General features: G+C 35.8%; 1 protein-coding gene, 1 long non-coding RNA gene and 1 pseudogene across 3 annotated transcripts; 2 read left to right on the forward strand and 1 right to left on the reverse strand.

The window, feature by feature from the left end:
- Positions 1-27,577: 27,577 nt before the first annotated feature.
- LOC141517221 (stAR-related lipid transfer protein 7, mitochondrial-like) lies at positions 27,578-28,261 on the forward strand (annotated as a pseudogene).
- Positions 28,262-50,162: 21,901 nt separating this feature from the next.
- LOC141517298 (uncharacterized) lies at positions 50,163-111,228 on the forward strand. Of its 2 annotated transcripts, XR_012476821.1 has the most exons (5): positions 50,163-50,296; positions 101,564-101,700; positions 102,080-102,237; positions 105,786-105,882; positions 108,320-111,228. It is a non-coding gene; the product is annotated as an uncharacterized LOC141517298 (long non-coding RNA). The 2 variants fall into 2 exon arrangements; XR_012476822.1 differs by lacking the exon at positions 102,080-102,237.
- Positions 111,229-132,652: 21,424 nt separating this feature from the next.
- On the reverse strand, positions 132,653-140,476 carry LOC141517300 (G protein-regulated inducer of neurite outgrowth 3-like). The gene has a single exon (XM_074228154.1). The coding sequence runs from the start codon at positions 140,357-140,359 to the stop codon at positions 138,311-138,313; it is 2,049 nt and encodes a 682-aa protein (XP_074084255.1). The 5' UTR covers positions 140,360-140,476; the 3' UTR covers positions 132,653-138,310.
- Positions 140,477-144,179: the final 3,703 nt, after the last annotated feature.

Below are 144,179 nucleotides of genomic sequence, written 5' to 3' on the forward strand. Positions count from 1 at the left end.
TGGGGCAATTAAAGGAACTATGAATGAGTTACAAAGACAGTTTAGGCCTAGTCAGTTAAGATAATTGACTTCACTAAATAAAACCATTTCCCCCCAATGTTAAAAATAAAATTTGAAACTTTTACTGGAAAAGTTCTATAGTATTTTTTATATCAAAAACTGTAAAAAAAAGTTAAAAACTTATGCAAAGGAGGGAAAGGGCAGCTTAATGACTCTATTTAATAGAGTGTTTGTCTGGAATAAGGAAAACCTGAGTTCAAATCTAGCCTCAAACACTAGCTGCATGATTCTGGGCAAGTTACTTAACCCTTTTTGTCCCAGTTTCCCATTTGTAAAATGAGCTGGAGAGAGAAATGGCAAGTCACTCTAGTTTCTTTGCCAAGAAAAACCCAAATAGGAACACAGAGTGTTGAACATGACTAATTGACTAAACAACAAAAAAGGAAGGCATATCTTTATTCTTTTCTCCAGCAATCTTTTATTTTTTTTTAAACTAAAGGCAGACATCTCTATAAAGAGTAGTTAAGAATAGTTTTTTTTTTTTTCCAAGACAGCTTACATAATTGTTCCCTAACTTTCTGAGACATGGAAAAAGCTCACATTTTAGCCAGATGGAATGTCAAAATTTGTGATTCCTGCCAATAAACAAAGCCTAAGCACTTTTTCTGCATCAGAATTCTCAGGATAGGCACTGATTTCTCCAGTTCTTTTCTAGAGAGTCTGACTGAACAGAATTTCTCTTCTCATAAAAGAATTCATATCCCTTACAACTGCTGCTGTAGCACCCGACTTTAACTGCTTATTGTACCAGTGACCTATCACTTGGCAGAAGAGAAAATGGATATCAGAAAGACTTTCTCAGACAGTTGCAAAATAACCTCCTATATCCCTAGACATCAGTTATTTAACACAGACACAAAATTTATCCTTGTTCAAAACAGTTCCTTTGAAGTGGTGTTCATCACTAAATAGCTGCATAAATCCCATGCAATTTTATAGAGTGTGCATGATTTTCTTTAAGTAAACAATAAGAAATTGTAATTTATGAAAAAGATGAGTCAATAGGGAGACAAGAAATTAACACTCATTGGACTTAAGAGTTCAGCCCTTCATTTTAGTCTTAGGGTTATTTAATTTTTTGTGTTTGATCCTGAGAATGTCACTTAATTTTATACACACACATGTATATATATATATATATATATATGCATATATATGTATATATAAATATATTTTATGCACATTTTCACAACAAATATTAGAAATAAAAGGGAACAAAGAGAAGCAATACTTTCACATTATAAAGGCAAAATTTTTCTCTAATTCATAATGATGGAGAAAAAAAATCTCTCTTTTCCCATTGTATATTCTGACCATTTTCCAATATATATTAATAAGAAAAAAAGAACAAATATTGAGAACAAACATATATAAATTAGGGGATAATGACAAGTTAAAATAGGTACTATAAATAATTTTTAACTTGTCAGTTTACAAATAAATATGAATTTTAATTTCAATTTGCCATATATATGATGTACTAATATGAAGTACTAAGAACTACAATGCCAATAATTACTATATTCATAAATATTTCATTTTGAGCTTTCCAAAAAAGTTACCACATAAGTTAGGAAATATTTATAAAATATCAGGGCAAGCCAGCCAAAATAGACTATGGAAAATTATAAGCATATACAGTGAGTGGTTTTTTTTAACAAACATGAAGAGTGGTAATATGAAAGTACCATATAATCAAAATATTAAACTATATTAGAAAGCAGTAATTATCAAAAAAAAGTCTGGTATTAGTTAAGAAACAGAGGGGTAGGGGGCAGCTAGGTGGCACAGTGTATAGATGGAGCACCAGCCCTGGAGTCAGGAGGACCTGAGTTCAAATCTGACCTCAGACATTTAATAATAATTACCTAGTTAAGTGACCTTGAGCAAGTCACTTAACCTCATTTCCTTGCAACCCCCCCCAGGGGGTAGATCAGTGGAATAGATTAGGTACACAATACATAGTAATAAATCAGCATAGTAATCTAGTGTTTGATGAACTCAAAGATTCATGCTTTTGGAGCAAGAACTCACCATTTGACAAAAATTGCTGGGAATATATATATATATGCACATATATGTACACATATATGAATGATATGGAATATATATATATATATATATATATACATATAAATTATGTAGAGGTGAGGTACTGCCTTATAGAAAACATAGAGGGGAGTAAGTTGTGAGAAAGTTATAGGCAGGTTATAAAGTGCTTTGAAAGTTCATGGGTATTTTATATTTTATCCCAGAGGCAATAGGGAACCACTTAGGTTTATTGAAAAGGAGAACAACCTTGCACTTTCAGAAGATCTCTTTGCTAGCTGAGTGGAGGATGGACTGAAGAGGAGAGAAATTTGAGGCAGAAAGGTCAACCAGGAAGAATGTAAGGCTTAAAGTGATAAGGACCCTGTAATAGGATGGAGGCAGTGACAGAGGAGAGGATACATGTGACACAATATCTTATTTATTCTGAATGCATCAGAAGATTATAAAATAGTGAAAGAGGAGCATAAGCTACATATCAATTACACTTTTATATGAATCAAAGGAAGATTGAATACACACACATACACATACAAACATACTCTCACAAAAGTTCTGGTTTAAAAATACATTAACCTTAATAGTGAATTAAAACTAGAGAAAGGGGTGTTAAAGAATGAAAGTAAATCGGGGGGGCGATTAGTCATAAACAAAGTAAATTGCATTTTTTGAGGAGAGGGCTGTGAAGAGAAAAATAAAAGGAAAGGACAAGAGATCAGGGACTAATAAGTATAAGGCAAAAGTAATAGTGGAACAGAAGTAATGTATCCAACATTATTCCATGGTGTTGAGAACACTCCTATGCCAATATGCTTTTCTTTTTATAGAGGGAATTGGGGGAAGGTTGCAAAGAAAGGAAAAAGTATAAAAATACAAAATATAGGGAAATGCATTAAATCAACGAATAGATAATAGAATTTATTAAGTATTTATCATATGTCAGGTGCTTTACTAATCGTTAGGGTTATAAAAAAAAATAAAAGCAAGAGAACTCCTATCCCCAGGTTGCTGAGGACAATACACAAAGACAAACTGGAAAGTGGGAGAGAAAAATCAGGAAAGGACATTGTAAAGAGAAAATAAGTAAGTTGAATTAAAGGTTGAGGCCCTGGCAAGATATGATAAAACTAACATATTCAACACTGGGAGTACAGGGGTAGAATCCATGGTTCTAACATGGAAGAAGTATGGTGAGAAGATGGCTGGGAAGTATTATGGTGACCCATGTTTCTGTAAGATAAAGCAAAAACTGACCTATCAGAGGTAGGGAACTCAGTGAAAGAATTCATGTTTTAGTGGAAAAGAGGTGGATATGATAGACCAAATGGAGTGAATTAGGAAAATGAATTAGGATGAACGTATCCTATGCTTTCATAGAAGTCATTAGCAAAATGCATAGAAAGTAGAATTCTACACTGTGTTGTTTACAAAAAAAAACCCACACTGGAAACCCCCAAATCCATAAAGAATTAAAATAAGGGACTTCAATAAAATCTATTAAGCCAAAGGGGAACTCAAAAAATAGGAATGGCAATTGTGATCTTGTAAGACAATAGCAAAAACATATCTGATAAAAAAGGGAAACTATTATGTTTAAACATACCTTATTAATTAATATTGATAATATATATATATGCACAAATAGTGTAGCATCTAAATACTTTTTTTTTAGGATTTTGGCTTGCCAAAGGTCACACAGCTAGGTAATTATAAAGTGTCTGAGCCTGGTTTTGAACCCAGGTACTCCTGACTCCAGGGCCGGTGCTTTATCCACTGTACCACCTAGCCGCCCCCATCATCTAAATACTTAAAGGAAGACAAATAAATTATAGGAAGAAACTATAGTGGTTGGATGACCTCAGCATACCATGCTTAGACATAGAAATTATAGAAGAGGGGGCAGCTAGGTGGTGCAGTGGATAAAGCACCAGCCCTGGAGTCATGAGTACCTGAGTTCAAATGCAGCCTTAGACACGTAATAATAACTTAGCTGTGTGACCTTCGGCAAGTCACTTAACCCCATTGCATTGCAAAAAGAAAAAAGAAAAGAAATTACAGAAGAAAGAAGTTAAAAACCTGAATAAAATTTTTAAAAAGCCAGATATGATGATTTATGGTGACTGCAAAAGGGAAACAGAAAGGAATATATTTATTTCTGAGTAATGTATGGCACAATTAAAAATGACCATTTATAAGATAAAGAGGGGGCAGAGCCAAGAAGGTGATGTGAAGGCAGTATTTCCCAGGAGCTCCTACCTCCCCAAACCCACAAAAAACAAACAAATGAGGGTTCTAGCCAAAATTTGGAGGGGCAGAACCCACAGAAAGACTGAGTGAAACATTTTCCCAGTCCAAGATAACTTAGAAGTTCTGTAGGAAAGGTGTGTTTCACCAGCACCGGGGATTGGGAAAAAAGCTGTGGTGGCAGCACAACCCAACCCAGCACAGCCCAGCCCAGCACAGCCCAGAGATCACTGGCAACTGCTTGAAGGGGCAGTGTGGAGTAAGGAGCACAAGCTGCAGAATCTGCAGCAAGAATCTGGAGAAAGCAGGCTGCACCCCAAGAGACGGTAAGGGAAGTCTGCAGAGATTTCTCTGCTGTTTGCCTACACTCAGATATTGCAGTTTGGGCTCCCATGCTAAATAACCAAGCTGAATCCCTCCTTATAGTCCCAGGGCAGAGGGAAGTACTGGTCCATCTACATATCAAAGCACAGGCTAGAGAACATAAGAACTTGGAGGAATAAAGGTCCCAGTGGAGTGTCCTCCCCCCAAAAAAACAACCTCAAAGCCTTGAAAGTACTGTAAATTAGTCTTGGGCTGAGAAGAAAAAGAAGAATCTGACCATAGAGAATTACTTTAGTCTCATGGAAGATCAAAACACATACTCAGATGATGACAAAATCGAAGCTTCTGTATCCAAAACCTCCAAGAGAAATAGAAAATGTGCTCAGACTATGGATGAGCTCAAAAAAAAGACTTTGAAAAGCAATTAAGGCAGGTGGAGGAAAAATTGGGAGTAGAAATGAGAATGATGCAGAAAAATCATGAAAACCAAATCAAAAGTTTGGTGAAAGAAATACAAAACATACTGAAGAAAATACTATATTAAAAACCAGTTTAGGCCTAATGGAAAAAGCAAAACAAAAGGCAAATGAGGAGAAAAATACCTTAAAAAGAAGAATTGGCCAGCTGGAAAAGGAGATAAAAAAAGCTCTCTGAAGAAAATAACTCCTTCAAATGCAGAATGGAACTAAAAGAAGCTGATGATTTTGCAAGAAATCAGGAAGAAATAAAACTCTTCCAAAAAAGCCAAAAATTAGAAGAAAATGTAAAATATCTCATTGGAAAAACAACCAACCTTGAAAACAGATCCAAAAGAAATAATTTAAATATTATTGGGCTATCTGAAAGCCACGATCAGGAGAAGAGCCTAGACTTCATTTTTCAAGAAATAATACAGCATAATTGCCCTGAGATCCTAGAAGCTGAGGATAAAATAGAAACTGAGAGAAATCACCAGTCACCCCCTGAAAGGGATCCCAAAGGAAAAACTTCCAGGAATATTATAGCCAAATTCCCAAACTCTCAAATCAAAGGGAAAATTCTAAAAGCTGCCAGAAACAAACAATTCAACCACTGAGGCTCCATAGTCAGGATCACATAGGATTTGACAGCATCTACATTAAGGGCTCGTGAGGATTGGAATATGATATTCCGGAAGGCAAAAGATCTTGTTTTACAACCAAGAATCAACTATCCAGCAAAACTGAACATCATCTTTTAGGGGAAAAGTTGGACTTTCAATGAAACAGTGGACTTCCAAACTTTCCTATTGAGATGACCAGAGCTGCACAGAAAGTTTGATCTCCAAGTACAGGACTCTGGTGAACCATAGAGGGAGTGGAAGAGAGAGACTAATTATGAGGAACTTCATGATGTTGAACTGTTTGTATTACTACACGGGAAGAAGATATTGATAACTCATATGAACGTTCTCATTTATAAGAGCTGTTAGAAGGAGCATATATAGACAGGACATAGGAAGGAGCAGAATATGTGGTATGTATATGATGTGGTAAAGGGATGGAGTCAATGGGTGATGGGGAGAAAGTACTGGGAGGAAGTCAAAGAAGATGAAGAAGAAGCTGAGAGATTTCACACAAGAGTCAAGAAAAACTTTTTCAATGGAGTGGGGGGGAAGGCAAGGGGGAAAAAGTGAGCCTTCATTCTCATCAGAAATGGCTCAGGGAGGAAATGACATACACACTTAATAGGGTGAGAAAATTTATCCTACCCTAGAGAAAAATAAGTAGAAAGGGATGGGATAAGGGGGAATGGGGGGAGGGAAGTGGCGAATAGGTGATAGAAGAGAGGGAAGATCGAGGGAGAGGGTACTCAGATGCAACACACTTTTGGACAGGACCAGGACGAAAGGAGAGAGAGAGAGAGAATGGAATAAATGAGAGTGGGGAGAAATAGAGTGGAGGTACAGTTAGTTAGTAATAGCAACTCTGGGAAAAATAGTGAAACAACTTCTCTGGTGGACTTATGATAAAGAAAGCAACTCACCCCAGAGACAGAGCCATTGAAATCTGAACAAATTGAAGTACAATTTTTTTTCTTTCTCTCTCTATTCTTGAGGTTTCTCATCTTCTTGGGGGGGGGTTTAATGTTAATTCTTTTGTTTACTTTTATAACATTCAATTTACATCAATGTATGACATGGAAACAATGTAGAGACTGTCAGACAGCCTTCTGTTGTGGGGAGGGAAGGGGGGGGATTGTAGAATTCAGAGCCTTGCAAAAAATTATGGGAACATATTATTATTGTATATAATTGAAAACAAATGAAATGTTAAAATGTCAAAAAATGACCATTTATTAGGGCATAAAACACAAACAAATACAGAAAATCAGAAATATTAAGGATATCTTTTTATTGACCATAATACAATAAAAGTATATTCAACAATTATATTCAACAAATTGTCTTAGAAGAAAAGTTTAAAAATAAATATATATCAGAAATTAACTAAATCCTAGAATATTCATAGATAAAAAAAATAAAGAGAATATAGGAAGCAAAACGTTTCATGGAAACACCACAAATGACAAAAAAGAGAAAGCACCAGTGAAACAGATATGCAACTAAAATACTAGAAAACCAGCAAATTAAAACCCAATTAAATAATAAAGTATAAAATCTGAAATCTTTTGTGTTATAATCAATACAAGACTTCAAAAATGAACTGTTCTGTTTTTTTCTTTTCATTTTCTTTGCCTTTTTTTTTTTGCTATGCATGATATCCAGTGTAATAACAGTATAGTTAAGGCTTAAATTACTAGATTGGGAGACTCAGGTACAACACAGCTGGTGGTCCCCCAAAATACTGCATTTCTCTTCAGGGAAGAAAGAAACAGAGTACATTCACATAGTTCTCTCCTTGATGAATGATTCCAGACAGTCTACTCTCTCATTTACTTTGTGTTACTGTGATTCTGTTTTGCTCATAGAGTGCAGTGCATTCTTTGATGTGGGTTCACCATGCTGGGTGGTCCTATGCCAGCATCTCTTACGTCTCACCATTGATGGTTCTTCAGGGAAACTTTGAATATCCTTGTCCTGCTTCTTTTGACCACCAGGTGAGTGCTTACCTTGTGCAAGTTCTCTGTAAAATAATCTTTTTTGATAAGTATGCGATTGGCATTCTGGCTGTGCAGTCAGCCCATTAGAGCTGCAGTCTCTGCAGGAGAGTTTGAATACTTGGCAGTTCAGCTCCAGAGAAGACCTTGGTTTCCAGGACTTAACTTACCAGGTAATTGTCAGAATCTTCCTAAGAAAATTCAAGTGGAAATGGTTCAGTTTCTTGGCATGATTCTGATAGATTGTCCAGGTTTCCCAGGCAAGCAACAATGAAGTCATTACAATAGATCTGTAGACCATCAGTTTGGTATGCAGCTTAATATGTTTTTTCTCCCACACTTCCTTTTGGGTCCTCCCAAATACTGAACTAGCTCTGGCAATATAACATATCAACTTCATCATGTATATATACATTCCTGGAAAGTATATTGCTAAGGTAAGTGAAGTGAACTAATGCACAGCATTCAAAAATTTTCCATTTATTGTTACCAATGGTTCTATGTGTGGAATAGTGTGTTTTGACTGAATGGAGAACTTCTGTCTTCTTGGTTTTTATTATCAGGACAAAATTAGCACAAGCAGCAGAGAACTGATCCATAACTGTTTCACCTCAGCTTCAGAAGCTACACAAAATTTATTCAACAACTTTCTCTAGTTTAGTCATTTATAGCCTTTTCAAGTTAAATAGTTTGTTATCAGTGTGATAACTGATCTTGATGATATTTTTGTCCTCATTAAAGATGTCTGATCCTTTTGAATCTTCAGCACCTGACCCAAAGCTATGCATAGAATTAGCTCTTAATGTTCATGAAACTGAGTCAGTTTTTCTGTCTTTCATATTCCCTTCTTCACACTGCTGCTGACTGTATAATGTACCAACAAAAACATTATATGAGCACACAGTCCTGCCTTGCTTCATTGGTGACTGGGAAAGCACGAGAGCATCAGTTTTCATTCAGAACCTGTGTGATATGCTATAATGAAACTGGTGTACAATAATGATTAACTTTTATAGGCAACCAAATTTCAACATGATCATCCACATGCTTTCATGATTGAAAGTATCTAAGGTCTTGGTCAAGTTGATGAACTCTGTATGTAGACCTCTGATACATTCCATGCTCCTAGCATTTCTCCTGGAATTGATGGACAGCAAACATCATGTTAACCATTGCATGGTGCTTTCTGAAGCCACACCAGCTCTTGGTCAGATAACCATCTTCCAGGTAAAAAAGTTAAGTAGTGGAAGATTGGCGTCTTGACTTGAACATGAATTGGATTTAAGTGAGGCAGAGTTGTGCAAAGCTGTTGACCTCACTTTCTCTTCCAAAGTCATCAAAGTCTAGAGGCAAGACAAAAGCATGACATAGCAATGTTCATTCAGACTTAATTTTGAAACATTCGTTTTCTTTTTGTAAATTTTTAAGTTTATTTTAAACTTAGATAAAAAATAAGAAAAGGAAAAAATTACTATGTATACAACAGAATATATAAGAGGATTCAATATAAAATAATAAATTTTCATTTTCAAAAACTATGGTTGGTTTGTTTGTTCTTGTCCTTTGTTATTGAAGAAGACCAAAATGACATCACTATGTTTAAGACAAATTACAGTGTGTCTGACTGTGGCTGATCAGACCAATATGAGCTCAGAATGCTCTACCAAAGGTCAGGCACAAATAGTCCATGTGAGCACCTGGTATGTTTACTCTAAACTTACATATGTCACATTTCCTTGGAACTGCTTCAATTCTGCCCTTCTCATAGAGCAAAGCACCCTAACTGATAAGGGCATGCCATTTTGGATGGTCCTTGCCAGTGTCTCCCATGCTGAACAATCAGTTCTAATCTTCTTAAGAGTTCTTAACTTCTTAAGGATGTCCTGGTATCATTTCTTCTGACCCCCTTGTGAGTTCTCCATAAAATAGTCTTTTTGACAAATATACTTCTGGCATTCTAACAATATGTCCAGCCCATCATAGTTGCCCTCTCTGTAGTAATGTTGGAATGCTAGGCAGTTTAACTCAAAAACAAACCTCAGTGTCTGGTATCTTCTCCTGCCAGGTGATCTTCAGAATGTTTCTATGACAATATAAATAGAAGCTATTCAGTTTCTTGACATGGTGCTGGTCAAGGTTTCACAGGCAAATAGCAATGACGTTGGCCCACCAGCTCTAGAGACCTTCAGTTTGGTAGTCAGTCTAATAACACTTCTCTCCTACACTTTCTTTCAGAGCCTCCCAAATTCTGAGCTAGCTCTGGCAATGTGAGTGTCAATCTCATTGTCAATGTGTACCTCTCTGGAAAGAACACTGCCAAGGTAACTGAGCTTGTGCACAGCACTCAAAACTTCTCTATTTGTTATAATTGATGGTTCCACATATGGATAGTGTGGTGCTGGCTGAAGGAGCATCTATATTTTCTTGATGTTAATTGTTAAGCCAAAGTTAGCACAAACAGCAAAAAAATCCATCCATACCTTGTTGCATCTCAGTTTCAGAGGCTGCTTTGAGGGCACAATTATCTTCAAACAGAAGATCATGCAACAACACTCCCCTCACTTTAGTCTTGGCTTGTAGCCTTTTCAAGTTGAAGAATTTTCCATTAGCGCAGTAGTTGATCTTGATGCCATGTTCATCCTCAGTGAAGGTGATTGATAACATTGAAAACATCATGCTAAAAAGCATGGGAGCAAGGACTCATCCTTGTTTTATTCCATCAATGACCAGGAAATCTTGAGAGCATCATTCATTATCCAGGACAAATTATAAAGACAAGTAGACTTTGGGTGGATGGCAATGGTGGGGTAGATGGCATTTCATCAAGAGATGGTTGGAGAAAAGAATAATGAATGGTTCAGAGGATTAGAGTAGAGCTCTGGGTTGACTCAAGTAAGATTGGGGTTGGGGGATCAGAATCTAACCTGAGAACTGAGCAATGAACAATGGGAGAGGAGAAGATAGTGAAAAAGTGTTAGTTGAATTGAATGATTTTGGGGAACATGTGCTATGTAAAGAAAAGTAATATGAAAAAAGGTCTGGAAGGATTATTTGGAGCAGAATGTAGAAGGACAGGACTTCAATGCCAGGACAAAGAGTTTATGTTTTATTTGAGAGACTACAAGGAATGACTAAAGTTTTCAGAGTAAAGACATGATCAACCTAGAGTTGTTTGGTTGGTATATTATACTGACAGCAGCAGTTTGAAGAAGGGAGAATGGAGGACTGGAGATTAAAAAAAGACTGGCCCAATTCCATGAATATTAATTAAGTGCTAATTCTTGCAAAGCTTTGGGTCTAGTCCTTAAGATGCAAAAATAATGCTGAATAAAAATTGTCCAGGCTAGAGGAGATGAGGGTCTAAGCTAGGAGTCTGTTAGTAGGAGTAAAAAGAAGAAAATAGATACAGGAGATATTTCAGAGTTAGAATTATAAGACTTGGTAAATGTGTGTAGAAGATGAAGACTGAAGAGTCAAAAGGGTTTTGCACTGAAAGCTTGGGATAATGGTGATGCATTCAACAAAAATAAAGAGAGGCAGGAAGGCTCTGTAGGAAAAGTGAGGTCAGTTTTGGAAGTCTTATAACCAAATAGAAATATCCATCAGACAGATTAAATATAGGTCAAAGATTTGGGTATAAGCCACATAAGGGTAATATACAGTGGTGGGATTCAACTGATTCTCAGTGGTTTGGCAGAACTGATACCTAATTTTACACTGAGTTCTGTGACTCAATTGTTAAAATGGCACTTGTAATTAGAATTCTCTCTAAGGTGGGTCCTTGGGCAGCTGCCCAATGTGGAAATCACAAATTTACTTTCCTTACTCTTTTTAACATTCATGTGACCAACAATTTTTTTAGCACCTGATACAATATTCATACTGTCAATAGATGAAAAAAAACCTGGTGGAACTATGCTTGTAATATTTATTTATTCATTTCTTAAAACTCATTATACCTTTGATGAAATACATTTTAATTCCTTAGGAAAAATGAGCAAACAGCCAAAAAAGAACTTGTTACTAAGGTGATGGCAGCTCAAAGCACATACTCAGAAGAAGACAATAAAGTCAAAACTTTTGTAATTTTCAAAGAAAAGTATTCATTGATCTCTGGCCCAAAGAGAATTCCTGGAAGAACTCAAAAAGGAACTTAAAAATTAAATGAGAGAAGCAGAGGAAAAACTGGGGAGAAAAATGAGAGTGATTGAAGAAAATCATCAAAAAAGAATTAACAGTTTGGTATAGGAGGTAAAAAAATACTGAAGAAAATAACATCTTAAAAAATAGACCAAATGACAAAAGAGTACAATAAAATACCATGAAGAAAAGAGCTCCTTGGCCAGAAGAACTGGCCAAGTGGAAATGAGGTACCAAAAACTCACTAAATAAAATGATTCCTTAAAAATTAGACCTGGGTAAGTGGAAGCTAATGGCTCCATGAGACTTCAAGAAAGAATAAAACAAAACCAAAGGAATGAAAAATGAACAACTGACATGGAACATAGATTGAGGAGAGACAATTTAGTAATTATTGAAATACCTGAATACTTTGATTAAAATAAAAAGAACCTAGTCATTATATATCAAGACATTCTCAAGGAAAATAGCCCTGATGTCCTAGAATCAGAAGGTAAAATAATAATTGAAAAAAATCCACCAGTAAGCTCATGAAAGAGATCTGCAAATGAAAACTCCCAGAAATATTATAGTCAAATTCTAAAGTTTCCAGGTCAAGGAGAAAATATTGCAAGCAGCCAGAAAGAAACAATTCAAGTATCATAAAGCCACAGTCAAGGTAACACAAGTTTTAGAAGCTTCTGCAGTAAAGGATTGGAGCCCTTGAAATATGATGTTATGGAGGGCAAAGAAGCTAGGGTTACAACCAAGAATCACTGAGTAATCAAAATTAAGCATAAGCCTTCAGGGGAAATAATAGATATTTAATGAAATAGAGGACTTTTAAGCATTCCTGATAAAAATACCAGAGCTAAATAGAAAAACCTGACTTACAAATATAAACCTCAGGAGAAGCATAAATAAGTAAACATGAACAAGAAATCCTAAGGGATTCAATAAAGTTAAACTGTTGATCTTATGTTAGAAAATGGTACTTGGAATTACTAAGAACTTAATCATTATTAGGGCTATTAGAAGCAGTTTATATAGTCAGAAGCCATAAGTATGAGTTTATTTTGGTGGGATGATATTTTTTTAAGAAAATTAAGGAATGAGAAAGACATATGATGGGATGATATAACCAAAAATCACAAAATTAAGGGATGAGAAACAGGGATCTACTAAGAGTAGAGGAAAGGAAGAGGTAGAATGGGGCTTGCTATCTCCTAAAAGGCATGAAAGCACTTTACTGGGGGTGTGGGGTATAGGGCAGGGGGATGCTGAATCTTACTCTCAAAGAATTAGTTCAAAGAGGGAAAACCATAAAAAACTAGATTGGATATATAAATTTATTTTAGAACTTATAGAAACTCTACAGGGAATTATGAATGGTAGGGGATAAAAGGAGGTATCAATAGAATGGAAGGCAGGTTGGGTAGGTAGTGGTCAGAAGTAAAAGACTTCTGAGAAGAGACAAGATAAAGAAGAGAGAGTGAAACATAAACAGGGGTGTATTGTGATTTTAAATGAGGTTCAGATTCGTTCCTGCAAATGACACTCTCGCTGACACTCCTGAGAATGAAAGTATTTTAATTACACAACACAAGGAAAAGATTGATTACAATAACATCCAATGCAGCAACTAATACATTAAAGACAATGGGTTAGTAATACTATAATCAAAGTAGAAGAAAAAGATAAAGATAACATCACCAATTCAGGGGAGCACCAACTCTGAACAGTCTGTGGCTGGGGGAATCCCGTGTTCTTTTCATCCTTTCTGTTAAGTCCCAATTGGGAAAGAGAGGAAGAAAGAAAGAATGATAGAAAGAGAGAGAGAGAGAGAGAGAGAGAGAGAGAGAGAGAGAGAGAGAGAGAGAGAGAAAGAAAGAAAGAAAGAAAGAAAGAAAGAAAGAAAGAAAGACAAACCCCAGGCAGAATCAATTCTCCATGGGTGAGATTCCCGCCAATGCTTGGAGCCTCAGAGTATTTATCAGTGGAGAACAAAGAAGGCTAGATGCTAATTTAGTTAGGAGGGATTCCTGAGTTCCTTTGACAGAAATATGGGAAAAGCCTACAAGTCTACCAGTTTATCAATGGAGAACAAAGAAGGGTATTTGCTAATCTAGTTGGAAGGGATTCCCTTAGTTCCTTTAACAGAACTATGGGAAAAGTCTACAAGTTTACCAGTTTGAAGACTTCAAGGAAATTCCGTAGGGGGCCAGAAGATTTTACTTTGAATAAGGTCAATACTGTGAGAATAGCCAGTTCTCCCCAGTACTACCTGTGTATTCCAAGGAGTGGCTGACTCCTAGAATCTTTGGAATGCCGCCAAATCACCTATGGAGTGTCTGGAGGGGGGTGGGGGCAAGGTGAATTCGTGAGGAAGGCACATCCTCATACAGGCTCCAGAGAACTTACTTATAAGAAAACTTCATTTTCTTATTCAAGGGGGAAAATAGGGTGTAAGGAAATACACGATAATTCTAACTTTGAAAACATTTAAAGGAATTATTTTCTAATAAAGATCTCATTTCTCAAGTATATAGAGAACTGAGACAAATTTATAAGAATACAAGTCACGGGGTGGCTAGGTGGCGCAGTGGATAAAGCACTGGCCCTGGAGTTAGGAGTACCTGGGTTCAAATCCGGTCTCAGACACTTAATAATTAACTAGCTGTGTGGCCTTGGGCAAGTCACTTAACCCCATTTTCCTTGCCAAAAAAAGACAAGTCATTCCCCAATGGATAAATGGTCAGAGGACATGAACAGATAGTTTTCAGATAAAGAAATCAAAGCTTTCTATAGTCAAATGAAAAAAAAAAGCTCTAAGTCACTGTTTTTTAAAAATTTATTTATTTTGAATTTTACAATTTTCCCCTAATCTCGCTTCCCTCCCCCCACCCCCACAGAAGGCAGTCTGTTAATATTTACATTGTTTCCATGGTACACATTGATCTAAGTTGAATGTGATGAGAGACAAATTATATCCTTAAGGAAGAAAAATAAAGTAGGAGAGATAGCAAAATTACATACTAAGACAACTTTTTAAAAAATAATTAAAGGTAATAGTCATTGGTCTTTGTTCAAACTCCACAATTCTTTCTCTGGATACAGATGGAATTCTCCATCACAGATATCCCAAAATTGTCCCTGATTGTTGCACTGATGGGATGAGCAAGTACATTAAGGTTGATCATCACCCCATGTTGCTGCTAGGGTGTACAATGTTCTTCTAGTTCTGCTCATCTTGCTCAGCATCAGTTCATACAAATCCTTCCAGGCTTCCCTGAATTTCCATCCCTTCTGTTTTCTAATACAACAATAGTTTTCCATCACATTTCTGTACCACAGTTTATTAAGCTATTCCCTAATTGATGGACATTCATTCAATTTCCAATTCTTTGCCACTACAAACAGGGCAGCTATGAATATTTTGGTACAAGTGATGTTTTTACCCTTTTTCATAATCTCTTCAGGTTATAGACCCAGTAGTCGTATTGCTGATCAAAAGGTGTGCACATTTTTATTCCCCTTTGGGCATCATTCCAAATTGCTCTCCAGAAAAGGTTGGATGAGTTCACAACAATATATTAGTGTCCCAGATTTCCCACATCCCTTCCAACATTGATCATTGTCCTTTCTGGTCATATTGGCTAGTCTGAGAGGTGTGAGGTGATACTTCAGGGATCCTTGAATTTGCATTTCTCTAATAAGTAGTGATTTAGAGCAATTTTTCATATGACTATAGCTTGCTTTGATTTCTTCATATGTAAATTGCCTTTGCATATTCTTTGACTATTTGTCAATTGGGGAATGGCTTGGTTTTTTTTTAAATTTGGCTCAGTTCTCTGTATATTTTAGAAATGAGTCCTTTGTCAGAAATACTAGTTGTAAAAATTGTTTCCCGATTTACTACATTTCTTTTGATCTTGATTACAGTGGTTTTGTCTGTGCAAAAGTTTTTTAATTTAATGTAATGAAAACTATCTAGTTTGTTTTTAATGATGTTCTCCATCTCTTCCTTGGTCATAAACTGCTTCCCTTTCCATAGATCTGAGAGGTAAACTATTCCTTGATCTCCTAGTTTGCTCATAATATTTTTTATGTCTAAATCCTATATCCATTTTGATCTTATCTTGGTATAGGGTGTGAGGTATTGGTCTAATCCAAGTTTCTTCCATACTAACTTCCAATTTTCCCAACAATTTTTATTGAAGGGAGAGTTTTTATCCCAGAGAGAGTTTTTTTTTATTCAAATAGCTAGACTCCCTGGTTTATCAAACAGCAGATTACTATCATCATTTCCTGCTATTGCACCTAGTCTATTCCACTGATTCACCACTCTATTTCTTAGCTAATACCAGACAGTTTTGATGACTGATGATTTATAATTTTAGATCTGGTAGTGCTAAGCCATCTTCTTTTGTACTTTTTTCATTAAATCCATGGAAATTCTCAACTTTTTATTTCTCCATATGAATTTACTTACAATTATTTTCTAAATCATTAATTTTTTGGAATTTTGATTAGTAGGGCACTAAATAGTTTAATTTTGGTAGAATTGTCATTTTCATTATATTTGCTTGGCCTATCCATGAGCAGTTGATGTTTGCCCAGTTATTTAAATCTGGTTTTATTTGTGTGAAAAGTGTTTTGTAATTGTTTTCAAAAAAGTTTCTGAGTCTGCCTTGGCAGGTAGACTTCCAGGTATTTTATTGTCTGAGGTTACTTTGAATGGGATTTCTCTTTCTGGCTCTTTCTGCTGCATCTTGATAGTCATATATAGAAATGTCGAGGATTTATGAGGGTTTATTTTATATCCTGTGACTCTGCTAAAGTTGTTAATTATTTCTAGTAGTTTTTTAAATGATTTTTTGGGATTCTCTAGGTGTACCATCATGTCATCTGCAAAGAGTGAGAATTTTGTCTCTTCCTTCCCAATTCTAATTCCTTCAATTTCTTTTTCTTCTCTTACTGCTGAAGCTAACATTTCTAATACAATATTGAATAGTAGTGGTGATAATGGGCATCCTTGTTTCACCTCTGATCTTACTGGGAATGCCTCTAGCCTATCTCCATTGCACATATCCCCATTGCTTGCTGATGGTTTCAGATAGATACTGCTTATTGTTCTAAGGGACAATCCATTTATCCCTATGCTTTCTAGTGTTTTTAGTAGGAATGGGTGCTGCATTTTGTCAAAAGTTTTTTTGGCATCTATTGACATAATCCTATGATTTCTGATAGGTTTCTTATTGATATAATTAATTATGCTTACAGTTTTCCTAATATTGAACCAACCCTACATTCCTGAGATTAATCCTACTTGTAATATAATGTAATATCCTAGTGATAACTTGCTATAATCATTTTGCTAAGATTTTATTTAAGATTTTTGCACCTATAGTCATCAGGGAGATAGGGCTATAATTTTCTTTCTCTGTTTTAACTCTTCTGGTTTAGGTATCAGCACTGTATTGGTCTCATAGAAAGAGTTAGGTACAGTTCCATCTTCACCCATTTTTCCAAAGAGTTTATATAGAATTGGAACCAATTGTTCCTTATATGTTTAATAGAATTCATTTGTGAATCCATCTAGCCCTAAAGATTTTTTCTTAGTGAGTTCAATAATAGCTTGTTGAATTTCTTTTTCTGAGATGGTTATTTAGGTATTTAATTTCCTCTTCATTTCACCTCGGTAACTTATATTTTTGTAAATATTTGTCCATTTCACTTAGATGATCAATTTATTGGTATGGAGCTGGGCAAAATAATTCTGAATTATTACTTAATTTCCTCCTCATGGTGGTGAGTTCACCTTTTTCATTTATCTAAGTCACTATTAGCTAGAGAAATACATAATAAAACAACTCTGAGCTACCACCTCACACCTAATTGACTAATATGACAGAGGAAAAATGATAAATGTTGGAGGGATATGGGAAAAATTTAAGACTAGAGCATTGTTTGTGGGTTTGTAAACTGATTCAACCCTTCTGGAGAGTAATTTGAAACTATATCCGAAGGTCTATAAAATCAGGCATACCATTTGACCCAGCAATACTAGTAATTAGCTCTGTATCACAAAGATATAAGGAAAAGGACCTATATGTACAAAAATATTTATAGCAGCTCTTTTAGTGATGGCAAAGAATTGGATATTGAGAGCATGCCCACAAATTGGAGTATGATTGAACAAATTGTGATATATAATTGTGATGGAATGCTATTGTGGTTTAAGAAATGATGCTTTCAGAAAAACCTGGAAAGATTTTCATGAATTAATGTTAAATGAGTAGAATCAGGAAAACATCGTATGCAATATTTGCAGTATTGTATAATGCTCCGATGTGAATGACAACTGTTCTAAGCAATACAATGTTGCAAGAAATTTCTGAAGGACTTGTAATGAAAAAATATCATTCATCAGAAAGCTGGGAAAAACATTTTATAGCAAGTATCACTGATAAAAGTTTAATTTCTCAAATACATAGAGAAGTGAGTCAAATATATAAGAATATATCATTTCCCAACGGATAAATGATCAAGACAAAGAAATCAATATGACTATAATCATATGAAAAAATGCTCTAAATTACTATTGATTAGAGAAATGTAAATTAAAACAATTAAGAAACCACTTCACACCTATCAGATTGGTTATAATGATATATATAATGAGAAATAATGGAGGGAATGCAGCAAAAATAAGATTTTGATGCATTGTTGATGGAGTGGTAAACTGATACAACCATTTTGAAGAATAATTTGGAACTATGCTCAAAGAGCTATAAAACTGTTCTTACCCTTTGAGCCAACAATACCATTACTGGGTCTGAATCCCAAAGATGTCAAAAAAAGAGAAAAGAGTTTATTTGGACAAAATATTTATAGCAGTTCTCTTTTTTTGTGATGGCAAAGAAATGGAAATTGAAGGAATGGCAATTCAGGAATGGCTGAACAAGTTGTGATGGATTGTGACAGAATACTATTTATTGTACTAAAAGAAAAAATATGCAAGATGACTTCAGGAAAAATCTGGAAAGATCCAAAGTAAAATGAAGAGAACTAGAATATTATACACAGTAATAGCAATACTGAATGATATCAGCTGTGAATGACTCAAGTATTCACAGCAATACAATGATCCAATACAATTCTAAAGGACTCATGATGAAAAATTCTATCTGCCTCCAGAAAAAGAACTCTGGAGATTGTGAATGAAGATCAAAGCATACTATTTTTTTACTTTCTCTATTTTTTAAGTATTCTTGTTTATGTTTTCTTTTACATCATGACAATTATGGAAATATGCTTTGCATCACTACACAAATTGCTTACAAGGGATTTGGGAAGAAAGGGAGAGAATTTGAAACGCAAAACATTTGTTTTGTTTTTGTTTTTAAGGTTTTTGCAAGGCAATGGGGTTAAAGTGGCTTGCCCAAGGCCACAGGGCTAGGTAATTATTAACTGTCTGAGACCGGATTTGAACCCAGGTACTCCTGACTCCAAGGCCGGTGCCGGTGCTTTATCCACTACTCCACCTAGCCGCCCCTGAAACACAAAAATTTAAAAAATGTTAAAAAATTGTTTTTTACATGTAATTGGGAAAAAATAAAATATTATTTAAAAATAAAATAAAAAAAACTACTCTCCATCTCCAGAAAAGAGCCTGAATGCAAATCAAAGCAAGTTTTTTCTTTTTTTTATCTGTGATTTCTTTCACAACACGAATATAGTTTTGCATGACTGCACACGTATAACCCACATCAAATAGCCTACCTTCTCTATGGGGGGAGGAGATGGAGGGAGTGAGGGAGAGAATTTGGAACTCAACATTTAAAATTTGAGCTTTAAAAATGGTTTTTATATGTAGTTAGAAAAATAAAATATTATTAAAAAGAAGAAACTCCAATAGAGCTTAAGCTGAGAAGTCCTCATCCATAATAATAAAAAACCAAAATGATTATTTATCTTTATGTCCCCTCTATACTTAAATCCATGTCTGAGTTCCTAGTAGTAGTTTGTAAATGTTGAAATGAATACAATTTCAATACAAATCAAAATATTTTTAAACATTCTCAACTACCATAAAATACTAAATCATTGGCTATTTTTCCATTTTGAGAAATTGTAGAAATTTTCTGTAATTATTCAGAAGTTTTAAAATATCCATATATTTGAAGGTTTTTATATAAAATACTTAGGGGAGGGGACCGATCATTCTAGAGAAAAGCAAGTTAATATCATTTATGAAATTATAATAGAGATGCTAGTATAGGTTATCAGTCATTAAAAATACAGATATGCAAGGAAAGAAGGCCTACTGCATCTGGAAAGAATGTAGGTTCTTATAATGCAGCTATTTTTTCCTGTTTTGCATATGCAATGTGACATATTTCTATTGTCCCTGATATATACAGCTGTATTATTTTATTATTATTATTATTAGCAAGACACTTCACCTCTTAATGCTTCTAGTGTTGTTTAAAGAATATATAATCATAGATGAATTTCTTAATGCAGTGGTGGAAGGAGATGCCATACTTGGAGTTGTTCTACACAAAATGAAATTACAAGTCTTTTTCTTTCTGCAAATAAAATACCCCATCCCCAATCTTTTAAGAAAACAACCAACTTAACTGTACTACACATGAAATTTAATTCTACATTTCTTAAGGTAGCACTATTTTAAAAAGCACCCACCCAATTTGATAAAATTGGCTAAATTAGCTCCAAACAGCTCAGGTTAAAATATTCAGCTGTGATAAATAAATACTGGGAGGTTGTGTAGAAAAAAAACTCCAAAACACCAATTTAACTTTTACAGAGTTCATAAGATTTGGGAAACTAAGTCTAAAACAAGAAAAATATATGCTACTTTCAACTTTAAAAAATAATGTATTTGTGAGTTTTATAGTTGGAAGTGAAACACATTTTCTCAAAGAAGCCTTTTTTTAAATGATGAAACCCATGTATAATGTGGATAACCTTGCTCACAGTGACCATTTTTGGAACATGTATGGATAGTTACAATCTGGTTCCTGGCTACCATGTGGAAATTTGTGGTGAGCCTATTTCTGGCTACATGTAAGTAGGTGAATGCCTATGAGCTGGAATAATTAATATACAAAAGGAAAGACTATTGAAGTTTTCTTTCTTTCCTTCCAGATGTGAAGCTTTTGAACCATTTTGAGTTTGTCCCAAAAGTTGTGGACATTGTGATTGCCTGGTCTTCTGTCCAATTTCCTTTTGTGATCATATGACTGTCTTTCCCTCTTTTATATTATTTCCCCCTATCTCTTCCCTCCTGTCCTAATTTTATGAGAATAAGTATTCCATGGTAGATACATCCTGTATTAATAATGATCTTCTGAATTCTGAAAGTTTTATTTCCAAAAAAGAGTAAGAAGAGAAAAGATAAAATCATAGATTTGAACCCTATCCCTATGAAATATTTACTGTGCTTTGTTTTCAATACAGAGGTAGTGACAGAAAAATGTGAGAGGCTTCAAGTGGCTTTTGGAAAAAGAGGCAGTGTGAAGAAAATTTGTAATCAAATTTTTTTTTTAATGCAACAACTGAGGGTGAGATTTATATACTGTTTGAGTTTATGAGTTTGAACTGTAGTAAAATCAAGAATGGGGTAGCTGCAGTAAATTCATCATCAATATGGTAAATTCACAAGGACAAGGGAGGTGCTTCAAGACTTCCTAAGGAGGGATGAACTGGCCACAGGAAGAAAATACAACAGGTCATAATTTCTGTGCCCATCAGCTGTTGGAATTGGCTCCTGACTGGCCACTGTATTTCTATTCTAAGTGAGAAAGGGAGACTCAATCTCAAAAAACAAACTAAAAAAAACACTCTATATTTAAATCTTAGAACTGGGGTGTGCTATTTAAACGCATTTGCCTTGAAGCCATTCATGTTTAGTTATGAAACTTCTTTAGTATATAGGTTTTTTGATGGAAATGATACTGAACAGTTCTTTTTAGTTTAGAGTATATTCCTTGGATAGATTCCAGTAACAATAAATCAAATGAAAAAGAAAAACTAGGGGCAGCTAGGTGGCGCGGTGGATAAAGCACCGGCCTTGGAGTGAGGAGTACCTGGGTTCGAATCCGAGCTCAGACACTTAATAATTACCTAGTTGTGTGGCCTTGGGCAAAAAAAAAACTAAAAAAAAAAAAAAGAAAAAAGAAAAACTATAAATGCCAAATGCAAATAAAACAAAACAAAAAACAACTCTTAAATCAAATGACTTCAGTTCAATAAAAATGACACTTCCAGGACAAGCATCAAGAAATTAACAGTTGTCATTACCTGTGTGGCTGAATTGGCATCAAATTAGTGTGCATTTTTGAAGTTATTGATAAGTATAGCCATTTTGATCTCACAATTTAGATCCTTATCCACTATGCAAATACAACGCATGGGATTAAGCTTATGAGTTTGATGAGGTATCTAGAGGTTACAGTGGATATAAAATGCTAATCCTGAAGTTAGGGTGAAAACCCAAGTCTGAAACCCATCTTAGATACCTATCAGATATGCAACCCTGGGCAAGTCACTAAACCTCTTTAGGTCTCAGTTTTTCTATCTCCATAATAGGACTACTTTGCAAATCTTTTGTGAGGAACAGCACTATATCAAAGCTACATATTTTAGGCTGGCATTCAGCACTTTCAATATTTAATGACTTTTATTCATTATTGCTTTTTAAAAAATTCTGCAATCATAATTTGGGATCAGAATTCTTAAAACAACCGAGAATTTTATGTGTGATGTTAGACAGCATGATCCAGTAGAAAGACATAGTATTTGGGCTCAGAAGGCCTGGGTTCAAATTTTTCCTTTGTTATTTATTACCTGTGGGGTATATGGAGGACTAATACCTCTGGGTTGAGGGTTACTGAGGGTTACTGAACCCTTTTCAGGGTTGCTCACTCACCTTTGGTATCCACCCAATTCTCACCTGTGGCTCCAATAAACTATAGCATATGCAGAGGCTACCTCCTGATAAACCATCTTGGCAGAGGGTTAAAGCAGGTTGAGGGTAAATTACAGGCATCAAACCCATTGGTGAGTTTGCATGAAGGAGTGAGTCTACCCACACACTTGAAGACTTCTCTGCTGGAATTAGGTGGATGTGAACATTTTCTTTAAATGGGTAATCAACATGACAGAAGCAGGCACTGTGGAAAGCTTAGACCTTGGTCAGACACAGAAGATACCAAGGTTATCCTCTACATCCTGAGCCATCACCCAGTGGTCTTGAATTTTGTTTGCCATTGAACTCTGATGATCATGGCATAATTCACCTCACTTAAATCCAATGTATGTGTAACTCAAAAGGCAGTCATATCATTTTACTATTCCATTATTTTATGATTTTATGATTTGATAATTTTACAATTTTATCATATTATAATTTACTATTCAAATATTTCTCTATTGTTACTGTTATTATTTTATTTATATTAACATTTATATATTACTATTTTACCTACCTTGAAGTCCTGTGGTAATAAGCAAACGACAAAGCAGCATACCCTGTAGCCACAATCTTATACACAGGGAGCTCAGTACATAGGATCATCTCACTGGACTGAAGCGGCAGTGGGATTTGGAAGCCCCTTCGGTGTCTGAGCAACCTCCTTAAGGGCCACACTACTTACGTTCTGGTCTGAGGAAAGATATCCTAAAAATTGCTTCATCTGACTCTGATCTGCCTTTTTATTTTTAGGTTTTTGCAAGGCGGTGTCTGAGCAACCTCCTTAAGGGCCACACTACTTACGTTCTGGTCTGAGGAAAGATATCCTAAAAATTGCTTCATCTGACTCTGATCTGCCTTTTTATTTTTAGGTTTTTGCAAGGCAATAGGGTTAAGTGGCTTGCCCAAGGCCACACAGCTAGGTAATTATTAAGTGCTCTATCCACTGCACCACCTAGCCGCCCCTCTGATCTGCTTCTTGCAGAAGTTGGAGATATCACACTGTGGTCCTAACACAAAAATATGCACAAAACTTTTGCAAAGATGATTCTATTCATCATTGGTGTATGGAATGTGAGCATGTTTATGAACAACAAGAAATCCACTAGTCCTAAAACATGAATAGCTCTTGTTGCAACAGAACTCGGGAGGTATCACATCCAAAAAGCAGCTCTGAGTGAAATAAGGTTGGCAAATGAAGGCTAACATTGAAGTCAGAGCTGGATACATTTTTTTAGGCTTTTGCAAGGCAATGGGGTTAAGTGGCTTGCCCAAGGCCACACAGGTAGGTCATTATTAAATGTCTGAGGCCGGACTTGAACTCAGGTACTCCTGATTCCAGGGCCGGTGCTCTATCCACTGTGCCACCTAGCTGCCCCTGGATACATGTTTTTCTGAAGTGGCTGCAGTGATGGGGAGCAATGTCAAGCTGGTAAAGTTTTCAAAATTACATAGAATTTAGTCAAAAAGCTTGTGACCTTTGCAACACTACCTGCAAATTGTCACACTCTTGCTACCTGCAGGAGGAACTGAGACACAAAGGCCCAGACTCTTTTGTTGAGATGGACTCATCTGAATTGTATTAAGTTATTTTAAAAGCTGGCCCCACCTTGAAGCCATCCTTATTCTTCAATGATCAGTCCATCAATAAATTGCTACCTTGATGTTCTTATAATAAATTCCTTTAAATTTTCTTTTTTTCTGAGTTTTGCCTCATTAATCAGGGTGGTGCTCCTTGCAAAGAATATGATATTTTCTATTTTCATATCTTTGCACTGGCTATCCTCTGTGACTCAAATAGACTCTACTTCCACTTGCCTTTTAACCTGTACCTCAGATATCATTTTTTACCTGTAGTCTTTCTTGATCCCATCAATTGGTAGTGCCCTTCCTTCCAAATTAGTTTATATTAACTACTATACATATATATATACACATATATACATATATATATATATATATATATATATATATATATATATATTAGGGTTTTTCATTTTATATTTTTGTTATATATGCTTCCATATGTGTTTGTTGTCTCTTCCATGTGAAGGTAAACTTCTTATGAGTATACAATATTTCATTCATTTTACTTGTATCTCAACTATCTAGCCCAATGCCTGAAATGAAAGTTAGTGCTTTATATATAACTGATGATTAGTTGATTAATTGAGAAGTACCGCAACACAAAATTATAAACAATGAAGGAAATTTGAAGAAATGAGTTAGATCTAAAACGGAGACTAAATAATAAAGACCTAAAGTATGAGCAAGTAGAAGACCAAATCATAGAAACAATAGCCATTGCAGCAAATACATTATTTTTACAAAGAAAATGGGTAAATAAATAAAAGAACATGAATAGTATGAGGTATAGTCAAAACAGTCAAAATTTGTGTCTCTCTAAGCACTTAAATCAAAAAAGAAAAAAGCAAATATGAGTGATTTGAACATTCAACAGCAAAAAAATCTATAAAATCTACAAATTTAAAACAAAAAAGACATTCTAAAATTCAGAGATTGAAAAGAAAAAATACTGGTGGGATAAATAAAATGAAAATTATGTAAATGCAAAAGGAACTTTTTATTAAGCCTTTTCAGGAGCAAATGCATTATTTGACTTTTGTGATTAGTCTTCATGGTTTGAGATGCTACTGATATTTATGCCTAAGGAAATGAAAAATGGAGCAAGACCCTCATCATTTATTGTAGAGTAAAACTGTATGTGCAACTCCAATTTGGGGGAGTTCCTTTCATAAGCATTAAAATTATAATTTCTCATAATTTTTTAAAAATGATCTTTTTTAAAAATTCATTTTTCTTTAAACTATAGGCTCCAACAGCTAATAGTCTTAGAATTTCAATGTCTAATTATGGCTCAGCTCAAATGCCATCTACTACATGAGATTTTTTCTTATTTTTTTCAGATGTTAGTGATTCTTCCCGTCAATCCATCTATCCCAAATTTGCTTTGAATATGTCTTTATATTTATTAGTCTGGGTACTAGTATTGGGCACATTTTTTCCTTCCATTATAATATATGTTTATTGAGGGAAGGAATTATTTTTATTTTGTCTTTGTATCTTCAATATATTATAGTGTCTGGACCACAATAAGTATTTAAGAAATGCTTTTTCAAATGCTTATTAAATAAGACTTGGAACTGATTGAATAAAGGGTAGTAGGAAGAAGGAATTGCTGAGAATATTTCCAAGATGGTGAATCAGGGTAAACAGAAGGAGGATCGAGCCTTCCAGAAAAATGACAAAGAGGGGTATACATGGGCTAATATAAAATGAGTTCCATTGCAGACATGTTGAGTTTGAGATTATTGAGATGTCCAGGTGGAGATATACAGCTGGAAGTTGATGTTACAGGACTAGAATTCAGAAAAGGATGATGTTGATAATGATGATGCTGATGCTGATGCTGATGCTGATGCTGATGCTGATGATAATAATGATAGAAACAGCAACATTCTCCTTTATAATCCTCTATCCCTGTAAGAAAGGTAACAAAGGGCAGCGAGGTGGTGAAGTGAAGAGAGTCTGGGTCCTGGAGTCAGGAGGATCTGAGTTCAAATTTAGCACAGACACTTGAACTTCTCCAGTCATTCTGATTCATGTCTGGCCACTGGAGTCAGATGGTTTTGGAGGAGAAAGTGAGGCTGGTGACTTAGCACAGGAGTGTCTTACTCAAATTCAATTTACTTGCTTGTCCTGGTATCATCTTCCTGGTGTCATGGTCTTTGAGAATGAAGGACAAATATCATCAAAGGTAAAAATAGAGCAATAGTACAATGTTCAGTCAGGAAAGTCAGTGAAGGTAATGTATAATAATTATTATAATTATATTTATAATTATATATATGTAATAATATAAATATATAATATATAATTATAATAATTATTCTGAGTCCATTAAGGTAGCTAAGAAGGCTGGACAAGAGCTTAAAACATGAGCCAGTTAGAATCTGATGATGCCACTGGTTGGGTTAGTACCCTGATCTGTGTGCTTTAACTTTTTCTAGGAATCTAGGAAATAGAAAAGGCTATTGTAGGCTGTCACTGTTTAGAACCATTCGGATGATCTTCATATGGAGGATAGTGAAGTAGACAGCTCAGTATGAATTTGAAGCATCTGAACCCCTAGACTAGAATAGCCTCTGGGAGATGGGATTGTCTTTCAGGCCTCTGCTTCATGGAGTACCTCTGCCACCCACAGTGAGGGTCCTCACCCTCTCTTCTTTCAGTTATGTTTTCCTTCTTTCTTTCCTCTCTTCCTCCTTACCCCATTTTCTGAAAGAACCTTTGCCCAGGAGATAATTATATGTTCTGCTGAGAAGGTCAAATGACAGTTCCTCTGTAAGACAGAACTGGACAAATATTTAGATACCCTTAACCAATGAAATCATCCGGAAGGGTTACATGTTTGCTTCTGGGACTTTCACCCTTTATTCGTATTATCTTTTTGGTTCAATTTTATAGAAAAGGAATATGATTGTTCCACTAGAAGCTAGAATTCAATTCAATATCTTTGTATGTAAAATGCTAAAACTGAGGAGGACCCTGGGAACTTTTCTGGAGAGCTTAATTGTTTAAGAGGCTCCTGATGATCTTTGTTTTTTAAGTGACTTGTTTTCTCTAATTATTTCTGTGGGAGGCCGTTGAGGGGGACAGATAGGTTAGATCTATTTAGCAGGAATGTTTTATTCACTGCAGAGGAGGTCTTCATTCCATATTTATTACTATATGAGCTCTACACAGTTTGCCAACTTTGCAGATGAGAGTCTGGGTTTGGGGAATTAGGTGAGCCCCCTGAAGGACAGGTACAGCAATTTCTGAGTTGGTTCCAGAAGGAGAGTGAATGAGGTTGTAGGCAGAAAAATAGTCTACTATTCCTTTTAGCCTACCAATAGATATATTACCAAGTTGAGGGTTTGCCAAACTCAGGTGATCATCCATCTTGACAGCAATATTTAATGGAACTTTTTCAGTAGACTTTAGTACAAGTTTCATAGCCACCATGAGGATACCTGCAAACTGATGGCCATTCTCATTGGAATCTTTGAGGGAAGAGTAGAGCATTACAGAATAGGAGTTAAGGAGATCTATTGATAAGATGGAAAAGATGGAGGAAATGTCTTATATGTTTCAAAGCAAAGTGCCACGAAAGAGTAATCAATGAAAATAGTGATCGATAAGAAAAACTTCAAACTTTGGAGGCATCTGATCAGTGGTATTCACCTATAACAGAATGCATACTTTTTATACTGCATACCATTGTGATAAATAACAGACAATTCTCCAATGTTCAGCTGGATTCAGAATTTAGAAAGAAGTGTAGTAATCAAAAAAGAAGTGAACAATGGGGATGCAAGTATCTGAGGTTCTTCACTTCCTTTTCTACATCCAAAGGACTAAGGGTATTATATGCTCTTCTGGTGGTATAGTGTAGATCATAAAAGAAAATCAATGTGATTAAATTGCTGTGCTATGAAGTGAAATATCTCAGTATATTAGAAAGCACCTGAATTGTCATCTGAATCCCAGATATATATTAGTTCCCACAAATTATTTGATGAGAAGGACTTCATCTATTCACTGATATATTGATAATCCTCCAATTGTTTCCTTATAACTTTGTCAGTTGGATGGTCTCAAGTGGTATGTCAAGTTTCTTAGAGAAGCTGCATATGGCCATCCAGAAAGTCAGGAAAAGGAGACTAAAGTAAAGGGCTATAACTCATCCAAAACTTTTGATATTAGCAACAAGGAAAGACTCAGATCCCAGCTTAAATGAATGAGGGCAGGTGTGGTCCTTCTCACATTGAGTATACTTAAAGGAAATTATATTGGGAGCAGGAGCTGTTTCATACCTACTTCAAACTTTAAATTCCGACTACAGAACAAGGTAAAGCCAAATATATTAAAATAGGTTTAATTTACTCACAAAGGAAGGTTAAACGTGATAACTAGAGTCTAATTCACCTGGTTTTGATTTTATTTCAGTGCTTTTGCTGTCTTTATCGGAGCATTTGAGAAGAATACATTTCACCTGGGAAGGTTTTGTTTTTAAAAAACTTTTTCTGAGATACTCTGAAAATATTGCCTCATTTAGCATTTTCCTCAAACCCGGATTTTACTTTGTGTAATTAATTATGCAATGCCTAAGATGTCACTAATTTCCTGAATTATTCATAATAAGACTGTTTGGGTATTTCATGATTTTGGGGGAAAAGTGTATTTTGAAATTGCTTGGCAGCAGGGTCTTTATATGTGTGGACTCTAAATGAAACAATCCTGTATGGCCAAAGTGCCTTTTCTATTTAGGAGCAATTTGAAATCTGTTAAAAAAAATTCCCATTCCAGAACCAGAAAGTATCAAACTTTTCTTTGAGATTACATTTTAAATTCACTCTAAACCTTTCTATACCCTTTTAGTTTGAATTGTATTCTTTAAACTTCATCATTTCTTTCCTGTTCTCACCTCCAGAAAGGTCACAAGTAAAGGAAGCTATTTTAAGCAATAGTTTATTAACAGTATTCAGGAAGAGTAGGGTAAGATGATGGCAAGCCAACTTGATATATTAAATTTATTGAATTCTTGAATTTTGTTAATTCTTGATCAGTCAAGTGGTAAGGGAATTAATTATATAAGCTTCTGTAAGCTTTAAGGATTCCTCCTTAACTTTATCAGAACTCTATAGTGTGACTTAAATCAGTTTAAAATTTCTAGAGAGTAATAAGGTTTGTATAGACCCTAGTTGTGTAATTGGGTATCACATGGGTATCACACAAATTGAGTACATGATTTAGATATAAAAGGTGATATCATAAGCAAATTACAGGAGAACAGAAGAAATTAATTTTCAAATTTATGAATAGAGTAAGCTTTGAACTGATCGAATCATTCGGAAACACAATTTGGAATAAAAATCTATTAAACTGGGGCGGCTAGGTGGCATAGTGGATAAAGCACCAGCCTTGGAGTCAGAAGTACCTGGGTTCAAATTTGGTCTCAGACACTTAATGATTACCTAGCTGTGTGGCCTTGGGCAAGCCACTTAACCCTGTTTGCCTTGCAAAAGCCTAAAAAAAATCTATTAAACTGTACACACTCTTGAATAGACAGACCTAGTAGTATTTAGCCTCCAAAAGAGGAAAAGGACTCATATGTACAAAATATTATAGTAACTCTTTTAGAAGTAGCAAAAATTGAATTAAAAATAAGAATTTAGATACTATACCATTTGATGATTTATGATTAGAGCTGCCATTAATTCTTTGTCAGAATCATTAGTTGTAAAGATTGTTTCCCAATTTACTACATTTCTTTTGATCTTGGTTACAGTGGTTTTATCTGTGCAAAAGCTTTTTAATTTAATGTAATCAAAATCATCTAATTGGTTTTTGGTGATGTTCTCCAACTCTTCCTTGGTCATAAACTGCTCCCCTTTCCATAGATCTGACAGGTAGACTAGTCCTTGATTGACAGGTAAACTAGTCCTTGATCCATTAATTCTTTATAGCATATATTTTAGTAAAACATAGTCTCCCTGTTTAATCTCTTTTAATCAGATCTATTTGGATATTTTTCTTTCTGTCAGATCCTGATTTCTAACCTGCCTTTTTTCTACTTCTGCTCTATCTCTTAGTTTTAACTCTTTAACTACTTCAAGTATACTTCTTATAAATAACACATTGTTCTATTCTGTTCTTTTGATTTGTGAGTTCATCCCATTCACAACCATTTACGATTGCTCCATCCTATTCTCTTACATTTTTTCTCTTTTTAAAACTTGTTCTTTAAAAATAGCCTTTTGTATCTGACGACCACCTCCCCCTTTTACTCTTCCCATATTTCCAGTTTTCCCTCTTTTTTCTTCTGTTGAGTATGAGGTATTTCTGACCCTGTTTGTGTATTCTGCCCTCCTTTAAATAGTGCAGAGAGTGAGCTTTAAGTGCTAGCTACTCTCTCCTCTCCAGTGGTTCCTTCATTGTATAAATTCCTTTTTGCACACTACAATTCCATGAGATAATTTCCCCCCATTTTCCCTGTGCCTGTCTCATTACATTTCTCTTTTTTACCCTTCCACTTTTCTTTTGTGATCATTCAAGCATAATAGAATCATAACTAGGTCCTCAAAGTTGGATTTGGATTGAGGAATATAAAATCCTATGAAGAGTTCAGAAGATTTAAGATTTGAAAATTTAAAGAGTCTAGAATCTAATTGGGAAAAGTGAATAAACAATTAGTTTAGGTTTACAGCATTTAGAATTGAAAGGGATATTGATGATTGAACCTCTTTAATTCTTCAGATTAGGAAGTGAATACCCACAAAATGAAGCAAACTGGCTATGTTTATATAGACAATTACTGGCAGACCCAGCAGTTAATTCTAGTGCTTCTGATTCTAAAACAAATTTTCTTTTTATCATATAATGCTGTCCCACAAAAAAAGCAGCACATGAATGAACAGAAATGAAATGAGTATAAATATAGAAGAAATATCCTGCAATAGTCAATTCTAAAATATTAATGGATAAAAATTTGAGAAGTCCTTTTCCCATAAACATTAAACTAAATGTTATTAAATTTTTTAAAATGAGAATGCATTTCCTTGGGTAATAATCAATATTCTTATACTCCTGTTTTTCTCTAAGAACGTTAAAAGTATTTATTAACCTTCCATAAATGGTTTGGGGTAGTTGTAGATGTAGCTGAAAAGGAAATCACAATTCAACACTGGTTTAATTTTTTAACTTTTCTTTTTTCTTATGGTTCCTATACTAATAGCAAAACTATTTAACTCCCCCCAAATCCTCTAATTGTGAATTATGTACATTACAAATAATCAATTAATCTTTAAATCAGCTCTCAGAAGTAATCAAATCAGCGATCCAGTAGAAAGATAGTGACTTGTGTATCATCAGAGTACCTGAATTCAAAATCTATTTCTCTCCCTAGTTGTGTAATTGGATGTGCAACTGTAAAATCAAGGGTTCAACTAGATAACTTTTCAGGTAACTTCCTTCTAGAGTTCAATCTATGAGCTCATGTTTGAATAAAACTTTATTTTACAGATAAAAGAAAGTACAGTGAAATTAAATGAACTAAGATAATTTGATAGTTTGTTATGTAGTTGGAACTTACACACACATGATGTAATAAATTAGGTACTGTCAACATTCTTTACAATTGCAATATATTATCACCCTCTTACTACCCAATCAACTTCACATCTCTTTTGGGTTTATCAAATAAAATGGCATGTTAAGGATGAAACTACACCTTCGGCCAACAGATTACAATGTGCCTCAGGACCACACCTTAGAACAAATATCATAATTGCCATTATTTTTAAAAAACAAATACTATAAACAGAAATACACTTACAAAGGTGGTTTTATTTTCAATTGGGAATGATGGAAAGATGATGTCATTTTGGTGGAAGAAAATGATTGTTTTTATTTTTCCAATTACCTTAAAAATAGTTTTCAACATTTGTCTTTTTGCAAGCTTTTGAGTTCCATTTTTCTGCCACTCTCTCTTTTCTCTGCCTCCCCCCTGCCCCCCACTATGGCAACAAGCAATCTGATATAGGTTGTACATGTACAATCATGTAAATCTATTATTTGAAGTGTGGAGTTCTACACAAGGGCAGCCTGGTGTAGTGGATGGTGCTAGTTTGAAATCAGGATGTTCAAGTCTCAACTTTAACACATACCAGATGTGCTATATTTGAGTGAGTCATTTAACCTTTCAGTGTCCCCAGACAAATTTCTAACACTATGTTGTAGAACAATTGGTAATCTAAATTGGTAAAGGAAGTTTCCTCCCTGGAGATTTTCTCCTATCAGTTAAATCATCTTGAAATTTTTCATCCAACAAGACTACTTCCAAAGATATTCCACTACTGACATTTTCAGGATAGAAGTAAAGAAATAGTGATAAAATGTGTAAAAAGTCATAGGGAAGATGTGTATAGGATGAGCATAAGGTTGTAAGACGTCCTGTCATTCATTGGGATAGGATTTATATACAGCCAGCACCACACCATCCATATGTGGAATCACTGGTTACAACAAATGGTGAAGTATAAGTGTGGTGGATATTACTTTGGCAATATACTTTCCAGAGAATGACACATTGATAATGAGGTTCCAGGGGGGGCAGTGGATAAAGCACTGGTCCTGGAGTCAGGAGTACCTGGGTTCAAATTTGGTCTCAGACACTTAATAATTACCTAGCTGTGTGGCCTTGGGCAAGCCACTTAACCCCATTTTCCTTTCAAAAAGCTAAAAAAATAAATAAATTGATTTATTGGGAGGCTAGATGGTGCAGTGGATAGAGTACCGGCCCTGGAGTAAGGAGGATCTGAGTTCAAATCTAACCTCAGACACTTAATAATTACCTAGCTGCATGGCCCTGGGCCAGCCACTTAACCCCATTGCCTTGCAAAAAACATATCTAAATAAATAGATATCTAGATAGATAGATAGATAGATAGATTTAGGAAGATTCTGAAGATCATCTGACAGGAGAAGATACCAGACACTGAGGTTCTTTCTCAAGTCAAACTGCCTAGCATTCAAATATTACTACAGAGAGAGCAACTAAGATGGGCTGGGCACATTGTTAGAATATCAAATATATGCTTGCCTAAAAGACTATTTTATGGAGAACTGACACAGGGCAAGCAATCACAAGGGATCAAAAGAAGTGATACAAGGACTCTAAAAATCTTTCTTAAGAACTTTGGAACCGATTGTGCAGTATGGGAGACATTGGCGCAGGACTACCCAGCATGGTGTGCCCTCATCAGAAAGGGTATTGTGCTCTATGAGCAAAGAAGGATTGAAATAGCTCATAGGAAACATTAGATGCAAATGTTTAGAGAATTACTTGTGTCTGTCCTGTGATAGAACATTCTGAACTCATATTGGTCTAATTAGACACAATTGGACATACTGCAGTTTGTCTTTAACATAGTGATGTTAAATTGGTCTTCTTCAATTCTTCAAGAATGAAGAAGATCCAACCAAGCAATGCATGCATCTCATCTCTCTCTCTCTCTCTCTCTCTCTCTCTCTCTCTCTCTCTCTCTCTCTCACACACACACACACACACACACACACACACACCACCACCACCACCACCACCACACTCTGTCTCTCTCTCTACCCCCTTTTATATAGCCACCATCCATCCATCCATCCATCCATCCATCCATCCATTCATCCATTTTTGTCTGTCTGTCTGTCTGAGTGTACAAAAAATCTTGGAGCTACAAAAGTTTAAAACTGCACTAAGGGAGAATAAGGAATAGTCTGTAGCTAGAAAAAACAAAATAATCCTAAATTGAGCCTTGGGGGACACTGCCCTGGTGATTAAGGAAAGGTTAATGTTCTAAGAAAAGAAACCAAGGTCAGATAGAAAAAGAAGCAGGAGGGAAGTGTGTTACAGAAGCCAAGGAGGAAAGAGTATCCTAGTTGGAGGTATGATCAACAGTATCAAAGCCTGAAGCCAAAAACAGAAAGGATAAGGTCTGAGAAAAGGCTTTTGAAGGATTTAGAAGTTAAAAAAATCATTTTTCCAGTCTTACCATCCAGCCCAGAAGAGAGCAGTTTTGGTTGGATAATAAGACTGGAAAATAGATTGCCAAAAGTTAAAAAAAAATATGGAGGCAGGTTTTCTATAGATTGTACTCAACAAATTCTATGATTTTGGTAGATGCAATAACAGAGACTTTTAGTTAATCTGCAAAGAGGAGCAGCTCAATATTGGTTTTGGAATAAAATTAATTCCTTAGTTATGCAACACCTGAACATTGACAGTTTTTTTCTATTAGTGCTGAAATTATATTTACAAAAGGAAACGAAAACATTTTATAGAATAATAGAAGTTCAGAACTTGAGTCAAACTTAGAGTGTGCCAAGTAAAGTTAAAGGAAATTAGTCCGAAGATATTGTCTAAAACACCAGCAGAAAGGGTGGATTTCACTACTTCATATATCTACACTGACATCTCCTGGAGAATGCAGAGCTCTACATTGTTAAAAACTGATTTCGTTTGAGCCTCATAACCACCCTCTTAGAGATGTACTATAGGTAGTACCATCTCTGTTTTATAAATGAGAAAACTTAGGCAATGATATCTCCATGATTAAAGAGTTAATAATTACTAGAGGACAGATTTCAATCTGTCTTCACTACAAGTTAAATACTAAATCCTGTGCAATGGACTACTACAAAGAGAAAAGTCAGTACTTTAGGATGAAACTACTGTGTCACATTTAATAATACAAATACAACAAATACTAATTAAGCTTTTACTATATGAAAAGTTGGGCCCTGAGGGAAAATATGATGCTTGGATCAAGCTTGCTTTTACCCCTTGAAGGAAAGGTAACTTATATCTTTTACCTTAATAACAGCAGCAGCAGCAGCAGCAACAAACCATTTGTATGCAGTGCTTCATGCCCATAGATTATTTATTTCTAAGGTTTTTTTTTTGAGGGAAGGGTAGTATATTTTTTGATGTTTATTATGAATAAAATTATTGGAATTCGGTTACTAGAGTCAGACTCATTGAAGTAGCAAAGCATTCCAAGAGAAAAACAAGAGAAAGCAGATGCCACACAAGGCAACCCATCTCCTATGCTCACATCCTGATAGAAACAAGAGACTGGGGAATAGTAGTGTCCATCAAACCAACTGCTCTACTGGATCTTCCCTTGAAGTTATATGCAGGAGAATCTGAGGAAGGGTCTGCCATCCCTGTTATTTCAACTAGCAACCTATTGCCACAGATGGGCAGGGAATAAGAGATTTAGGAATAGCCTCAACCTTCAAAACATCATTTGTTTTCAAATATTAGAATTTTATTCAAATGCTTCAATATTAGAAAGAAATATATTATTAATAAAAATACAATAAAAAAGATCCATTTATATCTACTCTGCCATAAGCACTAAAGATACTAGTCTTTTATCTGTATTTTCTCTCCCATTAATGAGAATACGGATTATTTTGCTGCTTGATTTGTTCCAAATGCTTAGCTCAACATTTTTCACATATACATATTTACTAAATAATTTTCATAGGATTTCATAGGATTTTCATAGGATTATAGAATTTGTGAGATTTAAGGCATGCTGGAGATCCAAACCTTAGGAAGTCAAAAAACTTGCTCAAAGTCAGAGAGTTTATTTGGTACCAGAATATGGATCAAACTCCAGGTTTACTGACTACTAGTCTAGTGCTCTACTATTTTATACTGCTTTTGGGTTTTTAGTAGGTCTTTTTGTAGGAAGAAGAGGGGGGAGAAATAATTACTTTGATACTATTAAATAGTTTTTATGGGAAATGGAATCCCCAATTAATGAAATAATGTGAAAAGTTGCTGACCCTGAAAAATTTTATAGAATAAAAATCTATTAGCGAATCTTTTCACTTCATAAAAGCTTTATGTTTGTGTCTCCATCATTTAATTTTTTTTAGTTTTACTACCTATCTTTGCAATATATTTGCTCCTTTTGCTTTGCCACACTTGTCTAATTTATTTTGGTAAAGTCATAATGAGCAAATAACCATGAACAAAATCAGTAGAACTAGGTAAAGAAGGAAAGTGATTGACTGAGGAAAAATATTTGCACCAAACTTATCTGGCAAATGAAAATAAGGAATGTTTATTCTTATGACCAAGAGTCATTCCCTAATGGAAATCTACTGAAAAAATATGAACAAACAATCCTCAGACTAGCAACCTACAAACAACTCCACAAAAGATTTTTAAGCCTTCTTTGAACCAATTCTGATGAGGTTGAGGGTCAAGCATTACTTGTGTGACTCCACCCCCCCTTCCAGTTGAATTTCCATAGGAAATGACAATCTCAATAGTGATGTCTTTTTCCCATTTTTAAAGATAAATAGTTCATTTAAATAGGCCAAATTGGATCTGTTTTAATTTTCCAATACATTTTCCTTTTTTCTATTATTGATTTTGATCTAATAATAATAATAGTATAATTTCCTGTAATTTCCAACAATTCCATCCCTCCACCCCAACCTGCTTCCTCTATATTAATTTTTCCTTTCATGCCCTATTTTAATGAAATAATTTCTCCTTTTTACCTTTGTTGTTTTTTTAATCACCTCATCATACAAAATTCAGCCCCAATCCTTCTTTAAAACTACCTTGGTAATGATCACAGTTTTAAGAATACTGATTCTGAATCTTTTATATAGAATTTTCTGATGAGGACTGGCTTTTTTCTTTTTGGTGGTTGTTGATACAAATACCTGAAGGGTCTTTCAGTTCATCAAATGTTCATTTTTTATCCAGTAAGGATTATACTCAACTTTGCTAGATCAGTTTTTTTGGATGCAACCCCAGCCCCTTTGCTCTTTGAAATATAACACTGTAAGTCCTTTGTCTTTTAGTGTAGAGGCTGTTAGGTCTTGTGAAGTACTGACAATATTTCCACTTTTTTTCTTGTAGCTTGCAATATTTTCTCCTTAACCTTGGAGTTTTGAAACTTAGTGACATTCCTTTAAGTATTCCTCCTGGGATCTTTTCAGGGAGTAGATATTTTCTTTTTCCCTTTACCTTACTGTTCTAGAACTTCAGGGCAATTTTCCTTAATGATTTCTTGTAATATTGTATCCAGGCTCTTTTTTTGATCATAACTTTCAAATATTCTGATAATTCTTATATTGTCTTTCTTCAATCTGTTTCCTAGACTAATTATTTTCCTAATGAGATGTTTCAGATTCTCTTCTTTTTTTTTAGTTTGATCATTTCTTGATGTCTTATAATACCTTTCAATTCTGGTTACTTAATTCTAATTGTAAAAGAGCTATTTTCTTCCTTAAAATTTTGTACCTCTTTTTCTAAGGGGGGTAGAGTGCAGTGTAGGTGGAAAGAGGTGGAAAGTTAGTAGGAAGCTCTTAGTAATAGTATGGCTCAGGTCCAGGCCTAGTGCAGCAGTTCAGCAGTGAGGGTCCCAACCCTCAGCTCAGAAGGCAAAGTTGGTGCAACAGGCATGACAGGATTCAGCTACCCTAATGTAAGGAATATACTACTAGCAACTGAAACATAGGGGAAAACCCTAGAACCTAGCAGCTTCCAACACAAAAAGCTTGGTATATACTTCCTGAGCTCCAGGGTCAGAGCTCAACTATCAGAATGAGCAAAAAAAAAAAAAAGAGCACTAGCCATAAAAACTTACAAAACAGTGACAAAATGCCTTCATATGAAACCTTTAAAAGGGTTAAATTGGTCTCAAATTCTAAAAGATTTCTTGGCATAATTCAAAAAGTATTTTCAAAACCAAAGAAAAGAGGAAAAAGAAAAATTGAGAAAAGAAATGAGAGTCATGCAGGAGAATTATAAAAAATTAACTACTGGTCAAATGGAAAAAGAAATCAACTCCTTTAAAAGAAAAAATGACCAATGGGAAAAGGAGTACAACTTATCAAAAAGTAAAACTGACCATATGGAATAGGAATTAACTAATTAAATACTAAAATTGACTAACTAAAACTCATTAAACAGTAAAATAAACCAATTTGAAAAGGAAAGACAAAAGCTAACTGGAGGAAAAAATCCTAAAAATAAGAATTCAATAAATGGATGTTAATCATTCTTTGAGATACCAAGATTCCATCAAACAAAACCAAAGGCTAAAAAAATAGAAAAAAATATAAAGTACCAATTAGAGAAAATGACTAACCTGGAAAATAGATCCAAGAAAGATAATTTATGAATTACTGGTCTACCTGAAAACTAGAATCATAAAAAGAGCCTGGACAATATCTTCCTGGAAATTATTGTGGAAAATGGGCTAATATCCTGGAACAAGAAGATAAAATAGTTCTTGAAAGAATCCATCAATTACCCCCAGAAAGAGATCCCAAAATTAGAACTTCAAGGAATAGTTCTCAGCTAAAGGAGTTGCACACAGCCAAAAAGAAGTACTTTAAATATCAGGGAGCCACAGTCAGTATTATGCAGGACTTATTAGCTTCAACACTAAAGGATCAAAAGGCCTGGAATATGATTACCAGAGGACAAAGGACCTTGAATTTCAACCAAGAATCATCTACCCTGCAAAATTCAGCATATTATTTCAAGAGAAATAGAAGAATTTCAAACTTAACTGATAAAAATACCAGAACTAAACAGAAAATCTGATCTTCAAATACAAGACACAAGAAATTCATAAAAAGGTAAATGAAAAGGGGGAAAATGTTAGTCAATAAGATTAAATTGTCTTCATACCTACATGGAAAGACAATACTTGAACTCATGAGAATTGTATTTCTCTAGGACAGTTGAAGGTAGCACACATAGAGTGTGTGGGTAGACTCTGACATGATGTATTCAAACTTTTAACTCTTGAAGATTGTATTTCTATTGGGACAGTTAAACAGAAGGTACTTGGAAAGAATGTGTGGACATAAAATGATTATAATTTGGTGATACTTATGGGACTTAAGAATTATATTTCTAAAGGCATAATTGAGGGGAGGGTACTTGGATAGAGGGTATCAGTGTGAAGTGATTATGATGTGATGAACTTATGAATCAACCAATCAACTCTTGAGAATTGTGTTTCTATCGGGAAGATAAAAGGAATATACTTTGATAGAGGATGAGAGTACAAGGCAGGTATGAAAAAACTAAGACACGAAAAATAGCATTATACTGAGAAAGGCATTAGAGGATAAACAACACCACATGATGAGGCATATAGGACCTTTTATGGTAAAGGGAAAGAAGGAAAGATGTGGGCACTGAGTAAATCTTATTCTTAACAGATCTGGCTCAAAGAGGGAATAAATACATTACCAATTAGGTTTAGAAATTTATTTTACCCTATAGGGAAGTAGGGGGGAGGAGGAAGCAAAAGTAAAGGTAAAATAAAGAAAAAGGAAAGTAAAAAGAAAAAGGGAGAAGAAAAGGGAAGAGGGCTGATAGAATCAAGCCAAAAGAAACAGACTGAGAGAGGCAGCAGTTATAAGCATTGGTGAGGAGAGATAAGTGATATAAAGACTAGAGCAAACATGTTTCACCTGAAAGAAAAAAAAAAGCAGGGGTAGCAACCCTGATCTCAGACAAATCAAAATCAAAATAGATTTATTTAAAGAGGATAAGGAAGGAGAAAGACATTGTAAGGCTAAAGTGAACTAATAGATGTATTTGTGTAATTTTGTGAAATACTCCTTATAATGCCCATCAGTTGTGGAATGGCTGAATAAGCTGTAGTACGTGAATGCTATAGAGTATTATTTTTTTCTGTAGGAAATCAGAAAAGTCTGGAGACTTGCAGGAACTGATGCTGAGTGAAGTGAGCAGCATTGTGAAATGATGAACCATGATGGAAGCAACTTCTCTCAGCAGTACAGTGATCAAGGACAATTCTGAGAGATCTATTAAGGAAAATGTCATCCAGAGAAGAAACTATGGATTATGAATGTAGAGCAAAACATACTGTATTCACTTTTTAAAACTTGTTTTTTTCTCTTTCTTTCTCATAGTCTGCTTTTTTCCTTTAGTTCTAATTCTTTCACAACATGAACAATATGGAAATGTTAAATAAAACTGTACATATACAACATGTGCCCAATTGTTTGCTGCCATGGAGAGGGGAGAGGGGAATGTGGTAGAAAAGTATGAAACTCAAAAGCTTGCAAAAGAATGAATGTTGAAAACAATCTTTGCATGTAATTGGAAAATAATTTTTTTAAAAATTAGGGGAAAAGATTTTGTATCTTTTTCCAAATTGGTTAACTTTCTTTTTATGATTTTTCTTGGCTTACATTTATTTTTTCCTAATTTTTCCTTGAGCTTTCTCTTCAGGTTTTTGAATTCCTTTTTAAGTTCTTCTAAGAGCTCTTTTGGGGCTTGTGATCATTTCATGTTGCTCTTTGGGGTAGGAGTAACTTTTTTTGCTTCACTATTTTCCCCTGAATATGAACCCAGATCTTTTACACCAAAATACCTATCTATGGACAGGTTCTTTTTCCTTTGCTTATTAATTTTCTAATTTTTATTTTGTTTTATTTTAACTATTATTATAACCAAGTTCCAATTCCAAAGCATGAGTAATGTCATAGGTCCTCCTTATAGAGTGAGTTAATTTCTGACTCTATCCAGGGTTCAATCTCAGGAACTCCTCTCCTAAGCCACATTTATCTCCTCCAGTCATGCTGTCTCAAAATGTTCTTGTTCCCTGTGGTACTGGTATGGCAGCTAGTGGGTATGTGCTTACTCCTACTACTCATCCATAGTCACAGATTGAGATTGTATTTGATTAGCACCTCTAGGTCTGACTTCCAGAAAGAGTGGGAGCCAAGGGTCCTTCAATCTTCCCCTACTAAGCTGTCTACTTTTCCTTAGATGAAAGTTTGTGATGAGGCCCTGAGGTGAAATTTCTTGAGGCCTAGTTTCTTCCAGACAGAGATGCTGAGGGCAGAATTTAATCTGCTTCTTGACAAAGTCGGCTATATGTTGATTCAGTGGAGTTGCCCTGGAGAGGTCTACACTTCATCAGGCCAAACCTCAGTCCCTAGAAGTCCTGTCTTTTCTGAGTCTTTCTCAAGTTGCCTTGAGACAACAGCTTTCCTTCTTTATTTTTTCTGATTTACATTCATTTCATGGTCATTTTCTGTCTGCTTGTAAAGGAAATCTGGAAAGCTTGGAAATTTCTGACCCACTCCACCAATGTCCCATAACCTCACCCCAGTCTGGAAGGAACTTCTGCAAGCAATTTCATTTTTTTGTAATGATGTTTGATGCTTGTGAAACTCAACATATAGATATCGTTATAGGAAAGATATAGACAGAACATTAAACCATTGGACTAAAAAGCAAGGCAGTCTCTATTTCTGAGGAGTTTACATTCAAATGAGGTAACAAAAATACATAAAGAGGGGTTGAAAAGGATTTTGGTGGTAGAATACATGTGGTTGTGGCCAGAAACTAACTTGTAAGTCCTGCTACTGGGAAAAAATAAGCCAACAGCATATTTTTCTTATTAGAGCCAGGACACCCAGAGGCAAAGTCCAAGATTTTGTCAAGGGAGAGATGAGAATGGTGACTGATTGAGAAAGGTTAAGTAGTATCATGAAGAAATGACAGCAAAGTAATGTGGAGGTTTGGTTCAAGGTCAGATGGAGGAAAAATCACTAAAGAAAATATCCATGATATATAGACATGAAAGTTCTTTGGTATCTACAAAACTTTGGTTTCTTTAGTATTTTGAACTTATATTACAATTTTCTTTTTTGGTATATTTTTGTTTTTGTGGGATAATGGGATTAAATGACTTGCCTAGAGTCACACAACTAATAAGTTTCAAGTGTCTGAGGTGAGATTTGAACTCAGGTCAATTCTCTATCCACTGTGCTACCTAGCTGCCCCTTTATGCTATAGTTTCTACATTTTCACCATTCTCCTTCATGACTATGTATAGATGATATAGTCCAATAGAAAAAAAGTTGAATTTTACATCAGAGTATTGATTCCTGACTTCTTCTACCTGAGTGAACTTAGAAAATAATTTTATGTTTTTGTGCCTGTTTGATAAAGCAGTCAAATTCAAATAGAAATGGGTCCCAGAGAGCTGTTTATTGACTTAGAAAACCACAAATCAACAATACCTACGTTGAATGCAATTTTTATTGATTAATATTTTTTCATTACATTTTAATCTGATTCCAGTAACACTTCAGTTTATGTGTGTTTGACATCTTTGTATTAAAGGACTTTTCAGATCTAGGTTCTAAATCTACAATTCTATAATTAACCACAGATGGATGCATATGTTGACTTAATTTCAAAAATGTTATTGAGCTTTTTCCTCTCTCCAAAGGATTTTTGTGAACAAAATGCAAGTATCTTCATACCTGTCTTTTATGCATGCTATACATAATACAAAAAACATAAGATGTCCATTAAATTGTTTTTTATTGACTTTATATTCTGAAGAACTAAATCACAAATATTGGTATTCTTGTCATAAATGATAAAATATAAGGAGTTTCAAGCTAACTGGAAAGATGGATCTCAACTTTTTTTGAGGTCAAGGAATTGGCAGAATTGCAAATCAAAGGCAATAATAAACAATCTTATGGAACTCTTGGTTACCTAAAATTGTAGTACTTATGAAGAATATGAGTAAAAATGAAGATAATTTTAGTGTATGAACTAAAAATCTATCGCAGAAAATGAGAAGGCAGGGAAATTCTGCAAAGAATTCAGTAAGACTGAATTAAATGAATATTTACTGTAACATTTGGGAACATCACTGAAAAAATAGTCATAAAGGAGAACAGTGAAAAAGATGTTTGAAAATATGATTCACAATGAAAACATCAGGACATAAAAACCTTTGCCCCTTTAGAAGTCTCGATTTTTTTTCCCCCTTAGTGGACTAAATAAGGACTCTTCTTCACCCTCTCTAGTCAATTAAAGTCAATAAAAGATTCTTCTCCCTAACAGGTAAATTTACAACTATTATTTTTTTTTTTGGTAAGGCAATGGGGTTAAGTGGGCTTGCCCAAGACCACACAGCTAAGTAATTATTAAATGTCTGAGGTCGGATTTGAACTCATTTCCTCCTAACTCCAGGGCTGGTGTCCTATCCACTGTGCCACCTAGCCACCCCAACAACCATTTTTATTAAATAACAACAGTTATAATTTCTCCATGCTAATAGAAAGGAAGATATCACCCAATGAAAACATCCATTTATCACTCAAGTATTTTTGGGGAAGGAGTTTCTGGAACAATCTCAAGGGAAAAGAAGCTTGTTGATTGAGAGTGAATTATGCTGCTTTTCCAGGTATGGAAAAAAGGTGAGGCCAAGACAATGTTGAAGCAGAAATAGGAAAGGGTCAAATAGGGTCACCTAGAACTCCCAAAGAAGCCATTCTTATCAGAAATATCTTCCTGGACACCAGTTATTAAAAAAGCTATTTGACAAAATAAAAACCCTTCCACTTTCCAGGGTACCACATATTTGTCACAAGATTTTGTATTTGATCCTAGAGGCAAAAGATAGTGACTGAAGTTTATTGAGTGGCAGGGTGTGATATGGTCAGACAGGCACATTAGAAAAAATCACTTTGATGGTTGAATGGAGGATGAACTGAAATAGAGACTTGAGACAGGCAGACCCACCAGAAATCTGGTCCTGGTGAAAGGCGAGGAGGAATTGTACCAGGGTAATGTCAATATAAGAAATGAGAAAGGGACATATTTAAATGCTGGAAAGGTAAAATTGACAGGACTTGGCAACACATTGTATATGGTGAGGAGCTGAGAGATAGTAAACAATTGAGGATGACACCTAGGTTGTGACCCTGGGGGTCTGGGAGGAGGGTGGTGGTCTTGATAGAAATAGAAAAGTTTGGAGGAAAGATAATGAATTTATTTTAGATATGTTGAGTCTAAGACTTCTAATGGACTTCCAGTTTGAGGTATCTAATAGGCAGTTTATGAGTTTCAAATCTACCTATCCTGCTCTAACTTCTCTGCTGACCTCTGATCTTGCATCTCCAATTGCATTTTAGATATCTCAAACTGGAAGTCCAGCAGACATCTTAAATTCATGTTCCAAACTGAACTCTTCCCCGCCCCCCTACTCTCTTTTCCCTCATAACTTCTCTATTATATGTAATGTATCCCCATTAGGGCAACACCATCTTCCCAATGCCTAAGTCTAGTGACTTAGGTTTCACCTTCATCTCTTTATTCTCACGACCCCCCTTCTTCCCCTAAACAATCTTTTGCCAACACAAGTTGATTCCATTTTTACAACATCTCCTGAATATACCCCCTTCTCTCTTTTTACTGTTGCCTCTCTGGTACAGACCCTCACCTCATTATATTTGTGATGTTGCAATAACCTGCTGCTAGGTCTGTCTGGATTAAATCCACACTTCAACTTCTTCTCCACTTAGCTTGTCCAATCATGTTACTTTCCTACTCAACAAACTTCAGGGGATCCTGTTTTTTATCATTATTATTATTATTGCCTTTGATTTGCAATTCTGCCAGTTTCCAGGATCAAATACAGAATCCTTTGGCATTCAAACCCCATTATAACTTAGCTCCCTTTTAACTGCTTCATTCTTCTCACATCTTACTTCCCTCCAAGTTCCTCTGATCAAACTTCTAAAATATATTTCTAAAATATATAATGAACTGATTCAAATTTCTAAGAATAAGCCACTCCAATTGATAAATGATCAAATATATGAATAAATAGTTTTCAGAGAAAGAAATACAAGCTATCAATGATTATATAAAAATGCTTTAAATCTCTAATAATGAGAAATACTGATTAAAACAACTCTGAGAAGCCATCTCATTTTATCAAATTGGCAAAGTTAACAAAAAAGGAAAATGTTGGAAAATAGGTGTTGAACTATTGTATGGTCCAACAATTCTGAAAAACAATTTGAAACTATGAACTCAAAATCTATTGAACTGGGCAAATGCCCTTTGACCCAGAAATATCACTACTGGATCTAGACTGAAAAGAGAGTAATGAATAAGGAAAAGGACCCATAAGTATAAAAATAATTTAAGCTGATTTTTTGTAATAGCAAAGAATTTGAAACCAAAGGATTGTTCTTAAACTGGGGAATGGATGAACAAGGATTAATATATTAATGTGATAAAATACTGTTGCACTATTAGAAATGATGAAGGGAATACTTTCAGAGAAATCTAGAAACTTGTATGAATTCATGCAAAAAATGGTGCAGAATGAGAAGTACCAGAAAACAATTCATACAATATCAACAATATTATAAAGATAAGTATCTTTAAAAGACTCAAGATCTCAGATCAATACTATGACCAACCCCAATTCCAGAGAACTCATGATGATACATGGCTATCTCCACATAAAGGGATCATTGCTTCAGAGTGCAGGTTGAGACATATATATGTATAAGCACATACATACACATAGACATAAACATACATTGAGATAGTTCATGCTGGGAATGTGATTTGCTTGAGTTTTTTGTTTTTCAAAACAAATGGGGTGGAGAAGATGCAAGGGAATTTGAACTGAAAATAAAATGGAAAAAAAAGTTTCAATTCTGAGAAACAATTCTCTGTCCATATGAACTAATACTTAACTCATTGCCATTGGTCAAATTACATCTGAAATACTGTATTCAGTTTGTATTCAGATACAAATTCCAGATACCACATTTTAGGAAAAACATGGTGTGGTCATGGAACCATCATGCAACCCAAATCAGCCTCAATGTGTTCCTGAATAAAGAGGAGATAAAAATAACTATGCTGTAGCTTGTTGTAAAGGTTCAAATGTGATTATTTATGAAAGGGCTTTGCCAAATTAATCTTAAATCTTGAGGAGGAAAAGAACCTATTAGAATTCTTTTGTGAGACAAATATAGCCATAATAATTCTGGCTTTTCTGTGACTTCAACTTGCTCTTTTCCCATTTTGTTGATTCAATTTTCTTCCTATTAAAAAGATCAAATTAGCTATAGGTATGTTGGTAGTATTAGTTTAAAAAAAAAAGTCTTGAGTTTTATTTAAAAAAATATTTTTTCGTGGGGAGGAGGGTATTCCATTTATTTCTCTTCTGATTTTTATTAACTCCTCTTTTGTCCTTTAAGGTTATTTTTTTGACTCTTTAGATCATTCATCCCCTTTTTTTTCTGTTTTGTGTTTTTGTAGGGATATTTTCCCCTAAGCACTGCTTCAGTTGCATGTCAAAAATTATGTTTTTCATCATTTTCTTTTATGTAAATAATGTTAAAAATCTCATGTTTCTGTTATTTTGTTCTTGTCCTTGGTTGTTTCATTTACTTATCCATCTTGTTTTCTGGGATATTTGGGAAGCAAATGGTTTCTTCTGGCCTGATTTTTCCTCCAACAAGAATGTTTTGAATGCTTCCTCCCATCCCCACCAAAAATCCATCTTTTTAAAATTTTCATGCATAGTTAAGCTTAGATTTGGAAGGTTAGGTTATCTTGGGCATCTTGAACTTCTTTGCTCTTTGGTACACATTAATCTTTTTCTATGATTTTGGGGCTGGGACATAATAGTCTTGTATTAGCTGAATTTCCTTTTCTTTATATTTAAGTCATTCGCCTGGTCACTTGCAAAATAATGTCATTTATTAATGAAATTGTTAAATTTCTCCACTATATGTTTTAGAGTTTGAGGTATAAAGTTTTCTTTCTTTTGGAAGAGTTTTGCAGATTCTTTTTAAAAATTCTTTTTGGGGGGGTTGAATGTTAAGTTCCAAACTGCCTTACCTCCTTATTTTCCCACTTTGCACTAGAGAGAAGGCCACTATTTAGATTCTTTGGATAGTTTCATTGTGTTCTGTATCCAGAAATTCTAGACAGTTGTTGGGATTAATTCTTACAATATGGTGTTCAGATTTTTTTGACTTATGTTCTCCTTGGAGACCTATAGTCCTTTAGGTTGTCTCTATGCATTCTGATTTTTAGATCAATATATTTTACTTATGTGGAGAACATCCTTACTTTTAATGTTATTATTTTTCCTTGTATTCTTCCAGATAGTCTTTCAATTTTGTATATTTGCATTTTAGGGGCAGCTAGATGGCACAGTGGATCATGGCTTTGCAGTCAGGAGAACAGGAGTTTGAATCCAGTGTCAGACCTAGCTGTGTGACCTTGGGCAATTCACTTAACCCTGATTGCCTCCCATCCAGGGCCAACTCCAGTTGTCCTGATTCATATCTGGCCACTGGATCCAGATGGCTTTGGAGGAGAAAGTGAGACAGGTAATTTAGCACAGCACCTCCTCACTCAAATCCAATTCATATAGTTGTCATGACATCACTTCCCTGATATTGTGGTCTTCTTCTGGAATGAAGGACAAATATTATTATTTGCATTTCCAATTCTTTTGCTGCCAGTCATTTCTTTTGTGAAGGCCCAAATTTTGCTTTCACCATTTTTTCCCTTTTATTCATGAAAATTTTACTTTGGTTTTATGTTCTCTTGGGAATCTTTTGGGTCCTTGGCCTCAGCAAGTATCAGTTCATCTACAGACCATTTCCCCATGTTCTTCTAAGATCTTCCCTCATTCTTTAATGGCTTATGTTCAAGGACTTTAGTTTTCTACCTCCTGAGATCTTTGGTAATTTCAGTCTTTTAGACTGTTGCTCACTTTCTACTTCCCTTCCCTTTAATGAGTTTGCTTGGAAACTGCGTTTCAAAGTTGTCCTAGTGTCTTTCCATGCTGCAAGTAAGTGCTCAAGTCTCTGTAGACAGCACTGATTCCAGCTGGATGTTGGTATCTTTATCTTAGGCTTAGTGGTGACATATAGCTCTGCACCTCCTCCCCACCAACATACACTTATTCTGACCCAGTTCCCTCTGTTCCTCAGTTTTCTGGCAGAGGTCTGTTGGGGCACAGATTGCTATTCTCACAAAACCTCAATGCAGTTTGTGGCTGAACAAATTTATGTCATTTGAATCTCAAAGGCTCTGAGAAGTGAGAGGGGGGTGTTAGGATGTGGGTTTGAGTTTTGTTGCAAGTCCCAGAGCTGGTTTGTACAGCTCTGTTTTGGCTGAGTGCAATGGTGAGTATGTCTGGTAGGGATAAGAGATGCTTTCTCCACTGTTGATAGAACAGTGAAATGGTCTATATGAAATACTTCTGTATTTCATTTTAAAATTATGCAAGAAAGGGGACTAAGTTTTCCATTCCATTTGACCTATCAATCTTACTAGTGAAGTCAGACTGAAGTCCAAAAGCTACCAAAATCTTTTGGGGATAATAAAGCTTTAGAACAAAGTAGAAGCCCAACTTTTGGGAAATGATTGGAAAAATAGAACAGGAATGTCATGGAATGATAAATAAGAATGGGAATAAACATATTAAATGCCCCAAACTGAGCAACTGAAAAAACAGCAAAGTTCCATAAAAACAGATAAGGAAACCGGACCTGAATTCAAGTGGACTCTTCTTAGAGGCCTTAGGCAAATCATTTCAATTCCCTAGGCCTCAGGCCCTCATTTGTAAAATAAGGGGTTTGAACAAATCTTAAACTGTAACACTGGGGCAGCTAGGTGGCGCAGTGGATAGAGCAGCGGCCCTGGAGTCAGGAGGACCTGGGTTCAAATCTGGCCTCAGACACTTAATAATTATCTAGCTGTGTGGCCTCGGGTAAGCCGCTTAACTCCATTTGCCTTGCAAAAACTAACAAACTGGTAATATTGTGTTTTTCTTTCTGTTCCCCCTTCCATTCTTTCAAAATCTTCATTTCCTGATTATTGTTCCAACCAAAAGGACAAAGCAAGCTGCGGGTCTGAGGACTTGCACCCTCAAGCTGGGCCTTTTAGGAAGGTAAAAGGAGATGAAGTGCATTAGTACATTTCAATGATTTCAGGTCAGTGCAAATAAGTCCATTTTCCTTCAAACAGCACCCACGTAGATTCCCGCCTTCTCCCAGTTTTCAGAACCATCCGTTTCTAATTCTGGGACCACCGAAGCCTTCGCCCCCCCCTTCCGGCGGCAAACTCCCAGGGTTTCACATTGCCCATCACTCCACTTTGCCAGCATCCCTTTATCATCTCGGGAGTGAATTTAAGGAGCTAATTTTACTAAAAGCGCCCGGTGGAATGCGATCAGCCCGGTGCCCTGGGTGCCCCGGCCGGCTTCCGAGGGTCGCGGGGTCGCAGGTCCCTCTGGGGCCGGCCTTAAGGAGGGGCACTTCCGGGCGAGCCGAGCATGCGCTGTTCTGTACCCCAGGCCCCTGGAGGCGCGCCTGGGGGAGGCGGGCTGGTGTTGAAAGCAACAGCATTTTTCCCGTCTCCAGGGCTTAGCGGCGGGTCGGCCAGTCTCCCGAGCGGACGCGAGAGGGCTAGACACCGCGCCGGCTGCGCCGGCACTCCGCCCCCCTCCCCCTTTTGGAAGCTCCGCTCAGTTCCAGCCTCGCAGGGGTCGCCCGCACGCAGAGTGGGAGCGTGCAAACGCACGCGCACGCGCACTGCGAGGGGCGGAACCGCGACTGCCCGGCCCCGCCCCCGGCGGGGGCGCGGCCCGGAGGGCGCCTCTTCACTTCCCGCGGGATGCGCGCGCATCGCCGCCTCCTGGCCCCGCCCCTTCGAGGCGGCCGGAGGGGGGCGGGGCAGGCCGGGCTGCGTCCTCGGGGGCGCGCAGCCCTAACCCGGCGCCTTCCGGCCGCGGCGGCCACGTCCGCGCCCCTCCCGGGCCCGCGCCCCGCCGGGCCCGCGCCCCGCCGGCCCCGCGCCGTGGAGGCGCCGCCCGGCCGGCTCCCCGAGCTCCTCGGCCGGCCCCGCAGCCGGCGGGGAGGCGGGGCCCCGAAGAGCCGTTAGGCCCCGTGCTGCCGCCGGTGACCTCTCGTTGGCTGGAGGAGGTAGGCCCCGCGGCCCCGCCCCGCCCCGCGCGCACGGCGCCCCTCCCCCCCCCCGGCTCCCCGCCTGCAGCCCGCCCCCGCGGGGCCCGAGTGCTGCGCCCTGACGCCCCCCGCGCCCCTCGCGGCGGGCACGGAGCCCCCGCCGCCGGCTGCGAGGCTCGCGTCCCCCCACAGCCGCCCTCCCGCGCCGCGCCGCGCCGCGCCCAGGCGGGTGGCGGCCGAAGCCTTCCCTGCGAGCGCGCCCCCTGCCGGCAGACTCCGCACGCCCTGGCAGAGTGCGCAGAAACGGGGAAACTCTCCCCACTCGGAAGGGCAGGCGGCGCCCACGCTTTGGAACCGCAAGAAAGTGTTGCTACTCCTAAATCCCTCCTTCCTCTCCTCTCCCGAGCCCCGCTTCAAGAAGCAGAGAGGTTGGAACTATGAACACTGGGCAAAAATAAAAGCAGCTCTTACTCGGTTCCTTGGTGTTGATCTTTGGGAGTAAGGCTCCAGCCCCATAAAACATTTCCATCAAAAAGCATTCATTAAAGGCCATTATTGAGTCTCTGGAGTGAAGAGGACAAAAACGAGGACTTTAAAATTCCAGTATCTACTTTCTGCCCAATTACCAGGAACTCGGGGAATAAGTAAGGTCTGGATCCCATCTATTGATTATATAAAATATATAGTTAAAATGTCTGGAAAGCGAAAGCGGGTCGTGTTGACGATTAAAGATAAGCTTGACATTATAAAGAAACTTGAAGAAGGTAGCTCTTTCAAACGACTTTCAGTCGTTTATGGGATCGGTGAATCAACAGTTCGGGATATAAAAAAGAACAAAGAGAGAATTATAACCTATGCAAATAGTTCAGATCCAACAAGTGGTGTATCTAAACGCAAGTCAATGAAGTCATCAACATATGAGGAGCTTGACAGGGTTATGATCGAATGGTTCAACCAGCAAAGAAATGAGGGCATTCCGGTATCTGGAACAATTTGTGCAAAGCAAGCAAAATTCTTCTTTGATGCTTTGGGGATGGAAGGCGATTTCAATGCCTCATCTGGCTGGCTAACAAGGTTTAAACAGCGACACGGCATTCCAAAAGTTGCCGGACAAGGTACAAAGTTAAGTGGGGATGAAACGGCAGCCAGTGAATTTTGTTGCAACTTTAGGGAATTTGTTGAAAAGGAGAATCTACAACCAGAGCAGATTTATAGTGCCGACCAAACTGGATTATTTTGGAAGTGTCTACCATCAAGGACATTAGCTTTTGAAACAGAACACAGTACTTCTGGGTACAGGTCAAGTCGAGAGAGAATCATTATCATGTGTTGTGCAAATGCTACTGGTTTACACAAACTTAATCTTTGTGTAGTGGGCAAAGCAAAGAAACCCCGTTCATTTAAAGGAACTGAACCTTCCAACCTCCCTGTTTCTTACTTCAGTCAAAAAGGTGCATGGATAGAACATCCTGTTTTCAGACAATGGTTTGACAAAAATTTTGTGCCGCAGGTTCGAAAGAATTTAAAATCCAAAGGATTGCTCGAAAAAGCAGTATTGCTTTTGGATTTTCCACCAGCTCATCCAGATGAAGAAATCTTGAGTTCGGATGATGGCAAAATATTTGTGAAATATTTGCCTCCCAATGTGACAGCTTTAATTCAGCCTATGAGTCAAGGAATTTTAGCCACAGTGAAGCGGTATTACCGAGCAGGACTTCTTCAGAAGTACATGGATGAAGGTATCGATCTTAAAATGTTTTGGAAGAACCTAACTGTGTTAGATGCGATTTATGAAGTATCTAGGGCATGGAATATGATAAAGTCAGTGACTATTACAAGAGCATGGAATAAACTTTTCCCTGGTAGTGAGGAAAATGTAGGCTTGAACTTCGATGAAGGAGCTATTTTAGCAGCTAACTTAGCCACGGTTTTACAACATACAGAGGGTTGCGAAAATGTTGATATTGAAAACATTGAAGACTGGTTTGAAGCCGAGAACACTGAACCGAGTTACGATGTATTAACAGATAGTGAAGAAACACAAGGCCAGGTAGACCAAGCCAATCACGCAAGTAAAAATGAGGAGGCAGAGGAAACGGAGTTTATTTCACAAAGACATATTAGCCATAAATCTGCTCTTGAATGGACTGAGAATTTACTGGATTATCTGGAGCAGCAGGATGATATGCTTCTGTCTGATAAACTGGTATTAAGAAGGCTTCGAACCACAATAAGAAAGAAACAGAAGACCCAAAACAATAACAAAAGTCAGTAACAATGTTTTTAAATGTTTGTGACTTTGTGACTTTTGACTTGCACTGAAACTTCATATTTTATTTAAAGTGTTAATTCCAAAGCCAAATACATTTTATAAATAAATTTAGGATTAGCAATGCCGCGGCTTTTTTTTTCCAGTAACACTGGTAATTAAGAGTTAATCTGTAATCTTCCTACTATTTCTAATCTTTATTGTATTAGATCATGAGTCTCATGAGGCCAGTGATCTTGTGTTTTGTTTTGTACCCAAATGACATAGTGTTCCAATATAGGGCCATCTGCTTTTGGCTTCTCAATAAATACTAATTGAATTGTATATTCACTGACTTCAGTGAACTCCAGTTTTCAATTTAACATGTAGGGTAAGTTTTTTTTTTCTCTCACGATATTCTTTATAGGAATATTTCAAACAAGATTTTGTTTTAAAATATTTGCCATTATAACATCTGGATCATAATGGAAGAAAATAACTGAAGTCTTCAAAATGTAGGAAGACTGAAAAAAGTGGTATTTAGAAAAGCATAATCCAGCTTTGATGGTGATGAATGGAGAAGCAAGATCAAAATGGCCCTTTATTGATATTGTTTTCATCTTTATCTCTGAATGAGCTTTCATTATCCTGGGAATCCTCCTTTATTTTCTCTACTGATCATACAAAATTAGTTACTGAAAAGTGGACTTGAGACTAGTACATAATGGGTATGGGACTGAGAAGAAAGATTTGTGACCAGCTTATCAGGCAGCATAAATATGAGTGCTTTATTTTTAAGCAGATCATGCCAGCACAACTTCTCTTGCTATTTCCAGGTACCAGATAACAGCTAATCAACCAGGTAATGCGCCAGGTAACAGCTAATCAATAGGTTAAAGTAACTTATGTAGGCAAAGCGCTCAGAAGAAAATTGTTAACAGCTGTTAAGTTTTAGGCTCATAAAGAAGCTTAACATTCAGTGTAAAAAGCCCTAGATTGAGAAAAAATGATTTTGAGTCCTACCTTAAAATGATTTTGGTATTAACTTTCATGTCAGGAAAAAAAAGTCAAAATGATTTTATTTGAAAATTTGTTTCCCATTTTAGGAAAATTTAGTTCATTAAACTGACTAGTTTTGCATTATTTATTTATTTTTAAATTTTAAGTTCACCCAGAACCCTGGGAATATTGGTTAGAACTAGTTTGAGTTCAAGTGAATTGGCATCTTGATGGGAAGGCAGTAGGATTGGAGAGTTAGAATATGGGGAAAGAATTGCATTATGGAACAAAGGATCAGGAAAGAGCTTGGAAGCTAGTGGGTATGATTGCCAGGGGTGCCAAAATTTACAACTCAAGAAGAAAACCTGTTCTTCATTTTGTAATTTGAGGGTGTCCCTGAGCCCCAGTTGTGCCAGAAATATCTCCCTCATCAACCTGTGGCTAAAATTTTCACCACTTTATTGCTTAGTGAATGCACCAATGGCATTTAAGTGCTAGACTGAAAAAAAAAATGGGGCTTCTTTGAGTTACTTTTTAAACCATTTCTGTATTGCCTATGTTAAAATGCATACTATCTGAGAACAAACTTTGGCACAAATTAGTTTACCAGATTAGTTAGCTATTAGCCAACAGACATCTGAAGGAAGGAGGTATAGGACAGGTAAGGTTTATGAGGAAAGAGATTTAGAAGACTCAGAACATAGATATTAGTATGAATGGCCTTGAGAAGCCTAAAGAGACTGGATCTCTTGTAAGGGTTATGAAAAATAAGACATACCTATTTTATGATTTTTCCTTTGATAGAGGCAGTATCTGATAACTATTGACTTTATAGGTTGAGGGACTTTAATATAAATGTCTGAAAATACAGACTTTTATTTAGCAATTTAGTCCATCTGATTTAGTAATCTTAAATGGAAATAGACAAGGAAGGTGGTCTCTAATGATAGGACTTGTTCACCTTTTGGATTGGTATTACTAGGAATTTGTAAGGAGAATTTCTTAAGTATGGGTTTGTGGGACTAGGAATGTGAGATGGGGGTAACTAGTTGGTGCAGTGGGTAGACCACCAACCCTGGAGTCGGAAGGACCTGAGTTCAGATCTGACCTCAGACACACACTTAATACTTACATAGTTGTGTGACCTTGGACAAATCACTTAACCCCATTGCCTTGCATAAAAAAAAAGGAACGTGAGGTGATTTGTTATGCCTGTTCTTAGCTTCAAACACATATTTATCATATTAGTGAACGCTAATAAGCTAGGAAAATAAACAAAAAAATCTAAGCTGTATTTATGTTTGAAGTAATCCCCAAAGTATCTTAGAGCTGTAAGTAACCTCAAAGACCTTCTAGACCAATCCTTTATTTTATAGATGAGAAAACTAAGTTCCACAGAGCTTTAAGTGACTCATGTAAGATCACAGAAATTTTAGGTAGAATTTGAACTTGGGCCCTCTAATTTCAATGCCTTTGTGTGTTTTTTCCTCTGTAACCTTGTTCTCTAAGGATTAGGGTATTTAGAGAAGATTATTTTGGTATGGCTGTTATAGGTGTTAAGTATCAGGGGGCAGTTGGGTGGCACAGTGGATCGAGCACTGGCCCTGGAGTCAGGAGGACCTGAGTTCAAATTTGACTTCAGTCACTTAATTATCTAGCTGTGTGACCTTGGGCAAGTCACTTAACCTCTTTGTCTTGCAAAAATTAAATTAAGGATAAAAAAGTTAAGTTTGTAATAGAGTGAGAACTAGACTAGGAATCAGGAGTATCTGTGTTTATTAAAACACTGGACTCATTAGTTATGTGACCTTGGGCTAGTCACAATTTTTATTGACTTCAGTTTCCCCATCTGTAAAATGGGGATACTATTTATGTTATAGAGTTATGAGCTCAGTAATATATGTAGTCATTTTGCCATTCTTAAAGCCCTATATAAATGGTAGCTATTATTACTATTCTAGCCCTAAATCTGAACCAAATTCAGTGTTTTGAAGCAACATTAGTTGGCATATTTTAATCAGTTCAAATATGTGACAATCAGTTATAATTAGTATAACATTTTATTATAATTTTTGAAATTTGGTAATAGTTTCATTCGGTGTTTAAAGGATGGAACAATGCTGGAGCATAAATAATTTTTAGCTAAAAATTACAAATTATAATAGTAGTAGCATTTATATAGTGCTTTAAAATTTGCTAAGCTCTTAACATGTGTTTTCTTATTTGATGCTCTCCACAACCTTGGAAGGTAAGTGCTATTATTTATTATCCACATGTACCAATAAGGAACAGATTGAAAGAGGTTGTAAGACTTGCCCATCAGTCTCCCAGCTAATAAGTTATAGATAGGATTTGAATTAAAGTCTTCCTGACTCCAAGTCCTGACTCAGTCTCCTGTACCACCTCACTACCTCAGGCTGAAATGAGATACTATTTAGCTAACCCATCCCTGGACTTGTAACCCAGTGACCTTAAGACTCCTTTATTATTTTTTTTTTAGGTTTTTTTTTTTTGCAAGGCAAATGGGGTTAAGTGGCTTGCCCAAGGCCACACAGCTAGGTAATTATTAAGTGTCTGAGACCGGATTTGAACCCAGGTACTCCTGACTCCAAGGCCGGTGCTTTATCCACTACGCCACCTAGCCGTCCCCGTTAAGACTCCTTTAAACAAAAATTTACCACATAGCCCTTTCCCACATTTTAGATTAATGACATCTCAGACATGAGGTAAGACAGCCAAGTGGTGCAATGAATAGAAACTGGGCCTGGAATTAGGAACTACTGAATTCAAATTTGACCTGAAATATGAAATTAGTCACTTAATCTTTGACAACTTCAGTTTCCTAAATTGGGAATGAATATAACCCTCATCTCCTGGGTGTAAAGTGCTGTGCAAACCTTAAAGCACTTTTGTGTTTGAGTTTAAAAAGAAAAAAAAGGTAAATCAGACAATAACATTATAGCAGTTGAAACTTTTAAAATAATAAGACTAAAGTATTATTAAAATATGTGGATTTTTTTTCCTTCACTAGCAATATTTATATCAGGAATAGGCAGCCAACTTTGACTATTAATATAATGTACTAACAATGAAAGATATTTGCCTGGTTTTTTTAAAAAATGCTTTTTTGGGTTTAACTCAATACATTTATGTATTTGTGGAAATTAAAAAAATGTATTCTATTGACATTTCAGTGTTTAAATTATCTAATTCAACTGCAGCATGATATAGTAGGGTCAGGAAGACCTATCTCTGACATATACTAGATGTATGTGATCATGGACAAATATATTTAACTTCTTAGTACTCTCAGGCTACTCCTAGACTATCTATGTTGTGTATAAGTTGATGATAATGCATCAGTGATAGTTCCCCACGCCGCTAAAATCTCAGATCTGAATACTGCTTCCTCCTCCCCACTCCCACAGTCTCCTATCCCATTCAAACTGTATGTGTGTAGAATCTATATAGACCAATAATACAAACATTACACAATGACTTTGGTGCATTTGTGTTTATTTTAATTGTGGAATTGTTGTCTGCATGGTAAAGTGGAAAGAATATTGGTTTTGGAGTCACAGGATCTATGTTCAAGTTTTCAAAATGCTACCTATATAATGAGAATAAAATGAAATGGTGATTGCTTTCAGGGAAATATGTATACATCCATAAATGTAAAATAGATATTTATTAGATATTAGTAATTAGATATTAATAATTTTGGAAAGGGGGGGAGAGTAACCAACCGGAAGAATCAAGAAAGGCCTCTTATAGGAGGGTGTCACTGGTGCTGGGCCTTGAAATTCAGGATCTAGGGGTTCTCAGAAATGGGGAGAAGCATTCTACGCTCAAGACCGTGAGAGATGAAATAACAGCAAGCAGGTCACTTTGACTGGAATATGATATTTGTCCATTATCGAAGATGACCTTTGACATCAGGGAGATGATACCATGACAAGACATGAATTTGATTTGAGTGAGGGGGTGCTCTGCTAAGTCACCTGCCTCACTTTCTCTTCCAGTGGCCAGATATGAATCAGGATGACTGGAGATGGCCCTGGATGTGAGGCAGTCAGGGTTAAATGACTTGCCCAAAGTCACATAGTAAGTGTCAAGTGTCAGAGACTATTCCAACTCTCATTCTTGTCTCCAAGGCCAGTGCTCTGTCCACTGCACCATCTAGTACAGCTCATGAGATTACATAGTGATGTATGTTCTTACTTGGGCTAAGGATAACAGCAATGTAATAAGCTGGCAGTTAGATTCACCAAATTATTGCTAAGGAAGTCTTTAGAGAATCATTCCCTACATGGCCAGATGGCTAGGACAGTAAAATTCACCTATAAAACCCTCCTCCCTCTACCAAATACAACAAATCTTACTATATCTATTCTCTATATTGAATATGTATACATGTGTATATAGTCTGGAGGATGTGTGTATATTTTCACAAATACAGATGACTGTGTGTGTGTGTGTGTTGTGTATCCTATAATCTTTAATTGGAGGGCATGAAGGATGGACATTGGAAGACTCCTAGATTCTCTGTTATCTAAAGCTAGCACCCTGGGAATAATTTCCCATGTGCCTCTATTTGCTGAAATTTATTTTTTTTCTCCAGAAATTCATTCTGCAAGGTGAAATCAACTCAGAAACTCACAGTTCCTCAAATTATTTTCCTCCCTGGCTGCATGACTCCATTCTCCTGAATATAGTAACCTCCTTCCCCCCTTCCTCCACACTGACTTTTCGGCTGCATTTTATGTGTCATTTCCTCCAATGGATTGTGAATACCTCAGAACTGAACAAACATGCATATGAACACACACACACACACACACACATATATATATATATATATATATATGTAGATATACACACATATGAATGCAGATGTACAAATATACGTATACACATGTGTAATCTGTAATTAATAAGGAGATATTAATTTGAAAAATTATATATCTGGAATATTTAAGAACAATTTACACTCTCGTATTTGATCTGCATGTAGAGTATGCCTCTACTTCAGCTTAAGGGTACAGTCTAGCACATTAGATAAAATGTTTTTCTTATTGGAAAAACGAGTGATCTGGAAAATAGATTCAGCATAAATCATTTAAGAGTTATTGAACTACCTGAAATGTATGATCAAAAAATAACTTGATATTCTATTTGAAGAAGTTCTAAAGGAAAACTGCCCCAATATCAAAGAAACAGAGGCTGAAGTAGAAATTAAAAGACTCCACTAATCACCTACTGAAAGATCTCAAAACTGTTAAGAATATCATAGTCAAATTTCAGAGTTTCCAGGTTCAGGCAGCCAGAAGAAATTGTTTAAATATTGTGAAAGCAGGTCAATAAGGATCACACAGGATTTATTGGCTTGCACATTAAAGGAGCAGAAAACTTAGGACAGAATATTCTGAAAGGCAAAGGCTCATCTACTCAACAAAACTGAACACAATCCTTCCGGGATGGGGGTGGGGGATGGGATCCCCACAGGATCCCCACGGGACTTTCAAGGATTGCTGGTGAAAAGACCAGAGTCAAATAGAAAATTGGACATTTGTACACAAGTCACATACAGAAGCATAAAAGGTAAAGTTGAAAGAAAAACATAAGGGATTTGATAAGGTTAAACTGTTTGTATTACTATATGGAAAGATGATACATATAGTTCCTAAAAACTTAATCATAACTAAGGAAGTTAGCAGTCTACACAGCTAGAGGGCACAGGTGTGGGTTGATTAAGTGGGGATAATCTCAAAAAACAAAACAAGAAAGGGATGAAAAAGAGAAAGGAAGAATGGGGAAAATTTTCTCACATAAAAAAGGTATTTAAGAAATTTTACAGTAGAGGGTAATACCCAAAAGCTCACTCTCATCAGAATTGCTTAAAGAATACACATATTCATATAGACCAAACAGTTGACCATACCAGGAAGTAGGAGCAGAAATAGAAAGGGAGTGGGTGATAAGAGCAAGGTTAGATTAAAGAGACAGTGACTAGACACAAAACAGATTTTTGAGGAAGGATGGGATTAAAAAAAAGAGGGAAAAGGATAAATAGAAGAAAATAAGAGGGAAATGTGCACGTTTGTGAATGGAATGGAATGAACTCACAAAATAGAAGCAGATAGCAGAATAAATGAGAAACCAGAATCCAACAATATGTTGTATACATGAAAAAACACTTGGAAAGTAAAAAAAAGGGGCCTCCAGGAGAATCCATATGTTTCAGATGAAATAAAAAATGCAGGAATAGTAATTATCATCTCAGAAAAGGCAAAAGTAAAAATTGACCTTATTAGATGAGATATAGAAGGAATATTTTCCTAAAAGATACCGTAGAAAATGAAGTAATACCAATAAAATACACACACATAACACACAGAAAATAGACAGTAAAAGCATACTAGTGGGGAAAATCTTAACTTTCTCTTCTCAGAACTGGAAAAATCTAAACATAAAATAAGAAAGAAAGAAAGAAAGAAAGAAAGAAAGAAAGAAAGAAAGAAAGAAAGAGATGAACTGAATTTTAAGAAAGATATGATAGACTCTGGAGAAAACTGAATGGGAATAGAAAGGAGTATATCTTTTTCTCAATTGTATATGTCAACTTCACAAAAATTGACTATCAAGGCAAAAGAATTGCAGAAAAAAGGCTCTATTAAATGTGCCTTTTCTTATTTAAAGCAATAAAAATTACAGTCAATAAAGGGTCATGGGGCAGCTAGGTGGCGCAGTGGATAAAGCACAGGCCCTGGAGTCAGGAGTACCTGGGTTTGGTCTCAGACACTTAATAATTACCTAGCTATGTGGCCTTGGGCAAGCCACTTAACCCCATTTGCCTTGCAAAAAAAAAAAATATAAAGGGCCTTGGAAGCAGATTAAAAATTAATCTAATCTTAAATAATGAAAAGATCAGGGTCAGCTAGGTGGCATAGTGGATAAAGCAGCGGCCCTGGAGTCAGGAGTACCTGGGTTCAAATCTGGTCTCAGACACTTAACAATTACCTAGCTGTGTGGCCTTGGGCAAGCCACTTAACCCCATTTGACTTGCAAAAACCTAAAAGATCAAAGAAAATAATCATAGAAACATTCTAAAGAATAACTTGGGAGACTTCTGTTGTGGGACCAAGATAGTGGCAGGAAGCTTACGTGCTCCCCACACAAAGCCTCTACACAGTTATTAAAGCTACAGTTCTCATGAAAACAAAACCAACAAATTTTCAACTGTAAATATCATGGAGCATCTTTTGGGGAAAGGGGGAAGTAAAACTCAACTAGGCGGGAGATTGGGAAAGCCAGCAATGCATCCTAGGTCCTGACAGTTAGATAGCAGCCCTAGACAGCAGATCCAGGGAGCTAGATAGCAAGCTAGCAGGGAGAGTCCCAACCCAGACAAAGTCTGAATCCTGGGAATACTGGGGCAAAAGATAGGACTGGGTTGGACCACTGCATAGGCAGAGCCTGGATAGAAAGGAGAAATCAGACCTCTGCATAGGCAACACCTTAGCTTCATAAGCAACATCTTGGCCAGCGATAAACCAGGGTTCAGACTCCACCCCTACACAATAGACTCAGGACCATACTTCCTATACCCCAGGAGCAGAACTCAAAAATCAAAATGAGCAAAAAAACCTAAAAGCACTATCCATAGAAAGCTTCTATGCAGATAGAGATGATGCTATTTCAGAAGAAGAAAGTCTGAAATGAATCTATGAATTGAACTCAAATCCAAAACCTCATAGAAGAACTTAAAAAGAATTTAAAAACCAAAGAAAAGAGGAAGAAGAAAAATGGGGGAAAAAATGAGAGCAAGAAAATTATGAAAAATTGGCCAAAGAAATCAACTCCTTTAAAAGTAAAAATAACCACCTGGAAAAAGAATGTAACTCTTCAAAAAAAAATTGAGCAGCTGAAAAAGGAATGCAACTCATTTATAATTTAAGTTAACCAATTGGAAAGGGAATGCAATTCAACAAAAAAAGTAAAACTAATCAACTATAAAAGGAAACACAGAAGCTAACTGAAGAAAATAAAACCCTAAAAATTAGAATTGGACAAATAGAAACTAATGAATCTATGAGACATTAAGATTCCATCAAACAAAATCAAAACTGAAGAAAACATAAAGTACCTTTTAGAAAAAAAATGACCTGGAAAATAGATCTGGAGAGATAACTTAGGGATTATCAGAATTATCAGAAATCCTAGATCAAAAAAAGATCCTGGAAAATTTATCTCAGGAAATCAGGGAAAACTATCCCAATATACTAGATTAAGAAGACAAAAACCATCCTTGAAAGAATAAAAAGAACATCTTCAGAGGACTATCTTAGCAAAATTCCAGAATTCTCAAAGTAGAAAATACTGCAAGCAACCAAAAGGAAGCAATTTAAATATATGTAAGCACAATCAGAATTACTCAGAACTTATCAACTTCATTAATAGAGGATGAATTGGAGGACCTGGAATATGATACTTTTGAGGACTTTGGATTACATCCAAGAATTTACTGCTCTGCAAATTTCAGTATATTCTGCCAGGGGAAATGATGACTTTTCAGTGAAATAGAGGACTTCCAAAAGGACCAGAACTGAACAGAGAATTTGATCTTTGAATACACAACTCAAGAGATGCATAAAAAGGTAAATGGAAAGATGAAAAAAAATGTTAGTCAAGAACATTAAATTGTATACGGCTCTAAAGGGAAGAAAACTCTTGAAACTCTTGATCTCTATCACATGTGTAAATAGTTCAGGTCAACATCTAGAGTATTTACTTTAAATTTATGTATCTCATGTTTCCTTGGAGCACTTTAATTCTGCCTTGCTCATAGAACTCAGCACTTTCTTTGATGAGGGTGCCCTATGCTGGGGCGGTCCTTGTGCCAGTGTCTCCCAATGCCTTATAAACAATGCTAAAGTTCTTAAGAGAGATCATCAGAGGATCCCAGTTCCCAGAGTTAGAGACTCTCTAAATAATTAAATCAGAAATGACTTTACTAGATACATAGAGGTTTGTAGTACAATGAGGCAAAGGGTGAGAGCTCTACTTAGAAGGGATGGACATAAAGAGAATAGGAAGTGATAATTTTTAATACCATGATTTTGGTACTAAAGGGATAGTGGGAGAGAGTGTAGTTTTAGGAGGGCTCTGTGGCTATGGTGGGAGTACTTTAAAAACCTAGGGAGAGAATGTACTTAGAGGCACTGGACATGAAAACTTCATGCACACTTTGACTACAATTAGAGGGAATATGCTTGGGGGTGGGAAATAAATGGTTCATTAAATGATTTGGCTTTGCGTGATGCTTTGGCTCATGAGTACATTATATCCAGAAGGGTATTTGAAATGGGAGTAAGGTATAAAGTAATTATAATTTGATGTGATTCATGACTCTGAAGAAGTGTATTTCTAATGAGACATAAGAAAGGAGGATACTTAGTGACTATGAGACAATACTGCTTATCAATCAATGAAGAATAGTACTTAGATCAGATAGAAGGAGTATATTTTGACAAAGAGGATGTAAGTACAAGACAGGGTTAAAACAATAAAAACATAAAAAGGACTATACTAGAAGGCTAGGCATTAGTGCATATATAACAACAGGTGAAGACCTAGTCTTCTTATAATAGAGGAAAAGAAGGGAGGGTATGAAGATTTGGTTCAGAGAAGGAAAACATTCCCCTTGGCTTTAAAAAATCTATCCTACCTACTGAGAAATAAGGGGGGAAAGGGAAAGAAAAGGGAAGAAGGGACTGATAAAAGGGAAGGTGAAGGTATAAGTAAAAGTAAACTTATAGTTAAAACTTTAAAGAAAAAGGTGAAAAGGAACAAAACATTGGTGAGAAGGAATAAGGAGAAAGAAAAGTACAAATAGGGAAAAGTTAACATGGAGGGAAATACAGAACTAATAATCTTAACTGTAAAAATGAATGGGATGAACATTCTCATAAAATGGAAGTGATTGACAAAATGAATTAAAAACCAAAATCCTACAAGATGTTTATAAGAAATATACTTGTAAAGACTATCAGTCTGCCTTCTGTGCCTCCTTGAAGCATAGAGATACAGGTTAAAGGTAAAAGACTGGAACAAAATATATTATGCTTTGAAAAAAATCAGGGGTAATGATCCTGAACTCAGACAAAACAAAAGCAAAAACAGATCTCATTAAAGGGAATGAGGGAAATTACATCTTTTTTTTTTTTTAAATTTAAGGCAATGGGATTAAGTGACTTCTCCAAGGTCACATAGCTAGGTAATTATTACGTATCTAAGGCTGGATTTGAATTCAGGTCCTCCTGATTCCAGGGTCAGTGCTCTATCTACTGTGTCACCTAGCTGCCCCTGAAACTACATCTTCTTAAAGACACCATAGGCAATGAAGATATATCATTATTAAACTTATATGCACTTAGTGTTTATAGTGCCCAAATTCTTAGAGGAGAAAATGAATAAATTACAAGGAGACATAGTCAAGAAAACCATAATAGTGGGAGAGAGACCTCAACTTCCCTCTTTCAGAACTAGAAAAAGTCTAACTGTAAAATGAACAAGAAGGAAGTTAAGAAGATATATAAATTCTTAGAAAACTTAGATAAGATAGATTTCTGGAGAAAACTGAATGGGGATAGAAAAGAATATACCTTTTCCTCTGCTGTACATGGCTCCTATAACAAAATTGACCTTGTATTAGGAATAAAAATCTTGCAATCAAATGCAGGAAGGCAGAAATAATAAATGCCGACTTTATAGATCATGATGCAACAAAAATTACATATAATAAAGGGCCATGGAAAGATAAACCTATAATTAATTGGAAACTAAATAACTTAATTTTAATTTTAAAGAATGAGTAGATCAAACAACCAGTCATAGAAATAATCATTTCATCCAAGAAAATGATAATGATATCACACCAGAATTTATGGGATACAGTCAATGCAGTTCTTAGGGGAAATGTTATATCTCTAAATGCTTATATAAATAAAATAGGGAAAGAGGAGTTCAATGAATTGGGTATGCAACTCAAAAAGCTAGAAAAAGAAGAAATTAAAGATCCCCAATTAAATACCAAATTAGAAATTCTAAAAATCAAAGGAGAGATTAAAAAAATTCAAAGTAATAAAATCATTGACCTAATAAATAAAACAGTTGTTTTATGAACAAAAATCAATAAAATAGATAAGTCTTTGTTTCATCTGATTTTTAAAAAGAATAGCAAATCACCAGTATCAAAAATGAAATGGGTGAATATACTACCAATGAAGAGGAATTTAAAGAGACAATTTAGAGATATTTGCCCAACTGTATGCCAATATGTTTGATAACCTGAGTGAAATGGATGAATATGAAAAAATACAAACTACCCAGATTAACTGAAGAGGAAATAAAATACATAAATAGTCCCATTTCAGTAAAAGAAATTTAAGAAAACAAAAATAAAGTCCCTAAGATATAAATCTCCAGGTCCAGATGGATTTATAAGTGAATTCTATCAAACATTTAAGGAACAATTATTCCTACTCTACTATTTAAAAAAATAGGTAAAGGAGTTCTGCCAAATTCCTTTTATGACACCAATACAGTGTTGATACCTAAATCAGGAAGAGTCAAAACTGACAAAATTATAGACCAATCTCTCTAATGAATGGATGCAAAAATCATAGATAAAATTTTAGCAAAGAGATTACATCAAGTCATTACTAGGATAATACACTATGATCAGGGAGAAATTACACCAAGTATGTAGGGATGGTCCAATACTAGGAAAACTCTGAACACTGTTGAACATATAAATAACACAACCAATGAAAATTGTATGATTAGTCTCAATAGATACTGAAAAAGCCTTTGACAAAATACAGCATCCATTCCTATTAAAAACACTAGAGTTTAGGAATAAATGGAGTTCTTCTTAAAATGATATGCAATATCTATCTAAAAAAATGAAAAATATTATTTGTAATAGGGACAAACTAAGAGCATTTAAAATAATATCAGGAGTGAAAGAAATGCACATTATTATCGCTATTCAATATAGTATTAGAAATGATAAGCTAAGTAATAAGAGAAGAAAGAGAAATTGAAGGAATTAGAATCAGCTATGAGGAACCATAATTTTCACTCTACAGATGATATGCTGGTAAATTTAGAGAATCCTAGAAAATCATCTATAAAACTACTTGAAAAAACAAGTTCAGCAAAGTGGAAGGATATAAAATAAACCTGCATAAATCATCAGCATATCTATAAATAACAAAGCCTAAGAGCAAGAGATAGAAAGAGAAATTCCATTTAAAGTAATCGCAGATAACATTAAATACTTGGGAATCTACCTTCCAAGGCAAACCCAGGAACTGTATGAACACAATTACAAAATGCTTCTCACACAAAGTCAGATCTAAACAATTGGAAAAATTATTGCTTATGGTTAGGCACTTATTCAGTGCCATACAGATCAAACTATCAAATAACTTTATTAACGAGCTAGAAAAAATAGTAACAAAAATCATCTGGAGCAACAAAAGTTCAAGAATAGCAAGGGAAATGATGAAAAAAATTATAAAGGAAGGTGACCTAGCTCTACCAGATCTAAAATTATACTATAAAGCGGCAGTCATCAAAATTACCAGGTGCTGGTTAAGAAATAAAGTAATAGATCAATAGATCTGACAAAAATTGTTGGGAAAACTGAAAAATAGGATGGCAAAAACTAGACATAGACCCATATATCACACCCTATACCAAAATAAGTTCAAAATGGGTACAGGATTTAGACCTAAAGTGCAATACCATAGACCAATTAACAGACCATGAAATACTCTAATTGTCAGATCTATGGAAAGGGAGGAAATTTATGAACAAGCAAGAAATGGAACTTCAAACTGGATGATTTTGAGTGTTTCAAATTAAAAAGTTTTTTTCACTAATAAAACCAATTGCTGATAAGATTGGAAGGAAAACTGATCCTGAAGAGACTTTATTTCCTATATACCCAAGACAACAGAAATGCAGGAGAATTAAATGAATGTAGCAGTCAAGGACAGCAAAATAAGTAGAAACAATTGTTCCTAAATGTACACAAAGAGACAGGGGTGAAGATTGAATGGTGGAGGGGGAAGTAGTAACTATGAAGCTTTGAACCTGGGGCATTAGAGACAGAATCTGGTGATACCTTGACTATAGATAAATTAATATTTTTATGGGATTATGGTACACAATTACAGTGATCATAAGAGGGGAAGGAGTCAGGGAGATAAAAAGGAATGTTGATGTGAATTGGTCAAATCAAAGGCTAGCAATGAGAGGAAAGGGGCTCCTCTAGTATTACAAAGGGAAGAATCTGCAGGGGAGTGAGTATGGAGGGAGGGGGGAAGGATTTAAAAAGAAGTGGGAGACGAGAGAGGCCTTGCTTTGTTACTGGAAGATATTTTCACTGTTGAATATTTCTATAAGCAAATAGAAATGGTCTTCAGGGACCCTTTGCTTGGTGAGATCTGGGGAATTCTGTGTTTTATAAAAAACACTCATCCTATCTTGGGGGTGGGGGGGTGAAACTCCTGAGGGTATCTGCTTCCTAGGAGAGTGGGAGGTAAAGACCTAGAGAGGAGATTTTGAGGCAAATAGAGGGGAAAAAATGAAGAGGGAAAAAAAGGGGGAAACATAAGCTTACTGGTGAGAAGTGTCGTTCAAGTGTCTTTCTGCTTTGTTTTGGAATTGAGACTCAGTGAAAACAGAGAATCCATAGTGCAAGACAAGGCAGTGATAGAAACTGCCTCGGAGGAAATACATATGTATGAAAAAATGTATTGTATCCAATCTGACACTCTATTTCATTTATTATATTGTTTAATTCATTCACATTTAAAATTATCCCTTCCCTCCTCCCCCCCAACAGAAGACAATCTGATATAGACTTTACATTTTCATAGATCGAAATTGAGTGTGTTGTGAGAAGAATCATATCCAAATGGAAGAAAGAAAACATTCGGGATAACAAAATTACATACCATTTAAGACAATTTTTAAAAATAAACTTTGGTCTTTGTTTAAACTCTTCAATTACTTATCCAGATACAGACGGTATTCTCCATCACAGATCCCCCTAAAATTGTTCCTGATTATTACACTGATGGAATGAGCAGGTCCATCAAAGTTGCTCATCACCCCATGTTCTTGTTAAGGAGTTACAAAAAATTTAAAGAAACATTTAAAAAACATACAAAATAAAAGTCAATGGAAACAAGTTTAGAATGTATCAAGTGAATCTAAGAAAGGAGTCAAATTCATGTTTGATAAAAATAAACTTGCAAAAATTAATAGATATAACCAAGGAAACTTCATTATGATGAAAGGAACCATCATCAACAAAAAATATCAGTAATGAATGTGTTTGATCCAAAATGTCTTCCCCTTCAGATTCGTAAAGGAGACATTAACTGAGCTACAAGAAACTTAAAACAGTAATACATTAGTGATAGGAGACTTCAATCTCTCTCTGTTTTGGATAAGTCTAAAAAAAACTTTTATACAAAATGGAAAATATGAAACTGAACAAATTGCTGGAGAAAATAGCATGAAATCTTATGGTGTTGTCTAAATGATACTTCAAAAGTATATATATTTCTCTGCATCACATGGAACTTTTAGAAAGTTGACCTTATATCAGGGATAGAGTTATTGAAAATGGAAAAATAGTTAATATATACTTTATAAAGCATAACAGTAAAAATCGATAGTAATTGACATAGATCCAAATGAAGATTCAATCTAAAAACCGTAATGAGATCACATAACAATATAGTAACATTAAATGACGTAACTGAAAGTAAAATGATCATAATGAAACAATATACAAAAATTTCTAAGAAGTTAAAGCAGTCCATGGAGGAAAAATCATATCTCTACAAATACATTTTAATAAAACAGAAAAAAGATTAACAAACTCAATGTGAATTTTAAAGATCAGAAAGTCAATAACTAAACTTAAAATAAACATAAATAAGGAAATGATAAAATTAAAAAGAAATAAATTAAAAATAATAGAAAACCAGAAATGATAAATAAAAGTTGTTCTTTGAAAAGGCTAATTAAATTGATTAATCTTTAGTTAATCTAATTAAAAAGAGGCCAGAAAATCAAATCAACTAAAATAAATCAATGAGTGAGATAAAATAGTAAAAAGAAGTAAAAAGAATAATCAAAACATGATGCATACTTATATGCTCATTTAGCTATTCTTCCCTCCCTTCTTTATTATTTTTATTTCATTACATACAAAGATCATTTTCAGTATCCATCCTTTTAGAAACTTTTGAGTTCCACATTTTTCTACCTCCCTCCCTTCTTCATGTGGCAGTGAAATATCTGATATAGGTTGTATATGTGCAATTGTGTTTAATATATTTCCATATTAGGTATGCCTTGGAAGAATTAGAAATGAGGGAAAAAAAAGAGCAGAAGAGATAAAGAAATAACATAAAAGAAGTTTTAAAAAGTAAAACATAGGGGCAGAGTCAAGATGGCAGTGTGAAGGCAGGAATTCCCAGAAACTCATTCCCCAAGAGCTGTTAAATTATGACTCTAGCCAAAATTTAGAGGGGCAGAACCCACAGAAAGACTGAGTGATACAATTTCCCAATCCAAGACAACTTGGAAGTTCTGCAGGAAATGTCTGTTTCACCAGACCGGGGGTTGGAAAAAACCACTGCTTCAGTGCAGCTGGGCCGAGTACCTAGATCCTTGGGGCACCTGGCTCCATGGCAGAAGGGGCGGTTACCAGACCTCCTGGCCCAGGGGTCACTGGGTACACCTTGAAGGGGTGGTGAGAGAACTCTGCCACACCAGAGTGAGTGCAGACTGAGCATTAGCCTCAGAGCAGCTCTGAGGTGAGAACTTGCAGTGGGAACTGAGGAAGCCAGCCTGCACCTCCAGAGCATAGCCCATAGTTGGTGAGGGGGTTGGGGGAGATTGCAGAAACCTCTCTACTCTCCCTAGGGGAGGACTCATCTGTTTGCCTATATTCAGATCCAGGTTGCCGTTTGGGCTTCCATACTACCATAGCCAAGCAGGGATCCTCTTCACAACTCCAGGGCAGAGGGGAGTGCCTGTGATCATCCACATATCAAAGCACAGGCAAGAAAGCAGTCAGCGTCTTTCAGAAGACCTTGGGGGAATTAAAGTCCCAGTGGGGTGTCCCTAACCCCCCCCCCCAAAGCCTCGGAAGTGTGGTAAATCATACATAGGCTGAGGAAATGAGTAAACAACAGAAAAAGAGAACTCTGACCATAGAAAATTACTTTGGTTCCATTGAAGAGTCAGAAGATGACAAAATCGAAGATTCTGTATCCAAAACCTCCAAGAGAAATAGAAAATGGGCTCAGGCTATGGATGAGCTCAAAAAAGACTTTGAAAAGTATTTAAGGGAGGTAGAGGAAAAATTGGGAGCAGAAATGAGAAGGATGAAGAAAAATCATGAAAAGCAAATCAATATGTTAAAATAATATGTTAAAAAACCAGTTTAGGCCAAATGGAAAAAGCAACACAAAAGGCAAATGAGAAGAATGCTTTAAAAAGCAGAATTGGCCAGCTGGAAAAGGACATAAAAAAAGCTCTCTGAAGAAAATAACTCCTTCAAATGTAGAATGGAACTAAAGGAAGACAATGACTCTGCAAGAAATCAGGAAAAAATAAAACTCTTACAAAAAAAGCCAAAAATTAGAAGAAAATGTGAAATATCTCATTGGAAAAGGAACTGACCTTGAAAACAGATTCAGGAGAAATAATTTAAAAATTATTGGGTTATCTGAAAGTCATGACCAGGAAAAGAGCCTAGACTTCGTTTTTCTTTTTTTTTAAATTAATTTTTATTAAAGATATTATTTGAGTTTTCAATGTTCCCCCCCAATCTTACTTCCCCCCCCCAGAAAGCAATCTGTCAGTCTTTACTTTGTTTCCATGTTGTACCTTGATACAAATTGGGTGTGATGAGAGAGAAATCATATCCTTAAAGAAGAGAAGAGAAGGTAACAAGATCAGACAAAAAGATATTTGTATTTTCCTAAATTAAAGGGAATAGTCCTTGAACTTTGTTCAAACTAGGCTTCATTTTTCAAGAAAAAAATACAGCAAAATTGCACTGAGATCTTAGAATAGAGGGTAAAATAGAAATTGAGGGAATTCACTGATCACCTCCTGAAGGAGATCCCAAAAGACTTCCAGGAATATTACAAATTCCAAACTCCCAAGTCAAAGAGAAAATTCTAAAAGCTTCCAGAAACAAGCAATTCAACTACTGTGGCTTCTATAGTCAGGATCTGGCAGCATCTACATTAAGGGCTCACAGGGCTTAGAATATGATATTCTGGAAGGCAAAAGATCTTGATTTACTACTGAGAATCAACTACCCAGCAAAAGGGAACATCCCCTTTCAGGGGAAATTATGGACATTCAATGAAGCAGGGGACATTCAAACTTTCCTATTAAAACAACCAGAGCTGAACAGAGAGTTTGATCTCCAATTACAGGACTCAGGTGAACCATAGAGGGAGTGGACAAGAAGGACTAACTATCAGGAACTTAATGATGTTGAACTGTTTGTATTACTGCATGGGAAGAAGATCCTGATAACTTATATGAACTTTCTCATTCTTAAGAGCATTTAGAAGGAGTATATGTAGACAAGGCACAGGCAGGAGCTGAATATTAGGATATAATATAGTATAAAGATGGTATCAATGAGTGATAAAGGAAAGTAGTTAGAAGAAGAGAAAGGAGAGGAAGAAGGGGCTAAGATATTTCATGTAAGAGTCAAGAAAAAGCTTTTTCTTTTTTTTGTTTTGTTTTTTTAATTTTCATTTTGTACAAATGTTTTTATTACATTAATAAAATATTCTTGTTTAAGAGTAAACAAAGTACCCCTGCCCCCCATGAATATAGACTTGCTTAGGCGATAAAGTGAAGGGGAGAGAAAAAAAAAAATTAAAATTAAAAAAAATAATAGTCATAATTGTAGGTATGGACAGGTGGTGCAATGGACGAAGCATGAGCCCTGGAGCCACGAGCACCTGAGCCCACATCCAGCCCGGTGCACCCAACAATCACCCAGCCGTGTGACATGCAAGCCACCCAATCCCCACTGCCCTGCAAAAACCAAAAAGAAGAAAAAAAAAGACCCAAAATAAAATAAAATAGTAATCATAGTAGGGGTGGCTGGGTGGCAGACAGAGCACTGGCCCTTGAGCCAGGAGCACCTGGGTCCAAATCTGGCCTCAGACACCCAAGGATCACCCTGTTATGTGGCCCCAGGCAGGCCACCCAGCCCCATTTGCCCTGCACCCTCCCCCAAATAATAATGATAATAAAAATGTGCTTCAGTCTTTGTTCCAACACCAACAACTCTGTCATGGGTGGATCGCATTCTTTATGGTAAGTCTATCACAAAAGTTGCTTCCATATTTTTTCCAACATTGCCACTGCTGATCGCAACTCCCTCCTTTCTTATTTCTCCACTACCATGTACCACATTTTCTCTCTCCTTTCACTCTGACTCTGCTGTAGGGTTGCTGAGTGGCGCAGCAGACAGATCCCTGGTCCTGGGGCCAAGAAGCCCCGAGCCCCCATACCACCCCTCAGGCCCAGAATCCACTCAGCCCTATGGTCCTGGACAGGCCATCCAATCCCAGCCCCTTGCAAGAAGTAAAAAAAGAAAATATGTTATATGTGACCACTCTCCCCCCATGGTCCATCCTCTACTCCTTTATTCACATCCCCACCCCTTCCCCCTGCTCCCCCCTCCTTCTTATTCCAGATGTCTATACCCCATTGAGCATATATGCTGTTTCCTCTCCTAGTGACCTCTGATGTGATCAAAGGTTCCCTCATTCCCCCCTGCCTCCCCCCGTCCATATCATTGCAATAGCTCATTGTAATAAAGAAAAGAACTTATTACATGAAATATCTTGGCCTATTCCCCCTCTCCTTTTTCTTTCTCCCATTACATTTCCCTTTTTTTCTATTGACTCCATTTTTTACACCATATTTTATCTTCGAATTCAGCTTTCTCCTGTGCTTCAACTATAAAAGCTCCCTCTACCTGCTTTATTAAGTGAGAAGGTTAATATGAGTATTATCAGTGTCATTTTTCTATGCAGGAATACATGCAGTTCATCATCATTAAGTCCTTCATATTCTCCCCCTCTCCTCCAATCTCCACACTTCACCTGAGTCCTGTATCTGAAGATCAAACCTTCTGTTCAGCTCTGGCCATTCCAAAAGGAACATTTGAAATTCCCCTGGTTCATTGAAAGTCCATCTTTTTCCCTGGAAGAGGACATTCAGCCTTGCTGGGTAGTTCATCCTTGGCTGCATTCTAAGCTCTTTTGCCTTCCGGTATATTATATTCCAAGCCCTATGAGCTTCCAATGTAGTTGCTGCTAAGTCCTGTGTGATCCTGACTGCAGCCCCATGATATTTGAACTGTGTCCTTCTGGCTGCTTGTAATATTTTCTCTTTGACTTGGGAGTTCTGGAACTTGGCTATAATATTCCTAGGGGTTGGTTTTTGGGGATCTCTTTCTCTGGGGGATCGGTGGATTCTCTCCATTTCTATTTTGCCCTCTGCTTCTAGAATATCAGGGCAATTTCCCTGTAGTAATTCTTTGAAAATGATGTCAAGGCTCTTTTCCTCATTATGACTTTCAGGTATTCCAATAAGTTTTAAATTATCTTTCCTAAGTCTGTTTTCCATATCAGTTGTTTTTTCAATGAGATATTTCACATTTTCTTCTAATTTTTCATTTTTTTGGTTTTGAAGTATTGATTCCTGATTTCTGGTAAATTCATCAGTCTCCCTGAATTCTATTCTTTGTCTGAAGGATTTGTTTTCCTCAGAGTTTTCTTATCTCTTTTTCCATCTGGCCAATTTTGCTTTTTAAGGCATTCTTCTCCTCAATAACTTTTTGAACTGTTTTATCCATTTGACCTAAGCTGGTTTTTAGCATGCTATTTTCTTCAGCATTGTTTTGGATTTCCTTGACTAAGCTGCTTACTTCATTTTCATGTTTTTCCTGCATCTCTCTTCTTTCTTTTCCCAGTTTTTCTTCCAACTCCCTCATTTGATTTTCAAAGTTTTTTTTGAGCTCTGTCATAGCCTGAGCCCAATTTCTGTTTTTCTTGGAGTCTTTAGATGCAGGAGTTTGTGCTTCCTCATCTTCAGACTGAGTATTTTGATCCTTCTTGCTCATATGCAAAATATTTCTCAATGGTCTTCCTCTTGTTTCTCTGCTTGCTAATTTTCCCAGCTTGAGCCTGGTTTTGGGGTGCTTCCTGAGCTTTTGGGACACTCCCACAAGGGTCTCAGTGTGTGAGACTCTGTCCTCCCTCCTGGTCTGTGTATGACCATAAGTGCCCCCCTCTGCCACAGGGCTGAGGTGGGGGGGCCCTGCTGTTCTATGGGGGGGCCTAGACTGCTATCAGGATCTGAATGTGGTCAGAGCCCCAGAGTCCTGTTCCAGGGGCAGAGGACAGAGCTCAGCAGTCTCTCTTCACTCCCCTCCCTCAACTTAGTGGGATCATGCCCTGGAGGCTCCTGCTTACTGGCTCCACCTGCTTCTGTTTCCAGATCTGGGCTGCTGAAAGACCAAGCTGCTTGCTGTGTGCCCTGAGGGCTGGCTCCATGTGCTTGCTCTGGCAGAGGTCCCCCACTGTTCCCCTACTTTGTGTCTGGTGCTCCCTGGGGGTGCAGCTCAGGAGACTCCCCTGCTGCTGTGAGCCACGGCTCCCAGCACCCTGGGGCTGCCTCCGGGAGGCTGAAGTTCTTTCGTTCTGGCGGGCCACCCCTCTGGCAGGTAGCCCCTCCGACCCCGGGGAGCAGAGCCTTTCTGCTCTTTTCCAGGTTACCTTGAGTAGGAGAACTGCTGCACTTGGTCCCTTTATGGGTTCTATCTCTCCAAAGTTTAGAGTCCTTAGTTTCAAGTTGTATCAGAGATCGCCTAAGACTCGATCCCTTCTTGTTGCCATCTTGGCTCTGCTCCCCTCCAAGAAAAAGCTTTTTGAATGGAGTGGAATGGGGAAGGTTAGGGGGAATGATGAGTCCTCATTCTCATGAGAAATGACTTAGAGGGGAAATAACATACAACTTAATATAGTATAGAAAAATGAGAGGAAAGGGATGGGATAAGGGGGAATAGGTGATAGAAGAGAGGGAAGATCATGGGAGAGAGTACTTTTCAACAGGGTCAGGGTGAAAGAGAGAGAGAATATAATAAGTGAGAGTGGGAAGGAATGAAGTGGAAGGAAATAGAGCTAATAATGGCAACTGTGGGAAACACACTGATGCAACTTCTTTGGTGGAGTTATGACAAAGAAGACAACTCATCCCCGAGACAGAGCCATTGGATTCTGAACCCAGACTGAAGTACATTTTTTCTCTCTCTCACTATTCTTGAAGTTTCTCATATCCTTGGGGAGGGGGGGAGGCTTATGTTACTCTTATAACAAGATTATTGTAATAAACCAAACAAAGAAAAAAAACATAGCTTGATACCACATGTCAGTGGTAAAATAAATGGTTAATTATAACCAAAAAAACCCCCCATATTATATTTTGCTCTGTATTCAGACTGTATAGTTTTTTCTTTGAATATAAATGACTTTTTCCACAACACATCTTGCAAGATTGTCCTTCTAAACTGAACTGGAGAGGATCTTTGTCCATTATAGTTGATCATCTTGCAACCCTGCCATTACTGTGTACAGTGTTCTCCTGGTTCTACTCACCTCACTCAGCATCCATTCATGCGAGTCTTTCCAGCCTTTTCCAAAGTCCATATGCTCATTATTTATTACAGAACAATAGTATTCCTGGGATTACTATACCATGACTTGTTCAGCCAAATGCTGGGCATTTCTTCAATTTCCAATTCTTTACCAACACAAAAAGAGCTGCTTTAGTTCTGGCCAGGATGGTGGAGAGAAGCCAGACACTGTGCTAAGGTCTCCTGGATTTCTTTCAGAACTAATATGAATCAAACCACTTAACAAAATTTAGATCCACAAAATCTAAAGAGCAAAGGAGAAGAACATCTACCAACAAGGTCTGTCTCCGGGGAATATGGGTGAGGTGGGGGCAGAGATCAGAGAGCTAGTGCAGGGGCAATGGGATGAGACCTGGGTCTAACCTGAGAATAGCCTTAGAAATTTTGGCTTTGCAAGTGGGAAGGAGAGCTCCATCGAGGTTGGAGGAAGAGTTCTTGGGCAGGAGAGCTCCAGTGCATTGTCTGGACATCAATCTGCTCAGTTCCACTGGTCTGAAAGGACCTGTCCCTGTGGGAGGAAAGGATCCCTTCCCAGAACAAACACAGTAACAACCCCCTACCCCGCCCCCAAGCTCAGGTGTGGGCAGCAAATCTTTCTTAGTAATAAGTGAATAATGAGATTAACTGTACAGCCTGAGGGTGCAGCACACATTGTTCCAGGATAATTTAGACCCTGCTGCTTCCCCCACTCCTTCAGACTTAGGGAGTGGGCTGCAAATCAAGGTCATATGACACTCCAGAGGAAACCTCTACCACCCCATTACTGCCTGACAAACTTGGAGTTACTAAGCCCAGTGAGCTAAGCCTCTAGGGATTTCAACTCAACCAGCTTCCCCTGTGCCCCCAACACAAGATTCTAGGAAAATGAAGACAGACCAGTGGAAAGGGGGGTTCCATTGAAAGCTACCCCAAAGACAAAGACCCTAACTCAGAAAGAGCTAGAACTTCTGAGGAGAATATGAATTGGTCTCCAACCCAGAAAGACTTCTTAGATCAAGAAGGAGTTTAAAAATCAATTGGAAAAATTGGGAAAAGAAATACAAGAGAAAATTAACACCCTGCATCAAGAAAATGAATCCTTGGAAAATACAATTGGGCAAATGGAAAACTCCTTCAAAAATAGAATTGACCAATTAGAATAAGGAGTTGCAAAAGGTAAATAAAGAAAATTCTTCTCTAAAAAAAAGAATGGAAACTAATGACTTCATGAGACAACAAGAGTCTGTTCAATCCAAAAAAATTGAAAAAATAGAAGAAAAAGTAAAATACCTTATCAGCAAAACTACTGACCTAGAGAATAGATACAGGAGAAAGACAACTGAAGAATCCTGGGGCTTCCTGAACACAATGAGGATAAAAAAAAGCCTGGACACATTATTTTAGGATCTACTGAAAGAAAATTGCCCTAATATAATGGAACTGGAGGGCAAGTAATAGTTATTGAAAGAATACAATGATCCCTACCTGAAAGGGATTCCAAAATGAAACTACCAAGGAATATTGTGACCAAATTCAAACTATCAGATAAAAGAGAAAAATCCTGCAAATAGTCAGAAAAACAATTTAGATACCCAGGAGTCACAGTAAGGATTGCATAGGGGGGGCAGCTAGGTGGCACAGTGGATAAAGCACCAGCTCTGGAGTCAGGAGTACCTGGGTTCAAATTCGGTCTCAGACACTTAATAATGACCTAGCTGTGTGGCCTTGGCAAACCATTTGCCTTGCAAAAAAAAAATAAAAAAAGGATTGCATAGGAACTGGCTGCATCAACATTAAGGGATTGAAGGGCCTGGAATATGATATTCTGAAGAGCAAGTGATCTTGGAATGCAGCCAAGAATTCACTATCCTACAAAACTGAGCCATTTCTTCCAGGGGGAAAAAGATATTTCCTGTGCTAAATAGAGCTAAATAGAAAAGTTGGACTTCAAACAAGAGACTCAAGAGACATATGAAAAGGTTAAAAAAAGTAAAGAGAAAAAAAATTGCTATCCATTTATATGAAATTGTCTATATTCCCACCTGGGAGAATAGGGTCTCATGACTCAAGAACTGTAACTCTATTAGAATACACTTATGCAGAAGTAATGAGCACATATAACTTGTCTGTCCTCTGGTAGAATGATTTAAAAACAATATTTCCTTAAAAAGGGGGACAGTAAGGAAACAGGAGGATGGAGGATATTGAATGGGGTAAATCACATTACATAAAGAGGTACAAAAGACCTTGTGCAATAGAGGGGAAGAAGGGAGGAGGTGAGAACTGCTTGAATCACTCTCATCAGATTTGGTTCAAAGAAGGATTAACATACACAGACTCAGTTAAGAAACTTTTCTTACCTTTCAAATATTAAAAGGGAAAAGGGGGAATGGGGAGGAAAAGAGGAACTAACAGAAGGAAGGGAAGGAAGAAGGGGTAATGGGAGAGGGGAAAGGTAGGGGAGGGGTGATATAAGGGACAAAAATACTGAAGGAGGTGGTATTCAGAAGTAAAATACTAGGGAATATGGATCAAATGAAAAAAAGGGGAAAATACAAACAGAGGGAAGATAGCATGGTGGGCAACAAAGAGTTAGTCATTATTACTTTGAATGTGAATGGGATGAACTGTCCCATAAAACATAAACTAATGGCAGAGCAGATTAACAACCAGAATCCTAAAATATGCTGCTTACCAGAAACCCATTGGAAACAGAGAGATACATATAGAGTAAAGGTAAAATGTTTGAGCAGATTATATTTTTCTTCAGCTGAAATGAAAAAGGCAGGGGTAGCAATCCTTATCTCAGACAAAGCAACTGCTAAAATAGATCTCATTTAAAGAGATAAGGAAGGAAACTACATCCTCCTAAGAGGTACCATAGACAATGAAGCAATTTCAATATTAAATATGTATGCACCAAGTGGTATAGCATCCAAATTCTTAAAGGAGAAGTTGAATGAGTTACAGGAAGACATAGGCAGCAAAACTCTACTAATGGGAGATCTCAACCTCCCTCTCTCAGATTTAGATACAAACAGCCATAAAACAAACAAGAAGGAAGTTAAGGAGGTAAATAGAATGTTAGAAAACCTAGACATGATAAAACTTGGGAGAAAATTGAATGGGGATGGAAAGGAATGTATATTTTTTTCTGTATTACATGGCACTTACACAAAAATTGACCATGTACTAGGGCATAAAAACCTTATAATCAAATGTAGAAAGGCAGAAATAGTGAATACTTCCTTGTATGATCATAATGCAATAAAAATAACATGCAATAATGGGCCATGGAGAAGACAGACCTAAAACTAATTGGAAATCAAACAACCTCATTTTAAAGAATGAGTGGATCAAACAACAAATATACATAGAATTAATGATTTCATCCTAGATAATGATAATAATGAGACAATACACCAAAACTTATGGGATGCAGCCTAGGCAGTTATTAGGGATATATTATATCTTTAACTGATTACATGAATTAATTAGAGAAAGAGGATATCAATAAAGTATGCATGCAACTAAAAAAAATTGGAGAAAGAATAAATTAAAAACCTCCAATTAAATACAAATGAGAAATTCTAAAAATTAGAGAAATTAATAAAATCAAAAGCAAGAACTAATAAATAAAACTAAAGAACTGGTTTTATTAAAAAAACTTATAAAATTGACCCACATTTGGTTAATTTGATTTAAAAAAGGAGGAAGAAAAACAAATTACTAGTATCATAAGTGAGAAATCATCAATGAGGAAGAAATTAAAACAATGATTTGGAATTATTTTGCCCAACTGTATCGCAATAAATTTGATATTCTAAATGAAATGGATGAATATTTCCAAAATTATGAGTTGCTCAAGTTTAATGAAGAGGAAATGAAATACCTAAATAATCTTATCTCAGAAAAAGTAATTCAACAAGCTATCATTGAACTCCCCAAGAAAATATCTCTAGGGCCAGATGAATTCCCAAGTGAATTCTAACAAACTTTTAAAAAAGTTAATTTATTTATTTTTGAATTTTACAATTTTCCCCCTAAACTTACTTTCACATTTTTAAGGAACAATTGGTTCCAATTCTATTTAAACCTTTTGGAAAAATAGGTGAAGACAGAACTCTTCCTAACTCCTTCTATGACACCATTATGTTGCTGATACCTAAACCAGAAAAAAAGTCAAAACAGAGAAAGAAAATTATAGAGCACTTTCTCTAAATTAAGATGGATGCAAAATCTTAAATAAAATCTTAGCAAAGTGATTACTGCAAGCTATCACTAGGATAATACACTATGACCAAGCCAGATTTATCCCAGGAATGCAGGGTTAGTTCAATATTAGGAAAACTGTTAGTAGAATTGAATATATCAATAACAATTCTAACAAATAATATATCTCAGTAGATGCTGAAAAATCCTTTGAGAAAATGCAACACCAATTCCTACTAGAAACACTAGAGAGCATAGGAATAAATGAATTGTTCCTTAGAATGATAAGCAATATATATCTGAAACCACCAACAAAGCATTATATGCAATGGGGATAAGCTAGAGGCATTTCCAGTAAGATGGGGTGAAACAAGGATATCCATTATCATCACTACTATTCAATATTGTATTAGAAATGCTAGCTTCAGCAATAAGAGAAGAAAAAGAAACAGAAGGAATTAGAATAGGGAAGGAAGAGACAAAACTCACTCTTTGCAGATGATATGATGGTATACCTAGAGAATCCTAAAAAATCATCTAAAAACTACTAGAAACAATTATCATCTTTAGCAAAGTTGCAGGATATAAAATAAACTCATACAATTCCTCAGCATTTCTATACCTTACTAGCATGATGGAGCAGAAAGAGCTAGAAAGAGAAATTTCATTTAAAAGTTGATAATATAAAATACTTGGACGTCTGCTTGCCAAGGCAGACTCAGAAACTCTATGAAAGCAACTATAATAAAACACTTTTCCACAAATAAATTCAGATTTAAATAGATGGTCAAATATCAACTGCTCATGGATCGGCTGGGTTAATGTAATAAAAATGACAATTCTACCTAAATTAAACTATTTATTTAGTGCCTTACCAATCAACCCCCCCCCTAAATTACTTTAATGAGCTAGAAAAAAATTGTAACTAAATGAATATGGAGAAACAAAAAAATCAGAATATCCAGGAATTTAATAAAAAAATGTAAAAAGAAGGTGGCTTAGCCTTATCAGATATAAAATTATATTATAAAGCATCAGTCATCAAAACTGCTTGGTGTTGGCTAAGAAACAGAGTGGTGGATCAGTGGAATAGATTAGGTACAAAGAGACATCAAGAAACGATCATTGTAATCTGCTATTTGATAAACATAGAGTCCAGCTTCTGGGATAAGAACTCTCTCTGATAAAAACTGTTGGGAAAATTGAAAATTAGTGTGCCAGAAACTTGGATTAGACTAAAATCTCACACCCGATACCAAGATAAGATCAAAATGGGTACAGGATTTAGTCATAAAAGACTATATTATAAGCAAACTAGGAGATCAAGGAATAGTTTACCTGTCAGGTCTATGGAAAGGGAAGCAGTTTATGACCAAGGAAGAGATCAAGATCATCATTAAAAACAAACTAGATAATTTTGATTTCATTAAATTAAAAAACTTTTGCACAAACAAAATCACTGTAACCAAGACCAAAAGAAATGTAATAAATTGGGAAAATTTTTACAACTAGTATTTCTGATAAATGACTTGTTTCTAAAATATATAGAGAACTGAGTCAAATTTATTAAAAAAAAAAACAAGTCATTCTCCAATTAAGAAATGTTCAAAGGGTATGCAAAGGCAATTTACTGATGAGGAAATCAGTGATCTATAATCATTTGAAAAATTGCTTTAAGTTAATACTGATTAGAAAAATGCAAATTAAAGCAGCTCTGAGGTACCACTTCATACCTCTGGAATTATGCCCAAAGGCAAACAAAAAATGTCCCTACCCTTTGATCCAGCAATACCGCTACTGGGTTTATACCCTGAAGAGATCATGAAAAAGGGTAAAAACATCACTTGTACAAAAATATTTATAGCAGCCCTGTTTGTGGTGGCAAAGAATTGGAAATCGAGTGAATGTCCATCAGTTAGGGGAATGATTGAACAAATTATGGTATGTGTATGTTATGAAACACTATTGTTCTATTAGAAACCAAGAGGGATGGGATTTCAGAGAAACCTGGAAAGACTTGCTTGAACTCATGTTGGGTGAGAGGAGAAGAACCAGAAGAATATTATACACTCTAACAGCAACATGATGATTAACCTTAATGGACTTGCTCATTTCATCAATGAAATAATCAGGGACAATTTTAGAGTATTTGTGATGGAGAATGCCATTTGTATCCAGAGAAAGAACTGTGGAGTTAAAACAAAGACCAAAGTCTATTACCTTCAACTTTTTAAAACAAGTGTCTTCTATACCACACAATTTTGCTATCTCTAATATTTTATTCTCTCCTCAAGGATATGATTTCTGGCTCCACACATTCAATTTAGATTAAGGTATAGCATGGAAACAATGTAGAGATGATCAGACTGCCTTCTGTGTGTGTGTGGGGGGTGTGTGTGTGTGTGTGGGTGTGTGTGTGGGGGGGTGGAAGGGAAGGTGGAGTGGGGAAGTGTAAAATTCAAAACCTTACAAAAAATGCTAGGTCAAACTACTATTGTATACAATTGGAATGCAAATAAAATATTTTTTTTAAAAAAGTTGCTTTAAATATTTTTGCACATATAGGCTTATTCCCCCTTTTTATGATCTCTTTGGGATACAGACTTAATAATGATATTGTTGAATCAATGGGAATGCACACTTTATTGCCTTTTTGGCCACAGTTGCAAATTGCTCTCCAGAATGGTTCGCAGCTCCCCAATAATACATTAGTGTTCCAATTTTCCCACATCCTTTCCAATATTGATCATTTTCCATTTTGTCATTTTATCCAGTCTATTAAGTGTGAGGTGATACTTCAGAGTTGTTTTAATTTGAATTTCTCTGGCCACTAATTATTTGAAGCATTTTTTCATATGATTATAGATAGGTTTAATTTCTCCATCATTTGACCATTTTTCAATTGCACAATTTCTTGGATTCTTATAAATTTGACTCAGTTTTCTATTTATATTGAATGTGAATCCTTTATCAACAACACTAGCTGTGAAAATTGTTTCCCAGCTTTCTGAATTCCTTTTAATCTTGGTTACATTGGTTTTATTTATGCAAAAACTTTTTTCTTTCCCTCTATCCTATCTTCCCCCTGTTTGTACTTTTCTTTCCTTTCCCCCTTATCCTTCCTCACCAATGCTTTGCTTTTGACTGCTACCCATCTCAAACTGTCCTTTCCCCTCTTTCCTCCTACTTCCTAAAGCATGGAATAAATTTCCAAGTCCTATTGGGAATGTATATCATTGCCTCTCTTAGCCAGATCTGTTGAGGGTAAGATTTACTAAGTTTTTACTTGCCCTCTACTATAACAGGTCCTTTGTGTCTTTTCAAGTCAGGCTAATTATCCTCTAAGGCTTCCATCTTCTCCTAGTATAATCATTTTTTCATGTCTTGTTTTAATACCTGTTTTGTAAATATACTCTCAAAGTATACTCCTTTCTACTGTCCTGATGGAAGTACAATTCTCCAGAATCAGAAACATCATTACATCATAATTTATATCCAAATCCTCTGTCCAAGTACCCTTCTTCCAGCTGTCCCAATAGAAATGCAAGCCTCACAAGCCAAAGTAAATCATCACATCATGATCATTTTATACCCACATCCTCTTTCTAAACATGTTGCTTTCAACAGTCCTAAAAGAAATATAATTCTCAGGGGGCAGCTAGGTGGTACAGTGGATAAAGCACCAGCCCTGGAGTCAGGAGTACCTGGGTTCAAATCCGGCCTCAGACACCTAATAATTACCTAGCTGTGTGGCCTTGGGCATGCCACTTAACCCCATTTGCCTTGCAAAAAAAAAAGAAACCTAAATTCTCAAGAGTTACAAGTATAGTCTTCCCATTTAGTTTTATTAACTAACTTGTTTCTTTTTCTTTTCTTTTTTTTACCTTTTTTGTAAATCTGTTGAGTCTTGTGTTAGATCACATTTTATGTTCAGTTCTGGTGTTTTTATCAGGTAAACTTGGAATTCCTCTATTTCACTGGAACTCCACCTTTTCCCCCAAAAGAATATGCTGAATTTTGAAGATAGTTGATTCTTGGTTGTAATCCAAACTCTTTTGTCCTACAGAATATGTTTGCTGGGCCCTCTTGTCTTTTAATGTAAAGGTGGTAAGTCCTATTTAATCCTGACTGTGGCTCCCTAGAGTTTGAATTGCTTTTTTTTTTTTTTTTTTTTTTTTTTTTTTTTGCTTCTTGAAGTATTTTCTTTCAGCTGGAAATTCTTAAATTTGGCTACAATATTCCTTGGAGTTTTCTTTTGGGATCTCTTTGTGGGGTGATTGATGGAATCTTTGTTTGTTTGTTTGTTTGTTTGTTTAGGTTTTTGCAAGGCAAATGGGGTTAAGTGGCTTGCCCAAGGCCACACAGCTAGGTAATTATTAAGTGTCTGAGGCCGGATTTGAACCCAGGTACTCCTGACTCCAGGACTGGTGCTTTGTCCACTGCGCCATCTAGCTGCCCCTATTGATGGAATCTTTCAAAGACTATTTTATCTTCTTGTTCTAGGATATTTTTTCCATGATGGTATCTTAAATGAAAATGGTAAACTCACCACTAATGAGGAAGAAAGTAAAATAATTTGGAATTATTTTGCCTAACTGCATGTCAATAAATTTGATAATCTAAGTGAAATGGATGAATATTTACAAAAGTATAAGTTACCCAGGTTAAATGAAGAGAAAATTAAATACCTTTTTTTAAGGTTTTTGCAAGGCAATGGGGTTAAGCAACTTGCCCAAGGTCACACAGCTAGGCAATTATTAAGTGTCTGAGGCTGGATTTGAACTCAGGTATGCCTGACTCCAGGGCTGGTGCTCTATCCACTATGCAACCTAGCCACCCCAGAATTTAAATACCTAAATAGCCTACCTTAAAAAAAAGAAACTCATGATAATTTCCTGTATGATAGTGACTTTCAGGTAGACCAAAAATATTTAAATTATCTCTGTTGGGATCTGTTTTCCAGGTTGATAATTTTCCCTAAGATGCACATCATATTTTTTCCTATTTTTTCAGTCTTTTTGTTTTGTTTGCTGGAATTTTAGCATCTCATAGAGTCATTAGTTTTGATTTGTCAAATTCTAATTTTTATGGTTTTATTTTCTTTGGTTAGCTTTTGTCTTTCCTTTTCCAAATGGTTAATTTTATTTTTAGATGAGTTATATTCATTTTCCAGTTGACCAATTTTGCTTTTAAAGGTATTGTTATCTGCAGTTAATTTTTCATAATTCTCCCACATGACTCTTATTTTTCTCCATTTTTCTTTTTCCTCTCTTTTTTAGTTTTTAAAATCTTTTTTGAGGTCTTCTAAGAGGTCTTTTTGGATTTGAGACCAATTTGGAAACTTTTAGGTTTCACATGTAGGCATCTTGTCACTACTTTCCTCTTCTGAGATGGCATGTATCAGAATAGTAGCTTTTTTATGGTTTATGCTTTCTAAAATTTTTAAATTCATTTTGATACTTGACATTTGCTCCTGGGGCAAAGAAGGTACAGTCCCCAACTTTTTGTTCTTTCCTCTTACCTATAGCATTGCCTATAGTGATTCAGGTGCTAGCAGATTGTCACCTGCATAAGGGTACCTCAACCTAGTCCTGAATGTTGCCCCAGATTTCCTGGGGCTTGAACTTTGTCTTCAGAGCTGGGGGTACGACCCTCACTGCTGGCCTGCTGCACCACTGGTTTACTGAACTGGAACCTGAGCTGCATTGTGGTTAATAGCCTTCAGCTCTCTTTCCAGCTCTCCTGCCTATGCTGGAATATACTCCCCTTTTACCCATGTGAAACATACTTTTACTGAATTTCCTCCACAATATATTCAGTTAAGAACATGTTTCACTCTGGTTTTCTCTTTTTCTTTTTTTGTGTAGTTTCTGTCACTTTAGTGTCTGTTTAGAGGTTTTATTTAATTTTTTTTCAGGAAAAGTTCCATGAGCTTCCTAGCTTTGCACTTCCATATTGGCTTCAACCCCATCCAGATGGAATACTTACAAAAAAATACAAAATACTCAAACTATCAGAAGGCTAGATAGAGATTTAAGTAACCTAATCTCAGAAAAGGAAATATATTTAGGTATAAATGAACTACTAAAATATCAGGATGAAGGGTTGGGGAGCCTCCTGGATCTAATGAATTCATGGGATAATTTTTTCAAACTTTTCAGGAGCAATTAGTTCCAGTACTACACATATTCTTAAAAATTGAGAAATAATGTATACTATTCCTTAATAATTAAAAGAAAAGATACGGAAGAAAACTATTGGCCAATATAATAATGAATACTCATAAATTTTGAACAAAATTTTGTCAAAAGAATTACTGTGATATATCCAAGAAATAACTTATTAAAAGCAAGTGGGATTTATATTAGAGATGGATAGGACCCTCAAACAATCTTATTATCTCAGTTGATGAAGAGAAGTCTTTGACAAAGTATAGTACACTTTTTTTGCTGAAAACACCACAACTAGGGTAAGCTAAATGGCACAGTGGATAGAGCACCAGCCATGGAGTCAGGAGGACTTGAGTTCACATGCAGCCTCAGAAACTTAATACTTACCTGTGACCCTGAGCAAGTCACTTAACCCCATTGCCTCACCCCCCCCCAAAAACCCCCACCACAACTATAGGTTTAGAGGGACATGCCATGAGAAGCATCAAAGTAAAACTAAAAGCAAGCATCATATACAACAAGAACACACTAGAACCCTTCCCAATAAATACAGGTGTAGAACAAATATCCACTTTCCTAATTATTACTTGACAATAGTTTGGAACTCCTAGCAATAATACTAGCAATAAGACAAGAAAAAGAAAAGATCTAGAATGTGAAGAAAAACGATGAAAAGAAAGCAAAACTTAGAGGGACTAGTGCTTTATATCATAAAACAGCACTTATCAAAATCATAAACATTTTTGTTTAATAAATTGAGATTATATAATAAGAGGTAGAATTAGAAACAATGGTACTCAATAAATCAGTGTTTGATGAGTTACCTAGGAAACATCTTATTTGATTAAGAAAGTTTCTGGAAAAATGAAATCAATCTGACAATATTAGTCTTGGATGAACACTTTATACCACATTCCACAATACATTGTAAATTATCTTAATATTAAAAGATTAAAATTTTAAATAATTAGAAGAGAAGCAGATCATATGCCTCTCACAGCAATTGTTAGAAGTATACATACATATATATATATATATATATATATATATATATATGTATGTTGGGTTTTGCAAGAAAATGGAGTTAAGTGACTTGTCCAAGGTCACACAGCTAAGTAAATATTAAGTTTCTCATTTCCTCCAAACTCCAGGGCAAGCGCTCTATCCACTATGCCACTTAGCTGCCACAGAAGATATATTCTTAACCAAAGAAGAGATAAGACAATTACAAAAAGCAAAATAGCTTTGATTATATGATTATATGAAACTGGAAGGCTTCTGAACAGGAAAATTATTGCACCTTAGATAAGAAAGGAAGTAATTGAATGGAAAGAAAACTGCATGAAGTTTCGCTAGTAAGAGTTTGTTATCAAAAATACAGAAAAAATTAATAATTATACATAATACTACTAGATTCCCAAACAGATAATGTTAATGGTTAAAGGATATGAACAATTTTTAAAAGAAAGAAGTCTTTAAGTTTTTTTTTTATTTTTAGGTTTTTGCAAGCAAACAGGGTTAAGTGGCTTGCCCAATGCCACACAGCTAGGTAATTATTAAGTGTCTGAGACAGGATTTGAACCCAGGTACTCCTGACTCTAGGGCTGGTGCTTTGTCCACTACGCCACCTAGCCGCCCCTTGGACAATTTTTAAAAGAAAAATTGCAAAGAATGTATAACCATAGGAGAGGCTGCATTAAATCACTAATAATAAGAGAAATGCCAATCAAAACACCTCTAAAGTTGTATGTCACATAGGATAAATTGGCAAGGATGAAAAATTTAACAGTAGTCATTACTGGAGGGGTTGTGAAATGATAGGTATATAATTTTTTTTTTTTTTTTTTTTTTTTAGTTTTTGCAAGGCAAATGGGGTTAAGTGGCTTGCCCAAGGCCACAGAGCTAGGTAATTATCAAGTGTCTGAGACTGGATTTGAACTCAGGTACTCCTGACTCCAGGGCTGGTGCTTTATCCACTGTGCTACCTAGCTGCCCCTGCACTAATACATTCTTGATGGAGCTATGAAATGGTCTAACCATTAGGAAAACAATTTAGAATTTTGAAAATAAAGTGACCAAAATTTCCATAATCAGACACTCAGTAACTGGGCTTATAGCCCAAAGAAATCATTAATAAGAAAAAAATCCTGATGTATGCCAAAATATTTCTAACAATATTTAAAAAAAATAAATTTGTTTTCTGAACTACATGTAAAAATAGTTTACAACAATCATTTTTGTAATGTTTTGAGTTCCAAATTTTTTCTTTCTGCCTCCTCTTCTTTCTAATAGTCTAATAGAGGTAATACATGTATAATTATGCTAAGCATACAGGACTTTTTAAATGATTTAAATAAATACCATTGATAACCTCATCTGAAAATCCTGCCAGATACTTCTCTGACATAAATAGTTTTTGTTTGTTTTTTGCTTTTTGCAAAGCAAGTGGGTTACATGACTTGCCCAAAGTTACATAGCTAAGTATTAGGTGTCTGAGACTGGATTTGAACTCAGTTCTAACTCCAGGGTCAGTGAGCTATTCACAGCACCACCTAGTGCTGCCCCTCCCCACCATAAACTTGGAAGAGTCCAAACAAAAAAGAAAACAATTTCTCTAATGAAAACTTATGCAAAAATTTTAAATAAAATACCAGTAATGTTATTTAAATGAAAGCATAAAAAGCTTTTGAAAAAATATTTATTTAGAATACTAGAAAGTATAGGAATATATTTCTTTTTTATTTTAATTTACATTTTTATTTATTTGTACATTACTAAAATAGTCTTGTTGTAAGATTAAACATAATCTCCCTTCCCCCCCATTAAAATGCAAGAAATAAAGTGAAAAAATAGAAAAAAATATACTTCAGTCTGTGTTCAGATACCATCAGCTCTGTGGGGGGGGGGAGAATTGCATTCTTTATCATAAATCCATCAGAGAAGTTCCTTCCATATTTTCCACAGTTGGTGTTGCTGATTGTAATTCCCTGCATCCATTCCTTCACACTACCATTTATTATGTTTTTTTCTCTCTTTTTAACTTCGTCCCTCTTCAGAAGTGTTCTGTGGGGTAGCTGAGTGGCACAGCAGCCAAAGCACCAGCCCTGGGACCAGGAGGCCCCAAGTCTGCAGCCTACTCCAGAGATCCAGTAAAAGAAAATGTGTTGTAGCTAATTACCCTCTCACATGATCTCCCCTCTCCTCTATCACCTACATTCCCCTCTCCTCCCTATTCCCTTTCTCCTATCCCCCTTCTCTCCTTTTCCCTCTAGATTTCTATGCTCTATTAAGTATATATGTTGCTTCCTCTCTGAACCATTTCCAATGAGAATGTAAACTCATTCAATCCCTCTCACCATCCCCCCTTCCACTCCATTGCAAAAATTTTTTCTTGAGTCTTTTACATAAAATATCTTAGCCCATTCTACCTCTCCCTTCCCTTTCTCCCAGTACCTTCCCTTTTCACCCATTGATTTTATTTTTACATTAATATTATACCTTCAAATTCATCTCCCTCCTGTGCCTTGTCTACATATGCTCCTTCTAACTGCTCTAATAAATGAGAAGATTCTTATGATATCATCAGTTTTAACTTCCCATGCAGGAATGCAGTTCAAATGATTAAATCCCTCTCATAATTTACCCTTCCTGTTCACCTTCTCTATGCTTCACCTGAGTACTTGAAGATCAAACTTTCTGTTCAGCTCTGGTCATTTCAACAGGAACATTTGAAATTCCCCTGGTTCATTGAATGTCCAGCTTTTCCTCTGGAAGATGATGTTCAGTTTTGCTGGGCAGCTGATTCTTGGTTGCATTCCAAGCTCTTTTACCTTCTGGAAAATTATAAGGACTATATTTCTGTAAAATAACATGTAGTATCTGTGTTAAACCAAGACTAGGCATTATCTACAAGAGGTATAAGCTAAAAGCCTTTCTAGTAAGATGAAAATGAAGCAAGGGTATCCATTATTACCACTCTTATTCAAAATTGGACTAGAAATTGTAATTATAGCAAGAAGAAAAAAAGGATATTGAAGAAATGAGGATAGGTAATAAAGAAACAAAACTATCACTGTTAGTAGATGATGTGCTGCTTTACTTAGAGAATTCTACAGAATCAGCTATAAAATTACATGAAATAATTAACAACTTTGGAAATGCTGGAGGATATATAATAAACCTGCAGAAATCATCAGTATTTCTGTATAGTACTGATAGAATTGAAGAGGAAGAGATAGAGCATTTTCATTTCACCCTGCCAAGTATTATAAACACAGAAACTATATGAACAGAATTCATACATATAAAATAGATCTAAATAATTGCTTAACAGAATGTTTAATCAATGGAATATTCTAGGCATACAATATGCAGAAACAAATGAACACAAGAATAACAGTCTTTGATCAACCCAAAGATCTCAGGGATTGGGAAAGAATTTATTATTTGAAAAAAAATGAGGCTGCTGAGAAAATTGGAAAGTAGTTTGGCAAAGACCAACATTTTTTTTTAGGTTTTTGCAAGGCAAATGGGGTTAAGTGGCTTGCCCAAGGCCACGCAGCTAGGTCATTATTAAGTGTCTGAGGCCGGATTTGAACCCAGGTACTCCTGACTCCAGGGCTGGTGCTTTATCCACTGCGCCACCTAGCCGCCCCAAGACCAACATTTTATAATGTACATGTGAAGATAAACTCAAAATGGTTATGTAATTTAGATGTAAAAGCTGTTATCATAATCAAATTAAGGGAATATAGAAAAAATAGGTGCGGCTAGGTGGCGTAGTGGATAAAGCACCGGCCCTGGAGTCAGGAGTACCTGGGTTCAAATCCGGCCTCAGACACTTAATAATGACCTAGCTGCGTGGCCTTGGGCAAGCCACTTAACCCCATTTGCCTTGAAAAAAAAAGAATGGGGAAAAAATAGCTATCAGATCTATGAATAGAAGAAGAATTCAAGACCAATAAGCACTGGAGAGCTTCATGGAGGGGGAAAATGGATAATTTTTTTTTGTTTTAGTTTTTTAGGTTTTTGCAGGGCAAATGGGGTTAAGTGGCTTGCCCAAGGCCACATAGCTAGGTAATTACTAAATGTCTGATGCTGCATTTGAACCCAGGTACTCCTGACTCCAGGGCAAGTGCTCTGTCCACTGCACCACCAAAATGGATAATTTTAATTACAAGAAATTAGAAAGTATTTTCATAAAATCAATGTAGCTAAAATTAAAAGGAAAGCAGGAAATAGGAAAATATCTTTATAACATATTTCTCTTAGGAAAATCTTATTTCTGAAATTTACAAGAATATGAATTACTTTCCAATTGATAAATAGTAAAAAAGTGTGAAGTGGCATTTCTCAGAGAATGAAAATGAAGCAACCAATGACCATATGAAAAATACTCTAAATCACTAATAATTAGAGAAATGCAGATTTAAAAAATTCTGAGTTATGGCTTCATCCATTAGATTGTCTATGATGACAAAAAAAAAGATGACAAATGCTGGAGGGTATGTGGGGCAATAAGTATTTTAATGCAGTATTAGTGAAGCTATGGACTAGTTCAACCATTCAGGAAAGCATTTTGTTGTTGCTATGCCCTCCAAAGTTATTAAAATCTTTGATCATATCTTTTCAACCTAGTTATTTGATCAATATTTCAAAGAGATTTTTTTTTTTGTTGTTGTTGTTTTGTTTTGCAAGGAAATGGAGTTAAGTGGCTTGCCCAAGGCCACGCAGCTAGGTCATTATGAAGTGTCTGAGGCCGGATTTGAACTCAGGTACTCCTGACTCCAGGGCCTGGATCCAGGCTTTATCCACTGTGCCACCTAGTCTCCCCAAAGAGATTTTTTTTAAAAATGAGAAAGGGCCCATATGTACAAAAAATATTTATAGCATCTCCTTTTGTATTAGCAAAGAATTAGAAACTAAAGTGAAGCTCATCAGTTTAGAGGTGACTGAACAAGTATATGAACATAATGAAGTAATTTTGCTATAAGAAATAATGAATGGGAGACTTGCAGAAAATCTTGTGAAAATATGATCTGATATGAAGTAAAGTGAGTAAAACTAGCATAACAATTTAATATAATAACAATATTGTATAAGTATTCAATTCTGGAAGTCAACCACACAATAACCAGTATTCCAAAGAATTCAGAATGAAACATTATCTGCCTCCGGAAAGCGAATTGATGGACCTGGAGTGAAAAATTAAAGGCATATTTTTTATATTTCTTGAAATATGATAAAAAATTTGTTTTTTTGTTTACATATTTGAAGTGGATTTTATTTGTCTTGCTTGAGTGAAAGAGAAGAGAGGAACTGAAAATTAAATTTAAAAAAGAAAACTCACACAACTATTCTTTATGTTTTTTTTTAGGTTTTTTGCAAGGCAAATGGGGTTAAGTGGCTTGCCCAAGGCCACGCAGCTAGGTAATTATTAAGTGTCTGAGACCGGATTTGAACCCAGGTACTCCTGACTCCAGGGCTGGTGCTTTATCCACTGTGCCACCTAGCCGCCCCTCACACAACTATTCTGATGGCGTCCACTTCAAATTTCTGTAACACAGTCTTACTATCCTACTTTTTTCACTGATTCTTCAAAATTTTTTCCTCCCTCCTCTAACCTCCTATGGCTCCCTAACCCCATCAGTTGAGAACTCTGCCTCATATTTTACCAAGAAAATGAGACTTTGTGTCTGAGCTCCCTCTTCTCCCCTCTTTCTCATCTCATATCATAAAGTTACCTTCTGCTACTATATCTTCCTTTACCCCATCGCACATGAAGAGGTGACTTTACTCTAGGTACACCACCCAATCCAATGGATGGTTAGTGGTTGTCCTTTGTTCTCATCTGAAGAGAACCAAAATGACATCACTATGTTGGAGTCAAGTAACAGTGTATATGATTGTAGCCGATCTAACAAATATGAGCTTAGAAAATTCTACCAGAGGTCAAACACAAATAGTTCACGTGAACATTTTGGACTATTCTAAACTTGTATATTTCATTTTATTTTAAGCTCCTTTAATACTATTTTGCTTATAGAGCATAGTCCCTTCTTTGATGGAACCAAAGTTTGCTCCATGGTCCTTTACCAGCATCTCTCAAAGCACACAATCAATTTCTACATTCTTTATAGAGACAGTATTCTTGTACCATTTCTTTTGACCTTCATGTGAGGGCTTGCCTCACATAATTGTCTATAAAAATAGTCTTTTAGGGAAATGTGTGTTTGATATTTGAACAATGTGGCTGGTCCATTGGTGTTGCCTTCTCTGTGGTAGACTTTGCTGGGTAGTTTGTTAGTTTGAGAAAGGACCTCAGTGTATAGTACCTTATCTTGACAGGTGATCTTCAGAATCTTTCTAAAACAGTTCAAATGGAAGTGATTCAGTTTCATAGGCATACGACAAGAAGGTCAGCACAACAACTCCATAGACTTTCAGGCAGTCTAATACCTCTTGTCTCCCATACTCTTCCTCAGAGACTACCAAACACTGAACCTAAAGAATCTTTCTGACTCCAGACCCCAACATTGTATCCACTCTATTACTTTGTTGCCTGGGAAATCTTTAATTGCATCCCAAAGCACAGATTTTGGGTTAGTTAGTGTTACCTCTCAGAGCATACGGACTGGTAAGGGAGGTATTCTGCATAAATGCCTAATACTAAGACATAAAGGCATTATTTTTTTGGGCTTTCTGCTTTATTGTTCTTCAGAAACAATTCTATTTACTCTATCATTGTTTATTGACACTAATTGGAGAAAGGATAAAATTTCTAGTTTACTATTTTATTGGTTTTGTGATATAGAAGTCCTTTATTGAATTTTTAAACATGAATTTCTTTTAGACTTAGCTAACAACAGAATATAATGATACCTGTGAGAGTAGAATATTAATTTGGTTCTTTTTGTCATTCAACTTGAATTCCATCTGATTCACAGCATTCCAAAGAAATTTAATTTTGACTCTATATTTTTGTTTTATTTACTTTGAGAATGTAAATAGCATGCATGCTTTGAAAAAAATAAAATATCCCCATTCCTAGCTATGCATTTCCTCTTTTGTACTATGATATTTAAAGAAGTTATAGCATTCATAATCATGCCACACAAGGTGGCAGCATATGGCAGCTTTATGACTTTTAATATCAAATTCAACCTAGCACTATAAATTTTAGATGTAAGATGTAAACTAACTCAGTTTCCAATGAAACAAAGTCTTTGCTAAGACATCTTTTTTTTTTGCAAGGCAAATGGGGTTAAGTGCCTTGCCCAAGGCCACACAGCTAGGTAATTATTAAGTGTCTGAGGTCAGATTTGAACTCAGGTACCCTTGATTCCTGAACTGATGCTCTATCCAATGCTCCACCTAGCCATCCCATTGTGCCACCTAGCCACCCCTCCAAGACATCTTTTTAAAAAAGTAGTATGTATCATAATCCTTGGTTTCTCATCTCAGCTATTTTTTTTTGTATTTAATATGTAAAAACTAAACAAAAACAGGATTTTTAAAAATTAAGTAAAAGAAGCAGCCATAGTTCAAGGATAAGATCCCTGGATTTGGAGTCAGAGGTACTAAATTGAATCTAGGCTTTGTTATTACCATTGTGTGATCTTTCTACTAGTAACTTCATCTCTCTAGAGACCACTTTCCTCATCTGTAATGACAGAATTAAAATTAAAATTAATCCTATTCATATTTCAAACTTTTTAGCTTGGAGCTCAAGTCCTTCACCTTCCATTTTCAGTCTCATTCCATACACTTCCTTCCCAATACTCTTTTGCTCTCATTCAATCCTACTACTTAGTACTTTTCAATTTCCTATTCCTGCTTTTTCCAAAGCCTGGAATGGCCTGCATTATTCTCTTACCTAATGAAATCCTAGTCATTCCTTAAACTTTGGTTTAATTTCTATAGCATTCTTTCTTGATCTCCTTAGTCAGTAATGGCCTTCCCTTCCCCTGCACTACACATTGAATTTTGCTTGCAAATCTGCTTTAGGTGCAGCTCTAAAGCCACTGACCTCTTGGTTCAAGTTTGATGTTGGAATGACATGAAATACTTGCAAGGAAGGCATTGCATTTTTAATAAAGGAGAAGCTTTACTTTGTCTTTGATCATATTTGTTCTCTGTTCTTGAAGAAGACCAGCATGTCAGGGAGGTGATGCTGTGATAATCAACCTTGCCTTTTTGGACCAGTGAATCAGGATGACTGGAGATGGACTTGGATGTGAGACAATCAGGGTTAAGGGACTTGCCTAAGGTCTCACACAGTTAGTAATTGTCAAGTGTTTGAAGCTGGATTTGATCTCAGGTCCTCCTGACTTCATGACTGGTACTCTACCCACTGTGCTACCTAACTGCCCTTAGTTCAAGTTTGATGTTGAAATGAAATGAAGCACTTGAAAGTCATAGAATATTTAATAGAAGAGTTTTTTTAATCCTTATGCAGCAGGAATAATCCCAGTCACTTGTCACAACATAATGCTTCTTGGAGTCTAGGGCAATGACCAAATTTGAATGGCAGCAAGTACATGTGGCAGAGACCAAGAAGCTCCATCAGGGAGGTGAGGGTCAATCAGCTTGCAGAGAAAGAGAAATCAGAGAAATTGTTGTCTTCTTATAGCATCTCTTGCACATGTTTGTTCTGAATTGTATGTAAATTAAATGTGCTATATTCCCCTCTCTCTGCAAAAATCTACTTTCAGTGTCTTAAGGATAAACTAGAATATGCCAGTGAATGTAGCAAGTCCTTTCCATTTGGAAAGTTTTCCAGTATCAGCCTGGTGATGGACTATTGTCTAGTGCTTGAAATCAATCCTAAATAAAATGGGAGAGATTTGACATTAGGTTTACTACAGAGTGATGGATGTTTTTGACTATAGCAGCTCTAAAGTTATGTTCACTAAGGATAATGAACATAGATTTTTGAGGTATTCCATTGAAATAAATCACAATCCCTTACTAGATTGTATAATCCATAAAGGCAGGACAATGCCTTTAATAAACATTTTGCTGTTTGCATCAGGGTCCTCAAAACATGCTTTAGAGCATTGGGCAGAGTCTTAGAATAAGCATCTTATTAAAAATGCAGCTGAAGTGGTGTCTGAACTCCTTTCTCTTCATTTTGAAACAATGGAATAGAACCAAGCATTGCTAGAAAATTATATACCCCATTAAAGAGACACATAGGACACACACTGTCTCTCCTGGCTGCTTCTCCTAAGGTCATCTCACAGGGAAAGAATGCAGAAATGCACCCACATCCATGATGTTCTCTTGGAAACACAAACAATGCAGTTCTTTCCACATTTCTGAAATTCACTAGGGACTTATTCTTGCTCTGGGGAAAACCTAAGCTATCAAAAGGAACAAAAATAGACCAAACTAATTAAATCAACTAGGCCATTAACAACACTTCTTTCTAAATATCCACACTGAGAGTTCATGCTTTGATGCCATTCAACTATGAGGGGATTCAGGACTGCTTGTTATCTGAGTGCTGATCAAATCATCTATGCTCAGCTTCTCCATAACAGCTGGCCATGGTGCTGATAAAAACAAGATCTAACACTTTCTTCACTAAGGCACAATACACAGCTTTGCATATGAAAGCACAATAATCATTGGTTGATCCTCGGAAATAATTGTAGTCACATAAAATTGTAAGTATAGAACCATTTCTCTTTCTACCAGTATCACTAAATTAATGCTAGATAGCATCAGGCTATCTGGCAATGAAATTAAGTAGTTATTATGCTTTACTGACTGATCTGATGTTAATTGTCAACTGATTGAGTTGCTGGTAGGGGATGTAAGATTCATTCTCTGCCTTTCTTTCTCCAATTTATGATTGGGGAAGTTCCAGAATTGCCTTCATGATAATTTCATTTTTTAAAAGGTGGAGGAACCAATAAGTCTATATTTTATATTTGAACTGATTTAGATTAACAGAGAAGAACTGATCACTGTGGTTAAAATGATGGGAACACTGGAGAAAAGTGACACCTATCCCTTAGAATTTGTGATAGAGAAGAAAGCTAGGTATAATTTCATGTAAATGTAAGATTTGGGGGAAATAGATTTCAAAGTTTTCAGGGGAAGAATGGACTTAAAATCTTTAGGAAAGGGCACCCAGAAAGGGAGGGGAAACTCTCAAAAAATAAAATTCTACAAAGTGATTTTGTTGAGGAAAAGAATGAGAGTTATCTGAAAAAGCTTATATGAATATATTAGCAAAAACCAACCCACGTAGATTTTAAAAATCTAAGTCATGAAGATGAAAGCAAGAGAAGTTTGCAGAGGATGATATGAATTGATCATATATATATATATATGTATGATCAATGCATATCTATATCTATCTATCTATCTGTATGTGTGTATATATATATATATATATATATATATATATATATATACATATAGTAATAACATTCGGAATGCCTTGAGGCAGCTGATAGAAGCCAAAGAGAACCAACAAGATTTTTTTTTATTTATGTAAGGATAGGGATTATTGAATTGATTAATCATTACCCTATCCTAGGTGATCAGATATTATGTCCCATAAGTAAGAATGTCTGAATTAAACAATCAATAAATCCAATACTTTAGAATAAGTTTAAAAAATTTTTGAAAGTTATTATTTGAAGTGAAGTAATGTTGCACATGAAATGTGTTTGAATTGGTGGAAGGAATTTGATCTTTCCCTGTGTAGGGTCTATAAAATAGCAAAGTAGTTTAAAAATGAGAGACTGGAGCTAATGTTGAGCCAGGGGAGAGTGTTCTAGTCAATTCTAAGAAAGAATTATTTGGATAGGAGGTAGAATGGAGAAGAAGAATGACTCTTATGTTTTGGCTTAGGATTCTTCTTTGGTTTGAGGATGCCAGTTTTTCATTGGTATCCTCATAGCATCATAGAGTTAGCAGTGATTGTCAGTAGGTATGAATAGCTGATGATTGTATTTCATGTGACAAAGAAAGACAGTTAGTGGTCTATGAGAAGTCCAACAGAAAAACTGCAATGTATCTAAGTTAGCTTTTGCTGGGACTCTGCATGTACAGGTAGGAGAGTATTTTACAAACTTTTTGGGGGGAAAGTGGGATGTGTTGTAACAACTATAGGATTGGAGTAAAATATCCATTTCAAAAAGATAATTAAATCTGACTAATTTATTTCCCTGACAACCATGAAGCAAATAACACAGTAGTGGAGGCTCAAATTAGAAAACTAGCTTAGTCCCATAGGGATCCCTTGAATCTGAAAATGAATTGTAGCAACCATCTTCCGGGGACCTGACTTATCAGACTGCAAAGGGGTTGGAGAATAACTCTATATTGCGCACTTAGTTTGTTAGGGGAAAGAGGGCAGATGCTCAAAAGGAACAGTACTATTTTTGGAATGAATAAGAGTATCCTAATAGTTTTTAGGAACTATTTCTTCATATTCCTTTGACTACTTATTTACCAGAGAATGGATTTTGGCTTTGTCAATTGAGAACAAAATCTGGAACTGAAATAATTTATAAAGAAGTTTATTAAGCCATCCAGGGGAGGAGAGAGCCAAAAAAAAAAAAAGACTCCAAACTCCCCCACCCCGACCCCAAGTGCCTTAATTTACACATTTTTCAAACAAAGGAACAAGGAAAAGATAGCTGATTGGCCAACATAGAGACAATTTGCAGATAAGACACTTAAGATGTATAATGGGAGAAAATTCCTCCCACTTTTTGCAATAATCTTTGAAACTGACTGGTTTCTGATCAGCAGAACCTGAAGTCCTGAGTTAAGCATTAAGCAAATCTGGTCTCTAAGCAACAGGTCTGGTTTCTCAGTCATGCAGGGCTAGGTTCAAACAATACCATAAAGTTTCTGCAGTCTCATATTTCTCTATATTTTGGATGTCAAGCCTTTATCATGGAAATTTGATACAGTGATTTGCTCAGTTAAGTGTTTCCCTTCTTAGTTGTATTCATTTTGTTTATAAAAAATCTTTCAGTGTAATATAATCAAAATTATATATTAAATCCTTTGTGAATATCTCCATTCCAAGTTTGGTTAATAATTCACCCCACTGCCCCAGGATAGGACTGAAAAATATATAATCTGCTTCCTTTCTAATTCTCATATCATATGATCTTTAATATTCAGTTCACATATCTACTTTGAGTTTATCATGATGCAAAATAGTGATCTCAGACTAATTTATGCTAGATGATTCTCCAGTTTTCCCTGAAGTTATTTTCAAATGTGTAATTCTTTCCTAGATGATTTATGTTTTTTGGCTTATTGAACACTGGGTTGCTTATTTCTAGCTATTTTTTGTCTAGTCGGTTTCATTGATCTACTTTTCTATTTTTTAACTAATACCAAATAGCTTTGTTGAGTATTCTTTTTTTTTGAGTTTTACAATTTTATTAAAGATATTATTTGAGTTTTACAATTTTTTCCCAATCTTGCTTCCCTCCCCCCACCCCCACCCCACAGATAGCATTCCGTCAGTCTTTACTTTGTTTCCATGTTGTACCTTGATCCAAATTGGGTGTGATGAGAGAGAAATCATATCCTTAAAGAGAAGTCTAAGAGGTAACAAGATCAGACAATAAGCTATCTGTTTTTTTCTAAATTAAAGGGAATAGTCCTTGCACTTCCTTCAAACTCCACAGCTCCTTATCTGGATACAGATGGTACTCTCCTTTGCAGACAGCCCAAAAGTGTTCCCAATTGTTGCGCTGATGGAATGAGCAAGTCCTTCAAGGTTGAACATCACTCCCATGTTGCTGTTAGGGTGTACAGTGTTTTTCTGGTTCTGGTCATCTCATTCAGCATCAGTTCGTGAAAATCCCTCCAGGTTTCCCTGAAATCCCATCCCTCCTGGTTTCTAATAGAACAATAGTGTTCCATGACATACATATACCACAGTTTGCTAAGCCATTCCCCAATTGAAGGACATTTACTGGATTTCCAATTCTTTGCCACCACAAACAGGGCTGCTATAAATATTTTTGTACAAGTAATGTTTTTACCCTTTTTCCTCATCTCTTCAGGGTATAGACCCAGTAGTGGTATTGCTGGGTCAAAGGGTATGCACATTTTTGTTGCCCTTTGGGCATAGTTCCAAGTAACTCTCCAGAAGGGTTGGATGAGTTCACAGCTCCACCAACAGTGTAGTAGTGTCCCAGATTTCCCACATCCCTTCCAACAATGATCATTATCCTTCCTGGTCATACTGGTCAATCTGAGAGGTGTGAGGTGGTACCTCAGAGAAGCTTTCATTTTGCATTTCTCTAATAATTAATGATTTAGAGAATTTTTTCATATGGCTATGGATTACTTTGATCTCCTCATCTGTAAATTGCCTTTGCATATCCTTTGACCATTTGTCAATTGGGGAATGGCTTTTTTGTTTTAAAAATATGACTCAGTTCTCTGTATATTTTAGAAATGAGTCCTTTGTCAGAATCATTAATTGTAAAGATTGTTTCCCAATTTACTACTTTTCTTTTGATCTTGATTACATTGGTTTTATCTGTGCAAAAGCTTTTTAATTTAATGTAATCGAAATCATCTAATTGGTTTTTAGTGATGTTCTCCAACTCTTCCTTAATCATAAACTGTTCCCCTTTCCATAGATCTGACAGGTAGACTAGTCCTTGATCTTCTAATTTGCTTATAGTATTGTTTTTTATGTCTATGTCCTGTAACCATTTGGATCTTATCTTGATAAAGGGTGTGAGGTGTTGGTCTAATGTAAGTTTCTTCCATACTAACTTCCAATTATCCCAGCAGTTTTTATCAAAGAGGGAGTTTTTATCCCGGTGGCCTGACTCTTTGGGTTTATCAAACCGCAGATTACTATAATCCTCTCCTGCTTTTACACCTAGGCTATTCCACTGGTCCACCACTCTGTTTTTTAGCCAATACCAAACAGTTTTGCTGACTGATGCTTTATAATATAATTTTAGATTGGGTAGGGCTAAACCACCTTCATTTGCATTTTTTTTCATTAAGCTCCTGGCAATTCTTGACTTTTTATTGTTGAGTATTCTTGATGTCAGGTCTGAGATCAGATCTGATGAAGCTATTCCAAGTATAATAGGCGAAATGGGCACCTCAGACACAAAATGGGAATGAAATGACCCACTCATAGTCCATCTGACAGTAACAAAAGGAGACTTTCTTAGTCATAGCAGGGGAGGGACATTCAGGGCAGGGAAAGGATGATCATTAAAGCAGGAGTCTTGATTCAGCTGATTACATCTTTTCTAAGCTCATATTCATCAAGCTGCTGGCACTTAGTCAAAACCTTAGGGAGAAGGTCTAGCCCTTTATGTCTTACTGTTTTAATATTCAGAGAATCAAAAAGTTGCATCATTGTAGTCCTTTACTCCCTTGAGCCAATTAAATCTTGAGGAGAATTTCTCCCCCCCCCCTTTTTTTGTTAATGAACTTCTTGTTTTTAAATCTCTTAAGTTTTCCCCTATATCTGTTTCCTGTTTCTTCCCAGTGAATCAGCCCAAATAACAAGAAATATTTTTTAATAGAAAAAAGAAAAAGGAGAGGAAGAAACAATCAGCAAGATTGGCCAATACATTAAAAATGAGAAAATATTATAGAATGTCCCATAAGAGAAGGGTGAATGTGGAGGGAGTTTTCTTATCCCTCTTCTTTGGGGCCATGCTTTTCCTTTGTAATGTTTGACATTCACTTAATTTTGTTTCTAATTTCTTGGCTGCCCTTGTCTTAGTCAAGATGTTATTTGTTTTCTCAATTATGCATATTTTGTAATAGTTCATGTAATAATTTCTATGTTTCTCTGTATTTCTCATTTTTTATAGCACATCAATATTCCATTACACTTCTATATCACAATTTGTTTCTAATTTGTTGCAAGCACAAAAAAGGCTGCTATGAAGCATTTTCATTTCATCAATGACCGTATGGATATTGAAAACTGGAATCTGTGGCTTAGAGGGTATGAACACTTTAATCACTTAATTTGCATAATTAAAAATTACTTTTCAAAATAATTGTTGTCTACTAACAACAAAAGGTCAAAATTGGGATGAAATGACATTCACAATCCATCTAACTGTTAAGAAAATGGAGCTTATCTTCCCACAACTGCTCCAAAATTAACCATTTCCATCTTTTAATCATATTAACCAATTTTGCTGGGAATGAGACAAGATCTCAGTATTATTTTGCTGGATACTTTTCTTTTTAGATGATTGCTATGATTTTGTCATTCTTTAGAGAAATGTTTATTGAGGGGAATAGAACCAAAACAGTAGAGAAAAGTCAGGCACTAATCTGAGCTCTCCCAATTTCCCCTTTCAAACAATATCTCAAAGCAAATTCTGAAGCAGCAGAATCCACTAAAGGCTGAGCTGAAGAAATTTTTCAACCTAAGTCACCTTAGAGGGTGAGCAAAAAAAACTTATCACACTGGGGAGAGAGTGGAGTACAGTCCAATGCAGGGTATGCCAGCACAGGAAACCAGACCTTGGAGGTGAGTGAATCAGTGGCAGCAGTGGCTGCCACAAGCTCTGTCTACAAATGTAAGGGGGTCAATCATTTGGTCAGATGGAGATTATAAAGGTAATTTGCTGGTACTGGGTACAAGTATCTGTTGTATTGGAGTCACAGTCCTGGATCACAATTCCTGGGTGAAGAGGAGCCACTAAAACACCATAGTTTGTGATTGCAGGGGAGGACTTTGATCTTAGTTCCAGGGCAGAAAAGAGTGCTTATAATTGCTCACAGAGCAGAGCAGAGCCTATCTCTCCTTAGATCATGCAACTTTGGAAAAATTAAAAGCTTATAAACACCCTCACTAACTGCACAAAAAATCTGAAGTTTGGGTCAGTACTGTCTCCACACCTGGAGCAGAGCCCAACTTTAAAAAAGGCTAAAAGTCAAGAAACATGTTACAGAAATGAACAAAAAACACAAAAAACCCCACTACACACATAAAAGATTCTGACCATAGAAAGTTCCTAAAGCAACAGGGATCAAAACACAAACTCAGAAGAAAACCGCATAATCAAAAACTAGTAAATACCCAAAACCTCAAGGAAAAATTGATCTCAGGCCCAAAGAAAATTCCTGGAAGACCTATACAAAGACTTTAAAAATCAAGTAAGAGAGGTAGAGGGAAAAATTGGGTAAAGAAATGATGGTAAAAGAAGAAAAAAGAATAAATAGTTTGATAAAGGAGGCACAAAAATACTGAAGAAAATAAAATCTATAAAAATAATATGTCAAATAGAGAGGTACAAAAATCTAATCAAGAGAACAACTTCTTAAAAAACAGAAGTGGACACTGGACAAAAGAGGTACAAAAATTCAATGAAGAAAAGAATTCTTTAAAAAAAGATTCCAAATGGAAAAGGAGGTACAAAAGCTTAATGAAGAAAATAATTCCTCAAAAATTAGAATTGAACAAATGAAAGTTAATGACTCCATTAGATATAAAAGTAGAAATATATAAAATAAAAAGAATGAAAAAAAGAAGAAAATGTGAAAAGCAACTAACCTGGAAAACAGATCCTGAAGAGATAATTAAATTATTATTGAACTACTTGAAAACCATGGTTAAAAAACCCCTAGATATCATCTTTGTAGAAATTATCAAGGGAAAACTGCCTTTTACCAAAGGGTTCAATAGAAATTGACAGACTCTATCAGTCATTTCCTGCACAAAATCCCACAATGAAAACTCCTAAGAATACTAAGACCAAATTCCAATGCTTCCAGCTTAAGGAGAAAATATTACAACAGCCAGAAGCAATTCAAAAGTCATAGAGTCACAGTCAGGATAACACAAATTTTAGCAGCTTCTACATTAAAGGATTAGAGGGACTGAAATATGATATTTCAGAGGGCAAAAGAGCTAGGATTATAACCAAGAATCACTTATCCAGCAAATGAACCATAAATGATACAGAGGTCTGTCAAGCATTCCTGATAAAAGGACCAGATCTGAATAGAAAATTTAACTTTCTAATATATAAAACTCAAGAGAAGTATAAAAAGATAAACAGGAAGAGCATAAAGCATTTAATAAGGTTAAACTGTTTACATTCCTATATCAGAAGATGTTTCTTGTAACTCTTAAGAACTTTATCTTTCTTAGGGCAATGAGAAAGAATATATAGGGGCAGTAAGTACAGGTATGAGTTGAATATGATGAAATAATCACTAAAACTGTAATTAAGAGGTAAAAAAGAAGAATGAACTGGGAGGGGGGTGGCTAGGTGGCTAGGTGGCGTAGTGGATAAAGCACCAGCCCTGGAGTCAGGAGTACCTGGGTTCAAATCTGGTCTCAGACACTTAATAATGACCTAGCTGTGTGGCCTTGGGTAAGCCACTTCAACCCCATTTGCCTTGCAAAACAAAACCAACCTAAAAAAAAAAGAATGAACTGGGAGAAGGGAGAGATAGAATGAGAGGCAATGAAGAGCTTTAAGAATAGAGATGAAGATGAATGAGTGATATGGGAGTGCTTGAGCCTTACTTTGATCAGAATTGGCTCAAAGAGGAAATAAAATAGACACTGAATTAGTTATTGGAATCTATATTACCATATGGGAAAATATAAGGGGAATGGGATAAGGGGAAGGGAAGGATTGATTAAAAGGAGGGTGGGTTGGGCAAGGTAGTAGTTAGAAACAAAACACTTTTGAAGATAGGGTGAAGGGAGAGAGAATAGGATAAAGGAAAAAATAAATGGAAGGAAATATGATTAAAAATTATACAAATTTTTCAATAAGTGTGATAAAGGTCTCATTTCTGAAATATATAGAATCAAATGTATGGAATTAAGAACCATTCCCAATTGATAAATGGTCAAAAAAATATGAACAGACAGTTTTCAGACAAAATAATCAAAACTATCTATAGTCATATAAAAATGCTCTAAATTACTATAGATTAAAACAACTCTGAGGCATCACTCCATGACTATTAGATTGGTTAATATGACAGAAAAGGAAAATGACACATTTGGAGGGGATATAGGGAAATTGAGACCCTAATGCATTGTTGATAGAGTCATGAACCAATCCAACCATCCTGTAGAGCAATTTGGAACTATGTCCAAAGGGCTATAAAACTATATACACCCTTTGACCAGTTATAGTACTACTAGATCTGTACCTTAAAGGAAAAAAAGAGAAACTAATTATTAAAAATATTTAGAGTAGCTTTTTTAGTGGTAACAAAGAACTGGAAATTGAGGAGATGCCATCAATTGGGGTATGACTGACCAAGTTATGGCACATAATTTGATGGATTACTACTATGCTATTGTAAAAAATGATATGCAGGATGCTTTTGGGAAAAATAAGGAAAGATTTGCATGACCTGATGTGCAGTGAGCAGAACCAGGAGAACAACTGTAATAGCAGTGTTATATGATGATTAACTATGATCTATTCTCAACAATAGCTATTCTCAACAATACAATGATTCAAGACAATTTTGAAGGACTTATGATGAAAAATACTTTCCACTTCTAGAGAAAGAACTGATGGAATCTATATGCAGTTCAAAGCATACCATTAACCTTTTTTCTTCTTATTTTGTCTATTTTTTTTCACAATATGACTAATATGGAGATATGTTTTCCATGCCAGGACATGTATAGCTTTTATTAAGTTGATTATTCTCCAAATGAGAAGGTAGAGGAGGGACAGAATTTGGATCTCAAGTTCTTAAAAAATGGGTGATAAAATGTTTTTATTTCAACTTTTGCAAGGGAATTGGATTAAGTGACTCACCCAGCTAAGTAAGTATTAAGTATTTGAGGTGTGATTTGAACTCAGGTCCTCCTGAGTCTAGGGCTGGTGCTGTATCCACTGCACCACTTATCTGCCCTCTAATAAAATGATTTTTTTTTGCAAGTAATTGGGGGAAAATACAATTTTGAATAATTTTTTAAAATAAAAAAGAAATTTTTGCTCATAAAATTGCACATTTATGCATTGGGGGATGATGTTTGGTCACATATAATATATATGAATAATTTGAATATTTAATATCTATCTCTCTATGTAGTTCAATTGTGTCAGCCTGGAGTGGTTGCCATTTTCCTTTACACATGAGGAACCGAGGCAAATAAGGGTTAAATGACTTGTACAAAATCAGAACAATAGTAAGTATCTGAAGCCATAGTTGCTGAGGTTTTTTCCCCTTCAGGCAAAACACTACTGTTTCAAGTGCTCTTTAGATTTTAGAAGGAGCAGCTAAGTGGTGCATTGGATAGAGCATGGGCCTTTGATTCAGGAGGATGGGAGTTTGAATCTAACCTCAGACACTTGCCTCTTACTAGCTGTGTGACCTTGGGTAAGTCACTTACCCTTGATTGCCTCACATTCAGGGCCATCTCCAGTCATCCTGATTCATATCTAGCCACTGGACCCAGATGTCTCTGGTAGAGACACCTCCTCAGTGAAATCCAATTCACATGCTTGTCATGGCATCACTTCCCTGATGATGTGGTCTTCTTTGAAAATGAAGGACAAATGTTATTATTATTATTATTAGATTTTAGAAACTGAATTGCTTTTCCTCAGTGAATATCAAATCCAAATATTTTCAGAAATGTTAGAAATAGTAAGTTTCTAATAGCCTGCTCCTTGTTTTCATGCTAGCTTCAAACCTCTAGTTCCTTTTATATATTTTCCATTTTCCTAAGGCAGAATAATTATAAGATAATAATTATACTATATTATTATATAATAATTATATAATAAATATAAGATAATGATTATAATATAATAGTAATTATAAGTTCATAGATTTACAATTATAAGGTACATAAAGAGTCACCTAGCTCAACCTACTCATTTTTCATGGGAAAAACCTGATGCCCAGAGGGCTTGTGACTTTCTCAATATCACTTTAGTAAAAAATGATATAACTGGGATTTAAAACCATTCCTCCCATATCAAGTTTAGTGATCTTTCCACCACACCAATGTGATCTTTGAATGAAAAATTCATTGAGGACTGAAATGTATTTACTTTCAATTGGTTTTGAGAAGACTATTTTGGAGTAAAAAAAACTTGGACTTTCATAGTGTTCTTTGAACATTCATTATTATTAAAAGTCAGAAGTCTCTCACTTGTATACATCCTTGAAGGTTCCAGAGAGAAAGAGCTTACAAGATATAATATGAGAGCCAAAGTATCAGTAATCCTTTGGTTTCAACACTCACATGAGGGAATCAAGGGACTAAGAGGTAAAGTGATTCATCCAAGGTCACACAGTGTTTCTAGTTAAAGTTTAACCTTCAGACAGTAGCAGTGAAAAGTCAGAAGTTATATGTGAATGTCAGAGGTAAATTGGTTTCTTCACCTTTCTGAAAATGTTGAAAAGAAGAACAAAAGGACTTCCCCAATGTGCTTAGGAAAATCACTGCTTGCAAATGTTATTAACATTTTCAAAATTTGATATTCCTTAGGAACATGCAAGATGTGGGAGAGAGGTAACCTGAAATTATAAAACAAGAAATTCTCAAAAGATCTGTCATATGTGAGAAAATTCTCCTGTAGGTTATTTAAGTTCAGATATACTAAATGGGGACATCTTTAGGGAAGGAACATGACACTCATTTTGATAGGTAGTTTGCTGGTAAGTTGTGACATTGACAGATGTGAATTGATATAGCACTGTGTGACCTATTTCGAACTCAGAGGTAAATAGAAGGCATGAAAGAACATTATGAGAATCTCAGATTCTTCATATGACCTTCCAAAGAGACCAAAACTTTTTATATCCTTTCCAATATTTCCTAAAGTTTGGGAGATTTGAAAGTTTAAAATAGTGAACATTAAAATCAGTTTTATTTTCTTTCTTCCCCTCTTCTATGAATATGAATATATATCACAAAGCTATCCTTTATGAGCTCACTTAGTAATCATAAATATTGTAACCAACTAGATCTTGTTAGTTATTTTAGAGATTTTCTGCAAATTCCACTAATGCAGTCAATCTAAATGTGTTAATGTGTTATTTTCAGAATTTCTACTGCTGTAAATTGGAAAGAAGCCAGAGAACATAAGAATGAATGAGAAAGGATGACTACTTTTCCCCTGGCTAAACTAAATTTGAAGGGTTAGCAATTGAAGATAACTTTAGCATTAGGTCTACAGAATAGCCTCATTCATTGATAAGTTTCCACCTAGTTATTCATATATTTTTAATTGCTTTCTAATGACTGGGTTTGGTTATCAAATATGTTACTTTCCTTTGCACAAATCAATGTATTTTCTCCAAGTGACTGGATTTTTTCACTCACTAAATTTGTGATGCTAATAGCAATAGCATGCACCATGTATGCGTCTGTGGGTTTGCCACTGAAATGTCATATGATACATATGCAGAAACTTTTCATTGGTTCTATAGTGTCTTTAAAAAACTCTTGCCAACAAGAGTTGCAGCCATTCTCCTTGACCACTTTTTCTTAGTTTAATTCATTCACTGATTACTTGCTTCTAGCAAAAAACATTACTGTAAAGGGAAAGGTCTATGTAATGCTATGAAAATAACCGCTCATTTTGTCTCACTTTTTTATTTTATATTTTTAGGTGACGAAGACTAATCTGAAAGCTCTGACCTTGTTAGTTTTGAAAAATCAGGAGAGCAAGACTGGCAATCTAGAATTCTGAGTACATGCTAATTTTAAAGCCATGAAACAAGGAGTGACTTTCAGAACTGACATTAAGGACTGCAGAAGGATAAATGAGATCTGAGAGTCATCACATCTGGATTGAACTTGGTGAAAGAAATGCTATGTTAAGTCTGAGCCCATTCTCTCCAGAGATTAATATAAAATCAAGGAGTGTGTGACCTCAGGTTAGGGGAGAAATGTTATTATTTTTTATCCTTATATCTTCAAAGTCAATATCCTTTTGTTGAGTGATATTAAATGGATTCAATTCAGTTCAACAAACTTTACGTACCTACTATGAACAAGGGACTATGCTAAGCATTGGAAATACAAAAAGAGGGGAAAAGTAATTCTTATCCTCAAGGAGCTTACAGTGTAATTGGGGAAAAACATACAAACAAATATGTGCAAAACAAACAGGATAAATAGGAAATAATAAGCAAAGAGAAAACACTGGAATTAATCAGGGTAAGGGAAAATTTGCTGTAGAAGGTAAGATTTTAGGAAGCCTTGCATGTCAGGTTTCAGAGCAGAAGTAGAAGAGCTTTCTAGGAAAGAGAGACAAGAGAAAATGCTGGGAACTGAGAGAGGAAGTATTTTAAGCTCATAGCACCATCAAAAGACCAGTGTCACTGGATTGAAGTGTGTATTGAAGTGAAGTGTATTGAAGTGTATTGGGGAGTAAGGTAAAAAGAAGACTGGAAAGGTAAGAGGGGACTAATTTATTAAGAGCATTGATAGAGAAATGTCAGAGACTCCCCAAAACTTTCCCAAATTCCCCTCCAAACAACTTTCAGGCAGAACCCACAAAAGGACAAGTAAAACAATTCTTCACCTCAAGAAAACTTTGAAGGTCAATAGGAAATGTTTGTGGAGCTCAGGTCATCAGAGGTTCCATCAGGGTTGATAACACCCCAACAAACCAGCAGTTGACCTTGGGACAACTGAATCAACAGCATTACCTGTGACTTCTGGAGCCTGCAAATCACAGATGGTAAGGGTCAGTAGGAAATTACAGGGGTCTTTCAGGTGTTTTCATTGGGTGAGGACTCAATTATATTGTCTATTACCTTGATTCTGAAAACAGTCCCATGTTGCAGTCCCTGAGGAGGAGCACTAGAGTGGACAGCCAGAGTGGAGCAGGGACCCTGATCACAGTTCCAAAGCAGAAAAGAATGTTTATGTTTTGCCCATAAACCAGTAAAACTGTGAAAACACCACTCCTGAGGTTACCACCTGGAAGAAGTAAAAACTTATAGTCTCCCAGAACTAGCTTTGAAGATAGCTGCACAAGAAACCTAAGACTTGTGACAGTTTCCTGTGAGCAGCTCACCCTGTGAGCAGAGTCCTAATTTAATATCAAGATAAAAGTCAAGGAATAGACTGGGGAAATGAGCAAGCAACAACATTTAAAAAAAAGAACCTGACCACAAAGTCACTATGGAGACAGAGAGGATCAAAACACAAACTTAGAAAAAGATAATAAAGTCCATCTACTACATCCAAGATTTCAAAGAAAAGTAGGAATTGTTCTGAGGTCCAAAAAGAACTTTAAAATAAAGTTCCTAGAAGAGCTCAAAAAGATTTTAAAAATCAAATAAAAGAGGTAGAGAAATATTTGAAAAATAAATGATATTTATTCAATAATCAACTGTTTGATAAAGGAGGTACATTAATACCAAAAAACCAAAACAAAACAAATAAAATAGAGTAGGTCAAATAGTTAAAAAAAGCATACCTATTCAATGAAGAAAAGAATTCCTTAAAAAGCAGAAATCTACATGGAAAAAGACATACATAAATTCACTGGAGAAAAGATCTCCTAAAAATTAGAACTGGCCAATGGAAAAGGAGGTCCAAAAATTCAGTGAAGAAAATAATTCCTTAAAAATTAAAATTGGGGGACAGCTAGATGGCACAGTGGAATAACCCTGGAGTCAGGAGGATCTGAGTACAAATCTGGCCTCAGACACTTAATAATTTCCCAGCTGTATGACCTTGGGCAAGTCACTCTTAACCCCATTGCCTTAAATAAAAAATTAGAAAACATTAAAAGAATAGAATTGGACAAGTGAAAGCTAATGGCTTCATGACACACCAAAAGCAAGAAAACAAAATTAAAGGATGAAAAAGTAAAAGAAAATCACAGATGGTAAGGGTCAGTAGGAAATTACAGGGGAAATTGCAGGAGAAATATCTCCTTGTGAAAACAAGTGACCTGAAAAAATAGTTCCAGTAGAAATTTTTTAAGAATTATTAGACAATGTGAAAGTAATGATCAAAAAGGTATAGTCATCCTCTCTCAAGAAATTATCAAGGAAAATTGCCATAATATCTGAGAACCAGAGGATAAAATGGAAATTGAAAGAATTTCTCTAATCAGCTCTTGAAAGAGATTCCAAAATGAAAATTATGACTAAGTTCTAGAACTCTGAGGTCAAGGAGAAAATATTGCAAATGGCCAGAAAGAAACAATTCAAATATCATGGAACCTCAATCAGGATAACACAAGACTGAGCAACTTCTACATAACTAAAAATAAGATCTCTTGCAGAAACATTATGCTCCAAGAGGCAGGATCCTTACAGGTCTCATGTTTTTTTTTAAATTTTTTTGGAAAGATTTTATTTCTTTTTGAATCTTACAATTTTCTCCCAATCTTGCTCCCTTTCCCCCCTCCACAGAAGGCAATCTGTTTGTCTTTACATTGTTTACATGCTGTACATTGATCTAAATTGAATGTGTTGAGAAATCATAGCCTTAAGAAGAAAAAAAAATAAAATATCAGAGATAGCAAGATTATATAATTAGATAATGGATTTTTTTTTTAAAAATTAAAGGTAATAGTCTTTGGTCTTTGTTTGAACTCCACTATTTTTTCTCTGGCTACAGATGGTATTCTCTATCGCAGATACCCCAAAATTGTGCCTGATTGTTCCTGTGATGGAATGATCAAATCCAGCAAGGTTGATCATCACCCTCAGTTCATGCAAATCCCTCCAGGCTTCCCTGAATTCCCGTCCCTCCTGGTTTCTAATAGAATAATAGTGTTCCATAACATAAATATACCACAGTTTGCTAAGCCATTCCCCAACTGAAGGACATTTATTTGATTTCCAATTCTTTGCCACCACAAACAGGGCTGCTATTAATATTTTTGTACAAGTGATGTTTTTACCCTTTTCATAATCTCTTCAGGGTATAGACCCAGTAGTGGTAAGGTTTCACATTGTTTTGGGAAACCAAAAATTAATATCTATGTTGTATTTTTATGTATTTTGCTAGATAGTTCCCAGTTACATTTTGAAGCTTGTTTCCTCTTAGTTTGACACTATTTTACAAGTCCTATGCAGCCATGGTCCTAGCTGATGACATTTCAGAATAAAATTCTTTAAAATTTTGAAATTCTCCTGACTCTAGCATGTAAATTGGCCAGTGAGGTAGAAAGTATTTTAAGAACCAACCATGATGTGGGGTAGCTAGGTGGCGCAGTGGATAGAGCACTGGCCCTGGAGTCAGGAGTACCTGTGTTCAACCTGGCCTCAAACACTTAATAATGACCTAGCTGTGTGACCTTGGGCAAACCACTTAACCCCGTTGCCTTGTAAAAACCTTAAAAAAATAAGATCTAACCATGATGAACAGAGAAGCAGTTTCATGACTTTGTCAAAGTTCTTGAATAAGGTTTTCCTGATCATCTTCACAGATTAGAGCTGTACTACTCATCTACTTCTAAATACAGAACTGTCATATAGAGAGTACTGCTGAGCGACCCACTCATTAGACATCTTTACATTGATGGCAGTTGCAACAACCCAGTGATAGTGAGTGATGTCAGCAAGAAGTGGCAGTGCATATTAATCACATATATAACAGGAAATGGTAATAGCAAGCAACATTTTATCCATCAATCACAATGAACAAAGCATATCTCTGCTTCAGATTATGCCTGAATGATATAGGTGGCTAAATAGGCTACTTACGTAAGAACACTAGGGGAAAAACACCAACATTCTTCATTTTCAGTTAGCAACAAGGTCAGAGAGAGGATATGAACAGCAACTCTTTTATTTCAATACCTGGTCAATACTTATTAAACAATCTCTTTTCAGAATGCAAATCCAATTGCATAGCCTGAAGGAAATATCCAGTGACACAGCTATTATTTTCTTCAATCAAATCAGAAAAGACAATTCCATAAAGTATGGATTTACTAAAAAAATTGAACATTAGAATGATTTTCCTTCATCTACAGTTCCTTCAAGTATCAAGTCAATAGTCCTCTTGTGTTTATGTGCATGCTATATGATTGAGGTGCGTATTCAATTCTGGGAAAGAGAGCTGCCCGGCAGAATGCAGTTTTCCTAGATCATACACATCTATTCCAACAAAAAATCTGAAATTCATACATCATAATGGTTTTTTTAAAAAATGAAAAGTAATTGTCTTTGGTCTTTTCAATTCTGAAATTTTAATGATTGAGAGAAATCCAATGAGAAACTGGAAAAATCAAGTTCTTCCACCCCAGAACTAAATAAAAAATCATCTAACAGTCGTTAGGAAATAGGAAATAGAGTAGCTAGAAAAAAAAAATCAGTCCCAGGATAGGTAAATCAATCTATAGTCTCCCAATAGCTAGAGAAGGATCACAGATAGGTAAACTCTGAAGGGCTCTCTTTCCAGAGACAGCAAGAACAGAGGTTCTCATGAAAGCTCTAACATGCTTATAAAACCACACCAGGAGCAGAAGTCAGAGCAGCCCAACAGCACTAAGTCTGGCATGACAAGAGTGGCTGGAAAACTGGGATCCCTGGCACTCTTTCCTCTAGAGAGAGGACCCTGATTCCTAGAAGAAGAACCTAGGGCTATGAATCTCAAGGACCAAGGGGGCAGGGCTAATTCTGGGAAGTCAGAACAAGAATCCAAGGAACCCAATCAAGGCTAATCATATCAACCAAAAACACAGAAAGGGGCAGAAACTAGTTCTGTCACAAACTCCAAATCCAGTAACTAAACAAAAGAGATGACTAAATGAGATGGGTAAAATTACTATAAATCTAGAGATTCCACCCTCTCCCAAGAAGGAATAACTCTGTAAGTGGAGAGGCTGAAAGGGGGAAAAGGATTTTTTTTTTAGTTTGTTTAACTTTAAATATTTTATTTTTTCCTACTATGTGTAATTTTACTAATTTTCTTTTTGCAAGGTTTTTTTTTTAGGTTGTTTTCCAAGGCAGATAGGGTTAAGTGGCTTGCCCAAGGCCACACAACAAGGGGTAATTATTAAGGTGTCTGAGACTGGATTTGAACCCAGGTACTCCTGACTCCAAGGCTGGTGCTTTATCCACTGCACCACCTAGCCGCCCCTTGCAAGGTTTTGAGTTTTACAGTTTTTCCTCCTTTCCTCCTCCCTTCCCCGATAGAAAGCAATATGATATAAGCTCTATACTTATAACCATGCTAAACATAGATTGATATTAAACTTGTGAGAGAAAAATCAGATCCAAAAGGAAGAAAACATTAACAACAAAAAAATGACAATACATAAGACAACTTTTAAAAATTGAAGATAACAAGCTTTGATCTTCATTTAAACTCCACAGTTCTTTCTTTGGATATGGATGGTACTTTTCATAGCAAGTTTTTTTTTAATTGTCTTTAATTATTGTACTGCTGAAATGAAAGAGTCCATTTATTATTATTATTATTATTATTATATTATCCCATGTTATTAAGGTGTATAATGTGGTTCTGCTCATTTTACTCAGCATCAGTTTGTGCAAGTCTTTCCAGAGTTTTTTGAAATCCTGACCCTCATGATTTCTTATAGAACAATAGTGCTCCATTTCATATACTACAATTTTTCAGTTATTCCCTATTTGAAGGGCATCCCTTCAATTTCCAATTCTTTGCCACTACAAAAAAAAAGCTACTATGAATATTTTTAAACATGTATTTTTACCCTTTGTCATGATCTCTTTAGGATATAGACCCAGTAGTGATATTACTGGATCAAACGGTATGCACATTTTTATTGCCCCAAATTGATCTCCAGAAAGATTGGATCATTTCCCAACTCCACCAACAAAGCATTAATGTTCCAGTTTTCCCACATTCCCTCCAATGTTGATTATTTTCTTTTCCAGTCATATTGCTCAATCTGAGAGGCATGAGGTGGTATCTCTTTTTTTAATTTATTTTTTATTCTCATTTTGTACAAATATTTTTACATTAATAAAATATTCTTGTTTACAAGTAAACAAAATACCCCTCCCCCCATGAATTTGCTTGGGCGAAAAAAGTAAAGCGGAGAGAAAAAAAATTAAAATTAAAAAAATAATAGTAATAATTGTAGGTATGGCCAGGTGGCGCAATGGACGAAGCACCAGCCCTGGAGCCACGAGCACCCGAGTCCATATCCAGCCTCGTAAACCCAACAATCACCCAGCCGTGTGACATGCAAGCCACCTGATCCCCACTGCCCTGCAAAAACCAAAAAGAAGAAAAAAAAGACCCAAAATAAAATAAAATAGTAATAATAGTAGGGGTGGCTGGGTGGCAGACAGAGCATTGGCCCTTGAACCAGGAGCACCTGGGTCCAAATCCGGCCCCAGACACCCAAAGATCACCCTGCTGTGTGGCCCCAGGCAGGCCACCCAGCCCCACTTGCCCTGCACCCTCCCCCAAATAATAATAACAAAAAATGTGCTTCAGTCTTTGTTCCAACACCAACAACTCTGTCACGGGTGGATCTCATTCTTTATGATAAGTCCATCACAAGTTATTTCCATATTTTTCCACCGTTGCCATTGCTGATTGCAACTCCCTCCTTTCTTATTTCTATATTACCATGTACTATATTTTCTCTCTCCTTTCACTCTGACTCTGCTGTAGGGTCGCTGAGTGGCGCAGCAGACAGATCCCTGGTCCTGGGGCCAAGAAGCCCTGAGCCCCCATACCACCCCTTAGGCCCAGAATCCACCTGGCCCTGTGGTCCTGGGCAGGCCATCCAATCCCAGCCCCTTGCAAGAAGTAAGAAAGAAAATGTGTTATATCTGGCCACTCTCCCCCCATGGTCCATCCTCTCCTCCTTTATTCACATCCCCACCCCTTCCCCCTGCTCCCCGCTCCTTCTTACTCCAGATGGCTATACCCCATTGAGTATATTTGCTATTTCCTCTCCTAGCCATCTCTGATGAGAGCAAAGGTTCCCTCATTCCCCCTTGCCTCCCCCCTTCCATATCATTGCAATGGCTCATTGTATTAAAAAAAATCTTACTATGTGAAATATCTTGGACTATTCCCCCTCTCCTTTTTCTTTCTCCCATTCCATTTCCCTTTTTTTCTATTGACTCCATTTTTACACCATATTTTATCTTTGAATTCAGCTTTCTCCTGTGCTTCAACTATAAAAGCTCCCTCTACCTGCTCTATTAACTGAGAAGGTTCATATGAATATTATCAGTATCATTTTTCTATACATGCAGTTCATCCTCATTAAGTCCCTCATATTTCCCCCCCTCCTCCAAACTCCATGCTTCACCTGAGTCCTGTATCTGAAGATCAAACCTTCTGTTCAGCTCTGGCCATTCTAAAAGGAACATTTGAAATTCCCCTGGCTCATTGAAAGTCCATCTTTTTCCCTGGAAGAGGACATTCAGCCTTGCTGGGTAGTTCATTCTTGGCTGCATTCTAAGCTCTTTTGCCTTCTGGTATATTATATTCCAAGCCCTATGAGCTTCCAATATAGTTGCTGCTAAGTCCTGTGTGATCCTGACTGCAGCTCCACGATATTTGAACTGTGTCCTTCTGGCTGCTTGTAATATTTTCTCTTTGACTTGGGAGTTCTGGAACTTGGCTATAATATTCCTAGGGGTTGGTTTTTTGGGATCTCTTTCTCTGGGGGATCGGTGGATTCTCTCTCCATTTCTATTTTGCCCTCTGCTTCTAGAATATCAGGGCAATTTTCCTATAGTAATTCTTTGAAAATGATGTCAAGGCTCTTTTCCTGATCACGATTTTCAGGTATTCCAATAATTTTTAAATTATCTTTCCTAAGTCTGTTTTCCATATCAGTTGTTTTTTCAATGAGGTATTTCACATTTTCTTCTAATTTTTCATTTTTTTTTTGGTTTTGAAGTATTGATTCCTGATTTCTGGTAAATTCATCAATCTCCCTGAATTCTATTCTTTGTCTGAAGGATTTGTTCTCCTCAGAGAGTTTTCTTATCTCTTTTTCCATCTGGCCAATTTTTCTTTTTAAAGCATTCTTCTCCTCAATAACTTTTTGAACTGTTTTATCCATTTGACCTAAGCTGGTTTTTAGCATGAAATTTTCTTCAGCATTTTTTTGGATTTCCTTGACTAAGCTGCTGACTTCATTTTCATGTTTTTCCTGCATCTCTCTCCTTTCTTTTCCCAGTTTTTCTTCTAACTCCCTCATTTAATTTTCAAAGTCTTTTTTGAGCTCTGTTATAGCCTGAGCCCAATTTCTGTTTTTTTCTTCGAGTCTTTAGATGCAGGAGCTTGTGCTTCCTCATCTTCAGACTGAGTATTTTGATCCTTCTTGGGTTCATTTGCAAAATATGTCTCAATAGTTTTCCTTTTGTTTCTCTGCTTGCTCATTTTCCCAGCCTGGGCCTCGTTTTGGGGTGCTTCCTGAGCTTTTGGGGCACTCCCACCAGGGTCTCAGCATGTGAGGCTCTGTCCTCCCTCCTGGTCTGTGAATGACCATAAGTGCCCCCCTCTGCCACGGGGCCGAGGTAGGGGTGGCCTGCTGTTCTATGGGGGGGGCCTAGACTGTGATCAGGATCTGAATGTAGTCAGAGCCCCAGAGTCCTGTTCCAGAGGCAGAGGACAGAGCTCTGCAGTCTCTCTTCACTCCCCTCCCTCAGCTCAATGGGCTCATGCCCTGGGGGCTCCTGCTTACTGGCTCTGCTGGCTTCTGTTTCCTGGATCAGGGTTGGGGAAAGACCAAGCTGCTAGCTGTGTGCCCTGAGGGCTGGGTTCCATGTGCTGGCTCTGGCAGAGGTCCCCTGATCTTCCCCCACTTTGTGCCCGGTGCTCCCCGGGGTGCAGCTCAGGAGACTCCCCCGCTGCTGTGAGCCCCAGCTCCCAGCACCCTGGGGCTGCCTCCAGGAGGCTGAAGTTCTTTCGCTCTGGTGGGCCGCCCCTCTGGCGGGCAGCCCCTCCAACCCCGGGGAGCAGAGCCTTTCTGCTCTTTTCCAGGTTACCTTGAGTAGGAGAACTGCCTCACTGGGTCCCTTTGTGAGTTATGTCTCTGAAGGTGGTATCTCAATAATGATTTAGTCAATGTTTCATATGACTATAGACAGCTTTGAATTATTTGTTAAAGAATTGCCTTTGCATACCCTTTGGTCATTTATCGATTGGGGAATGACTTTTTTTTAAAAATGAATTTGACTCAGTTCTCTATTTTGGAAATGAGTCATTTGTCAGAAACATTACTTATAAAAATTGTTTCCCAATTTTCTACATTCTTTTTAATTGCAGTGGGTTTGTTTGTGCAAAACTTTTTTAAGTTAATGTAACCAAAGTCATTCACTTTGTTTTTTATGATGTTCCCTACCTCTTCTTTGGTCATAAATTGCTCCCTTTTCCTTAGATCTGACATAGATCTCGTTCTCCTGATTGGCTTATAATATTACCTTTCATGTCTAAATCCTTCACCCATTTCAACTTTATTTTGCTATGGGCTGTGAAATGTTGGTCTATGCCTAGTTTCTCCCATATTATCTTCCGGTTTTCCCAAGCAGTTTTTATCAAAAAGTGAGTTTTTATCCCAGAAACTGGAATCATTGGGCTTATCAAACAGGTTTCACTGCTGTTTCTTTGCACCTAGTCTAATCCACTGATCCACCACTCAGTACCAAACAGGTTTTTTTGTTTTTTTGTTTTTAGTTTTTGCAAGGCAATGGGGTAAGTGGCTTGCCCAATGCCACCCGGCTAGGTAATTATTAAGTGTCTGAGGCTGGATTTGAACTCAGGTACTCCTGACTCCAAGGCCAGTGGTCTATCCACTGCGCCACCTAGCCACCCCCAAACAGTTTTGATGATTGATGCTTTATAGTGTAATTTTAGATCTGGTATGGTGAGAACACCTTCCTTTGCAATTTTTTCATTAATTCCCTTAATATTCTTGACCTTTTGTTCCTGCATATGAATTTAGTTACTAATTTTTCTAGCTCACTAAAGTAATTTTTTGAAAGTTTGATTGATATGGAACTAAATAAGTTACTTAATTTAGGAAGAATTGTCATTTTAGTTATATTAGCTCAGCCTACCCATGGGCAATTGACATTTGCCCAGTTATTTAGATATGATTTTATTTATGTGAGAAGTGTGTTTTATAGTTGTTTTCATAGTCTGTCTTTGTTGGTAGACTCCCAAGTATTTTATGTTTTCTGAAGTTATTTTAAATGAGATTTCTATTTCTATCCCTTGTTGCTGCATCTTGTTAATAATATATAAAAAGGCTGAGGATTTATGTGGGTTTATTTTATATCCTTTGACTTCACTGAAGTTGCTGATTATTTCCAGTGGTTTTTAAGATGATTTTCTAGAATTCCCTAGGTCATCTGCAAAGAGTGAGAATTTTGTCTCTTCATTACCAATTTTGATTCCTTCAATTTATTTTTCTTCTCTTTTTGCTAAAGTTCATATTTCTAATGCAATATTGAATAGTAGTGGTGGTGATAATGGGCATCCTTGTTTCACCCTTGATCTTATTGGGAATTTTAGCTTATCCACATTATATTTAATGCTTGTTGATGGTCTCAAATAGATATTGCATATCATTTAAAGGAACATTCCATTTATTCCTCTGCTCTCTAGTGTTTTTAGTAGGCATGGATGTAGTATTTTGTCAAAAACTTTTCCAGCATCTATTGAGATAATCATAGGATTTCTGTTAGATTTGTTATTGATATGATCAATTACACTGATAGCTTTCCTAATATTGAAACAACCCCACATTCCTGGGATAAATCTTGCTTGATCAGAGTGTATTATTCTAGTCATAACTTGTGTAATATCTTTGTTAAGATTTTATTTAAAATGTTTGCATCTGTATTCATTAGGAAAATTGGATTATAATTTTCTTTCAATGTTTTGATTCATGCTGGTTTATGTATCAGCATCATATTGGTGTCATAAAAGGAATTTGGCAGAGTTCCTTCTTCATCTATTTTTTCAAATAGTTTATATAGAATTGGAACCAATTGTTCCTTGAATTTTTGATATAATTCACTTGTGAATCCAGCTGACTCTAAAGATTTTTTCTTAGGGAGTTCATTGATGACTTGTTGAATTTCTTTTCCTGAGATAGGGTTATTTAAGTATTTAATTTCCTCTCCTTTTAACCTGCGTAATTTATACTTTTTAAAATATTCATCCATTTCACTTAGATTGTCAAATTTACTGACATACAGTTGGGCAAAATATATCCAAATCATTACTTTAATTTCTTCCTCATTGGTGGTGAATTCAACTTTTACATTTTTGATACTAGTAATTTGGTTTACTTCTTTTTTCAATCAACTATTGAATCATTCCCTTTTTAGATCACTATTCCTGCTTTTCTGCATTTGATTATGAGGTTTTTAATGTCCTACTATATGTTGATTTTGTGTAGGTGCTACAGAAAAGAAGGCATATTCCTTTCTATCCCCATTCAATTTCCTCCAGAGGCCTATCTTTTTTTTTTAAGTTTTCTAACATACTGTTCACCTCCTGAATTTCTTTCTTGTTTATTTTATGGTTAGATTTATCTAATTTTGAGATAAGGAGGTTACGATCCCCCACCAGTAGAGGTTTTTTTGGGGGGGGGGGCAAGGCAATGGGGTTAAGTGACTTGACCAAGGTCACACAGCTAGGTAATTATTAAGTGTATGAGGCTGGATTTGAATTCAGGTGAATAGGCTGGTGCTCTATCTACTGTTATACCAGCTGCTCCATGCACCACCTAACTGCCCCCATCAGTATAGTTTTGCTATCTATATCTTCCTATAACTTATTTAACATTTCCTCTAAGAATTTGTATGCAATACTACTTGGTGTATACTTTAGTATTGAAATTACTTCATTGTCTATGGTACCTTTTAGGAAGATATAGTTTCTTCACTTATCTCTTTTAATGAGATCAATTTTTGCAACTGCTTTGTATGAGATAAGGATGGCTACCTCTGCTTTTTTTTTCCACTTCAGCTACAGCTGAATATATTCTGCATCAGTCCTTTACCTTTACTCTATATGTATCTCTCTGCTTCAAATGTATTTCTTGTAGGTAAATATTGTAGGATTCTGGTATTAAATCCACTCTGCTATCTGCTTCCATTTTATGAGAGAATTCATCCCATTCATATTCACAGTTATTATTACTAACTCTTTATTGCCCTCCATGCTATCTCCCCTTCTATTTGTATTCCCCCCCTTCTTTCACCTTATCCCCATTCCCCAGTGTTTTGCTTCAGAATAATGCCTCCTATGTGTTTCACACTTTGATGCCCCACACTCCCTCTTCTTTCCCCTTTTCCTTTTCTCTTTCTTTCCTTCCTCCCTTCTATCTGTCCCTCCTTCCCCCTTTCCCCTCCTAAGATCTGAAAGGTAAGATAAATTTCTAAACTCAACTGAATATGTGTCTTAATCCCTCTTTGAATCAAATCTGATGAAAGTAAGATTGGGGCAGTTCTCACCTCCTCCTTTCTTTCCCTCTATTGCAAAAGATCCTTTGAACCTCTTCATGTGATATAAGTAACTCCTTTAAACCTCCCCCTTTCTCTTTTCTCTTTACAATCACCCATTTTTAACGAAATATATATTTTTTAAAAAAAATTCCATCAAAATCATGGACATACCATGAATGTCCATACCTTCAGCCTAAGTATATTCCCTCTAATACAGTTATAATTCTCAAGACTTATGAGAATCTTTCTCCCAGGTGGGGATATAATAAGTTTAATCTTATTGTATAATAGTTTTTTCTTTTCCCCATTTACCTTTTCATGTATCTCTTGAATCTCCTGTTTGAAGATCAAATTTTCTGTTTAACTCTAGTCTTTTATCAGGAAAAATTGAAAGTCATCTATTTTGTTAAATGTCCATCTTTTCCCCTGAAATTGAAGGCTCTTTTTTGCTGGATAGTAGATTCTTGGTTGTGATCCGAGCTCCCTTGCTTTCCAGAATATTGTATTTCAGACCTTTTGATCCCTCAATGTTGATGCAGCCAAGTTCTGCATAATCCTGACTATGACTCTTTGGTATGTGAATTATTCCTTTCTGGTCACTTGTAAGATTTTTTCCTTGATCTGATAATTTTGGAGTTTGACCACAGGATTTCTTGGTGTTTTCATTTTGAGATTCCTTCTAGAAAGAAGCAAATCAACTACTGTAGCTCTACGGTCAGGATTACACGGGATTTGGCAGCATTTACATTAAGGGGTTATAGGGCTTGGAACATGATATTCTGAAAGTGAAAGAGCTTGATTTACAACTGAGAATCAACTATCCAGAAAAACTGAACATTCTCTTTTGGGGAAAAGATGGATTTTTAATGAAGTAGGAGACTTTCAGACTTTCCTGTTGAAATGACCAGCAGTGAACGGAACGTTTGGTCTCCAAGTATAAGACTCAGGTGAAGCATAGAGAGGTTGGACATGAAGCACTAATTATGAGGAATTTAATAATGTTGAACTGTGTGTATTCCTACATAGGAAGAAGAAACTGATAACTCATATGAACCTTCTCATTTATAAGAGTAGAAAGAGCATATATAGACATGGCACAGGAGGGAAGTGAATATGGTAGTATAATATAATATAAAGATGGAGTCAGTGAGTGATAAAGGAAAGTACTGGGGAGAAAGGGAAAGAAGAGGTAGAATGAGCTAAGTGATTTCTTTCTTTTTTTCTTTCTTCTTTTTTTTGCAAGGCAATGGGGTTGAATGGTTTGTCCAAGGTCACAGAGCTAGGTAATTATTAAGTGTTTGAGACCAGATTTGAACTCAGGTACTCCTGACTCCAGGGTCAGTGCTCTATGTACTGTGGCACCTAGCCAGCCCTGAGCTAAGAGATTTCACATTAAAGAATCAAGAAAAAGCTTTTTGCAATGGAGTGGAAAGGAGGAATGTGTGTGTGTGTGTGGGGGGGTGAGTGAGCCTTCATTCTCAACAGAAATAACTCATTGAAGAAATAACATACACACTCCACAAGGTATAGAAATCTGTCTTACCCTAGAGAAAACTGAGAAAAGGGATGGAATAAGTGGTATGGGGAGGGTGGTAGGGGGTAGATCTTGGGAGAGGGTAGTTAGATACTTCTGAGGAGGGACAGAGTAAAAGGAGAGAGAGAGAGAATACAATAAATGGGAGTGGGGAGAAATAGAATGGAGGGAAATACAGCTAGTAATATCAACTGTGGGAAAAGATATTGAAGCAACTTCTCTGATGTACTTACGATAAAGAAGGCAACTCATCTCAGAGACATAACCAATGGCATCTGAACACAGACTGAAGTATACTTTTTTCCTCTCCATTTCTCTTGAGTTTATCTTTTTTGGGGGAGGGGGGTTGATGTTAACTTTCATAACAAGATTATTGTAATAACATGAAAATAAAGCATAAGAAAGAAAAAACACTTTAAATCAAATTTGGAAGAGCAGAATCAACAAAAAATTGGGACAAATTGGGACAAAAAACAGTTTTTTAACCTAGAACAACTTAAGGTGGTTGACATCAAAAGTCTATTTCAGTGAAATGAAGGGACAAACCTCTGGCTGAGGTTCTGAGATCCCTGGCATGCTATCTTCCAAAGAGAACTGTAAAACCTAAAAAACTCTAGAGTTATGATCCTCATGTCCAGTTCTGAGCAAATGAGCTGCCTGGTCAAACCTCCTCTACTCTAGGAGCAGAGTTCAACTTTGACTTTAGGTTGTGAGTTAAGAAAAATACTAGAAAATGAAGAAACAACAAAAATAGACCCTGATCATGGAAAGTTATTTCCTATGGTGACAGGGAAACTCAAGATACAAACTCAGAAAAGACAACAAAATTATGACTGCTACATGCAAAGCTTCAAGTAAAAATGGAAATTAGTCACAGGCCCAAATAAACTTTCTAAAAGAGCTCATAAAGGATTTTAAAAATCAAATAAGAGAGGAAAAGAAAAATTTGGGAAAAGAAATGAGAGTAATACAGGAAAATTATGAAAAATAGTCAACAGTGCAGAAGAACTGGCACAAAAAATACTGAAGAAAATAAACACCTTAAAAAACAGAATAAGTCGGGGCAGCTAGGTGACTCAGTGGACAGAGCGCCGGCCCTGGATTCAGGAGGACCTGAGTTCAAATATGACTTCAGACACTTTCTAATTACCTAGCTGTTTGACCTTGGGCAAGTCACTTAATCCCATTGCCTTGCCAAAAACAAAAAACAAAAAACCAGAATAAGACAAATGGTAAAAGAGGCACAAAGATCTAGCAAAGAGATTCCTTAGAATGCAGAATCACCCATTTGTAAAAGAAAAATAAAAATTCATTGATGAAAAGATCTTCAAAATTAGAATTGGATGAGTCAAAGTCAATCACTCCATGAGATAACAAGAAACAATAAAACAAAGTAAAAAGAAGGGAAAAATAGAAAAGTTTAATAACTCATTGGAAAAATAACTGGAAATAGCCTGGAAATATATATAGAGAAGAGATAATTTAAGAATTGTTGGACTATATGAAAACCAGGATAAAAAAAAGAGAATATCATATTTCAAGAAATTATCAAGGAGAACTGTCCTGATATCCTAGAACTAGAAAGCGATAGAAATGGAAAGAATTCACTAAATTACCCCCTGAAAGAGATATCAAAATGAAAACTCCCAGGAATATAACAAATTCCAGAATTCTCAAGTCAAGGAGAAATACTAACAATCAAAAATAAATCTGTATTTTGAATAACTTCATGAATCCCTAGAGCATAATTTAAAGTGCAACCTGGCCTTTTCTTCCTTTTTTACTTCTGAATATGTTGATAAGTCTAACCCTCTACTCTCATTCATTTTTTTCAGGTTTTTGCAAGGCAAGTGGGGTTAAAGTGGCTTGCCCAAGGCCACACAGCTCGGTAATTATTAAGTGTCTGAGGCCAGATTTGAACTCAGGTACTCCTGACTCCAGGGCCGGCACTCTATCCACTGTGCTACCTAGCCACCCCAAATCAAAACAATTCTGAGACACTATCACATATCTATCAGGCTGGCTAACATGACAGAAAAGAAAAAATGATAAATGTTGTTGGGAATGCAGAAATAATGCATTGTTGGAAGAGTAGTGAACTGGTCCAACTATTCTGCATAATTTTGAACCAAAGAGCTATAAAACTGTGCATACCTTTTGATCCAACAATACCACTGCTATGTCTGTATCCTAAAGAGGTCAAAGAAAATGGGAAAGGATCTACATGTACAAAAATATTATTAGCAGCTTATTTTGTGATGGCAAAGAATTGGAAATTGAGGGCACAATCATCAATTGAGGAATCACTGAACAATTTGTGGATATGATTGTGTTGGAATACTATTATGGTATAAGAAATGATGATCAATATGGTTTCAAAAAGACCTCAGAAGACTTACAGGAACTTAGCTACAATGATATAAGTATATTCAAGTGATCATTTTTCACTTTCATTATTGGAATGTTGATCAACTGTGAAGAATTTAGTTATTCTCAGAAATGCAATGATCTAAGTACACATGATGAAAAATGTTTTTTTTTTTACTTCAAGAAAGAGAACTAATTAACTCTGTAAATAGAAGAAATTTTTTCACTTTCTTTTTATGTTCCTTTTTTCAACTTGGTTAATATGGAAATATGTTTTGCATGACTTCAAATGTATAATTGATATTTTGCTTGCATTTTGAGAAAACATGCATAGTGGAGGGAGTTTAAGGATGGAGAGAATTTGGAGGTCAAAAATTTTTAATGTTACTTTATTTTATTTTTTCCAATTTCATGCAAAGATAATTTTCAACATTCATCTTTTTGTAAGAATTTGAGTTTCACATTTTTTTAACCTCCCTTCCTTCCCTACCCCTTTCCTCATATTAGTCATGTTGTGAAAGAAGAATCAGAACTACGGGGAAAAACATTAGCAAGAAAAGAACCAAAAGTTTTAAAAAGTGAAAATAGCATGCTCTGCTTTGTATCAAGATGTCACAGTATTTTTCCTCTGCATGTGGATGGCATTTTCCATCTCAAGTCTTTCAGAATTGTCCTTGATCACTGAATTGCTGAGAGGAGCTGATTCCATCATAGTTGGTCATCACATGATCTTGCTGTTAATGTGTATAGTGTTCTCCTGGTTCTACTAACTTCACTCAGCATTAATTCATGTAAGTCTTTCCAGACATTTCTGAAGTTCACCTGCTTATGATTCCTTACGGGACAAGAATATTCCATCATGTTCATAAACCACAATTTGTTCAGCTTTTCACCAATTGATTGGCATCTCTCAATTTCCAATTCTTTGCCACTACAAAACAAAATAAAATATAATAAATAATAATAATAAATAAAATATAAATAAATATAAATATTCTCAGATATTTTTCCCCTTTTGTCTTCAATCTCTTTGGAATACAGATCTGGAGTGATATTTCTGGATCAAAAGGTATGCAGAGTTTTATTGCCTTTTAGACATAGTTCCAAGTTGCTTTCCAGAGTGTTTGCATCAGTTCACAACTCCACTAATAGTGAATGTGTCCTGGTTTTTCCACATCCTTTCCAACATTAATCATTTTCCTTTTATATCATTTTAGCTAGGCTTTTAAATGTGAGCAAGATGGTCCCTCAGAGTTGTTTAAATTTCCATTTCTCTAATCAGTGATGATCTAGAGCATTTTTTACATTATTGTAGACAGTTTTAATTTATCTGAAAACTGCCTGTTCATATTCTTTGATATCTTATCAATTTAGGAATGACTTGTATTCTTATAAATTTGATCAGTTCTGTATATATTTTAGATATAAGTCCTTTATCAGAAGCATTAACTGTGAAATTATTTCTCAGATTACTGCCTAGTACTAAAAAAAAGTTAGTTTTTAAAAAAAGCAAAAAGTTGGGGCGGCTAGGTGGCATAGTGGATAGAGCACCAGCCTTGGAGTCAGGAGTACCTGAGTTCAAATCTGACTTCAGACACTTAATAATTGCCTAGCCGTGTGGCCTTGGGCAAGTCACTTAACCCCATCTACATTCCATCAAGGAAACAACAAGTATAAAAAATATAAAGCTTGACATAGGTACATGGTCTTTGATTTTATCAGTACCTATTAAGATAAGAAAATTCCCTTTGCAATGCAGGGCAACACTTTCTCCAAAACTTGTGGTTTTGTCAATTTTTTGAATTAACTACTCTCAGGTTCTGTTTCCTCATTTGTAAAATGGAAGTAACACACATATGTAATATATCTATATGCCTATACACATATATAATTGTATATAGATATTTAATTGTAATTTATTTAATAAATTGAGATTTCTAATATTCAGTTCATTTTTCTCTGAACTCTTTGGGTTATAGGATTTTATGTCACAGACTTCTGGAAAGATGATTTATAGTGTGAAGAGTTGTGGAACCAGTAAGATTTGGGTTCAAATTTTGCCTCCACACGCAATAGTTGTGTAACGCTTGGACAAGTCACCTGGCCTCTTAGTGCTTGAGATAACATTAATATCATAAGTTGGAGAGATGATATCAACCCTCATTCACAGAAATAGTTTAATTATTTGGGAGATGCCTGATAAAAATGGAAAGCAATGGAGGGGAAAGTTACATTTGCAGAAAGCTTGGGGAAAGACTCAACTGAAAACAGTCATCCTGGGAATATTTAAGGATGAAACTGGAACTAACATAATAGGAGAGGTTTGTAAATTTTTATAAAAAATAAGACAACTCTTCACACCAGCTGGAGTTAGAAAGACAGAAGTTTAATCCTATTGTAGACACTTATTAGTTATATGATCCTAGCTAACTGAATCTGTGTATCAGATTCCCTTCCTCGTCTGTAAAAATGGAGAGGATGGATTTGTTGGACTTTAAGGTTTGATTCTTCTAGTTCTAAATCGATGATCCTAGTGGTTGGCTGGGGTTCAAAAATATCTCATTTGGCTCTGGTATCTTGACTATTCAAGAACACTTTCTGATTGAATTGAAAAATCACAGGTGAGTGTGAACAATGACTAGGCTTCCTCTAAACAATTTTAGTTTGTTTGCTTTTTCAGATTCATTTTTTATTGTTTTATAATTTTTGGTTTTGTTACATTTTGTGTTCCAAGTCATTTTTCTTTATCCCTTCCAAATACATACATATATGTGTGTGTGTGTGTGTGTGTGTGTGTGTAATCACAAATAATACTTCCATATTTCAGTTCTTTTTCAGCCAGTGGATATCATCTTCCTTCATGGTCCCTTGTATTTGATTTGAATATTACTATTATTCTGGATAATTTAGTCATTCTGTTACTTTTCTAAAGTATTTCTGTTATTGTATATAGTGTTCTCTTGGTTCTGCTTATTTCATTGTTTTATCATACAGGTCTTTCCATGCTTTTCTAAAATTAACCTGCTCATCATTTCTTATAGCCCAGTGGCATACTATCATGATTATATACCACAAGTTATTCAGTCATTCTCTAACTGGTTAGCAATCCTTTACACACCACCCTCTATCCTGGGGCAATTAGCTACCAATTCTCTAGTCATCCTCCCCTCTTTGTTAAGGAGTTCAACATCTGACTCATTTTCTCCAATCAAGCATCCTATGACACTCGATTTTGAAAAAAAATCTTTATTACTCTTTCTTGCTAGAGTATTTTTGAGTGCTCCTTCCATTTATTCGCAACTTTTTTAAGGTTTCTGGTTGTTTTCATACACTTGAATTCCTTCAGTAATATAACAATTAGATGAGTTTTTTTAAATCAAGAATGAATGTTCAGTGGATAGAGTCAGGAGTACCTGGGTTCAAATCCGGGCTCAGACACTTAATAATTACCTAGCCATGTGGCCGTGGGCAAGCCACTTAACCCCATTGCCTTGAAAAATCTAAAAAAAAAATGAATGTTTATAGATAAAAAGCTTTGATTATCATCACTTCTAATCACTATCACTGTGGAAATAGGTAGAATATATAAAACTGAGGGCAGTTTTGTATTTTTTTTTTTGTCTTATGGATTTTGTTGGCACCTCCCTAGCAATACATTTCTCCTTATTTTCAGATGACAGATACAATCTTGTCACTGAGACTGTACTTGTAGCCTTTCCAGGTTGATTGAATCTGTGAGATCTTGTCTTTCACTTAACTTGGTTTTTAAGAACTCTGAACATTTACTTTTATGTATGGGTGAAGGGATAAGAAAAATAAATGTAATATAAATGTTAATATGGAACTGCATAGAACAGGGCCAAAGAGTCTGATATAAGACATTAAGAAAATAAATAGGGGCAGCTAGGTGCCACAGTGGATAGAGCACTGGCCCTAGAGTCAAGAGGATCTGAGTTCAAATCCAACCTCAGACACTTAGTAATTACCTAGTTATGTGACCTTGAGTAAGTTAATTAACCCCACTGCCTTGCCAAAAAAACAAACAAAAAAGAAAATAAATACCACATATAGGTAGATGGATGAGAAAAAACTTCATGGGGGAGACCTGCGTTGGACCTTGAAAAAAGGAAAGCATTTCATCTTAGGGAGACAAACACACACTATGCTAGCTACTGGTGATATAAATACAGCATCAAGAAAGTTCCAGCTCATATTGTGAAAGAATTATGGAGGACTAGGGTCTAGGGAAGCAAATTTTAATTTAGAATCATAGGAGGGGCAAATAGCAAGGAATGAATAGGAAGATTTTGAGCAACAATTATTTGTTTTGGCTAAAATATAGAAGGTAAGTACTTTAAAAACATTGTAAGAGTAGTAAATTCAATAATGTTGATTATATTAAAACATCTTTGTACCTATAAAATAAATACATCTAAGATCAGAAGGAAAGCAGAAATTTTGGGGAAATGTTACAGAAGTGTATCAGAGAAAGGGCTGATAACTCAACTATATAATGAACTTTGTCAAGTCTAAAAATACAGGTCATTCCCCAATTGATAAATTGTCAAAGGCTGTGAGTAGATAGCTTTCCTGAGAAGGAATTAAAATAATTTATAGTCATAGGACAGCATTCAGATTATGGAAAATTGTGAGTTCCAGGTTAATGCACTTGCATTTTGTTTAATAAGAAATGGGCAAATACTAGAAATTTGTAAGCATGAGTGTGGTCTTCAGGTTTGTGCAGGAGAAGACCTTATTTTGATAGAAGTATAAAGGATAGATTGGAGAATGGATAAGGCAAGAAAATAAATTAAACGTTATTATTTAAGTGGAAACTGATGCTCAAGTCTCCTTACTACTAGTCTCGTACCCTTACAAGTCAGTCATGCAATGTGCTTTTTGATACTAATGCCCCAATCTAGAGACAGCATTATCATTTATTCCTATTTTGTATTGAAGAGTGTAGGCTAAAATAAATGTGTTTGACAGTAAATAGGTAATACTAGAGCTAAAACTCAGTATCAAGTTTTAGAACCAGAAGGGAAACTATAGAGCATCTGGTTCAAGTTCGTCATTTTATAGATAATACACCTGAGGCTCATTAGGACTGAATCTTCAAATTTAAGGTTCTCTGGTCTTCTGTCTATTCATGAATGAACCAGATTCTATTTGGTCAAAAAGAGCATATTGATCATATCATTGTAGTAAATTATATTAAAGTATCAACAGAGTGTTGACTCTGTGTCTAATAATTTGGTATGAAATGGGAATCATTTTATGAAAACTTCATCAACTGAAAGTTCGATGTTAGAAACTGTATCAATAGCAGGTAGGTGGAAAATTCATGCATCTAATGAGACTTTATAAAAATTCTTTAATAATCCAAGAGGGGTAGGTCCTGTGTATGTGTGTTATAAGATTAAAGAGAAGACTGAGATTCAGACCATTAATTGAAGTCATGGGCATAGACAAGTGATACTTATTTGGCAGCGAGAAATTGATATCGTGGGCATAGCGTAGATGACTACTGGCCTATAAAATAAATTTTATCTCAAGACCCACAGAATTAGGGGATAATTCAATTGATGTGAGTCAGAGAAAGTGGGTTCAAATCCTTCTTCTGACATGGGAGGCATGACCTTGGGCAAGTTTCAAACTTCCTGATCCTCATTTTCCTTATTTGTTAAATGAATGATTGAACTAGATGATCTCTAAAGTTACATTCAGCTCCAGATTTATATGTAAATAGCATTTGATCCTTTTGGTATATGTAGCTGATTTATTTCCCCAATTCTGAGTATGAAGTTACTCCTTTGCATGTAAGGATTCAAAGAGGATAAATGTATTGTCAGGAAACCATTTTACTCATAAGAGAGTAGTTTCATAAGGAAAGGAAGAAATCATCAGGAATTGGTTAATTTCAGACAAAAGACATTATAAATAATATTTTCCCTCTAAATAATAAAAAGCTTCTTTTTTGATTGAATTTTCCTCTATACCTCCTGGTTCTGTGCTCAGGATTCTTAAAAGAAACATGGTTTCCGGCAATTGGACTTTTAAGGAATTGATCTGTAAAATTTAATGATTCACAAGGGAAAATTGTAATAAATGTCATTTACATTTAAAAAAAATACTACTTCTGATGACAGAAGCTCCATCTATTTACATTTCACTTTTTCCTTTTGAAGATCCCAATTATGTGTCAGTGGCTTAAGTGTTAGCTCATTTATAATGTCTCAAGCAAATAAACTAAGATTGGTCTCCATCTATGTAACTGTTTATTCATAGTGGAAATCAGATGCAAAATAAAACATAAAATCTAACTTTGCACAGTGTGTCACATTCTTTATTTTAAAGTTTCAAGATTATTGTTACCAATAGGAGGAGACTCATGCATTTATTGATCAAGTATTTAGTGTTCTCTTACTTGACTTAGCAGTGAAGTGTGATTTGGACACTGGAGACACACTGGATGTAAATATATGTGTAGAGGGCCAGCTCCTGGGAGTGATTTTCACATATCCTTGGTGACCTTTTCCATCAGAGATATATATGCATTATTGCTCATTGTATGGATTTGTTGAATCTCCAGTGAACCCTCACCTGGGATAATCTTTGGCTCTGGAGGTGGTTGTAAAAGGCTTTTCTGATAGAGAAGTATGCAGATTTCTAAGAACAAACATTGTAAATTTACCCAGGAAATTGTGAAACTGTGTCTCCTTTAACCGGTCATTCCTGAGCTAAGTTTTTATTATAAAAAGTATGAGTTTCCAAAAATAAATTTAGTAGATTCTTGCATCCCAACTTTGCATGTGTGAGTACATTTCTACTTGACTTGACTCTCGTAAGTTAATGTCTGATATATATATATATATATATATATATATATATATATATACACACACACACACACATATACATATACATATTTCATCTGACAATTATAAATGATGTGTGTGCCTACCTAGAGACAGAACTTGGTCTTAACATATGATACAGTATATTTTCTTTACACATAAAAAGATAGGACAATCATTCTCAGTCTGATACATTCATTAACAAATTATATTAGCATGCTTTTCCATTTGCAATATTAAGGATGATATATTACTTCATCATTATCACTGTAAATATATTTTGAAATTTCTTTTTTTAAAAAATTTTTCAGTTCTTTCAGATTTCTCTTAAAACCTAATAAGGAATTTCTGTATGAAATTGCTTCTAACTTTTCCTCTTCTACAGGATGGTAAGAATGACCACTATAATGTAATTTCTTGAGGTACAAATATGCTTTTAAGGGTATGTGATGCTGGAATATGAAGGAATATATGCTGAATAATGAACCTCCTGAAAGATCTTGGCTAAAAATTGCTTTCTTAGCATTTCTAAAATTTAAAATGTTAGTAAATTTTCTAACTTTTAAAAGACTTTTAGAAATAGTGATAATCAGAGGTAGCTGCTTTGCTTTCATTCAATATATTGTGCTCTATACACATCCAACATAGTTGCATTTTATAAGAATCAATTCTATGAATTAGAAAAATCAGTAACTACTGAGGACTTTTGCAACAAGTACATTGTTTAATTCCAAAATAAACAAATAGTAATAGCAACAGCAATGAAAAGTAAACATAGAATCCTCAGTCCAGAGATAGATGCAATCTTCCCTCCCCCTCCCACACCTAAATCCCCACTACATATTAAAGATACAAAGACAATAATCATGCCTTTCCCATTAAACCCTCTTGAAAAATATCCCCCTTCATACTCAACTCACTATAGCATTAAGATTATGGTGCTTATTTGCTAATAAACCCTCCAGAAGGTCAAAATAGGGGTATCTTTCCTGAAATATCAAAATTCAGCTGCCCAACCATCCTATAACCAAAGGACCAAGTCTGCACTTGAGTCCACAGAGTTGTGGTATATAGAATAACTCCATTGTTTTACTTTCTCCTTAATAGGGAATACATTATTTGAAGTCTTTTTTTACATAGAGAGGATTCATACATCTTTCCCCCAATCTTTAGGGTTATTTTATTTCAAGTTTTTTTTTTTTATTTGGAAACACAGTTCTCAATAGTTCTGTCTGGTGAACATTTTCACCGAGTCAAATCAACTGATTCTGAATCGGTACTATACAGTAGGAAAAAATTAAGTATGTGTTTATTCTTTTATTTTCTTTTCCTGCCCAAATCCTTGATTTTTCAGTTTGAGGGAGCCTTGGTAATCTTGGCTAGTATAAGGATCTCTTGATGCACGGAGTCAAGATATATGGCCCCATCCTTACTAAGTCTTTGTAGAACTTGCAAAGATAGTTTCCCAAGTATGAACAGAAAAGCATCACTTCAGATAATTTATAGCATGGGTCCTAGAATTCTTAATATTAAAAAAAAGAAAGTTGTAATGATGTGCATGTAATACACACAGATGCTGGTACCATTTAAAAAAACCACATTATTGCTTGGCCTTGACCACAGCAGTTATTCTGACTTATGTCTTTAGACTCTTGTGACTTATTTTTTAATATAATTGAGTGGCATCATTCTGAATGCTCCTATTCTTTTACCAAAGTCTGTACCAACATTTGAAAATGATTATCAGAAAGTATTTTCCTGATAGTCTTTTATATTATATAATTTTTGTTGTTTCTCTTTATACCTATATAAATATGTATTGGATTTTTACTACTTAGAGAGGTTACTGAGTTGTGTTAAGTGGATACTTGAGCTGGTGAGTGTTCATAGTTAAAATGATTGCTGGCAGATATTACTAAATACTTGTGAAACAGATGAATTTCACAATTCAGTCCATCTTGAGGATTTCTGGTTACTTCAAATCAAATGTATTTAGTGTCTATGTCCAGGGATATTGATTGAGTTCATGGCTATTGATTTCCTCTTCCATAAGCTCTTCCCCAAAGTCATTTAAATCAATAATTTCATTCAAAGGAATAATGAAACAAGAAATGGAGAGTGCCATTTTTTCAGGTAGTGTTAACACTCACATATGTATAGAACCAATCAAAGATCAGTATCTAAATAAGAAGCTGATCTTTTAATGCAAAATCACAAATACCAAAACAGAGAGGGACTCCAACTTAATGGGTACAAAAGAAGAGATATGGGGGTAAATAAAATTGAGGAAGAGCAAGTGAACAAGATACTGATATTTAAACTTATAATCATCTCAAATAGCAATTCTCATACCATCATTTAAATGAAAACTATAAAACAAATAGTCTCATTAGTATGACATTTGTAGAAAATTACTATCTTGTATTTATAAGCCTATTAAATTAAAGCAAGTTTGCCCTATCTGCCTAAATACATAAAAATACACACAAATGAATTTCTTTAAAGCATAAAGAAATGTGTGAAATCTTTACTGGATATTATTGTTAAAATGGACATATACTTAGCTCACCTTATAGAATCTAAATGATATGCCTCATTCAAATAGCCAAAACAAGCTAAGTTTATATCTCGAGTATCTTCTTTAAATTTACTGTGACCTTTGATGTGATTTTAGATTATTCCAAGAGAAGGAATGTAACTTTGAAAATGATAATCAGGTGAAAGGAAATGAAAAACAGAAAATAAAAGTTTTAAAGGGATAACCTATTTCAGCTTTAATCTTTTTGGGGGTTTTAAGGGAAAACTATACATGTAATTCAGTTGTATTCAGTTTACTAAAATGACCAAAGTTAAGTAAAATGTACTAATACATTTTTTATAAATATCTCAATTTGGGTTAAAACTGGAAAACTTTCTGGTGGTACCCCACTTCCTTAATGCTCACATTTAAAAAATTAACTGTATTAATATACATTATTTGAGTCTATGGTAACAAAGATGATACATCTAACAACAAATACCTAGAAAACCCTTGAGAAGAAGCAAGAAATGAAATCGATAGGAAAGACTAATCTGTAAGATAGCTATCATTTTCTGCACACAAATGTTATAATTATCATGAAAACAGACTACTAAGAATTTAAGATTTTTTTTAAAAATCCCTGTTCACTTGACAAGAAGTCTCAAGAGTTTCTGTTTTATTTCAATTTTCCACCCTACATACTGCATTCCAGCTTACTTCTCTCCCTTCTAGTTTAGCTAACCTAATGAAAATATTTTTGGGGCTATTAAAGTTTATACCTTTTCTGGAGCAGTGGCAGAAGCCTGGAGAAGGCCAAGAAGACTGATATGAAGGTGGCCCAGAATGAAGAATTTTTTAGGCTTGGCTGAAAGAAAGGGAAGTTTCAGTCCTGTGCCTTAGTCACCCCACAGAGAGATGATGAGGTCCGGCCATGAGACTGCAATTCTGGTTGTGTTCTCAGGGGCAGGGAGCTTGGGGAGCTCAGGAAGCTCTACAGAGCTGCCTCAATGGAGGATGTGGTGAAGGTGCAGTAGCATTGCATCTCAACAAGAAGAGTGTGAATAATCTTGACCAAAAAAATCCAAACTGGCCTTTGCTGTCTCTCAGTAGAAAGGAAATGCCTACTAGAATTGTGGAACCATCACATGGAACACCATTAAGGCATTAAGATTGTAGGATGAAATCCGCAACTATGCTATTTGAACATGGTCAGACCTTCATCTTGGGGACATTAACAATAACACTGCACTTCACTTTTTCAGAGTAGCAAAGCTGCTTTAGTATGAAATGACACTGAAACAAAATTAAGGACCGCTACATATCTTTTAAAGTTGAAATTACACAAAATACCCAAGGTGTGATTGTTTTTATTAACTAATGAAGTAAAATATCAGTACCCCAAACCCTCATGATTGCTGTCCATAGTGACCAACTATGGTTAGTAGTTTTCCTAACAATCCAGGTGATCACAATTGCCAAAATATATAGAGATGGACAACTGAAGATATGCTGGGGTCAGTTCCTTACCACCTAATTAATGAATGTGTGTTGCAGATGGAAATTAGCCCTTGTCCAACAGGGCAAACAAGTTTTCAGACATGTAAGTGTTTTTGGGCAGATCTGCCATTGACAAAGTAGGAATGGAAGAATGTTCTTCCATTTTCTTATAAGCAGATTACTCTGACAAATCTGAGACTAATGGTTCCCTATTCACCACCAAAAGAATTAGATTTTCATAATAAATCCTCCCTCAAGTTAAACTTAATAAATGAATCAAAAATGAAAAGAATAGCATTGTCACAGGAAAAAAATGAATATATGGCAGATTTCCTTCCTAAGTCTTCATCCTCCAATTGGTGAACCATCCTATTTCACACTTGTGATAGATGATTTGCAAAGAATAGTCAAGCATGAATGAGTTAGAATCTGCATCAAGGAAAGAAATAACCATGTCAATAAGACAACAAGGTCTGAATGTTAGATTATTTGGAGATAACTCTTCCTTCAATTATGCTATGATTTTAATCTATTCATGGCACATTTATTACATAGATAAATAAAAAAAACAAAAAACCCCCACATGGAATAATCCCTTTTGCAATTTATTGCATTATACTTAGGTATTATTCTTTATAAGTTCATAATTTGCAAAGCAACATTAAAGAAATCAAACAAATGATTAAAAATCAACTGTAGGGCTTACTAGACAGAGCATAATTATCAGATACTGAAAAAAAATGATCTATGCTCAGAGAATTGCACTTTAAGAGGAAACTGATATTTTAAGTCAACTAAAACCAATAGCCTTTTCAATAGCCTGAACCCAGACAATGCCATGCACCTAAGGATAGATCAAAGATCACCTCAAGAAGAAACATTGCAATACCTCCCTCCTTAGGCCCTTTATAATGTGTACTATCAAGAGATGACAATAAAACTTTTATGTCCTCACTGTAGTGTTTCTTAATGATGAGGCATTTGGTAGATGAAGGCTAAATGAGAGAGACTTTAAAACATAAATGTACCCAAAATAGGAAACTATTGTTCAGAAAAGGAAAAATTGTTTTCTTTTGGATTTTTCTGATAATGTGTATGATTGTACTTTTCAAACGAAATTAGTGTCCTCTTCTAGGCAACAAACTTTAACCAAATTACTTATGGGGAAGGAAAAGGCAATAAGGATTTATATAGCACCTATTATAATGCAAGGTACTGTGTTTAACAGTGAGGATCTCATTTGAGTCTCACAACAACCTGGTAAGTTATATACTATTAATATCCATTTTACAATTGAGGAAAGAGAGAGGCAAACAGATTTTTGTTTTGTTTTGCTCAGGGTCAGAGGGCTAGGAAGTGTGTGAAGCTATTTTGAACTCATCACCAGTAACCAGAACTCTTATCAAATGTGCAATTAGTTGCCTCTGAAAATATTGTCCCAAGGGAAGCTCATGTTCCACAAATATTCACCACATTTTCTTAAAATAGGCTTGGGACATTTTTGATGGAAAAACAACATGATATATTTTTGTTTACATAAATATTACATAATTACACAGTCTGAGCAATTGACTGTAGTAGTATTATTTTCCCACAGAAAACTATGTGATATCTGGGCATTTATATTTACTGAGAAGTTTCTTGGAAATTTTTTTAGTAGATTGTCACAGAAAATTCATTTCATGAATTCAGAAGACTAGAATTCTTATAGGCTAAGAATATGGAATTGTATCAGAGAAATTCAGTGAAATCTGACTATAATAGTTCCATATTATCTTTCCTACATACAAGAAAAGGCTTGAAGGTCTCTAATAAAACTTGGTTATGTTTGTCAACTATTATAGCAAGACCAATGTGCTTGAAGGTCTGCATATACACAGAAACATTCATTAATGTTAGACGTCTCTATGCATATTAGTTTATAGATTGTTATCCATAAATGAAAATTCAATTTCATGTTTTATATTAGTATCTTCTACTTACAACTTTTGTGTGAATTGAATTAATATCTTAGAATTTGAGAGCTACTAGGGACCTTATTACCATACCCCTTCATTTACTGGGGTAGGGATTTGGACAGGAAATTTTTATCAGTGTTTGTGCTAATCCTTACTTTTTAATACAGAGCAAAGATTTGAATACAAATAACTCCAGTTTGCTAAAGTGAAGAAACAATATAAAACTGAAAAGGTACAATTTTTTTTTCTGTGTCTGCCTACCATTTCCATTTTAGTATGTAAACCTACCCTGTAATATGTTCCTATTAGCTCTGTTTTATGAACAGTCCTCACAAAATAGTGAAGCAATTTCCTGAACTCAACACTTTCTTGTAATTAGCAGAATTCCTCATAAAACATAAGGAACTTTCCTCATAGACCAAGACTCATGTTGGCACTAAGTGTGTGGATACACTCTTCTATACATTTTCTTTTTAATCTAACACAGAGGAAGGAGCAGGGTGCACACAACAGTTGGGACGTCTGAAGTTCTGCATCATGGCCTGGAACACACTGTGTTGCCTTCCCTTGAGCTTTTTACTTGAAGATGTATCAGAAGAAATGGATTTCCGGTTCTGATTGTTTTGAACCTTTATCAGTTTCTCATGTTCCCTGATCTGTCTTTGCAAGTGGTTCTGAATTGCAATGCCAAGTGACTCAGGGTCTAGGGAAGCACCATACACTTCCCAAGTCATGCCTTGCTCATCCCATATGACATCCCTGACTTGTTTGGACTGCTTGAACAGTTTGGCATCAGATCCTAGCTGTTTTTTCTTTTCTCCAGGGGTAAATCCAACCTGAGCAGCAGCTGCTGTCACATTTAGTTTTTGTTCCTTTAGAAATTCACTGACACGACTGGCCCGCCGTGGACTTGCTTTGATGGACCGAGAGGGTGTACGCTTACCAGCATTTGGACTAGATTCTCCCATCAACTCTCCTGGTAATCCTAAGCTTGTGACTGTCTTTGCCTGCCTGCTTTCTTCAGAGGCTTTGTCCTGATTCTTTCTACCTGTGGTAGGGGTAAGAGCAGTTAGACTGTCTGCATTTGGACAAAGCAATTCTGGTTTTGTCTCCACTTTTGGTTTTATGTCTGCCTTGGTAGCAACAGTTTCCCATTCTTTCTGAGTAGGCAAATTCTCAGTTGTATTATCTTTGTCAGTAACATTCAAGTGATCAGATTTGTTCAGTTCATTGTCAGGGCTGAGTGGTTTACCATATGGATCATTGGAAATGCTTTCAGCTTGGTAGACATCAACGATTTTTTTTGCCAACTCAGATGATTTGGTTTCAGCTTTCCCCAAGCCACGACTTACATTATTTGTTTGGCTGCATGCATTGGGAGAAATCTGATCAATGGGTTTTGCACTGGGTGGGATAAAAGTAGTAGGTGCTGTCTGTGTAATGATCTGACTTCCTCCTTCAGAGACTGCTTCTACTGCTTTCCCTTGCTCCTTGCATGCAGTTTTGGTATCTCTTGAGCCAGATATTCCATTGTCTGATGCCATTCGATAGACTGTGGTTTCTGAATCTGTTGACTTGTTTTCTGCTTGGAAAACTGGTATGTTTGAAGAATCACCAGGAGCTGCTTGAATGTACACTTCTGTTTTGGTACCAAAATGGCAAGGTGCTTCTCTTAGACCCACTGACTTGTTGGAGAGCTCTGATGGATTGCTCATATTCCTATCACTCTTATAAATAATATACAACTGCTCTTGTTGCTCCAGAATTTCAGGAGTAGGAATTTTCATTAAGAATGAAGCAAGGATACTTGGACTGGTACAGACAGATCTGCTTTCCATACTGGTCGCTGTCTGAACTTCTGCATCTTGCCAAGTTCTGTTTGCCCGCTCTTCTGCCAAAAATCCACAGTCATGTAGGCTAGTCATTGTACCTGTTTCTTTGAATCTAGAGGACAGATTCTCTGCTTCCAGAGTCTCTTTTTGCTCTGTAAGGCATACTGAATGTTTGTTAGTTTGGCTAGACTGCTGAGATGTCCTGGAAGATTGGTCTGATGTAGTCAAAGAAACATCTGCCAAGTTCTCTGCCTCATCACAAGGTGTGGGATGGCTAGCATCATGGTTGACTGGTACGCTAACCATTGCGTGTGTAATTATGTCTGCTACTGGACCTGGGGTTTGTGCTACACATTCACTGCTACCTTGATGTTGAGGGTGATCAGAAGGGTTCTTGTGTGTGGGAGGTAATTTTTCATCCTCACTGGAGATCCCAGAAGACATGACTGTCTGGGCGAGATCATGCTCGGACTCCTTCATTAGAAACTCCACTGATCCAGGGCAGCTGAAGTTCAACAGGTCAACTCTAACAGATTCAGAAGGAAATAATGGAAGATGATTAGCAATGGAATAATCAATGATCGATGTCTGCTGTGAATTAGAAGGTTGCAGGTCTTGAAATTCTTGCTCTTGTGGAGCTACAGTCAGGGAAGCTTTGGTTAACCTCAGTGGGTCAGGTACAGTCCCCATGAAAGATATCTTTGGGACAATCTCTAGGAACTTCCTGTGTCAGGGTCCCCGCTGAGCCACAGTTGATCTTCACAATGAAGTCAATGAGACACAACTCCTCCACAAACAAATCTTTGAAAAAAGGAAAATATAATGTCAATAATAACATATTATATGAATAACTAAAAACATCTAAATTAAGTCTCTTAATTCAGTTTCTTCTATTTCAATTTTCTTCAAATATGCTAAATTCTAAAGTTTTTCTTCTTTTGATTTTCCCAATGAACCATGATAGACCTCTGTCACTAATTTGATTATGTTTACTTAGATTTTAGGAAACAACTTCCAAAATAATTGTTTTCCCATCAAGAGGTAATTCACAGAAAGGAGAAATTATATATCTGAAGTGAAGTACTATAAGAACTCTTTTTTCATATAAACTTTACAATAAAATATTAAGCATTCTCAGAAAGTAAAGCATTTAATTTCTTGGAGAATGAAAAGGCATATTCTTATTCTAAAGGAGAAAAAGCAGAATAAAAACTGAAACTATTATAGGGTAATTAAACATACTTGATGAAATAAACTCAATGGCAATCTTATATAGGCCTTTTGCTACAAAAAGACTAATTAATTGCAAGTTTCACTTTACTCTGGAATGAATATAAAAATTAATCTTCATAACTGGAATTAAGCAGCCTAATATTCTTTCTCATTAATAAAGACACAGAATGTTATAGTAGATATTGCCTGTCTACATGTTAAGCTGACCAGTAGCTCCTTTTCTAAAGTTTCAGCCACTAATCTTTTTGTAATTGATATTCTTTAAATCAATAATTTGAATTTAAAATACAAGCTATAAAACATATAAATATTAAGAAATGTTGTTACTTAAAAATTAAATAAATTTCATTATTGTCTATTATTTGATAACCTAAATTTATTTCTACATCCAATGCTTGCACCCTCCCAGAAAATTAAACCATATATTTAAAAGAAAAAAGAAGGGGGAAAAAAAAAGCAGATAATCCATCTTTAAGAATCTGACTAAAAGTACAGTATTCTACACATGAGCAACCACATCAGTAAAGCAGTAGGTGAAAGTATTTTCTCTTATCTCTTTGTTGGGGGGCAAGTTTATTCTTTGTAATTTTGCAATATTCTTTTTCAGTTGTTTATGATGGTTATTTATCTCATTGCATACCATTGTACACATTGTATTCTCGGCTCTTTCATTCTGTGTCAGTTATTGTTAATTCCCAATATACTTCTCTACTCTTGATAGTCACCGTTTTTTACAATACAGAAATTTTCGATTATAGTCATATCATTATTTATCTAGTAACTGATGTAGTATTCAATCTAGTAATAGAATGACCATTCTATTCATTTTATTATCAGTAGGAATAAGCTTTGTTTCTACTTTTGTACCACTACCATTACCACAAAAAGCACTGGTATAAATATTTTAGTGTATTACAGAACATTTTATGAATCTCTGGATAAAAATGTTAGGATAGTTTAGTCACTTTATTTGAATAATTCTGAAATAGCTATTTTAAATCACTATTTAAATGTAATATTGGGACTTTCCATAATCCCAGCAACATTGATTTTTTTCCAATTTGGGGGCATATTTTCAATTTGAGTTGAAACTTCAAGTATATTTTGATTTGGATGTCTCTTATGATTAGTGATTTGGAGAATTTTTCATATTTTCATTTTATTATTGAATTTTTGTTCATATCCTTTGCCCAATTAATTCTCTATTGTAAGTGTAGCTGTTTTAATCTATCTGTAAATGTATCTTAGGTACTACATATTTTTATTTTTGTGTTCTATATATCTTGGATTCCAAACCCTTATCTGAAAAATATTATGCAAATTTTTCTCCATTTGACTCCTATTCTTATCCTAGATACAGTTTGGTTATGCAAAGACTTTTCAGTTTCATGTAATCAATGCAATATATTTAACCTTTTATAATTAGCGTGATAAAGAATCTATCTTCTACCCATAGTTGTGAAAAATATAAACTCTGCCTCTCTTCTCATTTTTTTAAGGTTTTTTTTTTTTTTTACAATGCAAATGGGGTTAAGTGGCTTGCCCAAGGGCACACAGCTAGGTGATTATTAAGTGTCTGAGGCCGGATTTGAACCCAGGTACTCCTGACTCCAGGGCCGGTGCTTTATCAACTATGCCACCTAGCTGCCCCCTCTCTTCTCATTTTTAATGGTATGGTTACATGTCATTTAATATGCATTGGTAATCTTATCAATAACAATAAGAGAAGAAAAGAAATAGAAGGAATAAGAATAGGGAATAATGTATTAAAACTCCCTTTTTTGCAGATAATATGATATATTTGGAAAATCTTATTTACTGAATTACAAAGTTAGTTGAAATAATAATTTTATTAAAATAGCAGGTTATAAAGTAAAGTCATACAAGGGGCAGCTGGGTGGCGCAGTGGAAAGAGCACTGGCCCTGGAGTCAGGAGTGCTTGAGTTCAAATTTGGCCTCAGACATTTAATAATCACCTAGCTGTGTGGCCTTGGGCAAGCCACTTAACCCCATTGCCTTGCAAAAAAAAATACCCTAAAAAAAGTAAATTCACACAAATGGTCAACATTCCTCTATATAACAAACAAAATCCTGCAAAAAGATATGGTAAAAAATTACCCCATTTAAAATAACTTTATTTCTTTTTTTTAAGGTTTTTGCAAGGCAAATATTATAATAATAATTAATAACATAATATTAATATAATATTATTTAATATATTAATATAATATTAATATATAATATTAATATATTTTATAATTAATATGTTTAATATATTAATATAATATTAATGATGTAATATAATTATAATAGTTAATAATAAAAATTTTTCTTTGGCTACATTTCCTTAAATTATTAGTTTTATAGTATTTCTATATCTAGTATCCTTCTATGACGGGTAATCATGATAATGGACATCCTTGCTTTACCACTGGTATTATTGGGAAGGTCTCTGGCTTATTACAACCTTCCCCCCAAAGATATGTAGTATCCATCTAAAAAACAATGTTAACATATTAAAGAAAACTCCATTTATTCTTTTTTGTGTGTGTTTTGGTTTTTTATTTGTTTTTTCTTTCTTTAATAGAAGTTGTATTTGACAAAAGCGTTTTCTTTATTAATATAGTTATATTTTTGTTGTTTTTTATTAATGTGATCAATTGTAGTTATATTGTTCCTTATATTGAACCAGTTTTACATTTCTAGTATAAATACAGCCTAGTTATAGTATAAAATCTCTGTGATGTTACTGTATTCTCTTTACTAATATTTATTTACTATCTTTGCATGAATTCATTAGTGATATTAGTATATATAGTTTTCTTTCCAAATTTTGAGTCTCCATGGTTTAAGAATTATATTGCATCACAGAAGGAATTTGATAGAATCATTTCTTTTTCTACTTTCCAAACAGTTTAATGTAGCATTAGAATTTATTGTTATTAAATGCTCAATATAATTAGATTGTAAAGTCATCTGGTCTTAGGTTCTTTCTTGCTGAATTTCTTTGTTTAGGATCGTGATACTTAAATCATCTTCTTGTTTCCTGATCTGGGCAATTAACATTTTAAAAAATGCATACTTTCATTTCAATGAAAATTAAGTTTTTATTACATATATTGAATATTAGGACTTTGGGAGGGGTAGCTAGGTGGTACAGTGGATAGAGCACCAGCCCTGGAGTCAGAAGGACCTGAGTTCAAATACAGCCTTAGACACTCTATTGCCTTGCAAAAAAAAAAGAAGAAAAAAGGATTTTTTTTTTCATTTTATTCTC

Source organism: Macrotis lagotis, chromosome 3 (assembly GCF_037893015.1).
Source record: "Macrotis lagotis isolate mMagLag1 chromosome 3, bilby.v1.9.chrom.fasta, whole genome shotgun sequence".
Classification (NCBI taxonomy): domain Eukaryota; kingdom Metazoa; phylum Chordata; class Mammalia; order Peramelemorphia; family Peramelidae; genus Macrotis; species Macrotis lagotis.

What these genes read in the sequence shown, in the direction of transcription:
- LOC141517300 (XM_074228154.1), bottom strand. Translation starts at nt 140,359, where the DNA reads ATGGGGACTGTACCTGACCCACTGAGGTTAACCAAAGCTTCCCTGACT.